Raw genomic sequence first — 144179 nt, 5'->3', positions numbered from 1 at the left:
CGAAGTGAGTGTCATTTTAATTGTGGGCCAGCAGTATTGACAAGCTACACAATTGCCCTGCCAAGGGAATGGTTGGGTAGGTTGGTGTCACGGATGTCGGAAGGGACAAACCGTGGAATGGCAGGAGGGCGGAAAAAGACCTATATGCGTATCAGCGGAACAGGGGATTAGCCTGAGCTCAGCAGTTCAGGAGTTGTATAGAAACCAATGCCCTCAGGCATCGGACATGGGGTGACCTGGATGCTAGGCTGGTCTCAGGACATCCGAACGTCAATGCCGAGTGCAGGGGAATGAAAGACACGGAAATATATAGCCCCAGAGAGAGAGAGAGACACCTGAAGGACAGCAAAGCACAGGAAACTAGGTACAGGACAGAGTAGGAGCGCCCTCTGGCTGCAGAGGGTGTGACAGTTGGGTAGATTGGCCACCAGCCGTGGTGTTGAGGGAGCTGAAAACAGCACTCACTTGAACATGATCATTACAAACACACCAAAGAGTATCTTTACATTTAGTCCTTCTGAAAAGTAAATGCCCAATTTTTACCAAATAGAGCGGATTTCTTAGTACACAAAACATGACAGCTTTACTATAAATATGCAGAATGCCCTAGGGTTGCTTATATAAGGATGTAGCAAAATAATAGCCTTGTATAGGGGGCAGTCAAGGACAGTATTAATGCTGTACCCTCTAACCCTGAGGCTTTGAAATGAGTTATCTGCGATTGTTTTGGACAATTCCACATGAAGAACAGACCAAGATCAAGGCCAAGATCAAAGGATTCTTTGATAACATTTAAATGACAAAATCTAAAGCTTGTAGGACAGCCCAAGAAATCAGCCACTGTCCACACATAACTACAGCCTTGCATGTTCAACCAGTCAGCAGTATTTGTGACACAACCATTGAGGTTATGCAGACCTAAAGCAGTACAGATGTTGATCCAGTATAAAGTAGGTGTACCAGTCTCTACAACTTATGTCAGCAGGAGTACAGTATCTGTTGAAGCATACATTTGTATTTAACTAACCTACACCAGAAATGTGTTTTTATATAATAATTCACAAGCTTGGGTTTTGGCAGTAAGAGATACAGTCCTGAATGTTTTAAAGCAGAGTTTTAATGGCAGTATGGCAACTACAGAACTTCTGTCGAGCATGAGTTCAAAAAATAGAGGTTGTTGTCCTGGAGAAGCAGCTTCATGTGTGATTGTACACATGTTATTAACATCCGTGCAATGGTAAGTGTCATCCACACTGAATACATCAACATCATTAACAGACATTCCACACATATGGCATCATTAGCTGGGCATCTGTAGTAGTGTGAAGTACAGGTAGAGAATGACATTTGTAGCATGATTTTCCATGGGAAGCATGAAAGTTGTTTGTACTGGAATTTTTCTTCTGATATCTATTCCACTGAACTTTAACATGTACATGCATCATTGGTACAGAGCATGCTGTCCCTTGGCTTTATTTTATTTTTACCATATTGCATATTTTTAGAATCCAATCACATTCAAGTAGGAAACTATCTCTGATGCAAGATAATAAAGTCTCTCCAAACAGTTGATCTTGGATCATTTCATTTGCCATGTCACCAAGTTTGCACATAATAACCATCTCTTTCAAAAGTGCAGTGTACTGTCCCAAAGATTAACCCAACCTCTGACTCCATCTCTGACTTAAGCTGTTCAGCAACTACAATGAATCTATGTATGAAGAATTCTTTAACACCAATCAGAGCAGTTGCATATTGTAACAAACGGGGGTTGCGTAAATGGAGAAAAACAGGACCAAGCAGATTAGTCAATAAGTAAAAAAAATAAATGTAACCCCAACTTGTAAAGATTTTGCTAAGAATATACCCAAGCGTTTGATACAGTTAGAGGCATGTGAATTTTGTTCTCTGGCACAGCTTTGGAGAAGAGAGTAATAATTCAGGAACTCTTGGTTAAACAATAACAATACACTTTAAACTACAGACAACATTATCATACAACACAAAATCCCAGATGCTTACCAAGTATTCAACTCTAAATAGTTCAAGTAGGTACTGTAGGTGTGTCTTCATGTGTACGCAGCAAAGGAAAAAGTGAAGGTTTATTCCATGCTGTAAAGAGAAGAAAAGAAAGACAACGTTTTGGCTGTGGGGCCTTCTTCGGGTGTGGGAGACTTTTAATAAATCTTCACTTGCTCCTTCAACTCTTAATACCTACAAAGGTACAAAGAAGTGATAAATTAAATAAGAAACAACCTATGGTTGTAGACACAGATTCCACAAAATAAAGGGAAACCTCTCTGTTCTAAAATACATCCACTAATCAGGAGAGTGTGTTTTAACCAAGAGATTCTTTAACACAGAATCAGAGTTCAATAAAAACACAGAACAGCAAACTATCTGATCATTTCCTGGTTGATGTCGAACAACGACCTCTTGCCTGACACAAGCTTTATGTTTTGTCTCCTCCTGCCTTCCCACTCTCTTGTGGTCTGTTCTTCCTTTTCTGACTCCTTTGTTCTGTCCTCTATGCCAACTCTTAATTATTTAGAAAGTGCACAGAAAATCCATTGGCCCTAAGCAGTGAATAACCAATGGCTTGATCAAGTAAGCAGTTGTCAAACAGTCAGTGTCAAGCATTAAAAAAAGGACAGAGTCACTTAGAGACAGTAGGAAAGAAACAGGCTGTGTCAGAGCAAGGGTAAAAACCTTGGTGGCCAATACTGTATGTAGTTTTGTTGGAAAAAAGGAGATGGGAGGTCTGGGGACAAGTACAGCATGTTTTATATAGCAGAATAATCAAATAGAGAGTACTTCACATTAGGCCACTTCCTCTACTTAACATTCTTTGCATGTACAACATAACCTGGAAGATGTTAATTTTATTATAACAAGTTTCCTTTTCAGATTAAAGTAGCTTAGAGCCTGATTAATGATTTTATAGCACCCCAAAGCTTTTGCTGGCCTGACAGTATCTAATTCTAAATATAATGTTCAAGATTTTCTCTTGAGGATGTTGGAACATGGTTGGATTCAGGAGCATATGTCTCATGGGCTGCACACTTCAAAATATTTAATTAATCCAGTTAGACTCTAGAGTATTTTATTTTTAATTATGTATCAGAGTATTAAGACATTTGCTCTGCCTAAACTATCAATGATGTTAATTTAGCATACTGTAGGTAGTAAAATAGTAAAGTTTACCAATCATACTCTTTCAAACCTACAGGGCAGGAATTAACCGAGCATTATGAGGCACTTGGAATCTTTAATTCTCAGGAGCAGTTCTGATTAGACAAGACAAATATTTAAAATGACAAATAACTCACAACTATACAACATATAACAATACACAACATACACCAGTTACACTATAAACAATTTTGTCTTACAACTAAACTTCAAATATAGGTGAGAGAATATTGACCTAGGTCAGTGATTTTTGGGAAGCTTCTAGAAGAAGGGATTTTTTTTCTGTAACTCCGCTTTTCTTAAATGGGTAACGGGTTTATTCCTCGCTGAAAAGGAAAGAGAGGAGGGAGAAAGGAGGGAGAGGGGAGAGGCAGAGAGGCCACTCAGGAAGTGCAAAGTGGAGAGGGGTGGAGAAAGGTGTGAAGTCAAAACAAAACCTGCATTAGAATGGAGAAGATTACACGAAAATAGTCTGTCATTGAGAGAAGGGGGAAGGTGTGAACCTAGTTTAAGGATGAGTTGTGTTTCTGTTGTCTTACTTCTGTGGGAGCTGAGAAAAAAAAAACTCTAAAAATATTTTGTAACATTGGTGGTGAAAAAAAAGGCATATTCAAAGTAGAATGAAAAAGCTAAGGGACTTACGGGACTAAGGTACGTACAAAAATAATTAAAAAAAAAACTTTTCTTATTAGGTTTTATAGGAGATCATGTATATCTAGCACAATTGTTAGTCAGTAGCTAATTTATCTGAGAATCTTGTCCAGCTGGTCCTTCAAAAAAGTCAATGTACATGCTTCAGCAGGGTAGTGGGTAGTTTGTGTTTTACTCCAACATCCCTTTGCACAAAGTAATGCTTTCTATTTCCAGTTTTAAATGTACTTTCAGTTTTTCTCTAATTGTGTCTTCTGGTTTGTGTTTAATTATCGATTCTGAAGATGTCCACTGGATTGACTTTGTCCATAACTTTTGAGGATTTTTAATACTTGGATCCATCATAGTCTGTTCAAGTTTAAAACATGTTGAGTTATTTTATCCAGAAAAGTTAGGAAATTCCTTTAAGGCTGGGGATTACTAAATGTCAGAAAGGCATGACATAGGTCACTGGGATACCATAAATCATTAAAAGCATTTTCATACTACTTAAGTGTTTATCACCTTACACATATACAAAATTTTGTTTAATTAAAATATATGTTTGAGTAGGAACATAAAACCAGGCAGTTCATAAATCTCTAATTGTTTAAACAGGAATTGATGTACTTTATTGAAATATTAATTGATTTCTTGGAATTGCTAGTTTCATGTTTGAACTCGATACAGTCTGGGTAACATATTTGTTTCAGGCTATTATGCTTGTTGCCCATAAATCTGGAGTTTAACCCCTGGTACCCACCTGTCCAGTGAAGTGTGTTGCAGAGCTCACTGAAAAGACATTAGTTGGTTTAACTCTACTTGGTTTTTATTTATGTAATCATGTATTATTAATACATAGTGGGTATTTTTAATACATTGTGTTGTATGATAATACATCACTCAAATGAGTTTGGGTGATAAATGTAAATCTCTGCATCTCCTTAAGATGAGAGTCATAAAGATGAGATTGGATGATAAATGTAAATATCTGAAACTCTGAAGATAAGAGTTATAAGGAAATTTTACTCTTCATAAAAGTATGCATTGTTTTGTTCATGAGTTAAGCTTCTTTTACATTGTGGTTTGCATTGAAGCTTGTAAATACCACTTATTGCATTCTTTGTTGCTCATGTCTCTCAGCATTTTTTGTCAACATTTTCAATTGTAAGTGCACTAAAGGCACTGGGATATTTTTCGTGATTACATGTATATGTACAGTAGATACAGAGGCTTATTTTTTTATCATTCTCCAACATGAAAAATTAAGTAGAAATGTGGAAATGTACGGTATGTTTTAAAGAAAGGCTTGTTCTGAAACACTGATAAGTTATCAAGAGAAAGAGAAAAAATCCCTCTAGGCTATCTTTTGCAAGCAAATCTGTTTTAGCTTTGTCTGAATTGTTCACTTTGCTATTTCTCCCATTGGAAGGATGGAAGCATGTTCATAGAAAATCTTCTATTCATAGAAATCTTCTGACAAGCCAAATATTGTTTCTTTTTTTCAGGAATAACGTTGAACTGAAAAGTCTCACTGTAGGGAATTAGAAAAATACTTATTGAAAGCATTAAACATTCTGAACACCCTTTGTCGTCCATTGTTATTATTCTTTCAATACTGTACCTCTGTAATTAAATTTGAATTAAATGTATGTATATATTCACTTTTCTCTGAAGTTCATAGAGATGGAAATGATTGATTCTAGTATTGTGTCAAGCATTATGACTACCATTTCTTCTCTTTTTCTCAGGGGACAAAAAAGCACATCATGCAATAAGTAACATTCATTGTTCAAAGATAATTAAATAGAACTGGGGAGATTCAAAGTAATCAAGAAGATATATCTATATAAGTGATGCAATTTCTTATAACATATACATACTGTATGAGCATGTGAAAATACTGTAGTGTGTAGTAAACAGCTGTGAAAGTGTGATTAAGCATAGACAGGCTTGAAATATGATACAAATCATGGGAATGTATGGAAAAGGAAAGTAAGTGCATGATAGTTCAATCATAGTTCATAAACAAATTTTAATGAGGAGCCATACTTAAGAATATTTTCACTTATACTGTAACTGCAACACATTCACCCTTATTATCAGGAATAATAAAGATGCCTATGACCTCTCTTTAAGCCACATTAGGATGCCTTTTATTGAACTAGTCTCTCATCTCATTTCATAGGAATTTTCATGTAAGAATTAAGTGAAGGAAATATATCACAAGGAAATTCTAAATAGACTCAGGTGCTTTTTTTTCTGTTTGTGGTATTTAGGAGGCTCCCTGAGAGTTATCGGCCTGCACTTACATTCAGAAGTGGGAAAGGTAAGAATAGGGATCTGTCAGGCTAGGATAGTCAGAGATCCAGGGTAGAGGGACAATTCCTGGCAGAATTCCTGGTACAGGTCCTGGCAGAAAGTGTGGTGAGCTCAGAGTCCTGGGACCACCAATAAGTGAAGATGAAGGGAGAAAAGAATGAGTAAATATAGGACAAGAACTTGAACAGAACAGACAGCAGCGGGGTGCAATGTTTCCCTTATGTGACAGTAACATAAAGGGAAGTATAAAGCATTCCAGCAAAGCTGGAAAGTGGAGGATCCTTTGCACAGCCAGAACATTTCTGTTAGACAAATAAGAGAGGTTGTTCTCTCCACTGTATAAGTTAATAGAGGAGCAGCAACATAGCAAAAAGTGGTCACTCTGTAGAGACAAGGAGGGGTTCAAAACAGAGCATCAACCAGAGCTTAGTCTAGGAAGAGCTGTTCTGTCATACACAACAATTAGCATATCAATCTACTTGTAGGTGTCTGACCTGCTGATTTCAATCAGGTTGGTGTACACAATGACTTAATTCATCCCTCCACTGTTGGTGAATCCACCTAAGGTATTGCTCCAACATAATTATGACACAGAAGTTTCATTCTTGATAAATCCAGAATATGGTCTCATTTCTGTAATTTCTTTTGTGATTTTCACCATGATTGATATTCAACAGGATAAATCACCCCATTCCCTGTGCCTAATCAACTCTTTCTTTGATGAGATGATTTAGTACCTATGCAACAAAGTCACCTAAGTCAGTCATGAATGATAACCAAAATGACACAAAAAACTCATCATTAATTTCCAAAATATACATACGTTTCTTAAAATAAGCAGGTGATAAGTTTATTTTGCTTCATATGTAAATGTGATAGCATTTCAAAATCTTCAAATACATTTGTCATTGTAACTATAGATTTACACAGATTTTTTAATTAAACTACAATACTTCTAAGGTCGTATTTATATATCTGATGTACGTAATGTAACACATTTGTGTTCTGTTTAAATAAGTTAATACAAAACTCTCAGATGCTATCTGCCACACCAAGTGATTAAAAGGTTCCTGGCCTTCAGGCAAACATTTCATCCTGAAGTAACCCCTTAGGGCTGAGTACTGTCAGTTCAATTTAAAGTAGAGCTACAATGTAAAAAACCTGATCTCAAGCATACATGATTGTAATAATAATGACAAATCTGGAAAATTCTGCAAAAGATTTTCATGCACAATGACAACCACATATCATAGTTGTACACAAAACTTAATTTCAGTTGAACAGTTGAATAGTTAGGCCACAAGCAGAAGACTTGCAGAAGTATTCAGACCCATTGTGTCCCATTTTACAGAAATGATGCATACAGAATGATGCATACAAATATTTAAACTTAATATTTTATTTTAAATCTGAATACCCAAACTGAAGACTCTCAGACTAGTCTTAATAAGGGTAAGATATGTTACAGTAAATGTCAGCAAAATTAAACCAAAAAAAATAAATACAGTATGTTGATTGCATAAATATTCAGATCTGTGGTCTGTGGGAGTGGAAACATCTCTGGCAGCGGTATGTCTCAACTGAATTGTACACTGATCATAGGCTTTCCTGTCCGTGCTAAAGAGAATGCTGCCACCACCATCCTTATCAAAGTCTAAAGTCAACGTCAACTTTATTTCCAAACCAGCCCTTGGGGTTGTTAGGAATTGTTTGTGGTGTGCACACCATAACACAGATACAAAAAGAGAGAGCTACAAATAAGAGAAAGAAAAAGCATTAAAAACTTGCACATATAGTGTCATCTAATACAGTGCTACGTTACAGTAAAGAAAGAAATTTATAGATGCACTGTACCAAACATACAGTAGTTCAAGTACGTAGCTGCGTCAGCATGTGTAGGCTGCAAAGGAACAAGTAAAGGTTTATTCTATGCTGAAAAGAGAAGAAAGGAAACACAATGTTTCAGCTGTAGAGTCTTCTTCGGGTGTGGAGCCTTCTTCTTTGGCACCTGACACCGTAACATCCCTCACCAATTTCCCACTAGCTCGGCCACTCATTTTGGATAAATGGCCTGATTAAGGCTGTGTCTGCATGGTAGGATGCATCTTCCATTTCTTGATGATTGAGTAGTTTGTGCTCACAGGGATATTAAGAGACTTCAATATGTTTCTACCCTTCTCCTGATCTGTGCTTTTCAATGACTTTGTCCCACCATTGCTTTGATCCATGGTCTTAATGGTTGAGTCTTTACTACTTTACCAAAGAACCTTACAGACAGATGTTTTTTTTATTCTGAAATTATGATCACCACTATCATTGCACACAGACTGAGGCCACTCAAATAACTGGGTAATTCTGTGCAAATGAATTGAGTTATGACACAGCAAAAGGGTATGAATACTTATTCACTCGTGACTTTTCCATTTTTACTTCATATTAGATTTTTTTTTGTTTCTTCTGAACCTTTTTGTTTTCAATGTCCTTATTTGTGTTTATTTTTTCTTTTTTTAAAAATTATGATTCTAGCCACTATATCAGTGCTTCCAAATAGGAACTTTTCCAAATACACCAACAAGCATAACATGTGGGCCAGTACAAGCAATTCCTGCTTCTGAAGCATTTTTTTTCCCATTAGGCCAAATTGATTTTCAGTATTATATAGTCCATTTGACAAAAATCCATAATATTTTGAAATTTAAGACTACAAAATAATTCCTCAGAAGAGCAAGTCAGAGCATGCAGATAAACACTCCATTAAGTATTTCACTTCATTTTAAAAGCATCACTTGTGGAAAGAAAAGAACAAAAGAAAGATGAGGCAGGACATGAGGCAGCAAAGAAATATGTACATGCCTAATATTAACTTTCAGGGATCAAGGGATTTTTTTCTTGTGGTGCCTCATTATTGATGTATAAACAACAGAACTTATAGGTACTAATGAACATTTTAAGAGTAAAAAATTGATTTATTTAATTAGGTCTTTAATTTCTCCAAGAGATGTGGGATAATCTGCTTTATTATTCAATAAAGCAATAAATTCAATAAAGAATTCAATTATATTGACATATATCAACATTTACATGAAAAAGACTGAAGGGTCAACACCAGCAGACTTTCTTCTTTATTCTGAAGTTGCAGAGTACACCATAACATCAATGAGGACATCATATTTTCAGATGGAAGCATGGTGTTGGTATGATTTGACTTTAATCACCAAATATCAAGTGGCTTATTGGCTTACCACTAAATTGAACCAAGAAATTAGATATATTTATGTGAGCCTAGCTTTGAATGCTGTTCTTGTGTGGCATGAGATTTATAGGTGCTGACTCCAATACTCAGGATTTCAAAACTCTTCACAGCTATAAGTCAGCAGAACTCAGAATCTGTAAAAAGCAAACTCTGCCTTCATGTACTGAGGGCTCCTTTGTGTTATGCTATTATTGACTTTTAAGTAATTGGGGACCAAGAACAATTGCATAGAACATTAAGCCTTGCCTACCACAAACAAAACCATTAATTAAAAAAACTCTATTAATAAATACAACCTCTATATAATAAAGGCAATGCTAATTAGTGCCTAGTCTAACAGTTAATGGATGATACATAACCTAGAGTATGATTGCAGTCTGTAGAGAAGAGAGAGGGTACTGTTTAGTCCTGTCAATCCTAAAGTAACCTGATAAAAGCTTAGAAATTACAATGTGGCTAGAGAACCATACATATATACTATTTGTGAGGAAATAAGTCATTTTGCCATAGGTGTAAATTTATATTTGCTTTATACTGAATTTAGAAGAACTTTTAGAGAAAAATTAGATTTTGCATAATCTTTCAATTAAACTCCCCATTACATTTCACAATTTCCCCACCAATAGATGGTTTTCCATGACTCATCCTATACAATTAAAACATTAAAACGAAATAATTTGTGAATTATAATGTAGAACAGAAGGCACCTGAAATCGCTAATATTCTTGTCCATTGGTCAGAATTGAAGAAAAAAAATGATAAATACTGTATACTGTATTGCAAAGCAGGAGCTTTCAATGAATGCAAAATATTTATGTATTTCATGATGGAAAAGGTAACTAATCTTTATATAAAGCAATTTACTATTAATTTAATGTTTACTGCTGTGCAGAAAAGCAATTTGTCAATGAATTTACCTAAATTTAATGTTGCTAAGGAAATGTATGCAATACATTGCCAAGAAAACGTTTTTTTGAACCCCGGATATAATTATGGAACTTACATTTTCTTGCCATGAAATCCTTGTTTAATCAAAACCATCCATCCTTCCATTTACTCACTGACTTATCCCATACACAGCTGCGGGGAAGCAAACCCAGCAAACAACTGACACAAGGCGGGACAGTCTCTAGACAGCAAAGGAACAAGTAATGGGTTTATTCCATGCTGAAAAGAGAAGAAAGAAAACACAACCTTTCGGCTGTGAAGCCTTCTTCAATGAGGTGCTCACACCTGAAAAAGGCTTCACAGCTGAAACGTTGTGTTTATGAAGATCTAATTGTTTTTTTTGTATTAAATATACAATAATATGGACCAACATAGGAGCTCTGCAAATTTTTTATCAGCACTGTATGTTGTTAAATGTCAGTGAAATATGAAAGACATTGAACTTTACATTCCAAGATGCTTGTGATCATTATTCTTCATAAGGAGACTGAATGAATTGAGGTTCTTAATATCATTGTAAACATCATATAAAAATTAACATTTAAGAAAATGAATCAGAAATATGTTATGTTTAATACTACAATGGAGTAATATACTACCAAGTCACAATTAATTTCTTATTTAGGGAATTTTTCTACAATAAAATAAGAAAATCAGCTAATAAATATAAAGAATTATACATTTATATCTGAAATGTGAAATTGGAAACGTATAAAGATGATAAGCATAGCAGAAATCAGCCTATTGTATCATTTTTAATTAAGAAGGTTAAATATATATTTCTCATTCAGAAATGCTTTGTGATAAAACTACTTTTCTCAGTCTGAACTTGCAGACTGCTTGTCTTTTAATCTTCAAAGTTCTGCTTGCTCAGCTTTCACATATTTGATTTGCTCTATCTCATTTTTCTTATTGCAGAAACAAAAGAAAAAAAGCTTACTCCAAAGGTTTATAAATATGTATGTGACCGGATAGAATGTAAGTGAACCAAGGTTATTAAAAGCCTACTGGAAGTATGATAATAAGCAAGAGAAAATGTATACAACACACAAGAAGGACAGATATGATTTTTACAAATTTCTTTCAAAGTCTATACAAAAATTTAAAATATACACACATATTCAATCTAGGTTTTAAGTATATTAAAACTACAGTAAATACATTGCTCACATTTTAGAAAAGATAACATCACTGTATTGGCCATATACAATTTTTTGTATTAGGAATTTGTCTTTTAGCATACCCCAGCTTGCTCTCCATGAGACACACAGACAGGGAGAGAAGCTTTGGGTCAGAGCGCAGGGTCAGCCATTTATACAGCACCCCTGGAGCAGTTGGGTGTCACGATCGTAAGCCCCTCCTCTTAAGGACGCTCCAGCCCTTTCTTGTTTATCTTTGATTTCCTGCACGTGCCTCCGGTTCCAGCCCCTTTCCTACAAAAGCCAGACGTTCCTACCAATCAGCTCAGCTTTGGAAGATGGACGTCCAGAAGCCCGCCTACCAGCGAGTCCAGGAGAGGCTCCACGGCATAGGCTTTGCAACGGCGTCCTGACCATCTGGGTCCGGGGCTTGGAGTGCCTGGCCCCATTACCCCTTTTATTCCCCCTACCCTTTGCCAGATCCTGCTCCAGCTTTTAACTCTTGTCTTGTCTGTCATGATGCATCACCCAGCTTTGGACATTTGCATTCTCTGGATTTTCTTACGGACTCCCTTCAGACTTGTTTGCCTTGGCCACGCCCCCCCAAGCACCGGCGCACCTTGGACACGCCCCCCTGTTCTTCTTCCAGCCCTGATCCTAGTCTTTTTCCCTTGTGTTTGTCTCACTCCCCTCCGGATTCTGCCGTCTCCATGGGGTCCTGAAAAACGCTTCGTGACATTGGGGTTAAGATCCGCAGGATACCAACCGGCAACCTGCCAGATCCTTAGCCACAGAGCCAACGCACCAATTTGGTGTTATACCATATACAGTATGTATATCAAATAGGACAGAACCAGTGTCTTGGCCAGTAGCACCTTTTAGTCCAGATGTCACTTGTTCAAGCATCAGTCATGTCATTAGTGACATTAACGGTACTTAAAATGAATAGGATTTCCTTGGGGCCTGTGGCAAAATTGCAGCTCCTAGAACCTCTTGACTGTGTAATGTATGGGTTCAGGATCTCACATTCAGCAGGCAGAACATCAGAAGAGTAAAAAATTCAGAAGCACTTGCAATGTCAGAATATCAGCTGTAGTATTATTAATATTGTTAAAGTTGACTATGTGATGAAACCCTGATGAACTGTAAGTCTGATGTAGACAGTGATATCTCACTAAATTTCTGAAAAAAACTAAAGTCGATAAAAAAAAACAGATCATTCAGAAAGGAATAAGTCACAGAAAGAAAGAAATGTGCAGACACAGACCTGTTTCTACTCAGTTTTAAATATTTACATGACCAGATGTTGTACACCCTTTACTATTTGTACCTTACATTATAAAGTTTTTCTCTTGAACCTCTCACTTTGTTAATTAAGCTCAGTGATACTGGATTTTGCAGGTTGATTAAAACGCAGGTTTATTGCTATTATTTTTAAAAGAAAACCTCAACAGTCAGTGACAATCCTCCTTCAAGAAAAAGCATGGATTTCTGATTAAAATTTCACCTTGAAATGATTTCTGTCACAAAAAATAAAATGCATCAGTCCACAAAGCTACATTAGTTAATTATACCAAAACTCTGATGAGCGTCACAGAAAAAACATAATAAAACCAATCATTGCTAACACAAACTAGAATGCACAGATTCACAGATTCATCACACTGAATAAACCCATGACACTTAACATCATGTGCTCTGACTGCATACAGTACACTTTCAGATACACTTTTTTTCAGTTCACTTTTCTACAAAAAATAAATCAACAATAATTTGTGAACATGGCTTATTTGAACAAATGGATGGAAACATTACAAAACGATTATACACAGATTGAGAGAGAGATAACTCAAGTATCCTACCTTCAAGAAGGAACATGGAGTTCTGGCCACAATGAGGCAGAACAGATGTGTAGGTGTGTGATTAGCATCCCAATACACAGTGCCACCTAGTGGAACACCCAAATCCTTTCTCCACCCTACATCCACCCCTTGTTTTGAAGGATAGTGTTCTTGACATCAATTAACCAATTATTTATAACCATGGTGTAAGTGTGTGGTGGGTGTAGGATATTGTGCAAGCAAGCCGTAAACAGGGTCCTCTCTTCCAAGAGCTCTTAGTCTAGATTTGTACCAGATGTCTGACCCCCTTTCTCATGTATTGTGTCTAAAGCGTGGACAAATAGGATATATGCATTACATTGACAAAATTATAATCACCTAGGAGAGTGCTGTGGCTATAGAGTGTCAAATGGTTTATCAAGGTCTTCCTCTTCCTGTGGACCATCAGGAAAAAAAAAATTAGTTCCATTCCCAAACTCAAGAGCATTTTGGTCCCTAGCAATAGTAGTCTTCCTTTCAAGGATCGCATTTCAGATGTCTTTACTTTTGTCTCTGGCCCTCAAACCAAAACAGTGCCACCTATTGGTAAACCCAAGTCAGTCATCATCATCATGATGTATAATTGCCAAATAACTTATCCAGAGGAAGCATTATGTTATCTTCCATTATAGATGGAATTTTTGGGTGAAGAGAAAAATAAAAAGTAGTAGTATTTTCAAATTTGGACACTGCATGTAGGGTAGAGAGGCACTAAAATATATGCCCTTATTTTAAGTTTATGTCTTAGTTAAAATATATAGCATTAAAAACAAATTGAAGGACTTAATGTTAAGTTGAATTAAGGTTACCATTTGTTGTACAATACTTTTAGTTTCACTTCATGTAAGACATTTATAGATCAATTATTATTTCCCAAAAAATGTGTATTGCAGTCTGAAACCTAATAAATAAATTGTCATAAACAATTTGACAACAGCAGTTTATTTCGAACATCGTTACAAATATTTTACTTGTTTTATTTTTATTTTAATGAATGGAAAGTGAAGAATAAATTTGTCAGTAAACACTTAAAACATGCCGGATAGTAGAAAGCAAATTGCCAATATTTACAAGGTACGCGACACAGTTGAAATTTTAAGTATAATTTAAACTGTTATCTAGACGTATTCATTATTGCACTGCAAATTCATTTAATTTTAAATATATTGTGAACAGCATTCTAGAATGAATTTAGGTAAACATTTGCTGGATTGAGATCTTATATGGGGAATCAGACAAAACATTTCTTCTTACAACAATTTTCCACAAGCACACTTTCTTCTAATTTCCTCAGACTTAATAAGATTAATTATCTTTTCAATAACTGTAATGGTATGCAAAAAATGTAATATCTTTTGGAGGAACACTACAAAAATAAAACTATTTCCTTTTTAACAATAATTCGAAAGCAAGCACCTTGGTCCTTCATTGAAATTAAGTGCTACAAATGTTATAATGACAAGGTTTTACCATCATGAATCTCAACTTTGTAGCATGTTGCAGTGTACTTTCATTTGTACTTTTGCATGACTTTTGGAATATATTACCTCTCCATTTACAACATGGCATGATAGTATCTGCTAACATTTTTGTCGAAGACCATGTGTTGCTGAATGCAAAGCCAAATTAGTTCCCCTGCCTAAGGGTAGAGACAAATGGTCTATCTAAAGCTACAGCAATTTCACATATCTTATATTCAACTGCATTCATTTTTCTGCATCTTAGTTTTTCAAATATTTACCTAGGTGTGCCGTTTGTGTGTTCTTCCAACATTTTTTTTGTCTATAGGAGGAATACTTCAAATGGTTCTTGTTAGCTTAATAAAAATAGATCTACAGTCAATTATGATTTATCTGCAGTCCAGTACAAAATGGGCATTTACGGTACAGAAAATAAAGTCACATAGTTGTCATTTGCCTTTTTTGTATAAAGTTTTTGAAGACAATGTTGGAGAGTAGACCTAGAAAGCTCGGGTCTTGATTTTTGAGTTTACTGATATTCAGACTGAGCATCATATTCAGCATTTAAGTTTCCTTATCACTTGTCATCGTTCTATTTTCTGATGTTGTTAGACAAAAGCAGTTACTATGTTCTTCGAAGCCTCCTCTCAAGTTTCTGAGAAAAAAAAGCCAAAGTAATTTTCCATTAAACTAAATTAAATGTTTTGGTGTCACGTACTGCAACATTTGTGGTGATTTGTGTGATACTCTTAATCTCTTGCTGTGGGGATCACCTAATCTCTTGCCATATCTCCACACTCATAAACAAAGGGCTATACATGTCAAGTTTCCTATACCCAAACCATACAAATTACAAGAAAATATGGTTATTCATTTAATTGGTGAAAGTCTGTTAGATGGACAGTAAAACTACAGTAAGTACTGCAAGTACATTAGGTTACAACATCTCTTGGGATGTTTTTGTAATGTTTAGCAAATGTGGGATACAACATTTTCAAAGCCCCATCTTGAAAGGACTAAAATCATACTAAGAATTGAGAATAGATCACCAATCCCACCTCAAACATCTTTGGATCACCAAAGCAGACAGGAAGCAACATTTCTGCCTGGGCTTTGCAAAATTAACATATGCATTAGGATCTAAGTGAGGCCTCATGGACTTGAAAACCTAGTTATAGATGAAAGATTCCCATTCTTGACATCTTTCATATAAGAGACCCTTTCCTTGTTCTTGTGAAGCTGGTGATTTAAAGAGACCTACAAAATATGCTGGACATCACCTTGAGAACTGGAGTGGTAATAGAATGGAGGACTGAAGGAGTCTATTCATACTGCATCCTGACAATGCTGACATTATCCATGACCCAATATTCCTCATAATGATGATGAAGTGGACTTTCAGATATCTACCAGGCATTTGAGTACTTGATAATACTGACTTTAAATTTATTAGGGGCTCATCTTATAATTTTAATCATCCATTTTGCATTTTTGCTCCAATATTTGGTATAGAGGTAAAGGTTCCCATCTGTTTAAACTTTTTTTCTGAGAAATGCTTTATTCTGCGTATGATCTTTTACTAAATAAAAATGGTTACACTTTGTCTTAACTTAATTTGCATTTCACTTGGACTGTATTAGGGCTTGTTTATCTTTAAGAGGCAGTTTTGTGGGGTTCTGTAAAAGCCTGGTTGCAGATACTCATGCATATTGTAAATAGTCCAAGTGTTCCATGTTTAGTTCATAGTTTTGTAACTTTCTATTGTAAATGTATATAGCTACCAAAAACATTGTAGATATTGTTACAAATGGGGGTTATGAAAATGGTGAATAAAAGGAATTGACCAAGTGGTTTAGTCAATAACTAAAATAAATAATCATAACCCCTAACTTGTAAGGATTTCTCCAAGAATATACCTGAATATTCTTGCATTCTTTATTCTCTGGCACTGCTTTGGTGAAAAGAGTAATAATTCAGGCACACTTGGCTGAACAAATATTTCGTAATATTTCGATAATTCTACACTCAACATAAGCATACAGTATAACACACAAGTTTTCCTATGTACAATATGTACAGACAAGGCATCCCAGAAGGCTAATGTCCTCACCACCCAGAAAAATCCCAGACTCTTACCAAGTATTCAGCTCTTAATGCCTACAAAAGCCAGAATAAGAGATAAACTGCCTTCTGAACTAAATAGAATATAACCTCCAAGTAAATCTCTCTACAAATCTGGATGGCACAAAATAAATGGGAACCTATCTCCGTGTTCTAAAAATGGACCCACTCAGCAGGTATAGGCCATCTTAACTGAAGGATTCTTCATTCCGGAAATCCAACTTCCCTAAAAGCTATTGAATAGCAAGTTATCTTGGCAAGATTCAAATACGTAACTCCAATTGGGTCTTTTTGGATGATCTCAAACAAGGACCTCTAGCCTGACACACTTTCCTGTCCTCCTTTCTCACTCTCTCTTTTGCGGCCTGTTCTTTCCTTTCTGTGCTCTTCTTTCTTGATCTGGACTGTTGATTGACACTTAATCAAGTTGACTGGCACTTTACCCAAAACTCAATTAACTAAAGTAAACCAAGGTAAACTTTACAATTGCTTTGATCTACTGTATGAATTTGGACCCACTACATCTGAGCAAACGTCCCCTTTGCTTTGAATCTGGAAATGTTTACACTGCCAGGTGTTTCACATCTAAATTCTTAGGGAGACTTCCTTGTCACCTGTCGATGTAACAATATTAGTCAATTTCTTGCAATCATATTTGCAAGAATTTGCATAACCACCCTGGCCCAAAGAAAAAAGAAGCCATTTGATCACATGCAGAAATTTACTTCCTTGGCAAGTTGGTATCAGGACTCTGTTTATAAGTCTATTTTTTCCTGATTTATTTTTATTTATATATAAAATATATACAGTATATATTATATTTTATTTATACAGTTTATATACTCCATATATATTAAAATATTTTTCTGTTTTATGTTTTCTCCACTAAGACCTCGTCTGCGCTATATACTGTATAGAACTTTGTTTTTATCCACCATGGTTTTCTGTATAATTCTGATTAATAAGAAATACCTACTGATTGATAGATTTGATATCATAATATTTTGGTCAGGGTATGCACTGTTTAAATCTATCCAATTTGTCAGAAACTGTGGAAGGAACAATGGGAAATTCTGCTGACTCTGTGTGCAGCTCTTAGCTTGCTATTCCCTTACCTTATTTGCATATTCTTCTTACATCTTCCTTACAGAAAGAGTTCAGTGCACGTGGATGAGGATTGTCAGCACCAGTTTACTTGTACAAATCCCTATAACTGGATGTCTTAGGTTATCCCAAGTTCCAGATCTGCCTTAGAGTCAGACTTCTTGTAGGCAGTTGCATGGAACAACTTGACATAAGTCATTTGGGATGGTGTCTTGCCATGGCGGTTAGCATTGCTGTGATTCCATACTGACACAATTTTTATGTGTTCTCATATGGGTTTCTCCAGGTAATCAGTTTTCCTTCCACCACCCAAAGCCATGCAAGGTGAATTAATTGGTGTCTGTAAATTCTCTGTGCTAACTGAGGCAGCACATTACATGAAAGATAACACCACAGGGAATTGTAACTTGAGGTAACGGTATAACAAAGTAGTATTTATATATTTCTAGGCCTCTCTTTGAGATCAATATTTGCTAAGAATAAAATCAATGCCAGAGACTTAGACAAATGTCCTTTGAGTTGTCCCATTTTATTAATGGCCAATAATAGAGGCAATAATATATGTTTTCTAATGTAGCATTAAAAAATAACCTTTTGATTTTGATCCTGAAAAGCAGGCACTCCTTCACATTTGAAACATAAGCAGTTAATTGCATGGCAGAGAAACATACATTGCAAATGCACTGTGGCGTCTGTATTCTCTCAATGTCTGCTAATTACTGCTCTTTCTTAAAAGCTATTACCATAATGGGATGGCTTTTGTTTTTTGGCACAGAAAACCTTTTGAAATGCAACATTTAAAAAAAATCTAACCCTATCTTTTTTATAGCAGGACTTCCAGTAAAAGAACGTTTGAGATTGTACATTTGATGTATGCTAAGGTAAAGATAATTGTGTTGGGTTAAAATACTAATAAATGGTTACACATATTTAAAGAAATTTGATTTTATAAATGCAGTAGTACATAAAGGACTAATTGTGGAAACAGCTGAAAAGATCATTGGAGCCTCCATCCCTTCCATTTCTGTCACCTATCACAGACGCTACTTACACAGGGCCTCCTGTATAGTAGATGACCCCTCCCATAAACTCCTTGCCCTCCTACCATCTGTGAAAAGATAATGTAGTGTACGGGCTAGCTCCACCAGACTCTGTAACAGCTTCTTCCTGCAGGCTGTCAGGCTCCTCAACACCCTGGAATCTACTTGCACCCAGTCCAATTCCAGAAACAGGGTTTAAATCCCCCCAGTGTGTTGTGTATACTGTATTATGTATTTGCCTTGTAATTTGCAATATCTGCACTTTGCACTATGTGTATCCTGTCTACAAAGTCTATGTCAGTGTCCTGCCTGTCCTGTCTGTATTTGCACTGTGGACCAGGAGGAAGATATTTCGTTCCACTGTATACTTGTATATGGCTGGAATGACAAATAAACGTGAGCTTGAACTTGAGTAGTAATTGATTAGATTGGGGTACTGTCATTATATGATAAAGAAATGTGACAGAAGCAGCACTCATCATTATGTTTGGATTAAATTTAATAATATTCACAAAGAAAAATTATTTGAAGTATCTTAATATATCATAAATAATAGTATGATAAAGTAACTTAATAACTCACTACTAACATTCAGAAAAGTTTTGTATTTAAGCTACTACTGCCCAATTTGTTTTCAATTATTTTTCTATTTTCAGGGAAACATAATTTACTTAAAGAAAAATGATAGATGGGATAACTGAAATAGATATTACACTGTTAGGCATAGGCATAATATTGTGGATAATTTGGTTCTCCAATGTTACAATGATTCGTTATTTCATAATAAAAGGAAGTTACAAGACATTTGAAGACTAAAAAAGATACTAACACATCTCTAACTCCTTGTTTTGCATAATCAGAAATCCTAGAGCTTAAAGAATGTACAGTATCAAGTGATGAAAAACATTTTTTGGGAAATGAAATGGTGGCCTGCAGGCTGTTGTGAAAGGTTGTTCCTTTACAAGGCAAGAGAAAGCAGTTCAAACATTAACAATATGAATGAATTTAACCTAGCTCAGATGTGCTTCTTTAATTCAAAGATTTAGAGATGCAGAAACCATGGACACAAATTAACAGCAAGACCTACTCTGTCCAAGGTAGAAACCAAACTGCAAATTGACACACAATTTAAATAGAGTGCTTTTATTTTGGAATGGTTAATTTTTCTCCCCAGCTTTTGCCTTTGTGCTGTTGAGTAGTTCACAGAAGCACTAATTAAGGAGGCACAGAGGGGATATTTAAAATAATTTGCAATAATGGTTAAGTCACCTTCCTAAGAGAATCTGGCCATAAGTATGAGACTGTCAGAACACCCCACACACATGAGGGATGAACCAAGGAGATGCTAGAAGGGTGGTGATGGAGTGAAGAAAGGGATGAGAAAAAATGTCCTGCCAAATAAGCCAAAACCATGATATTTACACGTGGTTTGTAGAGTGGACAAGATTAGTTCTAAGGATCTGCGCCTGTGGCTGGAAGGTTTCCAGTTCGTATCCCGCGGCCGGCAGAGGAATCCTACTCTGTTGGGCCCCTGAGCAAGGCCCTTAACCCCAGCTACTCCAAGGGCACCATAAAAATGGCTGACCCTGCGCTCTGACCCCAAGCTTCTCTCCCTGTCCATGTGTCTCATTGAGAGCAAGTTGGGGTATGCGAAAAGACAAATTCCTAATGCAAGGAATTGTATATAGCCAATAAAGTGATCTTATCTGATCTTATCTATCTTTTCTTATATATATATACAATATCATTTTAAGGCTTGTTTTTACCCCTGTCATTTACAGTATCCATGTTTGCAAACTCTTTCATGTCCATTATTATTATATGTAATAATATCTTCTGTCATGTCATTTGCTAAACTGCTTAATACCATACAGTGTCGCGGGGAGCAAGCAACGAGCACAAGGCAGGGTACACCCTGGACAGGGCACCAGTCCATCGCAGGGCAAGTGCAAGCCAATCATACATGGGGACAACTTAGAGCCCACTGTAAAGGCCTAGGGGGGAAATTTGGCCCAGACACCGGGATAACTCCCTACTCTTATCTTTAATGACTACTGAGAGTCAGGACCTTGGTTTAACGTCTCATCCTAAAGAGGCCCCAGCAACCATAACTTCTTCCATCCAGGTACTGACCAGGCTCAACCCTGCTTAGCTTCAATGGGTAGCCAGACGAGAGCTGCAGGGTGATATAGCTGCTGGCCTAATATCTTCTGTATTGCATTTAAATTAGAATTAGAATGTTTTTACAAGTTCAAATCTATTTTCTAACCATTTTATCCAGCACAGGCAGGGATGCAACCTACATTTTTACTGTATGTTACATATGTTAGGTTTTCAAGAGTCTTTAGAATGCTTCAACCAATGTGTAAAAAATGTAACATAAAGCATGCTGTGGTGAAAAAGCTATTGAGCACATTCTGAATGGCTACATCTGTATTTTATATATAGTGTGCTGTATTTGGATGGAATATTTTATCACACTTTATTCGCATTTCAATCCCCATGGGTAACTGTCTGTCAGCATTATTTTAGTGGCCTCATTGCATATAGCACATGTGAGTCCTCGCACTCATCACTGTTCTCTTAAGGCTACTCTTTAAAAGGAATGATTATAACTGACAAAGATACAGAAAAATAACACATTAAATGACATAGATCACTTGCTTCTTTAAATGTCATTAAATGTGTCTTTTGTGATGTAAAATGTGTGTATTGTATGACAAGTCACTTGGTTCACAATGTATTACATAAGGCCAAACTAAGCTAGCTGTTAGCTGGCAAGTTTATGTGAAAACACATTATAAATATTTATGTATTTTTATACAGATTTTGATTTTGGATGCCAAACAAGAAACACCATCTGCGTACTGTATTTGACTCAGTCCCTAACAAAAACTGAAGAACCGCCTAGCTGTCTGTTTTGCAAGCATAATAAGGTTGTGTTGAGGTTCTGGTGGTAATTGGAAATAGTTGACAGGTGGAAGAAAGTGTTGTTAGATGGCAGCAACATCTGGTTGTTTTTTTTTTCTGAAGTCCACGTGACTAGTAGAATATTTTAATGTTCTACCTGTCCAGTTTTATATATGGAGTATTTGATGTGGTCTCCATTCATCTTGCAACTAACATCTTAACTGAAGATGAATGGGTGTATTTTATATTATATCTACTGCTTACCAAGCACTGCTAACTGTATATATAAACTTATGTCTATAAGATGGCATTAAAGAAAAAAAAATCCAACCCCATCCATTTCATTTGAGGTCTACACTAGACTAAATGGCACTATGAGGGGTCTGCCCAAGCCAGTTTCCTTCCTTTATTTAGCAAAATTACATGTTTTCTATGAATCTGTTAGATGCTAACACATGGCCCAATCTGCTACTTGGAACTGGTAACCAGATTTATAATGCAGCTTATACTGTATATAGCTACAGTATATACATATATATTTATAGCTCTCCTCTACATTGTCTGTAATACTGTAATGACAGAATATATACCAGTGCTTTGCACTTTGAACACTAAAAGTATTCCACGAACAAGTCTGTTACAACCCTAGCACTGCAAGTTCTGCATTAGTATTCAATTTATTGTCATGGGAAGTTAGGGACAATAAATGAAGGAAGTAAGCGACACTTTTGGAGCATTAAAGAGAATAGAAATATATGCAGATGTCATAACCATCTGTACCAATTTTTTTTTTTCCAGTAAATCAGGCATGTAATTTACTAGCAGCATTTTGCATAGTTGATCAAAGAACCTGTGACATGATTCATTTCCTTTCATAATAATGCATTATGACATGCATTACTTCCACAACACTGCTCCGAATATGAAGCCTGTACCCTAAATATAATCCTTGTTTTTTTAATAACACTTCTGATAATTTAAGAAACTGGCAGTTAGTGTATACAAAACTGCACTCATTAATATACAGTATATCATTGGAGTTATTTCTGAACAGCCATAACAAAAAAATTAAATAGAGGATTGAGGTTTGTTATTTTCCCTTTATTTTATAAATTAATTTTAAATTAAGTCCATTTCTAGACAGAGGCTGGTGTCTCACTTGTAAAGCAAAGGATATTTAAACACATTTTACTCTTCAGAAGCACAATGTGTGTAATTTTACTAAATTTATATCATATACATGATTTGTAATTAGTTGTAATTTATGCAAGTTCGTCCTTAATGTTTTGTGGTAATCCTAAATATGTGTCTTATTTTTTAGTGTACCTTTCCATTTTTATTCCCTACAGACACGTTGAAAGGCAGTTCAAATCTTTGGAACTGCATACTGTACTATACATCACTAATGTTCAATTCAACAAAGTATTGTATTTAAAGTTTGTAAAAACTTGTCTTAAAGACAAGATTGAGCACTTCCATTCCCACTCATCTGTGTTTTTATTGCCCACGCTATCATAATAATTACTTTTATTTATTAAATACCTTTTCAAATCTTAGGATTCTGGGAATAGGTGAGGGATGACACAGTAACAGTTAGATGCAAATTGGGGGTGGGGGGGGGGTGGGAAAAGGCAGGGGAACCCATCTCTATAGCATTAAGGGACAGCAAGGGCTGTGAATGAGGAGGCTAAAGCCCATTTCAGATTGACACTGTGCACCCAGAGCCATGGGGCAGAGTGATTGTCAGTGACTGGGGGCTCAGAAAAAAGGGGTGAGAAAAAAAGGAAGAGATGAAACAACAAATATAGCTGTAGGCATGAAGGGCTGGACACTTGACCATGAAAGGGAAGAGATGGAGGGAGTGAGAGCAGAGCAAGTGAGATTAAAAGAAAGAAGGAGATGAAAGGAGACAAAGCCAGCACAGATGTTCATTATGACTACATAATGAGAACTTATAAGAAAAGAGCAGACAGCATGGCAGGAGCAGAGTACGTTCTTTTCCATGAAGATTCTGAGGTTCAGTAGAAGTGCTGCTTGTTATCAGCAGCCAAGGAGTATATGTCACGAAGCATTCTTTCAGGAGCCTATGAAGATAACACAATCCGGGGTGGAGTAACGAAAACATGGGGAAAAAGGCATGCAAGGGGCAGGAAGGAAAACAGGGCGTGTCCACGGTGCGCTGGTGTTCAGGGGAGGTGTGGCCGAGGCAAACAGTCCAAGGGAGTCCGAGGGAAATCCGTGAGTGTAGCAAATGTTCAAGACTGGGTAATCCATTTCAAAGTTAAAGCCGGAGCGGGATCCGGCGAAGGGTCGGGGGTATAAAAGGTGGATAATGGGACCAGACGCTCCAGTTCCGGACCCTGACGGTCAGGACGCCATTGTGAAGCCTACGCCGTCGAGTCGCTCCTGGACTCACGGGTAGGCAGGCTTCCAGGCGTCTATCTTCCAAAGCTGAGCCCATATCGGTAGGAACGTCTGGCTTTTATAGCAAGGGGGGCTGAAACCGGAGGCAGGTGCAGGAGATGAAACAAGGTAGAGCTGGAGCATCCTTGAGGAGGGGTTTACGATTGTGACAGTATGAATACATAGAAGATCAAAAGTGCCACTAGAATTTAACCAATTTCCAAACATATGTTAAATAACACCATAATTTTTTTATAAAAAATGATTAGTTTGATATTTTTACTCGTTTCTTATATACACTCTTTTATTAGTTGAGTGGTTATACTTCCTGTGAAAAGCATTCATTGCAACTTCTTCCGACACAAGAGACAAGTTATATTTTAAAATTGTTAAATGAACATTAATTTTGCTTAAAAACAAAATCATTTTCTTTAAACAGTAATAAATACTAGATAGATACATTCTTTTTTATTTCTAAAAACTTTTAAAAATATATATATTTCCATGATGGAATACAGATGAAGTGAATATGTCCCCAAATACTGTATATGCTTTGCAATTTTTTAAGTAATAGAAAATAAACTGCATATCATGCTGATAATTGGGCAGTGGTTAGCATGCTGCCTTGCAGTGCTCAGGTGCTGAGTTTGATTCCTGGGGTGTTACCTGTATGGAGTTTGCTTTCTCCCTCTGTTCATGTGCGTTTCCCCTGGTTGCTCACGTTTTCTTCCACAGTTCAAGGACTGGCTGGAAGGTTAATTGGCTTAGTTGAAATTGGGCCTATTGTAAATGTGTGTGTTTCTGTCTGTGTGAGCCCCGCAATGGAGTGATATCCCATCTAGGGAGTCTCCCGCCTTGTAACTAATGCTTCCGGGGATATGCCCCTGGCCACCACGGCCCTGAATTGAATAACTGAAAGAGTGGTTAATCAATGATGATGTATAATGATGCTGAAAGTTAATTCTGATCCTGAAAATGTATGAATAAGACAGTAAATATATAGAGTTTTATTTTCACTTGGAAAAAGTTCCATTTTTGTAATATATTTTGGGGACTGTCATAAAATATGAATGACTGATTAATTTTTAATGTCATGGTTACAGATCTCCATATTCAAGACATCTGGTAAATAGATTATTTTTGTGTATGTTATTAATTTACAGGAATCCTAACAAATACTTTTTTTTTCATTTTTAACTAAAGATCCCCTATAGATACCTTAAAATATTCCTTTTAATTCTTCTTTTTGTATTTATAAATTGTTGATCAAATGCCAAGTAAAAACAAAATTGATAAATACTCCATCAAAACAAAACTTGAAATAGCAAAGTAAAGTGTTGTTGAGGCATAAAATGCATTTCACAATAATTAGTTCAACGATAGATGATGCATTTTTAGATTAAAGATGAAATTTTTATGCCTCCTTACCTAATGTGAGTGCCTGGAAATATCGATGTATGGGTGCACCATACTGCTTCCAAGCATCCTGCTTGAAGAAGCAGTTAGAAAATGTTTGCCATCACCATAAAGAAGAATGCTTCTTCTGTGTTCATTTACAGTACATGCCAGATACCCCACATTTTTACTTTGTGAATTTCAGGTAAGCTAAATGTTTAAATCCAATTTGACATTGCAGGAAATAAAAAAAATCCTAAAGAGAACCCATGTGAACACAGGGAAAATATACAAATTCCACACAAATAACACCCCAGGAACTAAACCCGGGGCCCCACTGACATGAGGCAGGCATGCTAACCAGTGCACCATGGTGCCATCCAAATGCCTTCCACTGTAAGTTGAAAGAGCTTAGGGTATGCTGAATCTGCTAATTTACCACTTACACCCTGCCTCCCTTGTATTTAAATAGAACATTTTACTTGTTACATTTGGACGTAATGCCTTTTGAAACTGCAACTTCAGCATGTGTCAGTGGTGTTCTACCGAGACAGTGGAAAAAGAAAATTTGCATGTAATGTGCAGATACAGTACAGACAAAAGTTCTTAGCCATTTACAAAATATAAAAATATATAAGTTGTTGTATTGACAAAGTAATAGATAATGTTTTAAAACTTACTTCTTGGAAATGATTATTATTAGATTAAGGCTCATTGATTATTTTTAAATATCATCATAATTACTGTGTACCATACAGTATATGTAACTGTGTGTTGCGTTTTAAATAACGCTTATAAAATACATTACTATTGAAAAACACGTGTATAAAAAGATCTTTCAACTATGAGAAAATTGTACCCCAACATGGTAATTCTGCAAACATTTCTCTGTTTTTTTTTCTTATATTTTAATCTCATATTAATCTCATATTTTTCTTTTGCCACTCTGACTAAATTAAGATCAATAAGTTAATGTGGTGTTAATGTGAGGAGCCTCAAAAACCAATAATTTTTATTTGCTTTTCAGTTTTTGGTTTGCTCATACCGGAACCATAGGAGATGGGTTACTTTTGCAATCAGCTTCAGGATCACTGCTGTGTTTGCAGTTTTCATAGGTCAAGGAGTTTCTCAGATTGAAAGGGTAGACTGGAATTTTCTGAGCAGTTAAAACTGGCCCCTCTAGATTACAATAATATTGAAACATGGCAGAAAGATAGAGCAAATACATCACAATAATGTGATTTGCTGATATGTATCAAAAACACAGACAGGCACACACAGAGAGAGAGCCTTCCAGCTAAAATGAAAAATTAGATGAGACTTTCAGTTTGGTCTGGGTCCAAAAAATAAAAATGACAAATGAAGAACCAGTGCATTACTGAGTTAACATTAATCCTCTCTGCCAGTGAGTCACACATTAAATCAGTATATTAATACACTTCACTGTTGGCTCCCCTGTTGCTAACACCATGACAACAGTCAAACCAGGTTAACATTTGAAACATTTTTTTTTCTGTTAGTGGTTGATGTAACTGATTAGAGCTTTGATTACATGGTCCTGAAGTGAATTTTAAAATCACAAAATGAAGGTTTGTTACCAAAGTACAGTCATTTTAAAAGTCTAGCAGCACCTTTGAAAATATTTATATTCATAGACATATTTCAGGAAGAAAACATTTCCATTCCTTGTATGACCCTACAAGAAATAATAAAAACCCATCAGTAACCTCGAAAAGGTATTATATTTAGGATTATAATTAAATTGGCATTAAGTATCTTTCTGGGTTTATGGAAGAACATTTTGCCATCCTTTAAATTATAAATCCACAAGTTGAAATTATAAGTTTATATACTGTAAACATCCATAAAGAATAAAAGCAAAGAAAAAAAACTTTATAGTTTCATTAAAAAAGTACAAAATACAAAAGTATTTTTAATCATGGCCTTGCATGTAATAAACATGATGTTTCAGTAAATAATGACTGGGCTTCACTCTAGAAGAAGTCTACACTCTCAAAGCAGTAGACAGTGCCTCCAGATATTCTGTAGGTAAAGAAACCTAAACTGCTTATCGATAACAAAATAAAACTGACCTTTTTTAAGTCCAGACTTCAACAGATGGTTTGCTGTCATTCTCTGACTCTGGCTCCATTTTTACCTGTTATACTGTATTTCTAGGGATCTGCTTTATGTGTTTTTATAGCAAAGAGGATTCTCTTGGAAACAAAATGCATGACTAGTTAATGGTCTCCAACAGCCATGATTATACTGTCTCTCCATCTGTGTCCTCTCAGAGGGGTTTCAGAACTCCTATTGCAGCAAGACATCCAAAACCAAAATTATCCTGAAACTAGGATCACACCTTCCCACTTCTCTTAAAGACAGACTCGTCTCCTTCTATTTCTCGCTATTCATTTGCAGGGTTTGACTTCACATCTCTCTTCCAGTTCTCCCTGAGTGTCGATACTCCTTCTACCGATTCCCGCCTCCTGTCTTTTGTTCTCCCATGATTTATCAGCTGCTGATTTTGTTCTCTCCCTCACACCTGAAGAAAACTTCACAGGTGTCTCTTTTCTTTTCAGCATGGAATAAACCTTTACCTGTTCCTTCACAGCCTACGCATGCTGACATACAGTAGCTACCTAATTGAACAATATATTATTCAGTATAAAACAGTATTATCAGAGCAGAGACATAAGCACAACACAACTCTCTGGCACCTGGTGATATTCTATAATTGAACTAAACATTGGTAATAACCATTGACTGAAAATAGTTCCAATCCTTAAAAAGGGTGACAAAATTAATCCAAGCAATCACTACGTCTGACATCTATTAAGTGTAAGGTTACGGAAATGAAAATTACAAATAAACTGGATCGTCTGCTTGGAAATAGGATCTTAATGGATAGTCAGCTTGGTTCTGGAAAAAGTAGTTCTTGCTAAACTAACTTGTTAGGGGCCTATAAACAAATTACAACAGCAAATGACACATTCAATAGGGCATAGGAAATTTTATGTTTAGATTTTCGGCAGGTTTGTGATAAAAATCTTAGATCTCAAATGAGTTATTTGGATTGAGAAAAGATTAATAATTATAAAACTGGAGAGAACAGATAAATGAATGTTCTAATTGAGGTGATGTTATTAGTGGAATACCACAGGAATTGACTGAGCAGGTTAATTGTTTGTGTTGGCACATCTTTTACTTCACAAGAAATAACATTCAAGAATTAAAAGAATTAAATATCTTGAAAATATTTGAGTGCTTAATCATAGTAAGGTTTGACTCAACCCACTTGACTATGAGCCAACCTCCTTGACATACTGTAGGACTTGGACATCAGGTGACATCCATAGATCAATTAAATAAATATCATATGGACTGGATGGACTAAATGGCCTCCTCTCATTTGTAACCTCTCTTATACTCTTACTGTTCCACCCAGAGGGAAGTCCATCCATGCTCCTAAATCCTAGAAATGTCTTTTCTTATCTGCTATCTCAGTTTACTTAGCATAGTGGCCTGGTTGTGTAAAGAGATTTCCTCTTTTCCTTTCTGCTGGGGCCCATCAGCATGGTACTCTCTCACAGCTGTGGCCTCTATTATCTGAGTCCCTGCTTACTACAGCCCTGCCACACTGTACCGTTCTCCCCAACTGGTCCCATGTGACCAGAGACACAGAGCCCTAACAGAGACCCTGCTTCTAATGGATCCCTGAAACTTCCCACTGCTCATCCAAAGTGGATCATAACCTAAAATTGAATGAGAGAGACACGTCAGATTAAGATTTATGAAAAGCACAGGCCTCTTGTCTTGCAGTCAAAACGCAACAAACTACCCAGAGGGAGCAGTTCTGGAACCATGCAGAGAGGATTGCAACAGAAGGGATTCTTGGCAGGTCCTCAGTTTTCAGACAGCCGACCCAAGCAGTTTTTCAGCACCACCGGGTAGGTCTAACAGTTCTGTAGTCCTCAGCAGACCCTGGTCTACTCTTTATAGAACAATTATAGAGAAATTCTAGAAAAAAATACATTTTAATGTCTATTAATCCATTATCATAAAGGCAAATTTCATTGTGAGCGTCACAGTAATCCAACGCCTATTTCAGATGCACTGTTTTTTAATTCTTGTACCTTTCTCTCTCTCTACCACCAAGTGATCTATTTAATTTTCAAAAGCCCAGGAAGAATGCAGCCTTTTTAAAATGGAAGGGACAATTTATTTTATGGAATATAATAAGGAAATGGCTTCAAATAAGCATGGCACTGAAAAGGTGCTTTTAAAACAAAACAATAAAAACATTATTGATAGAGGAAGAGATAAAAGTGTGATACAGAAACTCATGAGGGAGAGTAGAATGAAGATTTAATGGGTTAGCTAGAAACGTGTTTAAAATTAGTAAAGCTATACAGTATGTAGCTTCAATCCACTTGCAGAAGTGGAAGAAAAAAATGTTTTACTTTAACCAACTCAGAGAAGGGTGAAAGAAGAAAAACCTTTCACTGAGTGAATGTCAAAAGCAAAATGTCACGTCTGTTTTCTTTTTCATTTGAAATTGAAATACACAATATACAGGAATATGAAGATATTGTATCTACTCTTTTCATCTCTGATGACTTTTATTTATAAATATTGAGACTGGATCCTACCCACATCTCTAAATATTTTTTATGTTTTTAAATTTTCAATCATATTAATGTACATTGCATTAGCTGAATAGTTTTATTATACATTTAGATTGTTTTATGTGACCAATGTTTAATTAAAAAGAAAGAAGAGCCTGGTAGTTTTGATTAAGATTTCAAATCCTGTAACAAGTGATTCTCATTAAAATAAATTGTCACAGCTTTTAGAATCTAATTTCATTTATTTATCCAAAGTTGAAAATAGATAAGAAAATACCTGTGAAGAGTTTATGATAGTCAAATTTGAAAGTAGGAATGTTGTTTTCTTCTGTGGTTTCTTGAATCTTTCTTCTAAACACAATGTTGATATTAAGTACATAATAGAATAGAAACCCATTATGCAGGGTTTAAGAAGTGAATTGAATGATCAGACTTTCTTCAAGTGAATGTCAAGATACATGAGTGTCAAGATTAAATCAAACTGTGTTAACAAAATGTATTCTGTGATATCTATCTTGTAACACAAGATTGTAAATATACTGTATATAGAATTGGGTCCAAAATGCAATTTGCAGCATCTAAGGAGAACAGAACGGCAAATTAAATATTGACAGAGTTGTGTCTCTACAGATTTTTTACTCCTTTCTATATGATTTAAAAAATTCTAGTTTGCAGTAATAATATCCCAATATCCTAAAGTGAGAGAAAGAGGAATCAATAAATAAACAAAGTTTCTTTGATTAAAATGAAATACATTTTTAATATTAATATTGAAAGTTTTATTAAAAAGTAACTCAGGTCCAGAAAATATTTTTCTTTCTGCAGCTTTTGTTCAATGTCCTTCCTACGAACAGTCACCATCACAAAAACTACACTCAAAATCTCAATTAATTTTTCCTGAACATGGTAGTCTTATTTGTTTAATTGAGACTATAACAATTTTAATAACATAAAAAATCGACAAAATACACAGTTATATTTGTGTTGCAAACATAAATTATGATTCTCAAAATCAAGATTTATATTGAGTTCCATCCTTCTAGACAGGGACAGGGAAATAGATGCATAGAAAATGATCAATTATAGGGTGATAATTCTGAGAAAGACCTTGAGTTTTTATTTATAAAATGTATGCAACACTGTGCCAACATTTCCAGCAACTGCTTAAGAAGTTGGGTAGAGGATGTAATATCTGACTTCCATATGCAGATAGAAAAATATTTTTGTGTCTGTCTTTACATTTATGTTACATTATTAGCTGAATGCTCTAAAAACCTCTAGGTGTCTAGATACTTGAAATCCAACTTGTCAAAATCTACTATAAGTGCGTGAAGGTCATAGCTAAGGACAATGTTTTAAAAAAAGGCAAGTTAGACTGTGGTGAAGAGATCCTGTTTTATTTTAACTGAAGAAAAACAGGAGAAAAAAAATCTTGTCAAAATTTAAAACTTTCTTATCTATTCAGACCTTGTACATTTAAGGTCATTTGCAGTTTTCATCCCCTATGAATTTGTGTCTGGTCCTTTATGGATGGTGTTAAATGAGACTGGTTCTTGGTTTCCTCTGTGTTCCCTGTCCAGAGGGAAACTGTTGGTGTTGCTGGGTTCTGGTCTTATCTTTTTTGTCCATTTTTCTGGATAGGATGTTCCCTGTTTGCTCTTTGTGCTTCTACTTGGATTGTGGCAGTGGTTTGGGCTTCTCGTGGCAGTGTGGCCAGTATTGGCAGGTCTGGCTGCAGGGTAGGGGGCTTCTAGCTCCTCTCTTGGCATCACTGAATCCTGACCTATAGTATTCTTTATGGAGCTTTTGGCTGCTGGGATCCAGGTTGCTGGTGAGGGAAGGTAGGTGCTGGGACTGCTGCTACTAACATGGCTGTGGTCTTCTTGCGTGGATGTTCCATTTGAGCAAGTTTTAGGGACTTAGAGGGGATAGGTACTGTAAGGTGGTTTTGTGTGGGAATTTGCTGATCCCTTTGTATTTTGTTTGATAAAAATAGCTCAGAAAAATGTTAATCTTTTCATTACTTTTTGTGACTACAATACAATAGGTTTGAAATGTTGATTTATCATCATGTGGTATATACTGTGTGTTATACTGTATATTTAGTATAAAAAGGTACAAAATTCTGAAATAACAATTCGTTCTATCATTTTAATGGCTTTTCTGGGAGACCGTATATTTAATATTACATGACAAATAATTATGCCCACAGGTAATGTAAAGTTATTCTGTAGCAGCATGAATGATACAGTATATAACATACTGTGCGTGGAAAGAAAACAAACAAAAGTCTGCTTACAATATTTTCTGGAAGACAGAGAAAGCAAATATCAGAATCCAATTAGACAAATAATGGATTCCATTATACATGGAATAGATTTAATCCTAAAATTCACAACGGCTGTAATTGTGAAGCTGATTTGATATTGAAAGGTGAGTTGTTTACATGTCTGTTTAATTTGATTCTAAAAACTCCTTTTTTTAACATTCATAATATCATTATTCATAAACTGGTAGTGTTTATCTGCAGATGAAACAGATGTAAATTTGCCATTTGATTTCACCAAAAAAATGTTCACAGGTATAATTAAAACTCCATACTGCCTTTACAAACATTCAGACTGTATAGTTTTGGGGGGATTTCAAAAAGCAGTTGAACCAAAACTCTGTTCTTTTGGTTTATTTTCAAAAAATCTATCCAAACATTTTAAGTAACCACTTAATCCTAAACACTAAGAGGGTAACGGGCCATCACAGAGCATATCCACAGTGGGTGTTCATAGACACCAGCTAACCTGGGTTGCTGTCTTTGGGCAAGAGAGGGAAACCAGAGCACTTCAAGAAACCCCTTGTCAGCATGAGGAGAATATACAGTATGAACTCCAGGTTAGAACTGAACCCAGGACTAAAAAGCTTTGAATCAGCAGCACCAACTCCCTTGATGTTTCATATTAAGTCAAAATCTTCTCTTCTAATGTACAGTATCTCATATTGTTCTTTTAATGCGTTTAGCTGTGGAAAGGTTATTGAAGCACTCCTATCTATGGAAGACTGTGTTGTCGCATCATGAATAAATTAATAAATATAAAGGCAAAATGTTATGTGTGTAGGACAAAATGTTAATTAAACTTAAAGAACTATAACCAATTAGGGTTTAAAGGAAGGGGACTGGGGGGGTCTAGAGTTTGCCATACTCCAGCGTAACCTGATAATGCAAGCTGTCGCATAATTAAACCTATATCATAAAGGAAACCTGTTGAGATGATAGAACAAGGTTTAGCCTAAGGGTGCTGTCTTCACAATTTCTTTTTCTTTCTGATAAGATTTCCAATTTAATTTTCTTTTGGAATATTTGCCTTAATAGTTAATCAAGTCCATTGTAAGGCTGATATACTGTCGAAATGACATCTCAGAACTTATGAAGGAAATATTTACACAACAGCATCATCTGGTGTCTAAAAAGAGATATGCTGGCCAAGATATACTGCATGCATATTTTGAGCATATTTTCTACCAAATTAATGTATAGCATGTGAAAGTGTAGTTCTTGAATGTCTAGCATAAAGTGAACATTACTTTTAAAAAATCATACATATGATAACGATTTTGATATTACACCACAAGACTGCTGTCCTTCTGATGGTGACTGTTCAATGTGAGCAATTAACATGGAGAGAAAAAAAGATGTTACATGTTAGATGTTAATAAACTTGTTACACAGAGATACTTTAAAGATTATTAAGATTAAAACTAAAAATGTTTTTAGGTTTAGGTAATTTTGGTTAAAATCTTTCATAGAGTCCCGGTGATATTTAACAGTACTTCACAATAAACAGCAATACCATGGTTTAATACACATGGTATTAAAGTCAGTAAATTGAATTATACTGGTACATTTTTTTGTCATCAAATAAGCCAATAGGCCTGTTCAAAGAAGTACAAATTTGCCATTATAGACCTTACTGTACAACAGGTACTAGATTTTGTTTCACATGTTACTTAATAATTAAAAGTCAAATGGAGCTTCTAGGTTATTTACAGTAGCTGTGGCAATTCCCTAGAAACAAACACTCTGCACTATATACTGTAGGAAGTGACTGCTGGTTTCTCAAACTTTTTGTGGAGAAAGTTGGCATCAGGACTATGATCCATCTTCATACCTGCATTGCAGGTTTCTAATGGGTGTCATGACATGAGAAACACTGATCTACAGAAGATCTGTGACTGAAGGGGACCTTCATTCATTCAACCACATGACAAATAGATTAATACAAGGTTCATGGTGGACATGGCTTTATTGTGTTGTGTTAAACTCACCTTCACTAAGCTCAGGCTGAACTTACCCTGGTCTACTAGAATCATGAGACAAAAAGTGATATTAAATACATGGGGTCAGATGGCTGCCTAATTTCCCCATAAATACGACCCCATGTACAGCTCATATTGCACTATATGCACATATTGCATATTGCATAAATATTTACAATGTTACAATGTTACTCCTGCTAGCTGGATTATTTTCCTCAATTCAAATTGCAGGGACACTTTGCTATGGTACCATTATGTTTGTTTCTAATAACAAATAATAGCATATAGCTTTCAAGAGAACAAATTGCCAAAACAAAGGCAGCATTTTTTCTCTGCTGACTTAAGTATAATTTAAGACACAATATAAAGATATTTTGCCTTATAGCTGCCAACATTCCCCAAAATAACCTTTTAAAATTAGGTAATAAAAGTAACAACACATACTGTAGTACAAGATGTGTACAACAGTATGGAACACCAGTTAAAATGTAATCTAATCTAATCTAATCTAATTAATAATCTGATTTAAAAAATAATTGCATTCATATAACATTTTTATTTTCAAAGTATTGCAAAGCACTTCAGCACTTTACATGCAGGTGGTGACCCTTTTCCTTCAGCAGTGCTACACCAGCTGGGTGGGAGCAGCAGCCATAGTATACCAGCAGATCCCCTACACAGCAGAATGGGTGGAGAAGTGAGAAATTCCTTTAACAAATGGTATTTTACAGAGGTTTGGGAGAAGGTTAAATTCTAACTTCGCACTTGTGCTCTCATATGTATAAATCCTCACTGGCTGTCCGCAACTCTCCTTGTATTGCTTTTAACGTTCGCAGCTGTAGCCCAAATGCACCCTGGTCTGTTTCTCGGGTTCCTGACATCTCTGACCTTCAGCTGGGGTCATCATTTCCTCAGCCCGTCAAGTTAATTCCAAAGTACTAAATCCGCTATTCCTTAATATTTTTAGGTGTTTTTAGTCCTAATTAGAATGACAGAATTATTTAATTGAATTAATGGAGATCATTAAGTAGGTCAGATTGTGAAAGCTAAGAGTAGAATATAGCATCCCTACTCTTAGGAAGACTACCATAAAGTCTTTAATTGCCAAGTACTCATGTCCTCAGTCTAATGGAGCAGCTTGCTTTAGGGAAAGGAAAGGCTCTTTGGCTAAGGAACTGCGCCTGTGGCTGAAAGGTTGCCGGTTCGTATCCCACGGCTGGCAGAAGAATCCTACTCCATTGGGCCCCTAAGCAAGTCCCTTAACCCCAACTGCTCCAGGGACGCCGTATAAATTTCTGACCCTGCGCTCTGACCTCAAGCTTCTCTCTGTGTCTGTGTGTCTCATGGCGAGCAAGATGGGGTATGCGAAAAGACAAATTCCTAACACAAGAAATTGCATATGGCCAATAAAGTGACCTACCTACACGTCTATCTGTCTTTCTAATGTCCTATCCAATGGACCTCCTACAGCAAGGTATCTTCTGTCCTCATTATGGGGCATTGAAAATTCTCAGCCAGAGGGAAGAATTCCAACTACTAGTCCAACAATCCCACTTTAACACCAACCATATTTCTGCCTGGAGGTTTCACATCCTAGTTCTTACCTTGCACAGCCTTGTAACTCCAGTGGTCGCTGGTCTGGTCTGGTGGTGAGCAGCTGTGTGAGAGAGAGTATGGGGTAGGGCTTTGTTTATTGCTGGACTAATAAAGGCAATTAACTCACCTTGTGGTCATCCTAAGTGGTATTTGCCAGTTGCTCAGTATGAAGATCAGCAGCAAGTGTGGTATTGCACATTCATGTCTTGAAAGATAAGCTTCAGCTTCTTAGATACAGGCTTTAAGTAGTGTTAAGTTAAAAAAGCACACAACTTCTTAAAGGAAACTTTTATCATTACCATATATACATTATACATTATATACTGTAAATGCTTATACTGTACATAGCACAACCCAAACACAACTTAATATTATATAAATGTTTCCAATGTGGTGCAGTGCAGTTTCAGTATTGCTTTTGCACTTAGTTCTGCGCTCTAAAACATGAAAATGTAAAGATGTTTATCTGCATACAGTTCCAAAAAACTTCACTCTACCCTGTTATTTCAAGTTGCATTCTACAAATGTAATTTATAAAGATTCCAGTAGAAAATACATTTGGAAAAACCCTGCAGTAAAAAAAATATTAAATGAAAATGACAAAAATAAACCAATACAGAAGAAAAGAAGAATGAGTTCAAAAACCAACAAAGAGACTGTACATTAATCTTAATTTTATATAATTGTATATATTCACTTATATAAATTAAATGAATTAGGCTTAATATTGATTTCTCTCAAGGTGTAAAACATAGCACCATTCCCACAGCTTTTCCCTGTCTTTGTGGATTTATGAGGTATGGTAACTAATAACAGAAAGCTACTTTACTATAGTTATGTTCCTTACCATTTTGTCTACCAAAAAGGACCAGAAATCATTATAAATACCATCCCCCAAGATCTCTGTTTTCAGGTTAAAGAATTTTAAATTTTTGAATCAAATCAGTGACATACAGTAATATCAGAATGTTGATATATTCATACTGTTTAACCACTGTTGAATTCAAGGCACTGTCAAAAACAGTGTGCTTAAAATGAGTGTGCAATATATCAAATGTCACACTGTGAGACAGAAAGAGATTTATATAATATTGCTTATTTCTATGTTCACATTTTGACAACATGAAGTCGGACCAAAAAGTATTGCTCATACTGTATGTAGCTAGGCACTTCGTTTAAAATATTCTACTTAGAGATATTACTTATAATTTGTATATTTAAATATAATGATTTTTTAAAGTAAAATTAGAATTAGGTATTAAAGAAATCCCAACAATTCATCTTTTCTGAAAATCCATTTAGATTTCTGCTTTGTATAATGAGCATATTTTAAATATTCATTTAACATTTTATCAAGGAAAATGGCAAGTTTGGGCATTCATATACCTGTACCTGATATGTATATACTGTATATATGTCTTACAAGGACTGTAAATAATCAACTTTCTATAATAAATACAATTACATGTAAGATGAATGTTTTTATACAGAGCTAACTAAAATATTGTGATACTTTTTCTCACATAATAAAGGTCTTACATCTAAGTAGTATTGTGCTGAGAAATAATGGATGAAAATGATTTTAACTTTTTAAACATAGCTTTGTATTTCTGCTATAATGCTAACCATCTATTTTTTCTCTCTGACATTCAAGAAAACAAACAATTTAAACAGCACAGCTGCAAAGGGTAATAGCACAGATGACCAATTTCACCAGATGTCATTACAGTATGAATGACTGCCATGTTTTAAAGGCAGACATCATGGTTTCCAAAACATCTTGACTTATTAAACACTTCAGAACATACAAGCATCTCTGAATTAAATAATACTGTTCTTTTGTGTTTGTGTTATAATTATTAACTTTCAGCTTTGTTAATCACATCCATCAATAGTCATTGATAATGTCTATTACATTAGCTACTGTATATACTGTAGGACGATTACAATGATGCTTTTCCTCAGATCTTATCCTCAGAATGCTATCTTCACTCTTATTATAAACCGAGACCATTGGACCAAACCAACAACTGAGTTGCCCAGTTCTTTTGAAAGACAGTAAATAGTATAATGAAAGCAGAATACTGCACCATCAATCCAAGGAAGATAACATAATACAGTTATTTAGTACTAACTATTGCACTACAAAAGAGTAATGAGTTAATAGTTTGCAAAATTAAGTGTAAACTTTAACACCTTTAAAATATTTTAAGTTAACTGAAATACATTGTGGGACAGACAACCTAGAGAAAATATACAGTTATATATATATAGTATATATAGTTTCTCTAAAAATTGAACATATTTAATGTTTGCAGTAAAGATGCCAGAAATATACATATTATATATTTAGTATATAATAATATACTGTACCAAATAAATTATATATTTGGTGTTTAAATTTGATAGCCAGTGTCAGTATCTGTACAGCACAGTATGTATTCATTGTTTTGATCTGCACTGAGTCAGTGACTTGTCAAGCTCTTGCTTCAAAGTGTATTATCCATATTGGCTAGCAATATTCTTGTTTTTTAGAACTGAAGATGATGTACAAGGCATATAGTTAACTTGTCAAATTAAAAGAGTGGCAAATTCAGAACGCAAAGGTTAATTCTTTGTTTTAACAGATTTTATGCAATTTATTAGTAATGGCAAAAATAAACTATATAGTGCTGGAAAGATTTCTCTCTCTCTAGTTTATTACCATGTGAGGTTGACCTAGCGCATACTAGCACTTAACATGTTTTTGTGTCTGTAGATTATGCGAAATGCTCTGAAACCTCTTGCTTTTGACTTGGCTTTATGAACTGCTTGTAGAGGATTCTTTGCTATTTTTAACCACTGAACAAACAGGGCAGCATCTTCCTTTCACTTTGATGAGTTTCTTGCAGTCTGCTGCAGGACAGGATTCTACAAAGCAAGTAATTTGTTCTTTCTGAAAGGGAAAATAGAAAAGGAAAAATCAATTGCTCAGTCAATCAACTGAAATCAGTCAATTGCTCTCAAAAAAGGAGAAAGAGATTTATGAAAGAATTTTCAGGGCACGTTACCTGGCACTGACAGCTTGTGCACGGATCTTTGTCCCAACGTTCTCCTTCTATCCTGTGGTTACCATTTTCATCCATGCAACTTTTCTTCCTCAGGAGAGTCTCCAGATTATTTATCTGTTCATGAGAATACAGGTTGCTGGATTAGACAGAGAACAATTAATGTGGTATTTTATAATGTTATTTAAAAGGAGATTGGCATTTCAGGTTCTCTAGTTTTAAACAAACTTGTCCATACATTTTTACAGAATATCAACGAGTCTATAAAATACATGATAAATAAAAAACACAAATAGGCTTCCAAGTCATTTTGCAACATGTAGCCTTTGAAGAGATGAGGTCTTGTTCACAAGCCTAGATCCTTTTCTTGCTTCTGGTGTTTTACTTGCACTTGAACTAACTTATTTTCTTCATATCTTCACAAAAAGCTTCCCCATTCTAGGGAAAGTTTACTCACAGGAAAATAAGTGAATTTTGTGAAAATGAATGTGCATTGAAGATAGTATTACAGTGTATTCTGCTTTTATGAGCTCCAAACACTGTACTAAATCCTTTAAATAGATTTCAGAAAGTTCAAAATGAAATATTGTAATGAAATACAGTAATATTGTAATAAAATGTAAGCAACAAAAATGTTCTAAGTTACATTTAGGGATATACTGTAAGACATAAAAGATTAAAGGTTACAAGTGAGAGATGAGCATTTGGCTCACCTTTCCTGTTTAGTTGCTACAAGCTAATTGATCAAGGAATCTCATCCAGACTTTTCTTTAAAATAAAAAACAACTAAATATGTGAAGTGTCCTGTTTACATTTTTGATTTCCTTTCCTTTAACAGCTAGCTTAATTCAAAGATGCCAATAGAGTTTCCATTTATGTATTTTACTAAAGATTATTTACAATTCAAGTTATTGAAATTAATTAAATTTAAACTGGGATGTTTTCCTCTTATGTAAATATATCTGAATATGTTGTTTTAACTCAAGTGAAGATTGAGGTCTATATGTTGCTTTATAATAAACTAAAAGTTGAAGAAAGACATGGAAATTAATCAATGAATGGAAAAAAAGAATGTTGTCTGTTAAAATATAAGGCACATTATTGTAAATCACACCTACTGTATAGGATCCCCCTCTGAATGATTTTCAGATTGCATTTCATGTGTAGTCCTAACACTTTTTTGCAAATCTCTATTATGTAGCAGAGCAATACTAAATAAAAATTGTTTAAATTAGTATTGTATCGATCTTACACACAATTCTATTTTCTTGGTTTTGAGGCCTTCTGTGGTCTCTTAGCTTTTAAAGCTAAATTTCTTAGCTTTAAAAAGTCAAACCAATTCACACAGTTAAATGAACAATGCTTCTCAGTTTCCTTGCCATAAATAATCGTTGGTCAGCAAAAAATGTTCTTCAGTTATTTATGATTTTCTGACCCTTGAACACTACATTAAACCCTGTCATGAATGGTAAATGCCATCAGATACATGCATAAAATGTTAAACTTAATAATGCTGCCTCCACAAATCTAAAATCATATCCATGAAGTTAAAAGTCTATATTGGGGACAACAAAAAGTGCAACAAAATGCATTTCTTTCCAATGTATTGCTTGAAAAATGTGTTAAAAATACTTATTATAACAGAATTACAATAACAGTTTAAATGTTAAAATAAATACACTGTTATCATTACATGTTTTTTTCTTTTTATTGAACTGTATTCATTAATATAGTTATTGCTATTTACATCATGTTAAGCATGCTTTTAAGTATATTATAAATTTGTATAAATAATACACCCAGCTGTAATTCAGTCGGTAATACTTCTCGAGTTTTATCTTTTATGTTCAAGTATGAAAGTTGCAAAATACATTATATTCTGAAACTTGTAAAAATAATCATACACTTAACACATTTTCTCTGATTGTACTGTTTTTCAAACTGAAAGCTGGTGGAATGTTGGAAAAAGGAATGATAGCTTTTTGGTGCTGAGTTAAGGGCAACCTACTGAAGGCACATGGCCAGTATTTTTGAACCACATCTCAATCTCAAGGTATCTCTGGACAAAAGTCCTAAAGTGCACTCTAAGTAAAATCCTTTACTGGTTAAGATAACACGAAATCCAGCTACTCAAATTAAATAGAGGCTTATGTGAAAGCATTCTAAAATCTAAAAGACATTAGATCATAATCATAAACATTTAAATCATAAGCATGTCTTGAAGTGCAGCTTAATTACCCTGAGCAATCAAACTAGATGTAAAAATTAAATAAAGTTCAGGTGGGCAGCTGCGTCAGCATGCGTAGGCTGCAAAGGAACAAGTAATAGGTTTATTCCATGCTGAAAAAAGAAGAAAGAACACTTGTCACACCTGAAGAAGGCTCCACGGCCGAAACGTTGTGTTCTCTTTCTTCTTTTTTCAGCATGGAATAAATCTATTACTTGTTCCTTTGCAAAATTAAATAAAGGTCCTTACATTTGTTATTCTTTACCGGTCTTTACATTACCTGATCCCTTAATGATGAAATTGTTCGTTGCACTTCTGTCAAAAAGCTGTTGAAATCTTTGTCTGGAAATCCTTTTTTGTCCTCACTGTATTCGATGGAATTATTTATTTCTTCTTCTATGTTATCTTTTAATCTGAAAACAACATTTTTTAATGCCTTATGTAAACTGGAATTAAAATGAATAAAAAATACTTACACATCAAAGTATACACTTTTTTTAATGAAATAATTCAAACTCATACCTTTTTTTATTTTTTATTTCCCAAACATAATTGGATTGTCTTTCTTCAGGATAGCTTACATCTGCAGAGCGTTTACTGTGAAAGTGTTTAGATAAAGCACTGAATTGCCTTCGTGTTCTACAATCTGAAAAAAAGAAACAATTATACATAATATATGCAGTATGTGTATAATAGAGTAGATAGTGACATACTTATATATGGGCCTGTTGTGCTCATACTCAACCAGTAGCCAAAAGCTATTGGCCTGAACTACTGAATTCCTTTGCCTTTTGATGATAATTATGCCACTGTAAAGGTTTCACCAAGATAATGGTGAAATAAAAGGCAGAAAAATATAGTAAATAATATTATTTCCCCATAAAATTGCCCTTTTTTTAACCTTGTTATGTTGTGCAAATAAGCATCATCTCTGACTGACTTAAGAAGGGGCTGCAACAGCTGACCTGCTACTCGAAGCTATTCTATGGCCTCTAGTTACATTTAAATAATCACACTAGGGGTAATTTACTTAATCATGGTATAACTGGTAAAGGATTTAAAAATTCACATTCTCACATGGGTACAAGTTGGCTTTTTGGTATTTATAGGGTGAGCACAGTGCTAATGGTGTGGTGGTATTTTTGGGTGATTTCTTTTACTGTTGTGGAGGATCCTGAAAAGGCCTACTGTACTGTATGTGTGTTTTTGTATTCAATGTAAATTCATTAATTAAAAAATGCCTACCCGTGACTGATAGGCTGTTCAAAAGGAGCTATTTCATAGGTTAGGTGATACTTTACAGCTTTCTAATACAGAATGTAAAATGAGAATTTGAAATCAAATTCTCAACAATAGTAAACATGACCAAAGGCAGGTGTTGCTTAGCTACTTTTAATTGGCTGTGAAATAGAAGTACTGCATTGTTTGATTATCTGCTTGTGAAACTTTCTGTTTTAGACATATATATAGTTCTATAGGGGGACTCCCCTCCACCACCAATGTGCAGCCCCACCTGGATGATGCAACAGCAGCCATAGTGCACCACAACGTGAACCACACACCAGCTCTCAGTGGGAAGGAGAACAGTGATAAAGCCAGTTCAGAGATGGGGATTATTGGGAGGCCATGATTGGTAAAGGCCAGGGGGAAATTTGGCCAGAACACCGGGGTTATACCCCTACTCTTTTTGAGAAACGCCCAGGGATTTTTAATGACCAGAGTGTCAGGACCTCGGTTTTACGTCACATCCGAAGGACGGCGCCTGTTTACAGTATAGTGTCCCCGTCACTATACTAGGAAATTAGGACCCACACAGACTGCAGGGTGAGCGCCCCCTGCTGGCCCCACTAACACCTCTTCCAGCAGAAACCTTAGTTTTTCCCAGGAGGTCTCCCATCCAGGTACTGACCAGGCTCACACCTGCTGAGTGTCAGTGGGCTGCCAGTTGTGAGTTGTAGGGTGACTTGGCTGCTGGGTTTTTTTTAAATAAGTTAAAAAAATAAATATTGAAATAATTTTGGTTTTTGCTTTCTTTTCTTGTTTATTTAATTTATTTATGGGACCATATTTAATACAGTGGCCAAATGGTTCAGTGTTCACTGGCTCAATATGGAACAATGTTTTATTATGTAAATATAGTCAATTGTAATTACTGTAGCATTAAATAACATACTACGTCTGTGCTAGATTGAGCAAACTTACATAATTACTCACTTAATTTTTTAATAATAGCAAAAAGTAACATAACATAGCTTTGGTAAATAATTGTGATTAAACTGTTGTGGTTTGTTTTTTGCACTAATGGATATAAGTATAGTTACTATCATTTTTTATAATAGTGTATAAAACCTTATTCATAATATGCCCAAGCATATTTGGTTTTCTCAAAATTAAATACTAGTATACCATTTAAATACAGTTTTGTGTCTGGGTTGAGCCACTCTGGGGCCCAAAAGCAGATGTAGAAAACACATTTTTAATAAACAGAAACTTTTATTTAGTCTCCCATTTACAGTCTTGAAGCAATCCTATCTATTTAACAGCTATTCATTGTAACAAATAATTTGTATTTACTTTTCTGTAAAGAAGTTGTTTCCAAAGGCGCTGTATACAATTATTAGTTTATTATTATTCAATACAAAAACAACTAAAAGCCTGTTCCTTCTGTCAGTTTCTATACAGTTTCTGTACAGTATTGTATCTACAGCTAGCTTCAGAAATAGAAAAAAAGTACTGTAACAAAAGCAGAAAGAAGCTCAATAGACATTTATTCTATCCAAAATGTGACTCTACAGTACATTGAATGAAATTGGCTTTGCTACATACTGCTATCACTTACTGTACCTTCACAACAATCTTGCCACATTCTCAGATCGATTTTAGGTATCTCTTCGCAGCTTTTATATTCTTGGGGGTAATCTGCTTTCAAAAAGACATCAGACTGAACCTCTTTAATATTATCTCCATTGTCACATAGGACACGAGCCAAAGACACCTGCTGCAGCTGTGTGACTTGAGATGGGCTAAACACTCCTGGGTTTTCATACCAGAACCTAGAAAAGTGTCAGAACAGTATTATGGTGAAACACGAGACTATATATTTCAAACAAATGCAATATGAATGCTTTACCATGTACATGGATAAACAATTCTGTTGTTTAGCTCACGCAACTACAATACTTTACTTTTTAAAAGAAATGTTATAATTCAGCAAATAATTAGCATTGATCCTTAAAATAAAAACGAATAAAAAGCTGTGCAATATAGTAAAATCATGTTTCAATGGGCATAACAATATATATATAACAGTATAACAACACATACTGTTAATGTGATTGTGCCAGATTCTTCCCAAGCAGTAGCTTGGCGTCAGAGAACCAACGCACATTAATCCCCTGAATGTTAGCAGTTTGAGCTGTTTTGAAATACTTTGTTGTAAATACCAGCAGATTCTAAAATAAAGCCTCCTGTATAGTCCAGTGCCATCATGTTTTTTTTTATATCCTCAGAATTTTGGATAGTATAATAGTGTAATACTTCTGCCCAATGACTATGTACAGTGGTTTAACTACAAAAAAACTGTTGGGAAGTACTGAATAGATTGAGATATCATTGCACTGAAATCTCTTGATTTCCTCTTGAATCCTGTGACCCTGTTGTTTTTCTGACTCTGCGTTTCCAAAAACGTTGATGTTCCAAATGACAAATTTATATATGTATTTTCTGTGTTGTAACCAATGTGTCTAGATTGTGTTATAGGGTCACATTCTACCAGCAATGGCCACTGTATATCTCCATATCAAAAGAAAGCTGCTGGGTGCGTGGGATTTAGTCAAATTAGAAATAATCGAGTGATTATGCAAACATTTGTCTTCATTTAACTTCATTAAACTCTACTATATCTTTCCAAATTAAAATTTTTATGTTTTCATATTTAAAAAGAAGGTAAACATTGTTATTTCAGAATATTTTGCATTGTTTATATGCTTAATAATATTTTTATTAGGACACTGTATTACCTGTCTCCATCTCTGAGTCTCTGAAACTGTGTAACAAACAGGCACAGAAGAGTTGGACCCACTCTAGTTCCAGGAATCAAATCTTCCACAATTAATGCAGGCCAAAGGTCAATGTTTAGAGGTGTTCCATACAAACTACAAAAGACAAGTTATATATACTGTATATGTCAATGTTTGACCCTCTTGATTTTTTTAAAAAAAAAATATTTATACTATACCACAGTTTACTTTATTACAGATGACAGCTGGAACAAGCAATAAAATCAAGTTACACGTATGACAGGAATTAAGAGAATGTTTTAAACTATGCTTTTCTGTTAAAACAACTGGACACAAAAGTTTACAAATGTTAATTAAATGGAACGAGAAAACAAAGATTAGAATAAATATCGAATATCTAATAATAATAAAAGCCTGTAGGTATTACTCAAGGAAAGGATATTTCAGTGGTGTCAGAATGTATAGTCCTATTTCAGTGCTCTGTACCACCCCCAACTGTGACTCAAATTATATTGACCATTTTTGAATGGGTTTCCTCCATGCTGGCATTTGCTTATAAGTGATTGTAAATACAGTAAAAAGGGGGTTTCATCTTTGAATTCCCCCTTTTTACTCTTAAATCTCCATATTTCAAAATTGTTTTTACTTATGTTTTATTTTGTTACGTCATTGTTTCCCCTCCTTTTCCATTATATTTTGGGTAAAATACCCCAGCCCGTTAATCGTGGTTTTGCAATTATGTGCTACCTCTCTGTAACCATCAAAATGAATAACCTTTTTCACAGATGGGATCATGGGCATGTAAATGGCATTGGAAAAAGAAATTACACTTAAGGGATACAAAGGAACGTTAGATATGTGCCTCTTCCATCATTGAGATTTAAATCAAAGCATGTGCAAAAATGGAAAAGTCTGAGGTGAATGCATGTCTGTTATAGGTAATATACTGTAGAACTCAAACAGAAAGTGCCAATACATGCATTAATACAGTGAACTAATGTATAAACTTTCCAATGGAACTTACATTTCACCAGAGGAAAAGCCATAAGAAATGGTCATTTTGTGGGTATTTAGAGAGCTAGGCAACTGAAAGATAAAGTGTAAATTTTAGTAATTTGTATAGACTTTTATAGAAAAGAATATGAACCCTATCTGGGGTATTTGCTTGGGAGTATGGAAGTACCCTATCTAAAATATGACAAATGTAGGTTATGTTGGTATAAATGTGATCTAAGACTATATGAACACTGTAAACAGTAGCTGCTCAATAGCCATTCTAGACATTACAGCATGAAGTTATTGCTGAATTTTATCAGTGTTTCATTTCAGCACTCTGACAAAGTGCAACAGGCACTTATCTCTGGTTATCCTTGAATTATGGCTAAAAATACACAAATGATTCAGTCTGTGGGGGTTCACAGGAGCTCAAAAAATGCTTTTTTATAATCCATGTTAGATCAATGATGTCAAAGTAACCTTAAATTTTATTTTTGCCTGGTAGTGTTACAGACATAAGGTTTTGAACCTAAAATCACCATGTATTTGTTAATACAGCAGGCAGTTAAAATCAGAGGTGTAGAGCATACAAAAATACAAAAAGAATAATTCTATGTCTAAGAAGGGAAGATAATTTAATGAAAATGATAATTTAATGCAACATGATTGAAGAAATGAACAAGTTTTGCACTGGAGGAAAAAACCTTTAAAATTGTACTTTATATTTATTTCATAGTATATAACGTGAGTTGTAGTCTTGTATCACTGATTGTATTGAGAAAAAAAAACATCTATGACAGTACAAATGACAAACAGCAAAACCTAAGCATTTCTTAATATTTAGAATAATATTTTTTTTACTTACCTTTTCAATTTTTCTCTGATTTCAGGGTTACGGATTTCATTCTTTAGATCATCAAAACCTTTCACTGAAGTCAGGTTACAGAACACCCTGTAGTCCTTGTAGGGTGGAATGCCATGATCACGACCCCTTTGAATGTTCATAGCAGCCAAGTCCAAGGCCACTGAGTGAGCCATGGAGAAAAGTCTCTCAGTCAACTCCATGTTTAAAAGCTGAGAAGGAACCCGCATTTTGCCAGCCACCCCAAAGAGGCCACGGAGAATGGGATCTATGCCTCCTTCCTGAACAATCCGATGGGGAGAAAAGAAGGCCTTGTGGAGAGGAATGTGACCTTCTTGGATCTCCCCAAAGGATTCATTCAAGCGATACAGGATTGGGTTAACCAAGGTGTGGCCAAATCTGAAAGCAGCAGTAGCAAACGCATTAAGAATGCCTCCATTGACGTTTGGATTGTAAGCCTTGTAATCCCCCAACAGCTTCATACCCACCTCCCCCAGGATTTTGGGTAGCCACTCCCGATATGTGATGTGTTGCATTTCAGCACCTACAATCTTTCTGGCTTCATGATACACTGTATCTCCATCCCAATGAGGATTGAGCTTCAACAGTTCCTCCGCAATACGGTTGTGTTCTCTGAACCACAAGGTATGCATGACAGTCAAGCCCAACTGCTCATTAGCACGGTGGTCCCCAGCCAGGAAGCACGGAATAGGACTTTCATTCACATCCCGCATGCATTCAGTGGATGGTCCTCTGGCAAAGGGCAGAAGGTGCTTTCCAGAATTTCCCCACTCCATACCTTTCTGCAGGAGTCCGTGCTGGCTGGAGAGGTCCTGGAGCTCAGCAGATTCATGGTCACTACTCCCATACACATTGGATGCATCAATATAGGAGGTCAAGTGATTAATCTGCTCCCTGGCATAGACAGAGTTCATAAGGACTGAAGTCATTCCACTACCACAGACTGGACTTGAACGCACAAAAAACATGCACCTTGCATTCTTCACACGGGGATCATTTTCAGGTATCATGATGGGAAAACAGGGGGGGTCATTAGTGCACACAGAGCTGCAGGGTTTACCATCTGAAAACCGTGACATACTGAGGGCTGCTACAGTCTGGTCCAGATCATGATCCAAGAACTGTCCCCACTGCATGAGCATATGTGTGAAGCGGTCATCAGCAGTTACTGTCTCAGTGCCAACCATGGCAGTGGAGATTTGTCTGGGCATTGGTAATGGGTAGTCATTATATTTTGCATCATGTCCAACCCCTCTGGGTAGACTAAAACCATTCTCATATACTGGCTTAAGTATTCTCTCAAAAGCAGTTAAGGATGCACCCCACATGGGATGCTGCAGGTTGTTACAGGTACCATCATGTGTTCTGTACTTTTGGTGGAAGCAGATGTCAGAACAGTTTGGGAAGCGTCTATGAGCAGTGCAGCCAGACAGGTTGGCAATGAGGTCCAGGTAATGTGGTGAAACCAGGTCATTGTAGCGGAACTCTACAATACCAACAAAGAAGATGGTTTCATACAGATACAAATGTAAAAGAAAATAAGCATGCAGTGGTGAATAAGCCTTGACTCTTTGTTATATTAAAACAGATTCTGAAGCACAACAGTACAAACAGAAATATAATTATTAAAATAAAATCACAATTAGACAAATAAAAATGTAAAGTTGTTAAATTATATTAAATTTGGAATTCCTGTAATTTAAATTAAGAAAACTAGAGCTGCCACAGACACAACAAGTCGATAGTTTGGTTTATGTACAATGAGTCAGTATGTCTTTAAGATAAATGAAATTAAATTAATTAAAATAATGCACATAAATCTACCAATGCCATTGAGGTCAACAGTTAGCCCCTGATGTACATGTTCTTGAATAAGTTGCAGTGTTTGTTCAAATATTTCTCCGGCCCTAGCAGTCTCAATGGTGAAAGGGTCTCTTGGGTAGCGGAACAGAGCCAGTAAGTCATTTGGTGTGCGAGGTCGCCTGAATTTGAGACAGAGGGACAAAAAGAAAATCATAGGCATTAAATCAAGGTTAATGAAAAAAATATTGATATCGCTACATGGTTATTAATACTCAATACCTTGAAATAAGGTAGGTCCCTTTTCAGGCCATAAAGGCCCATGGGGGAATGGGGGACAAGGGCCACCATTTTTCTTGACCATCCGACACTGGAGGTGGAGGTGATGTGGTCAGCATTACGCTCCAGCTGGTCTATTACCCCTGGAAGGATTAACCCCCGGTACTCATTTGGAAAGCAGGCTAAGTGGACCTGGGAGTTGTCTGGAAAGAATTAGAACAAGCTATGTTGCTTGCCCCTACCTGGGATTGAACCTGGGACATTCTGGTCAGGAGCTACAGTAGATGCCCTTGCTGTCTTAGCTACCACGGCTCCACGTTGTAATAAACTAAACCTAAATTAGTTATTATAGTTATTGTCATCAGTCATTAAAGAATCAATCATTATTTCTTACTTGTCAAATAAATCTCTACGTGTTGAATTGATTGCACTGTCAACCCTTTGAGTTGCATCATGAATTGACGGTTCAACAAAACTGTCTCCTGCACGTCTTCCCTCTGGAACTGCAAGGATACACAAGGTGACAATGAAGTTCTGTGAAAAGCTAAAAATAAGGCTGGCTTCAGACAGATCAAAGCAAAAAATTAACAGCAGAAGGCAATGCAACACTGTATAAGTAGCAAAGATTGTTTTTAATTACAGCATTTCTGCAGTTCTGCATGATATTACCATTCAATGAACAATTTTACATTAGATATGGTTTGAATAATATGACCCATCTTATTACAATGTCGTATTACAGAAATAATGTAGCGGAACATGTTAACATGTTAACAGAAATTAACTCAGCAGTCAATACTATCTAACTGCTGAAAGTGTTAAGTCTTAGCAGTGACAACACATTCAAATAAAATAGAACACTTTAAGCAACCACAGGGAAGAAAAAATAACAGGATTTCTAAAACAGAATAAAGCAATATGTTATTTAACAAGAAATCATTTTAAATACAAACGTTTAACTATGGTATCCATTATACTGAAACCATCACGGCAATAATAGACAATTTCATCCACAATCTATCCAGTGATCCACAAGGACTGCCTAAAACACTGATAAAAAGCAAGGGCAACACATGGAATAATCAAGAATTTGCACTCTTGTATAAAAATTCTGATAAAAGGCAAACCATTAGGAGAACAATACCAAACAAGGGTAACATATCTATCGTTACTGACAGAGACAACTAACAAAAGCAAATATATAAAAAAAGACAAAACACATAAAGAAAATTTCAGAATAAAAAGATACATAGTTAAAAGCTTAGAAATCAAATCAAGGGTTGGAACATGTACAATGCACTACTATGGAACCTCATTGAGAAGAAACCAATCTTGTTGTTTAGCCATTCATACTGATCAGAATCTTAAAATTGAATTTTCACAGCAGCCTATGTACTCATGAGAAGCCAGTATGTAGAGTTACGGAGATTTATACAACACATTTACAAAACAAATGTAAATGATTAATTGCAAGGTGTTTCTAGTCATTCACATACAGATTATTATTCCTTTCTATACAGTACAGTATATCCATAATATATCCATAATGCTAATACGCTACTATTTATACTACAAAATACAGATGGGATCAGGATTAGCTGTTAGCTTAAGCAAGATACATTTTCAGTAAAAAATAGTAATAAAATTGTGTTTCTGTATAAAAAAAAGAAAACTATCGAATGAAAAGAACAGAATAACTGTACTTCTCAAAGTAAAAACATTTTAAAAAATGCCTTACCTACAACACTCAGCACCATACTAGAGGTAGACTCGCCACTGGCGTTTCGTGCCACACATTCATATCTGCCTTTGTCTGCCTGACCAACATCTCGGATGGTGAGTAGGCCTTCAGAGCTAACATGGAACTTTCCACTTTCAGTGATTTGAACACCATCCTTATAAAAATGGAGATATCAAGATGAAAAATGACCAGTCAGATGCTTTGAGTTAATTGTATTTTCTACAACATTCATATCTGTAAATACTATACAATTACAAATGCATTCAGTTTCATGTGGCTTTTTTTTAAATAATGGTCTTGAAGTCAGTTACATTTTTCTCTATACAGCTACTATACAGCAATTGATTTCCTAAACAATCAGTTTTGTTATGGATGTTTCCCTTTTTTTCTTATTAAATCAAATTTTGTTTTTAATTTACTTTCTGTCATCTACCTTTGGTTGAAACCTTTGTTTAGTGGTCTATATTAAACAATGTAAGACATTATAAAGTAAACAAAACATATGCATAAATAACCTCATATTTCAGTTCTGATATATAAAATTCTGACTGAAAACTGTTAAAATCAAGAAAAGAAACATTTCTTTCTTTCTTGCATCTCGTACCAATGAACATTAAGCCAAACTGCCTTTGGCATGACTTTTATGATCTAAATACAGTATTTATTGATTTTGTTAATAGTGTTATTAATCCATACCAACCTATTTTAGAAATAATGAATGCCTGTGCATTTAGTAAACTAGTACTATGTTTTATTTTTTAAATTTCTAATTTCATCAGGGTTCCTGAGGTCCCTTGGTGCTTTACTTATAAATAAGAAATAATTTAGCTGATTCTTCTACAGAATAAAATAGAGACCCCAGGATGAACTTTGACACTGCTGATGATAATCCCCTATACCAGCACATTATTTCAAGGACACAGTGCAAGACAATCAAGTAACATGAACAGAACAACAATCAGTGAGCCAGTGAAAGAGCGAGAATTTGAACTAGGAACATTCTGGTACTGAGACCTTTTGTTTAATCACTGCACCAGCTAACTTCTCTTCTGCAGAGGAGCAGTTAACCTTGTTCTCTTTTACACCTCATGTAAATAGGGATGATAGAAGGGATCCCAGTCTCCTGGCAAGATACATCGCACTCATCTCATAATACCAAATGTCAGTCCTGCTTCGCTGACAACCTGAATTTAACACACATCAAACATTGTTCTCACAAAGTTTTAAATGAGGTATAATGTGCACAGATTTGCTAGTATACATGATACATTGCGGGACTGAGAATTAAGTTTTAGTAGTGGGAAAAACATAGTGGAACATAAACCCCCTAAAACTTCACAACATACCTTTGTCCAGGTGATTGTAGAGGTTGGTTCTCCCAGAGCACTGCACAGAATATGCACATCTTGCCCCACTTCACTTGAGACATCTTGAGGTACATGTATAAAAACAGGCAAAACTAAAGAAAAACCAGAAAAAAAAATCATTTTAAATGACATTCTCCACACTAGTATCCCCAAGCCTACCACTTAACCTACTATTTAAGGTGACCACTTTTAAATGTTTTTAAAAGCAATTAATTCTGCATTTATTCTAAAGTCCCATTTCCAGGACTGTTCTTAACTGAGCAGCTGAGCAGACATCAGTGCAGTTGTTTAGTTGACAAGATTTTCAATAAAAAAATACATTTGCATTCTGTAGTTTGGAATAAATGTAGACTAAAAAAATCACACACATTGAGAAGAAAACTAAAGCATAATTACAGAAACAAGGATCCAGAAGTAAATTGTATAATAATTTTCAAACTCTCAAAGTACTGCAATGGATTAGATTGGAGGGACCACGTATTGTGTAGCCCTGGAATATTCCCCCCCTGGGATTTGTGTTTGTAAACTACAAGAAACATGAAAAATGAAGTTAAGGCAGTAATGTTTTGTTAATGGATAATCAAAGAGCCAAAAAGCTTTCATTCAACTGTGATTTATAAACAATCAGTGCCATCTATTGGCACTTTTTAACTTAAAAAATTAAAATAAATTAAAAAAAATCAGTAACAGAGCCACACCGGTATTATATGTGTATAGAACTGTTTAGTTCACAAAAAAAGAGAAAACTGTCATGTTGTGGAAGTTTGTGTGTTTTCTTTTATTTGTATGAGAGAGAGGTTAAAGAGAAAAAAGTTTTGGTTTACCAACTTATTGTTTTTTCACATTTCAACAGGAATATAATTAGGTGAGAGATTATGTATTTTTTACCACATACATTATAAAGAGTATTTGAACTAAATCCCAAATTAACTTAAAATGTTAACCTTTCACTGCTTTTAAGAAAATGAGATTCCATATACAGTATTATTTTGTAAAGTCATTCTTTTTTGGAACAATTATTTCTTTCCAGTGTAAGGAATGCTTTTCTATGATATATACTCATTCACATCGAAAGAAGTTAAATTTATTGAAGAGACAAAGCAAGAGAACATTATTTAAAATAGCAGATAAATTATTATTATGCAGCTTATTCATTTTGTTCATGTCACAAATACTGTATATTAGTGTTTTACTTTCTAAAATACATTCGTACTATACACTTTCCATTGGGGAATTTAAAAACTAAAAGGTATATCCACAATGCAAATGACCACATGAGCAAGTGAGGTGAATTTAGAGGAATGATTATCTCATATTCCGAACAGATGCATGAAGGCCCAGAGCCAGGAGAGTTGGTATACCTTTGGCCAGCACAGTCAGCTGCACTGGCAATCTTCTCAGTCCAGCTATGCTGACAGCCTGGCACTCGTACTGGCCCTGGTCATGTGGGGCCACACGACTGATCCGCAGAGTCCCTGATGACAACACTGATAGCCTTCTGTCACTGAGCAGCTGGCCCCCTGCACAGTCAGGAAATGGGGAAAGTCAGCCCTCTCTTGGCAAATTGTCCATCACAAGCTTTCACTGTGGCTTTATGGCTCATGACAACTATCAAGACATCACTAAAGGATAAAATTATTTGTTAAGCACTTCAATAGTAAATTAGGCTCTGTATTTGAACTGCTTAAGTTGTCTTTATCCAAAGCACAACCGGGAAGTTTTAAACAAACTTTTTATTTAGCAGCAAATGATATCTAATGTGTGTTTATGCAATAATCTTTTGTGTGCTAAAGTAGATTTTTATAAACCTTAAAGCCATTTGACTCAATTGATTTAGCTATTATATTTCAATCCTTAAGCCCTGCCATAATATTAAACACACTCTTTTGTTGACCACTTGAATTGTTGAACTGTACAGTACATGACTAATAATTTTATTAATTTTAATACGTTTATTAAAGAAATTGATTGAATTTGTTGTAATGGCCTTGCACAAGGAAACTTGGGCATATCAACTCACTCCACTGTTAATGGGAGGGGCACAGGTGGTGTCCATGGCAATACAGTACCAGTACAGAATGCCAGAGATTATAAGAAACTGGAGGAAGACTTCTTGGATTGAGTGGGGCTGAATACCAAGGGCCTCCCCAAAAATTTAGGAACCTGAAGTTCACCGATAGCCCTACGGTACATGTTTTTGCCCAGCTCCTGCCAGATGTGGGATACCATTGGCTGTCCCCCAAAGAAACTACGTATAAAGAAATGCACTACTGGGTCGTCCTATAACAGTTTATAGAGGACTTCCCTGCACCACCCGGTGGTGGGTTAAAACACCATCTGTGGCTGTCGGACCACTTAGCCTATCAGGTGGAAAGCTACAGAAGAGAAGAAGAGCCTAGCAATATATTCCCAGCCACAAGGGAATCACACGTTTGAAAGTTAGATACCTCGAAACCTGAGAAGAACTGAAAATGGTCACCTGATCATTTACACTACTTGAAGTCCATGCATTGGTCTCTGGAAATACAGAGGTGAAGCCTGCTGTGGACTCCCTGGACAATAGAGTTTTAAATGCTTAGATTCTCTGTTGCAAACCCCATTCAAGATTTGAAATGTTTTTTTAGTAATGCTTTCCTTCTGGTCATGGTGCCATACAGACCTGATTTGACCAAAGAGCACTTTCTCCCATCTCAGACATTGAACTATGTAGCTTTTTCAAACTGGCTTGTTGGCCTCACTGTAGCATCCTTAACCAGTTTCCCTCTTAGCCAACAATGCAGTTTGGAGGGACAACCTGATCTAGACCACTTCTGGGTTGGACAATACACTTCACAAATTTAATGATCAGCTTCATAATGTTCAAAGAGTTTTATGTGGTTTTGTACCCTTCTCTTGGTCTGCCCTTTTTCTTCAACATTATCACTGAGTTTTGAAGGTACCTTGGTTTTCATGGTTGAATCTTTGCTTGAAATTCACTACCTGACTGAAGGACCTTACAGACTAAGATGTATTTATTCTGAAATTATGTAAACCACTATTGTTGTACACAGACAGAGATCACACAACTAATTGCGTGGTTCATTAAGGTAATTCTGTACACCTAAATTAACTTAGGTTTGCCACAGCCATGAATTTACATACTCATGCATTTCCATTTTGCTTTTATTAAGAAAATGTGAAAACTGTGATTGGGTCTGAATATTTTTGGAAGCATTCAAATTTGGCCATGTATCTTAAATGTCCCTGTGGGTTCATTGTGTGAATTTGTGATGCTGCAATTTGGATCACCCTCCAAAGCAATAAACTCGACTAAACTGAACATGAAACCTTTGTGTTAAAAGCACTCCCCTGATACTAACATTATTTGTGTGTCATTATGGAAAATCTGTTGTTATTTTGTGCTAATACGAAATGGGGATAATTAAATTTGTGCAGCTTAATAATTAAATAGTTAAAAGTTTCTTAGTATTAACAAAACTGTACTGAGTTAGTTAATAATACAGATCAGTATGAAAATGTTCTTAGGTCAACTCTCTTCACCAGAATATACTCTCCCAGGCTTGCATATACTGTATTATTCTACATTCCCATTTTCTATGCTAGGACTGCTCTTAATTTTTTTATTCAAAATACAGAGCTACAGAAGCATTATTTACTTTTCTAAAATATTGTATTGTTGATATTTATGAAGATTTTTCTTAATAGCTTGCAGGAGACATGTGCATTCAATAATCCAAACATTAATAATGGCCTCTTTTCTCTGCCTGCTGTGTCATTTGGCAAGTAAAACAGCATATAATAAACCCTCAAACAAAAGGAAACCAGTCAGGCACTCTTTTATACAAATTTAATTTGGGTAAAATAAACAGCTAAAAGTATCATTCCAGGTAGTACGCACTGTAGGTGCAATTTTATACCTCACTTTGTGTTTTTCATTTCATTTTATAATATTTCTCAACATGACACAATCATGGAATCTTACACTAGCAAGTTAATGAAAACAGGGTGTATAAAACTACACAGATGTTCCAACTATATTAATTAAAAAACAATAAAATGATGGTCACTGATGCCATTTCATATAAACATTAAGATGATGCATGTTTACTCTAAATAGTGTAACCTTTCTATCTGGTTTTATGAGGTTCAGGAAGAGTGATGTAATTCTTCTAAAACTATAAAATCCGTAATATATGCCAAAAAAGTACTGCATGTCTCATTACTAAGAATGTATTTAATCTTTTATTGCCATACATCTTCTTAAAGTGTTAAGGCAAATTTCAAGAAGCTATTAGAGTAATAAAAAGACAATGCATATACAGATGATCTCTCATTCATAAAACACTGTACACTGTACGTTAAAATACAAACTACATGTAAAATATACAAAATATTAAACAGATTGTAAAGTTTCCATAAAGCAATTCATCACTTCAATAAATGAATCATAAAAGAAAAAAATAATTTGAATAAATAAAGTCACACTCACCATCCTGTTCTAGCTAAGTATAACATTTCGACAGAGCAATATGAGTCAAAGAATATGGGAAAGGCTAAGAAAAGAAGCTGATCCTATTTCCCATGAAACAGTCATTTAAAAAGCACATGTATTACCTGCTTTAGTCCATGCAATGACAGGAGAAGGATTTCCAACAGCTGCACATGGAAAGTCCACTGAGTGACCTTCAATCACAGCCTGATCTCTGGGAACCATAGTAAACCTTGGAGGAGCTGAAAGCAAATCAAGGGTAGGAAAGAAAAACTGACCAAATGAACTGTATACCTTATATAGTATGTGCATATTTGCCTGATGCTTTTCAAATGAGCATATACAGAACATATAAAATGTGTTTCTGTTGACTGGTTAAACCATACAATATTTGCACATACCTGTAATATATTGTATATACTTTTAACTTTTATTTGCAAGGAATTTCACAAGCATTTCCTACACTTTCCTGTACTCTACAAAATCAGAAACTACAGTAGGAGTAAATTCCTTTAAATACTGTATACTAATGAAAACTTTAAATGCAACATTCAGATTTAATGGATTTCATCAACTATTTTATACATAAATAACAAACTAAAAAAACATAGAATGTAAAAAAATAACAGAATCAAATAATATGATAGTCGACATGGGCAAAATGTTGGTCTTGCTTAACTATTTCTTTAAACAATAGCATCTGTGATTGTAAGTAAAAAACATACAATACAAGTATAAGGTATTCCATCACGGAATAAACCTTCACTTGTTCCTTTGCAGCCTATGCATGCTCACGTACTGTAGCTACCTACTTGAAGTACATTTACATTTTTAGACAATGTGGGGAAACACATTGGCAAACAAAGGGCAAACAAAATGTTGGTATTAACGGTTTAAAATAAAAATTTAAAATCGCAAAAGTTGAAAAATTTAAATAAAGGCATGTTTTATTACACTTGTGCAATGCACATGTAGGAACTTATTCAGAATGTTGTGCATTATTTTTTTCATCACATTACAAAAATAGATATTGCTGCTTTGGAATTAGTCCAGGGATGAACTTTCAGGTACATTTCTGGACTTATTAAATGTCCTACTCTGAAAGAATAAAAAATATTATTTTTATTTCTGAACACAATAAACTGTGAGGGGACCTGATTCAGTATTCATTATCCTGTAATCAATATCCTCAAATGCATTATGAAAAAGTCATATTAAAGCTGATACCTTGGCTTCTTTCAATAAATGGTTGGACATGATCCATGGATCATTTAGCTACTAGCAGCCAAATGAGCTACCTTAATTGTCTGAAGTTCAGACAATATTAATCTCAGAATAAAATATTGCTCTTGAGGTTTCAATAAATGAAATGCAGGACTCCTCCATCACTATCTATCTTAAAAATTAACAAAATACTGCAGGATGATAACATTCTTGTTTTTATTTCTAGCACAATACTCACTTTCCTATCATCATTCACTAGCTTGTTGAAAGTTTAGAGCTGCCTCAATGGTTTATTTTGAAATTATCTTTGTAAGAGTTGGTGAAAAACCTTCAGATGTAGCAATTTCCCTATTCATAATCAAAAATTCATTTTTTCAGTGTCCACTCAATGGACACTGATTTCATGATTCTCTGTTCCTAACAAGAGCTTATTGTACCTCATTCCTTTCTTGTCAAAACCTGCATTTTTTACTTATTTTTCTACAGCATTTCATTATGTAATTACTATATGTATTATTGCATAGTTTCTAAATCAAGTTGGATAAAGGAGTCTACTAATTAGATAAATTTTTGCCAAGGAATTAAACAGGATATTTTTGTCCCTCAATTTTTACATTCTCCATATAACCTGATTCTTGTAATGTAGTAACTACATTTTTATTTTTTTTATAACATACTCATTTGAGATGACACTGGGATATTTTATGTGAAGTTCAAGAAACAAAAGCAATCTTTCATTATTTTTCAGTATTATTTTTTAACAAATGCTGCAGTATTTTCTGAGTAACCACCCTCCACAAATGGAGAGGATATGACTCACATGGCAAAGAAAGCACATTATTTACGTAACAGTAATCATTTTTAATACAACTCCGAATCAATGTTTCAGCTCTTTCAACAGTGAGGGGAAAAAAATTAAAAGCCACTTGGAGCCAACCTTGAACAATGATGCTTGCTGATGCCTGAATGGAGTCCTGACTATTACTGGCATGACAGATAAACTCGCCGTGATCTGCCAAAGTGACATTCTGAATAAAGAGACCCCCTGATGATGTGATGGTGTACTGAGTGGAATTGCTGAGCAGACTTCCATTCCCTCTTGTCCAGGTGACATGTGGCTGGGGATCTCCTGTAGCACTGCATTCCAGTGTAAGGCTGGAGCCAACAAGCACCTCTGTGTTTTGAGGCTGTATCACAAAGCTGGGTTTATCTAAAATAAAATATAAAGGAGACAGAAAATAGACTGTATAAAAATTTTGACATTATTATCATTAAGATATACATAAAGATCTATCACAAAAATTCAGGGGCAAAAACACCTATGACAATGCATGTTACTAATTTCGTATACTATCTTATGTGCAGCAGGGGGTATTGAAAAATACAGCTCATAGCACCTCTTTAGGGTAAGTTAAATGGCTTGCTTTAGAAATTTTTGTCAGGACAAGAAGAACTCCACAGCTGTTTCTTGTCTTTTTTGTTAACAATGGCCAGAGCCCAAATCATACTACTATTTAACAGTGGCTGGACTATTTTTAGTGAGGGTATTAAGCCATCCTTCTTGGGGATTGTACAGTGAATAACTGGGCCTCAATGCAGGATGGATAAGACATACCAACATGAATAAAAATAAATAAATTAAATCAGTCATTGACAGCAGAAAGAAAAGAAACAGCACTATGAGAGGGTTCTTTCTTTTGGCAGACTAGACAATGGAACAAGTCCATTTAATTTGAGTACTGAAGAAACCACCAGGATTAAGCAATAGGAATGTTTGCTTATAGTTGTGGAATCATGGTATCCATCAGGCTAAAGTAACCTCTCACTTGTTTGGTAATGTTCTATTTGGAATAGGGAAAGTCCCATTTTTTTAGTTTTCATTAAGAGAGCATTTTAGTCCTGTGTAGGGAATTTTACTTTATAAGAAACAGGTTTCCCTTTTTCCTCTGTAGTACAGTATCTGGGGCTCAGTTGCAGGGTTGAGTACTGTTATCCTGTTTCAAAAAGTAGGGCCCTGGTACTCACAATTTCTTTACTCTAAATAATAGGAGTAAACATTATGACTTTGTATTTGTTAATAATTGTAAATATTGGTATGCCTTTTAAGTCGATTCCTAATTTCTTACTCTGTCTTACCTCACTGTACAGGGGAACAAAGAAAAGACATATGTGTTTATTGCTCAGTATTCATTTACAAACAGGAGATATGTGTTTTAATAACTTTTAAAATTTGCTTGCAAAATAACCTGGTGTAAGGACCTGATTTTTGTATAATTTTAACCTTCATTATTTCATGTAATTACACTCCCAAGTCTAAGAATCTCCCAACAAAAGTCTAGGAATTTGTTTTCTTTATAGTATGTTACGACCCCAAGTGTCTAGGGGTATAGGGGTGTAACATTTAAGATAATTCTTTTGGAAGCAGGTGGGTTTTGGTGAGGGACTAGGAAGCGCGATAACAAGGGTAAGGAACTAGAGTGGTGCCAAAGAAAAGAAAATAAACAAAATGGAGCTGGCTAGGACAGTGAGGGAAAGCTAATCTGACTACAAAAGAAAACCCGAAACACACGGTCTTCGGCGTCTTCAGCACCCTAACTAACCTTCCCTGACTATCTGAAACCATACAAGACAAATGGCACTCACCCGTACTAACCTAGTGTTACTAATACAAAGTCAACTAAGTGTGTAAAGTGTACCCAACAACATAAACTAACCTTATACACAAAAGTTCACACAAAAACACAAGTGAACCAGGGATACAAATAAGGGAAAACAAGAGTAATCAACAGGTACAGGGTACAAAGAACACAAAAGTTGAACATATAACACATTAGAGGAAGGTAATGGCAAAACAAGGATAAACACACAAACAAACGAAAGTACAAAGAAACTAACAGAAAACCAACAAAACAACAAAGCCGAATCTATACGAAAATACACACACACAAAGCAAAACAAACCAACGAAGCCAAAGCAATAACCAGAAGCGAAGCGATAACCAAAACCAAACGGGACCGAAGTCAAACGAAAGGCCTCTCGTTGCTGAAAACCTCCATGTTATATGCTGAATAAGATGTGTTCTGATTGGCTGAGAGCTAATTGATGATGACGTCATACTGAAAGTGTGGTGTAATGGTGGGCCAATGGGGAAGGGAGAACAATCAAGAGTCAGCAGTGTGGACATAACAGAAAAAACACACACAGAACACACACTGGGACATAACATAGTATAATAACAAATAAGCATGCCATTCATATTTTTATCACATGTGACAGATAAGAGAATGAAGTCTTTGGGTGTAATTTGCTTTTAAAGGCATTATATACCCTACTGTAAAATAAGCTTTATTATTATACTGTTAAATATTAGCAAAAATGCTATTAAATAGAATTAAATAAGATCATAACCAGTATAAATGTGTAAGAAGGGTGAATGAACTACTATTCTAATATATTTTTTCTATTCTTTCCATCCAACACACCTCATAAAATAAGTGTGAAGTTACAAAATGTTGTGCAGTTGACCTACTGTATATTATGCAAATATAATTGTATACTATGTATTTATATAACATCTGCAGCTGTAAGCTCTGTCCAGTATTGCACAAATTGCAAGAAATTGGGATGTAATTGTGATAAGTTGGAAAGCACAAAAGGTGACTAAACATTGAACATATTTAAAAGTTCACTTACTTGGGGTACCAAAATACCTTAAAACCACTCCCTGAGTCTTTGTCTCTCCAGCAAAATTTTTGGCCATACATTGGTAAGTCCCCTGGTCAGAATCTCTGGTGTTCTGTATCATCAATGTGCCATCTTCCAGCAGATTTAATCGTATGTCAACCCTCATATCGATTTCAGTGCTATCAACAAAGATATTCAACAATTCTTTAGAAAAAACATCTTACACTTTCACTTCAGAAAATTCTGCAGAATAACAGAAAAATGATCTGTGGAATTATGAACTCTTAGAGTGGACATTTAATAATAATTAGGAAATAATAAAAAGGAAATACTATGTTCCTGCACTTACTTACTAAAAAAAATACAGTTTCATACATTATGATTTCATATTGTAAAGGAATAAAATGTAAAAAGTCCAAGGGGGGTGAATGCTTTTGATAGGCACTGTAAGTGCTTGAATAGTCTATCACCAGGCTTAAGAAACTTATTGTATGAATGAACTTTTAAATTGAGATATACTGTTTGAAAATTCTTGATATGAGAAAGACCAAGATCTACACAATGGGTGTTAAAGCACCACATACAGTATCAGTATATGGAACTCACTGCCTAACTAGTGGGAACTTTATGACTCTAAACATTTTTTTTAAATCAATGATGAAGTACTTTCTTGCACTCTGTGCTCCTGGGAAAGACTCTGGGTTGGCATGTCCCTTGCCAGGAAATTAGTTATTTTCTATTAATGAATGGATCATTAGTCATATTTCAATAAAAAAATGTTTTAAACCTAGAATAAATAAATTTACAAGTGCAAGACCTGCACGGTGCAGGAGCTTAGGAAGGAACCAGGGGAAGACAAAGATTCTGGAAGAGATAGCATCCCCTCTATGAAATGAATGCCATCAAATTTTCTCACTGGGCAGCTGTGGTAATGAATATCACACTATACCTTCCTTCAGCTGTCACAAAGGTGTCTGGAAATGATAGAAGTAGAACTGCAGCAGTCATTAATGCCAAAAATGAGCTTACCATCTCACACTGTATGGAACAATAAAGTGACTATTGCTGTGGTATAAGATCTACTATGGAATAAAATTGTGTTCCATTCTGTGCTAGACAAACAATTCCTAAAACAGTGTACACACACATTGCTTGTCAATATGGTCTCCATAACATCAGAAAGGGGTATAAAGTGACAAAGGCTTTATAGTATATTACCACCTTTAAAAATAAAGATTTGAAGTCATTTGCAACAGAGAGGTAGTGGGGGCTCACAAACACAAATAACTCCATTCAAAAAACAAAATTTCTTTTTGCTTGATTCATTAAAAGGGTCATATCACACTGGCATTTGAAAAGTGTCAGAATATTAACAGCAAATTGAGCTGTGGTGTCAGCTTGTGGAATTTAAATTAAATTAATATGATAGAAAGGCAAAGTAACATGAAATTTCCCTTTCAATGGCTTATAATTCTCAGAGACGTTTAAGAAGTAGCTTGTGAGTAAAGCAGGTGTTGCTATCATGGCACCGTAATTATCCTTTGTCATGTAGTGGCTTTACACTCTTCACATCCACTTCTCTGTTTCTGAATACTTCATCTTTCATCTGGACCCTTCAGCAGCCTCCTTCTTCCACTTCTCTGAGCTCACTGGCCTTCTTAAATGTTCTTCAGCAGTCATTGTCATCATGTTGACCTCCCTAACCCAATCTCAGCCACAACAGTCATATCCAACTTCCAACTATTCCAGCTGCTAAATCCATCTTAATTGTTGCATCTCTTCTCCAATCTTGTCTCTTTCCCGACCCAGTCACACCAGTCCACATGTTATGAAAACTACCCTTCCCCAAACTTATCATGCTGTCTTTTCCTGTCTCTTGGCCCATCCTGATGACGTCACCCATTCATGGAACTATAGCACAATCGTGCCATCTGGGCTGACACCATTCAGTCCTCTGTATTCATCCTTTCTCTTCCACTATCACTTTCTCTTTCACCCCTTCCACAGCCCCAGCCTGGTCTGCTTTTTCTTTCTCCTTTTTTCTCTTTTTTACCATTTTCAGGTGTCTTACCCACCACACCTGCTTGGGCAGTGCCTTCTGTGATTCATCATTCCCTTCCCCCATCTGCCGTTATAGTCGGAGATGTGAAACTCCCTTCCTTGTTTGGGTGCTACATAGTCCAGTGTTGACCCCTGACTTTCTTGCCTACTCTTTTTCACCCACAGCTCTGGATTATCTGGCACGTGCAAGAGGTACCTGTTTGTAGAAGAAATAGCTCATAGTCCTTTGGCTTTATGAAATATCTTCATTTAATCTTTTTGATTACTAATTGGCATTATGGCCTCTTTTGGGATGGGAGGACTCCCAAAAAAACAGTGAAGCTGGAAGTGATGCAATGCCCATGCTAAATCCTCCTCAATCAGAGATTATATTCAAGTAAAATCTTTAACTACAGAAACAGAATGTAGAAAACACTGGCTACATACTACTGTACATCGCACAAGAAATTCCTTTGGACTGAAGATTTTTTGTGTACTTTTGACATGGACTGAGAGTGGATCAAGATTTCCTACTACTGCATGGTTGTCCAACACACTCTATCACTCGAGTCTGCCATGACATGTCTCCATGGACTCATCCTGACATGACAACATTCCAGCAGAATGATGCATGTCATCATGCTGCTCATGTAATAACAGCTTTCTTGCTAGATAAAAATGTAAAGGTTATACCCTACATACAAGACTTGAGCTTCTTTGAATTTTTTGTGGAATAAGCTAAGATGACAAATGGAATCTAAACCTCTGAGACCAGTGAACATGTATATACTCATCCAGGCTCTCATACTAATGAGAGAAAAATGTACACCTTGTTTTGGTTCCAACAGTGACCACACACTAGCATGGAACCCGATTTTTATAACAATTGGTCATCAGCATAATGAATTTTCCTGTTTCCTTTGAGTTCAAAAATGTTAAAACACCTGCTACAAAAGATTTAGCCATTTCTCTTGTAACTTTATTAATTTGCTGAATTAGAAGTAATTCCTTTAATCTGATGCCAGTAAATAATATTGCAACATGTACTCAACTAAGTCTTATAACAGCAAGCTACAATGGCTTTTCAAACTTCTAGAACTTATAATTAGCTCAACTTAAAATAATCACTTTGACAACTTTACAAACAGTAAAAAAACAAGGAATGAATTCTGAAGTGTTATAACTGATAATTTGAGGTAAAATAAGAAATTAACACTAGATTACAAAAATTAAAATATGATGCAGGAATATCTAATTGGTTAGAGGTTTAAATTGAAGATTTGATATTTGTAATGATTCATTTTAGTTTAACAAGAACACAAAAAAGAGAACAATAAAAAACAAAAGTACAACAACTTCCAAACAAACATTACCCTTCTCCCCAGCTGTATCCATTCTCCAATTAAAGTGTTCGGAAACAAATATACAAAAGTAAAATTCTAGCCTTGTTCACTGTTCTTCAGCAGCAGTGAGTGACTTCAATAATATTGAATTGATCAGCTATAGTATATTTTGTAACTTGTATGCATTTTCTCTGTGAACATGTGAGCACAGAGTCTTGTCACTTTAAACTGAGCAGCCACAGAGAAAACTTTAATGTAACATGACATGAAAAATTGTAAGAATAAATAATATAATAAAAAGCATAAACAAAACATACAACAGCTTGACCTGATGTAGCCACAGATAATTTGTAACATGAAAACTGCAATCAATCTATCACTGAAAGAAGAGTCATAACCTAAACTAAATCTTTACTAAGCAAATCTGTAAAAACGTAGTTACTGTGCCTTGCAAAGGCATTCATGTAACTTTCAATGATGTCCCATTTTTTTGAATGACAAATTATGTCTATTTGTTAATATTCATATTTTAAGTGGATATGTTTAAGCAAAACCTGAATGCTCAAACTTAACACATACTGTATGTTTATGGTGAAAGAAGTCAGAAAAAAACTGCAAAGAAAAATCAATAACTAAGTATTCATCCCCTAAGATACCACTTGGTGATAGCACCTTTGGCAACAATCACAATCACAAGTCTTTTTAGATAAAACTCTACCACCTTTGCTGTAATTTTTTATTAGTCTCTCACATCACCTGGGAGGAATTCAGGCTCACTCTTCCTTACAGAAGTGCTTCAGCTCTGTGAAGTTTGTGGCCCTTCTTGTATGGACAGCTCACAGCATCTCTATGGGGTTTAGGCTTAGACTTTAACTTAGCCATTTGAAAATCCATTTTTTTCTTTTTTAAGCTATTCTGCCAAAGGTTTGTTTGTATGTTTTGGATCATTGTCCTGTTGTATGATTCACTTTTAGTTCAGCTTTAGCTGGTGGACAGATGGTCTTTCATTTTCCTCTGGAATAATCGCTATAGTCTGGAATTCATGGTAGACCCAATGATAGCAAGTTGTGCTGGTCCTGATGCAGCAGAGTAGGCCTAAACCATCATACCACCACTCTGGTTGATGGGAGGTATGAGGTTCTTCTGGTCAAAGGTGGTGGTTGGTTTTCACAAGACATGATGTTTTGCATTATGGCCAAGCAACTCAACCTTTGACTCACCCAGATCACATTGTTTCAGAAGTTGTGTTTTTGATTCAAGTGCTGTTTTAAACTTAGAAACGTAAGCCATGTTGTAATGTTTTTCTTAGGGAGCAAGAATTCGTCCAAGCTATCCTTCCCCATGAAAACCATTTTATTCACTCTCTGATGGTGGACTCATGAACTCTGACATTTACTATAGTGAGAGAGGCCTGTAGAACACTGAATACAATCATAGGGTTCCTTGAGACCTCCAGGAGCTTCATACAGTCAGATCTTGGAGAGAATTTGATAAGATAAACACTCTTGGGTAGATTGGCAACTGTGTTGAATTTTTTTTCATTTAAAGATTATCTTATATCTATATACTGTATAGGTGGAAATCACTTTTTGATTATCAGCTTATCATTTGCACGTTTTGGTACACCTGATTCTACTGTACATACCCTATTAATTGAGATAGTAGAACTAAGGGTGCACTTATGATACTTTTTTATAGATATCGAGTGCTGGTTAACATTTTTAAGTGAAAAATGACAAAGTAGAACTATTGTGTTATTTATTCACTTTTAGTTATCTAAGAGGAGTTGGTGAAAACAAGGGTAAGCTGAAATATGTCTTAAAACATTAAACCATGACATATTTAGGGGCTGTACTTACTTTTTCATTACATTTTGTAATATATAATATGTGTTGTTGAAAAGTGAAGTGTGCATGCCTTAGGCCAGCCTCCGAAGAGCCCTTGTGTATGGATTGCCTAACATGCACACAAAAAAGAAGTTAGCCTGCCTATCAGCCGCTTGGAATCCTGTGCAATAATTTTTCCACAAATCACTTGTCTTCCACAGAAACAGTTAAACATAGAGTATCATGGGAAATAATAGTTCAAAGTCACTGATTCTACAGGAGACAAAATAAAGGAAATGTAAAAGAGATGAGGACCTCCGGGATGTGGAGAGGGACTGTATTACTAATTAACTTATAAGCTGAATTTCTGGGGGAAGCGTTGCTTGCTTCTCTTATTGGTATTACACTGTAGCTATTCTTATTCAAGATCGACAAATTTATTGTATAGGGCATATTTTTAAATAGCAATCTATAAATTTTACCATAAACGATAATATATCATATAGATATTCAGAAATGTTTATTTGTGACAAGATATTTATCACTATACCATACAATAAATCAACAGTCTCTGAATTTTTAATGGAGGAAAGGACGTGCTTTTCAATGAATTATCAAATTTCTCAGTGCTTACTTGTTATGGATCCAGATAATTTCAGGTTTGGGATTGCCTTCAGCTCTGCAGGAAAAGTAGACAGTATTTCCCATAGAGGCATCAATATCCTTAGGTTCTGAGATGATTCGAGGTCTCTCTGTGAAGAGGAAAACTTAAATCTTACGGCTACTCTGCTACAACATATAATCACTGGCACCTCAATTTCCCCATTTCTTATTTGCTGTTTTGTGTTTTAATATGTTCTAAAACACATTCCTGAATTATCTGCATCTATATCGTGTGGCCTAATTAATGCACAATACACAAATTAATAAAAAAAATTTAAATGCATATTGTTCTGGTGAAGTAATTCCTTGTCTTAATACTGCTTACCTTACAATGGCCATGTGTCATTTCTGTAATGCTTTATTTCTGTCTTATTTTCTCAGTTCCAGATGACTACAGTAAACCCTCTACTTTAATGGAGTTCACTTTACAGACTTTGGATTTAATGGACAAATTATAGTAAACAGGGTTTTGTCAGCAAAAAGGATGTCCATAGTGTTGAATTGTAATCTGCAGCTAATAGACTCCCCAAACACATGAAACTGAATTTCAAATGCAGAGACAGAGGCTTTTGGTAATTTTGTAAATATCACAATATAGTAAAATAAAAAAGCTTTGAGTGCACCTACTAAAATGACAGAACTGTTCCATAAGAATACAGTATGAATAAATTAATCTAAGTTGAAGGCTTCATATTATTCCAACTCTACAATGCTGACGAGACTGGTCTCTTCTGGCATTTGCTCCTGTAAAATAGCCAGGCATACAATCAAGAGACATCTACATCAGAATATAAAATCAGCAAGGTAAGGATCTCAGCGTTACTGTGTGCAAAAGATGACAGCTTACGTAGACTGACACCTGTATTAGTTGGCACACCTGGGAGACCGAGGGTCCTCAAGTATACAGGTATAATGAGTGAGCTTCCAGTAGTCTGTTACCATTGCACAAAAACCTGGTTTACTTTTGGTGATTTTTTTTCCTATAGTATATACAAATGTTCTTTCTGAGCTTGAAATATTATATCAAATAATATATCAAAGTATAGCCGGCAACACCAAACACCCCTTTCCTCCCATTAGTCTGATAAGGTGAAAGTATACTGTACTGCAATGCAATATAGTGTAATTATATAAACATACTAATGGCTTCTTTTCACCAAAGGAAAGCATTTTAGCTGTGGCACTGACACTGAAGCCTTAAGGATTTCAGACTAAAATGTATGTAGTGTTGTTGTTATTCATCTTATTATTACTTTAATTCCATATTTTGTGTTTGCATTTTGTGAGCAAGGTAAACGCTACTTTTAAGGGATTTCTGCATATTCCTTTGAGTATTCTACCTCTGAACGCATTTCTAACCACCCAACACCAATTATCACTAGTGACACCTGTAAAAAATGTTAATTGTACCAACAGATTATTCTTGTAAATTACTTAATTTTCAGTCTCCACTTATTTGTTTTTCAGGATAGTGGTAAAGGGATGACTCTCAGGACAACAGGAATATGGAATATGTTCAGATTTATGTACTGTAGCTGTTTCAATGACAGGCTTTTCTTCAACAGGCTTTCACCTCCAGGCTTCAGTTGGAGAGATTACTACCTGTTAGATTTTTTCTTTAAACCTAAAAATGCGGTGCATCGGAGCTACCGCAGGAGATACTGTAGCTACAGAATGCACGTTTTCAGCGGTATATGCTGTACTGCACAAGTAATGTTACTCAGTTTATGTGAATGTTTCTCAGGACAGAAAAGAAGAGGCACATATTCAGTAAATTTATAGCTTCTCTGACGACATCTTACAGCGCAGTCGACTCATAATTTAACCGGGGGATTGGAATTTTGAGTGGCGTGTAAAGCCAAATTCGCGTATAGTCAAATTTTACCCTATAACCCTTATTAAAAAAAAACTACTAACTTCTTACGGTAATTTAAGATATTAAATATAAGTATAAAACAGTAAATAAGACGACTGTATAGGCTCACTAAGCGTGCTTGACGATTTTTTCAGAGAATAAAGCATTTATTCAATTTTTTATTGTTTTCCGTTGCCGACCTCATAAAGCTGTGACCGCATAGCCCATAAACTGCGATTTGACTGTACTACTTTGCTCCTTCTCACACAGTTCATTAGTCTGTAATATATAGTGAACTTAACCTCCTGACTGATCTACCTTCCTGTAACCCTTCTTCCAGCAATTTCAGTGATAATGTGAAAAGTGACATTACTGATTTATTAAAACAACAATCAACAAAGTGTATTTATCAAATGCACAACAATACCGCGTTTTGTTAAGCCTAGTCACTAGGACTACATTTAATTTGCAATATAGAATAAAATGTCTGAATGAAATGCTTTAGGGTTTAGGAACCGTCGTATACAGTATTTAAACATCAGATATTTGTTTAAATACTGACAAAAGCAAATGAAAATATTTTTCCATCACGTTTGATTTGATTCTCAGTCATAAGCATGTGTAGAGGTTACATCACTCCCAAATTAATTTATGTTTCTGAAAATATGAAAAACATACCATAACTTAAATGTTAGTATAAGATTCGTATATTGTAATTATACTACATGAATTCAAAACATGTTTTTCTACAATTTCCATAACAGTGATTATACCACATAACACATAACACTGATTATACCATGCTTTACAAATGTCTTTCCATTTGACAAAATGGAAAATGCTTAACACAGCAGGATATACATTCTTTAATGGATAAGGCATCCAGTCATACTGAGGATGTCTTTTTTTACTGGCTGAAGAGTAGTTAATCAAAAGAATTACAGTTATCATGTGCATACGTTTCATTCTGGATTAAAGTCTTTGGCTTCAAAAACAAAAAGCTTACCATCCATCTGACAGATGTTACAGAAGTTACAGCCGTCTGTGTTATACTGCAGTAAACCATAATTGAAATGCATTGATTTTATCCAATAACAAATGACATTACATGTTTTTTTTTATTGAATGTGAAAATGTAGCCCTATGTTGTTGGTGTTTTTTTTATGGAACTTGCATTTTTCATTTTCTATCTGCACCACTTCAGAATAAAAAACAATACATTATACTGTAGGTAGTAATTTTTACCATTCTAACATCAATATCTAAACATTTTGTTCGTTTTTCATTAGAAACAAAGAAGAAAACTGTTTATCTCTGTATACAAGAGGCATAAAATGGCAGTGAAGATGCAGCAAATGAAGTTTTCCACCTTTGATAAACTCTTTCTCACATAGGGATCCTAACTTCCTTGTCCTATGGCCAGGTGGTTGGACCACAATAATGTGGATAAAGATAAAATGTCCAATGTCTTACTTGCCAATGAACATTCCTAAACACATGTTCTTGTTGGGTGTGGTTATTCCTCATGAACTAAAAACTGAGTGAAACAATCTGCTTGTATTAAATACATAGACACAATGTTGTAAAATATAGTATAATAACTTGTGTGTTAAAAAAAACAAGTAGTACTGTATAAGGCACTTCAATAAAAACACCAAGCTCAAAAGACTTTATGTGCTTTTATGTGTCATGTGTTTCTACCACCACAGCACTAATTGAATGGTACATTAGTTTATGACTGGCAAAGGTTATGTCCGAAACTTTGATTATAGAATAGATTATACAGAATACAGAGTCGGATTATGCTCATCCCCTCTGTAAGAGGTGCTTAACCTCAAGAAAGTTTGTATGCATCCATGAATAAAGCAGCAAATAACCAAGGGAGAGTGACAGACAGAATCCACAGCCATTTATACTCACCACAGTTGAACTCCTCTGTTGTTACTGTAGCAACAGACCTGCCTTGCAGCCTCTTAGGATGCTCACAGGTTGCTGCGGCCTGAGTATTTCCATTCTTTGCATACTCCTTCATCAATTCAACCAGCCAAATTAATTCACAATCACAGACTAGGCCATTGGAGTCTAAACGCCTGCACTCATTTGAAAACAAAATGACATTTAATCCATGGTTATTCATTTGCATAATGATTTTATCATTGTAGTTTTTAGGTAAGTTTAATAAAAAAGGATGATAACATAGGACCATTTATATATAAATAAACCTCTCCATAATAAACATAAATTTAGGAAACTCCCTTAAATAAGCATTTAAAAAGAGTTTTAAATAAAGGGGACTCCAGAGTTAAGGAAAAGGTGAAACATTATATTTTAGATTGTATACTGCTAAATTTAGTAGTCCTTACTTACTGACTGTACTGAAATCTAATTTAAATTAACAAAAGATTTTTTAAAATTAAAATTAATCAAACAGTATTACTACTTACAGTCTTTTCAATGAGTCCAGATGATGAAAGGTTCCATCTGGGATTCGAGTTAGTTTGTTATTGTGAAGAAATCTACAAAACCAAATGTAGTAAAAGTGACATCAAACACAAAATTTCGATTATGTTTTCCTTTAGTAAATTAGAAGGCAACTGCGTATTCTAGAGGCTTATATCTGCCATACAGTATTCCATTACCTTAATGCTTTTATAAACACATAATTTTAAGACTATAAAGGGCCCTTCATTATGCATCTGTAGTAGCAAGGTATTACACTTGGAATTAAGTGGTAATAAAGATTTCTAATGATATTTCTTCTGCCTTGACAAAGCACCTTGGCTTCTGTGTAAAGCACAGGAATTAAGCTAAAAGGAGCCCAACTGATAAGAAACATCTTCCAAGTCTGAAACAGACAAGGACATCATAAAACTATTTATTCTGAAACAATCTAAAGGTATATTGTTCAGCCTGGCTCCTCTTAGTCTGCTATTCATTTTCTGCCCAAGACAATGGATCAGAGGTCACTGTCCATCACCCATACAATGATCAACCAATGAGGTACTGTACCTGCAGAGTGGATACTGGAGTTATCTTAAAAACATCCTAACCAATCATTAACTGTGATTTCCTGCTTTCTAAAGGTAGCACCTAACTCATTCTGTTGGTTAACTTACTGGCATCTCTCCTCTATCCAACTAACCTGGCCCTTTGATTTTCCCAACCATGTAACTGCAAGCAGTCCAAGCCAGGAATTATTTTTTTTCCCTCAGACGCCTATCTGAGACAGAGAGTCAGTAAAGAACAGAACTCTGTCCATGATACCCTTTTTGCAACAGAAGAAATCTTGTGTTTCGCAAACCAGTTATTTTCACCTGATCAACGAAATTAAGATGAAAGGAAATTAAAACAAGAAAGGAAAACAGAGATGCAAGGAGATGTCCTGGGGGAAGCCACATCATCTTTATACCAATGATGAGGGTATGGAAGGGGCTATGGAAAAAGAAAGAGATGGGACATTCCTGGGGCCTTGGGGGGGTGGGTAGGACACCTGATGATGAAAGTGAAGGTAAAAAGAAAAGACAGAATATGGAGAACAAGGTAATGCAGACACCACAGGGGCAGAGAAAAAGGCTAGGTATAGAGAACAGGATGGAGGACAGCCCTGAGCACGCTGTGATGATCACCATCATCATCATCAGGACAAGCTGAGGAAGAAGGAAGACAGCATGGTGACTCCAGTGAACAAATTGATTCCAAGACATGTGGAAGTTGGATTTGGTTGCCTGGCTTGAAAAAAAAGGTGCTAACTGAACAGACACAGGACTGAAGATGGATTCAGCTGTTAAAAAGTTGTAAGAAACCTGGTGTTGTTGAATAGGTGCAGTAGATCGATTTTCAATGTGAAGAAACTGACTGCTTTCAACTGAGACTTCAACTTTTTTCTTTTTTTAGATGCATTCAGATAAAGCTTGTTTGTTTAAACAGCATTTTTATATTCGTCTCACCAAAAACAAAAAAAATGTCATTATTTCATGTGTAGATCCATAGATTTACTTGATTGTTAATAAAAGAAGTTACTTTAGTGACCACTGACATTACTGTGGTGACCACCACTAATGGGAACAAAATAGTGTCTCGTATTGTCTTCTATGACAGAAATTGTTAATTGTTTGTAAAGTTCTTATATTTACTTATATCAAGTATATTTGCAAATATAAAAAGTAATATATTTGAGTTAAAGAAAAAATCACAGTGCACACAATGTCAGTACAGGTTTAACTTACAATCTCTCCAGTTTGGGAAGGCCACTGAATGTATCTGGCTCTAGTGTTCCTATGTGGTTGAAGTGAATGTATCTGTGAAATGTACATCAAAAGTTAACATTAGTAATCAGATCTCATTCAAGCTGTTACTACAAAGTAAAACAGGAATTCAATTTAAAACTGTTGAAAGTCTGTTTAATTTGTGATAACAAAACAAATCTGTAAAAAATGTTATACATTTGGACATTTTCAGTTTAGCCTATATGATATGAACGTATGTAAATTAGAAATATATGCAATGTACACTTTCTGTTCAAGAACCAAACAATTTTAATATTTTTATTTCAAAAAGAAAAGCATTAGGTTAAAATCAGAGGTTACAGATAATGTTATTCATGTGTTTGTTCTTCAAGATTTCCAAATGGATTATAATGTAGATAAGGCATTGAATGGAAGTTAAAAATAGTAGAATGTTTCATTAGTAATAGTTTGCAGGTCTGCAGTACAACAATTTACGCTGGTAAAGTAGAACTTGTTAAAACCTAGCAAAAAGAGAAAATAATTCATTAAAATAAAAAATACACTGAAAAATGTTAGTTTCATACATTATTGAAATGGAATTAATGTAATTGTAATGACACAACAATATTGAAAAGAAATGCAACACTTCAGTGCAGGCTACAGAAGATGTACCTTAAAATGAAGGAAAGATATAATGGTTTCAACAGTACATGTACTTTAAATATGACAGAAAATAGACTGAAAAAAAGTATACATACATTTTTTTTCAATGAGAAAAAAGTATTTCATATACCTTTTGTTATACATTTAATCTTCTCTATTCTCATGCTGGTTTTGACTTCACACCTCTCTTCACCCCTCTCCACTTTGCACTTCCTGAGTGGCCTCTTTGCCTCTCCCTCTGCCCTGTCTTTCTCACACCTGAAGAAGGCTTCCCAGCCAAAACATTGTGTTTTCTCTCTTCTCTTTTCAGCATGGATTAAACCTATTACTTGTTCCTTTGTAGACCACGCATGCTGACGCAGCTACCCACCTGAACTACTTTTATTTGTTGTTATTCATTTTAATTTTAATTAATTTTATTTGTTGTTAATTTGTGGAACATTTTCCATTTCAAAGAATCCCAAAGCATCCTTTACAGACAGGAGGGGACCCATTACATCCTCTACTGAAGTGCTCTCCCCATTCCGATCCCCTGAGGTAGCCATTATGTGCCAGCAACCTCTGGCACATAATGTCACATACATGTCAGATTAAGTGGAGAAGTGGTATTTTTTTCACCAGTTCAATTAAGGGAAAACTTTAGATTGGCCAAATTATACACACCTAAAATAGAATTTACCTAGCTCACCGGTAATTAAACCCCTGCACATTTCAACAATGACATGGGATTTTTAATAACCATGTAGTCATTACCTCCCTTTAATGATTCATCCAATCTAAGGCAACACCTACAGCTCAGTGTTGCCTGTCACCATACTAGGTATGAGTGCAACCTACAATAAAGGTTCTACCAATTGTTCTGGCCCTGGCTTGCTTGTTTTACAGTACTTTACCTATGATGAGATTAAACTACAAAGCAGTAATGATACAGACACATTTTTATATAATGATTTTAGCTATATGCAAGATTGTTTTTATGTTTTTCTGAGTGCAGTGGAAAAAAATAAGAGCATATTCATTGTGAAAAAGATGTGGTAATCTATTGTGTATAACAGGAAAAGAGAATGTGAAACAAAAAATAAATAAATTTCATACTTACAGCTGCTCTAAAGAATGTAAACCTTTAAATGCTTGCTTGTCCAGTGATTGAATTTCATTTTTATACAGGTAGCTGCAAGATAAAACAGTCTTATCTTAATGTGAAATTAACTACTAATGAGGAATGCTTTAGGATTCAGATAATACAATTAATCCAATAGAATAAAAATATTGCCTACAATTTTGATACATTTTACAAAAAAACACAAACTTTGGAGCAGATTACTGAATTACAGAAGTCATCAGAAAACCTATTTCTAAAATCCCTTTAATGTTTAGCAATCATATTCCTATGTTATAAAGTTTATTTTATTCTTAAATTTGCAATTAAATGCTGTCAGAGCATTCTTAGTTTTGCAATTTTATGTTTAGCTTCCTGAAAAAAGGATAAAATATTATTAATTTGCTAATCGTTTATTTTTATGGAATCTGTTAAAGAATTGCCTTCAGTTACACTTTTCATTTTCACTAAAATTAATTTTGGTGAAAAGAACCTAAGCCTTGTTATATAAAAGAAAGTAAAAGTTCTTAACATACAGGTATTTTAGGTTTTCCAGATCATCAAAGGCTTTTTCAGGAATCCACTTAATTTGATTGTTGTTGAGTAACCTGAAAGAAAGGTCATTATATTAGAATTAAAAACCAATGACTGTGTTTATACTTACAAGAAGTACTGGGGTCTTTATAGGATCCTGTTTGCTTATCAGCTACCAATAATCATTAAAAACAAAGTAATATAAGGTAAACAGTAACCATAAAACCAATTTTAAAAATAAAGCATTTCCTTGGTATAATCAAAACTGACATTGTTTTTCTGCTTTTATGTACAGTATACATAACACATAGGTTTTTAAAGATACTGTAATTAATCTGCAATAAATATAACTATTGTGACATAAATAACAAGAGGCCATAAATATAGAACCATACAAATCAGCCATTACATTACAGTCCATTATTTTTACTGTAATGCCTTGTAATGAATGACTTAATGTTTATAGGTAAGTCTTTAAAAATACTAACATACTCAGAGGATTATCGTTTTGTGTAAAGGATTAATGGTAAATCAAAGTTAAATTAATATACCTGCTTATGCAATACTATCACCAATATTGTTATCTCGTTGATCATTAATTTATAAAATACAAAAACTATTCTCATGTAAAATTCATTCAAAGCCAAATCAAAGAAAAACTTTACAATCAGATGTGCTTTGTCCTTTGTATCCACCATTACTCTGCCTGCACAATATAATAGATTCATTTAGAGATTTTGGCATGTCAAAAGGACATTTAAGCCATGCAATTTCATAGTGGATGAGTTGTTCAGTGTGCAAGTTAATCATTCCACTACTATTTTTTCACAGGGTGTAGTGAAGCATGTGGTGGAAAATTTTCAAAGATTCATTATAAATATGCAGTATAGTCATTTAACATTTTATAATCCCGCAAAAATAAATATTTTTAAAAAAATCACATGGCATATAATGTTTATAGATGAGCTGCAACCATAAGAAGCTGTATTTGGTAGTGGTTCCAATACAGAGAAGGGCAGTGAAGATGATAAAACTGCATATTTAATTTTCACCTTGAGAAATGTAACTTCATTTAGTTGTCTTGATATTTTTCACCTGTGTGCCAAATGTTTAGACTTGGCTTAAACATTTTACTGACTATCCTTGTAATTGAATGGCTTGTACACATTTTCTCTCTTTGTTATGTTAGTGCTTTGTATTCATTTCATGCAGAAAATGTTGTTTAATCATAGCCACATGATGAAATAAGGAACATTGTGTTTCACTTTGAAGACAATGTCAAAGTTCTACAGTGTTGCAATAAGTACTATGTTGCAATTTTTTATAATATTTCTATACTGTAACCTCCAAAAGCCTGTAATCCTGTAAATTTGTGACAATTATTATGGATCTGGACTGAGCTCAAAAGCTTTAATTGAAAATAAAACAAAAGCTTTAACGTTAACCTAAAAATTTAATACAAAGATAGGACCTTTGAAAATTCAAAATTAAATCTGAAAATAGTTAAAACACACAATTACACTGTTAATGCTTAACTCTACAACCATGATTACGTGTTGAGTACTGTTTGCTTTTAATTGGCATTCTTTACCGTATAAGTAAAGTTCAAGAAACTGCATGATGTAATACAATCACTAAGGTCAACAGAGACTCACTTCTCTGGATGATGTCAGTTTATTCAGTTGTAGAGACAGCTGTGTTTAATTTCTAGCATGTAATAAAGTCCATTTAAGTGAGACAAAAATATATAGAATTGTTGTTTTGATACATACTGTATAGTAAATTTAATGGGAAATTAGATTTGGACAAATAAGGTGACATTATGTATTATAGAAAATATGTAATATAGTTAATATTATTATTACAATTATTTTATATAAAAAGACATAGAAAACTTTATAAATGTATAAAAAAACAATAGCATTCAGCTAATGAAAAGGAATATAAAAAGTAATAAGCACATGTAAAAAAGATATTGCAAAGAATATCTTGCAAAGAAAATAATTAATTTTAGCCTCAAATAGATAAGACCAGACCTAATACAAATATCCAAATACTTCAAAGACATTGACAGACCTAACCCACTGGATTTATTGAGAGTCAACAGCAAGACATAAATTGAAACAAAGGGGATTTAAAACTGAGGATGGGAGGTGCTGTTTTGCAGAAAGGATTATGGAATTTTTAAGCATTTTTAAACAAAGCTAATATCCTGGGAACGTTTAAGAAATTGCTGGTCGAGATCCTCAGATAAATTATACTGGGGTAAATCATAATTGTCTTTTGTTAAAACCTTGAAGTTTGACAAAAATAAATTATTTTCCAGAGAAAATATTTCTAATGCTCACCAGTTCTCAGTGAATGTCATATCTTACAAATGTTTAACTGTGCAAACACATTAAATAATATATTGTGCATATTGTGCATACACACAGTATAAACCTAATATATAATCCAATAGAGTTTCAGGACAGTATTTCATTCCAAGTCAGTAACCATGATGTAATATTTACTGAATTTATTGTCTGATTTTTGCAAAGTGGGTGATATGAGCTTTGACAGGTTTTAGTTAAATGTTAATAAACTGCGAAAATGCATCTAAAATGTAAGATCAGACCACCACAGTGACCCAAGATTTTAAGTGTTTAAATTTTAAAAACAGATCAACAAAATAGCTATTTATTGTAAAATAGCACATAACATTTGAAATCATATTATGTCTGTTATTTGGATTTTCAGAAGCTCTCTTTTAATTCCAGTGTTTTTACAACACTAAGCATAGGATTTTATTAATGAATGCAAAATTAAATTTTTTGAAAGCTTTAAAAAACTTATCTCCTCACTGCAGTTCCTTCTCAATAAGACAACAAATCTAGTTTATCCTTTTAGCAGCTTTTGCTGGCTATGTTCTGACAGTAGAGAAGTAAAACAGTGTATTGCATCAATTTAACAGGAATTTAACATAAAGGAACAGAACAGGTCTCATTCGTCTCTTCAAATCAGAGGACATTCAAAATATTTTTATTGCAGCAATTCAATGTAAAACGAAAGCTACAGTAAATGTCAAACATCAAGAAACACAATCTCAGAAAAAAAGGTGAAAGAATTTAAAATGCCTTATTGGTCTAAACCAATAGAATTATATGATATTTTGAAATTGCATATACTTATTAGTAATTGGTTATATTTGCATGATGGTGTTATCAAACAATATTTGGATACTTTCAGAACTTGGGAGCTATTTTATGAGACAAGACAACAACTAAAACTGTCTGCGAACATGACAGAAAAACATAACAAAACCTTGTATGAGTATGCAGTATTGTATTTGTCAATGGCCATGTTCCCTTGTTATTTAGATTATTACAAAACAGCACAGGGATTACATAATGGGATAAACCTTTTGTCAATGTTCATGTAGAAATCTTATATTTCTGTTGCTTTTAGCACTATTGCAGTCTGTCCATTTATAATCAATTTACTGAATAGCTACATTTTGTCCTTTAATAAATTATTGATAAGCTTCATAATATGCCCTACAGTATGTTTGAAGTTGATACCACATTAGACCACCATTCATGCTGTCTCAAATTAAGTCTCCAAAAAGAAGTCTCAGATGTTTGTAATTTATCCTCTTTTTTATCCCTCTTTTGAGTTTCAAATTTTGTTGCAGAGGTGGTACCAATGTCTTTGTGTGAACCGTCTGCTTCGATTAACCTCCACATTTGGTTCTAATTGATGAATAAATTAACAAAAAGGGCATACAGTAGTTCCATTTTATCTGTTGAACTGACTTTTATGGTGAACGAAAGTAATGTTTTAGCTGAAAAAATATCCTTAGTTTAACAATTGTTTATCATGGTCTCAAACCAATACAATATTAAAATTCTATTAAAACAGCAATAAAATGAAAAGGCCTTGCTACTGTTTGCTGTCTGTTGTCCATTGTTTTTATGTATAAAATGTCTCCTTTACAGCTCTAAACAGCTGGAAAAACCTGAATTTTGCAACATGTTATGCTTTTGTTTCAGTATTAGCATAAAAAAGGAAAGTGTTTTTTAAATCTACAATACAGTCAATACCCTTTTAGAAAAATGCTGATGAAAATTCAATTGCCTTTAGATGTTACCAGATATCATAATTAAAAGGTATAGCTATTTCTACACCTGAGAATATCAAGCGGCATAAATAAAATGAGGGTGAAATGAGAAATTTAAATGCAAAACTTCAAGGGGGAAAAACCTTTTATGAGTTAACATTAACCACAAGTGCATCCACTTTTCCATACAAATATAAAGACAGGGAGAAAAACATAACATTTCACAGATTGAAATGCAGGCTTCATAGTTTCCCTGGATGTTGTCATAGACACACAATTATGTTATGCAGATGCATTCCTTGTCACAGGAGTGCAGTGTTGACTCTCTGCTGTTTTTGAATAAGATACAGCACAAACAGCGTGCTAATCACAGAACAGGGAAGGTAGAGAGGGGAAGTGCAGGCATCCACTGGATGCGGAGGAGGGATTCATGTTGCTTATTCTATCTTATTACTGTACATTTGTGATTACTGTTGTTTGCTTTAGTATATCAAAGTATATCAAAGTTATTTTAATTAACTTAAAGCCAAAGCATTAGTGCCACATTTGTCATATAAGGAAGGGTTACTGTTTTTTTAGCTATACATACTATATACCATAGTCATTTATGCAATGATATAGGGGTGGACTTCGTTATATGTGAATCTGGCTATTCACAACATTTTTCTGCACCAAAGCCTCGCAAAAGTCAAGACCCTACTGTATACATAACTTTAAGAAAATGCCAATGCTTCCATGACATTCTACAAACCACAGATTAAGGAAATGGAGATACTCTATTCTTATATTATATAAGTACTCAGAACTGAAGCAAACTGAAACCTCATATTTCAGGCTTCCTGTAAACTTACCTTTTCTATTTCTCAAATACACCAGGCAACAGGATATTCTACAGAAACAGACATTATGTGAAGGAGATAAGATTATTCTTCTTTCTACTATTACTTACAAAGTGTTTAAATTCTTCATCTTCTTAAATGCTCCAGGTGTAATTTCTCTTATTCTGTTAAATCGAAGATCTCTGAAAAATCCAAACAAAATGGTGAAACATTTTTAAAAGTCTAAAGTATTGCTTTATTATTATTATTATCAGGCAAGGAAAAGAGCTAAACCAAAATTTAATATAATTTTTAGCACTAACGGAAGAAATAAAGAAATAAAGTGTAAAAAGGGTAGAGGTAGAAAAAAGAATATAAAGTCTGTATAATTAACATTTCTTATTTCAGAATCTCTGCACTGTTAAAAACTATCTTGTCATAAAAGAGGCATTAATATTATAAGAATTAAAAATCAAATGATTCAATGTATTTTTCCAATAGTTCATAACAAAATTTGACAGCGGGAATTATCATATGATTGAATATGGCAAATGGTGCCTCATCCATTATAAAGCATGTACAGTAAGTAAAACAGATAACTGTATACTGTAAAGCAATCAATCTTTGGGCTCATGTAAAATTAAACGAAAAGTTTGTAATGACATTTCAAGGAAGAGCAACCAAAATTACTCTTGGTCTGAAAGGTACAGTATGTCTTTTGGAGACAGGTTAAAGGCACTCATATTTATAATCTTGAAAAGAGAGAATTACAAGAGGATCTGAATGACACATTTAAAGTACTTAGAGATATTGCTTAAAAACAAAAAGGAATAAAGACTACATAGTAAAACAAGAACCTGAGCAAACGTGAAAAGCAAGTAAAGATTCATTTAATGCTGAAAATACAACATTGCTGTATATAACACTATACAGAGTTATGAATACATGGTACATGCAATCAGTGAAGTTTACAAGTTAGAATAACTTGTGCCCTTTGTTGGAAATCTTAGAAGGTGTTACAGAATATATAAAACAAATATACCTCATTTCTTAACAATGCAACGTCTAGAAGCAATGAGCCATCTTCGATATTAACTTTTATACTGTATAAACAAAAATGTGAATGCTGCTTTTGAAATTAACAATTGAATTACAAACACGATTTTAAATGTATGTGTCACTCAGTTATTTCTTTTGTATATTCAATAAAGCTCCAAAAATGTGTGGTAAGTATAACATTTACTTTATGATGGCAGAAATTATGTGATTATTTGAATGGTATCATATAAGGCACTGAAATAATTTTAAAAGAACTTGTATCTACGTGCATCACTCAAGATTGTAATCTTTATAATTATAGATTATAAAGAATTCACTGTGGAGTGCTTGTTTGCCAACAACTAATCTTCATCACAGTGACATGCAACTACTACTGCTACTCCAAAAGTAACATCTGTTTAAATGTTTTGGCATTTTCAAATGAATGCACTGAAATATTATACAGATGCAGCCATTCAAAGTGCGCGTTACAGACACGTACCGCAGGTGACGTCGCTCAGTATGACGCAAGATGACGCGGGGCACCGCAGTACGTGATTGGTTGACCGACAGGGGCACTCGTGGTCCGTTGGTCTGTCGTAGAAAGACTTACAGTAAAAACGTCTTTGCTGTGCCCGTTGTAGGTATTGAATTTTACCACTGAAGGGAAATCTTAGTAGCTGAGCATAAAAAGAATAGGAGCATACTGTAACGCGTGTGAAGGCCATAAACGATATTAATTTTGGAACATAAACATACAGTGTATAGCTGGTCTTGGTACTTTAAAGAAAAAAATACACACCAGTATTCCATTTCTCCCTAAACATTTTAAGCTTCGAAGTCTTTAACTAACGTGATACCGGAGTCAACAAGCATACTTTTAGAATTTGATTAAAAGGGAATATAATATGGAATCGCGTATCTAAAGAATTTAATAACGGTATTCGTGTGCTGCGACAGGGCTGTGTAGGGCTGTTTCGCCTGCCTGTTCATGTGAGCTGTCTTGTAGACGTGACTACCAGCTGACAGGTTGTGTTTTCGAATCCAGCTGGTGCTGGACTTTTCTTTTAACAAACATTTCTTCGAAAAAATAGAATAGCGATATTATGGACAATCAATTGACTTTTATATTTCAAAATATCGCAACATGATCGATATTTGCGATATTTTGAACATATCTTCCCTTCTGACAGCGGTGCCTGCTTCTATTGTGTGTGTGTGTGCAACAGAGTACATTTTTAATAGCGTTTTAAGCGAATAGGTAATTAGATTGCTCGTAAACCTAATCGCTTTTTCTACATAAACACAGCATGATTACTCTCTGAAAATGCTTTTCCTTTATTTTTAAAGTAGGCTCAGATTTCAACTATAGATCGTATTATTATAAACTTTCTTGGAAAAATGTATTTTATGTAAACCATGTTTGCTATTAATTCATTTAGGGCTAAAATACGTTCATTGTCTTCCAATCGAGTCGAGTTGACATTGGAAGCCTGCCACACCCGGACTGTTAAACCAACGCATTAGCACGTCAAAGCCCATTGAGGGTATTGTGCCAGTATTGGCTTTAGTATTCCCCCCCTCTCCCCTCAATTCAATTCAATTCAAGGTGTTTTATTTGCATGACAGATGGGTACAAGCAGTGTTGGGTATGTATATTGTAACGCTTACGGCAGACAGGCACTGTGTAACAGCCGGCGCACCAGAGCAGCGCACCGAGGGAGCGTCTGCATTTATAACTTGGTTTTTAAAATTAGTCAAGCAATATGAAGCATCTTCTTTTACTTTTGAGTCCCTTAAATACATTGAACACAGCTTTCTCACCACTTAAGATTGCTCTTGATACCATCCTTACACAAAGCAGAAGGGAGATTTTAGTGCCTGAGCATAAAAAGAATAGGAGCATACTGCAATGCGTGTGAAGTCCATAAACGATATTAATTTTGGAACTTAAACATTCAGTATATGGCTGGTCTCGGTACTTCAAAGAAAACACACACCAGTATTCCATTTCTCCCTAAACATTTTAAGCATCGAAGTCTTTAACTAACGCGATACCGGAGTCAACAAGCATACTTTTAGAATTTGATTAAAAGGGAATATAATATGGAATCGCGTATCTCAAGAAATTAATATGCAATAACTGAGTCAAGGGACTCAGAGGATCCAAGGCTAGACTGAGTATAATAGGCTTCGGGCTTCTATTGTGACATCTACTGTAAATTACAGAAATGTTAAAAGTAAACAAAATAAAGTAACTAAAATGTGGTCTGAAGTCACCCCTTTAGACACCCCTTTTACTTCACTGGTGTCAGATATGAAAGGCAATAGTCTCCCGTTCTGTCTGCTGTGTGTTGCAGCAGAGGGACTCCCTGCAGCTGAAAGAGGCAGAGTAACTTGCATGCCCTCTAGTACAGTTTACACATGCACGACTTTAAAAGCTAGCAAGACAGGTTTCGAGTCACATTAGCTGGCGAGCCTTGTTAAAAAAACGAATGATAATGTAACATGCCACTGTTCATGAACAAAGTTATACTGAGATTTCCTAAGATACGCGATTAAAAAATAAATAAATAAAAATTTGAATCTCCTGCGGAACACATTCCATAAGAATCAGTGGTTTTACAGTATATATCGCCTTTAAAGGTGGCTTCTCAAAACGCTTTACGGGATAAAAACAACCAGAACAGCAGCAACAACAATATTGTATTTCGTTGCACTTTGAAAACCAAGTAATAACTTAACTATACAGTACGTGCAAACGTTTCGTATGTTGCTGTCGTGAATGCCTGCGTACCCATAAGTATCTTTTTTCGATCTACTGTATTGCTACTGTATTGCTTTGAGATGCCACTTTTAAAGGCGATATGTAAAATAAAGTTTTTTTTTTATTATTGTTATAGAGAAACATGATCAGATTTTCCCTGGTTCAGAAAAAAGATCTAAAGTGCTACACATAACTTTCTTAATTCGATGTATTTAAAGCAGTGAACTACTGTAGGTGTCACATAACATTCAGAAATACAATCACGTATTTGACAAATAAAAACGATTATAATCTAATCCTTCCACGTTTGATCCCAAAATCCCAAGAAATATAAATCTTGACAGGTAGAAAGCTATGCTGAAAGTTTATTAAGATGCTTAGAAGACAAAGATACTGTATCAATTTATGTTGCATTAGCCTGATTATGATTAAAAAACACATATAATTAAACACGCGTTTGCGATTTAAATCAGAACACGATTTAAATCAATATCGATTCCATATTATATTAGCAGAAAAGCTTAAAACTACCACTTTTTCACACGCTATTTCACATGCTAGTTAAATACTTCGATGCTTAAAATCGTTAGGGAGAAATGGAATACCGGTGTGTATTTTTCCTTTAAAGTGCCGATTCCTGGAATCTGACTGGCTGACACCCCTCTGAAGTGGTTCCATAAAATCTGGTATACGGAAAAGAAAGCGTTGATAAATACAAGTGTCTTTTAATACACTCTTTGCTGTGCTCTTGAGGATCCTTGTGATATTTTAAGCTCTAGTTGAATGATAAGTGTCGCATTTTAAATCATTTTCGTAGTTAGAAATTATGAAACGCCCTGTTAAAAGCAAGGAAGTTTTTATGCCCGTTGAAGTAAAACAAAATGCCTGACAAAGTATGGCTTGGACAGATTCCAAGTGCTTGTACAAATGTGCTAAAGAAATTATACTTTGAGTATACAGCTTGTCTAAAGTCATCCATTATTAATACTATTAGTAATATCTTCAGTAAAGGCTTTGATGCATAAATATTTCTGATAAAGGTAGGTTGTGTACTTTTGTCCAACTGAGCAATCTTGCTTTCATAAAATATACCAACATTTTAATGACTGATGATTAACATGCTGTAATACACAGTTCAAAATTAAAGGCTCAAATGCTGTACATGAGAGGTTAAGCTCCCCCTGGCGGTTTTACAAGGCGACGCCGGATAGTTAACCACGTGACACCACGTTAACTGCGTCATACCGCGTGATACTGTGACACGCCCACCGGGGTATGCCGCGAAATACCTCACGCATTTTGAATGGCTGCATCTGTACAAATAATATTTTCAACTTTTTCAGATAAAGGTAACAAAAGCTAAGATTTATGATAATGTTTATCTCTAACAAAAATCTTTATTAGCAAGATCTTTTGTAGGTTGCTAGAGAAAATGAAACAAAGTTTCTACTGATCTTCAAAACTAAGTTTATATTATCGGGAGAGGTTCAACGCATTTCCACTCAACTGCATACAGTATAAAATGGGCCAAAGTGTTCTTTTCTAAGATTCCTCCCTCCACTCCAGCATCACCATTGCAGCATATTCTCCCTGACTCACACCTCATAAGTTAGGGGGGAAGTGACAGCCCAGCGAAATTGGATTCTAAATCCAATACATGCATTTCTTTACAATGGCTAGGTGCAACTCTGCTCTCTCTCTTCCAGGATTTGGTCACTATCCCAAGACCAGATGGATTGAATTTTCCATGAGCAGACATTTCCCTTCTGTCTTTTTGTCATATAAGGATATAAATATTTCTATTGTCATGTACACTTTTTACACAAAGTCACAAAAATGAAGGTAAAGATGAACAGTAGTTTAAGTGACCTAACTATAGAGCACTAATGTGTTGAGTGTTTGCGAATTGCAATTTCACATTTCCAGTATGGCTGACAATATGGGATGAACTGTTTTCTCCGGGGAGAATTGTCTTATGTTCTCAAACCAACCACACATTTTTCATTCATTTGAAGCATTCAATCGACTTAATATTTTAGCCAGTGAGTGTAAGATTATTTGATATAATGCCTGATTAAACTTTGATACCTTCAAAGATAAAATTATAAGCACAAACATTAGAACCCAGTTTTGCTACTTCATCATTTGACATTAGATTTATTACATTTAATTTTCTGTAAAATTATTTGTTTACAAAAATATGGTCGTGAATAAGCTTATATGAATACATAAATCGAAAATTGATGTAATAAGTTGTTAATGTTAATGTTAATTAACAGAATTTATTATCGGTGAATTTGTTGCAGAATTTTGAATTGTACCTGGTGCTTTTTCATTCATGTTTGTCTGTTTTTTTTTTCCTGCTGGTAGCTATTTCATCAACTTTTCTTTCAGATTTTGTTAGATGTGCTCCATTGGGGGTACATCACAAGATTAGCCTGTTCATTCATGTCTTCTAATGTTCTCTTCATGAAACACTTTTTAGCTGTAAAATGAATATCCACCCAGAGCTGCAGTGATCTTTATCACAAATCTATTCCAGTCTTTCCACCACTAATTACTGTAAATTATCTAGAAAATACAACTGTTCACAATCAAATATTAACTGTATAACCACACGATCATAATGTACCAATGTTAATGATTGTTTTAAAAATGAATAGATGCAAGCAGCAGAAATCACAAATAGTGAGTAGGTACACAGATCATCAAACATTTTGACAAGTGACCACACCCCTTTTTCTAGCGTCATTTTCCCAGGACTGTCTCCACTCCCCTAAGTCACTGCATCATGTTGTACTAAAATCCATTTTTGAAGGTCGACTGGGTGGGAAATTGGCCAAGACATGACCAAGTGTGAGTTAAAAAAGGTCTATTTTGCTCCAAAGGCATCAGGTAGCTATAGCAGAGTGGAAGGCCTGCTGAGGGCCCATTGTACAAAGCAGCTCAGGGAGACCTAGTGGTAGAGGAAAAATAAAGACAGGATTACACGCAGGTTTGTATCTTACCTCCAGCATCTCATGCACCAGAAAGGAGTTTCAAAAACTGCTTAAAAATGCATGAGGTGCTTTCACTGAAGCACACATGAGACTAACAAGTGTCCTCTGGGGGGCAGCTGTGAAGAATGCTCTCAGGACAACAGATGTAATAATTCTGTTTCATTTGTAACATCTGTTGCAGAGACAATAATGAAACATTACAAGTGATCTCTTACTTGCAGTGCAAACTTTGTTGTAATGGTTTAGAATTAAAATCATGTAGTTGCAGCTGGCAAATGTACATTGTCCTACAAAAGGGTGTACCTATTGGGCACTGAGAAAAGGAAGTGCAGAAAAGAAGAGCAGGATAAGCGATCTCAAAATAGAGGTGCACCAAATCATGTCACTGTAATAATACACTGTATTTCATTTGGTTTTGAGTCCATCAGATCCATGTAATTAGTGAATGGTAAACAAAACACATTTTCTAAATGTATTACAGAGCCACAGAAGTCTACAGCCAATTTGATCACAGTGCATGGTATAATTCCATGCTCAAATCAGATAACAGTACATTTCACAATCATTTCCACATTTTGCTTTTAGCACAGTGACTGACAGCTTTGAAAAAGTGGTCTGCTTTGATTGTGTTTTATAGAGCTTGCAGAATGGTCCAGCTCTTGAGTTAAACAGCCCAGTATCACTTTTATCCTTCCTTAGCGATGTGTAACCAAAGCTATAGTTCACGGGGATGCAACTGAACACAACCCGAGAAACTCTTCCACAGACAATTTTTTTTAACTTAAAAGCAAAATAAACACAGGCATGTAACTATGCACTGGGGCAAGGTTCTAAGAAAAAAATATTAACCTCACTAAAAAATGTTTTTAAAATGAAAAAGATACAGTACCATGTGCCAGCCTAGGTTTGAATGTCAATCCACAGGTAGAAAAAGGGAATTTGGTGAAAAATGTACTGGATGGTGTTGCCAGCCCCCATGTAGAAGTGGAGAATGTAAATAATCATGTACAGGGTGGTGATATGGAACAAGACACTGTTTGTGAAAAGAATGGTGTTGAAAATAATAATAAGCAACGTAAGATGAGGGTGAAGAGGTGAGATACCCCTTAGTTTTTCTGTAATGTGTATATGTTATAATATGTTTAGAGTTGTCAGGTATCATACAGATTTTCAGTTAATTCTGTTGCACAGGATAGGAAGTTACATCGAAGTTCTAAATGCATTCCATGGTGCAGTACAGAGAATATTAAATGACATTTCACCACAAGTAGGAACTAATGACTTTACAGCTGCATCTGTCTTTGGCCAGGTTTAATAATCCGCTGTATTTGCTTAGAAGACACACAGGGCAGCTGAAAGCAGAGGATACCTTAAATCACATCTCAAACCTCTTACAAAGTCATACAGAAGTTCACACTGATGAACATCTCAGAATCATTGTGACGGTGGTTAGGAATATGTACAGTACTTATTCTGCTGCTGCCTGCAGAGTACATGTACAGTACCTAGTGTCTGAGAGTCCTCTCTTAGGTCCAATTATGTAATCCATCCAGCAAACCTTCCTTTGTCATGCATTATCTGCTGACTGGGGCTTTTTGAAGCACTCCCAACAAGGGATCTTTACTCATCACTCAGGTGGTGGAAGCATCCCTGTGATGGTTCAGGCATGGGCAGAGATGACTGTCCAAGACTTATTCAGGAAAAGGCTGTATACAGATGGCCAGCTGTAATGATGCATTGTTCATTTATATCCTGTTTCTGGGCCCCCTACTGTCGATCACTAGCACAGCCAAACCTGTGGAGCATCCCCAGGTTCACCTCTGAACGGTATGGTGACTGCCCCATGTCTGTGGTAAGGCAGGAAATGCGGGTGATAAGGTATGAGACTGCATTTCACACTGGAGCAGGGGTTGGCAAATTACGGCCGTGGGCCAAATCCGGCCCGCTGAACGTTTCTGAGTGGCCCGCAGCTCACTACTGTTCGAATCACGTGGGTTACTTTTTGCATCAGATATTGAAAATCTTCTGCCAGTGGCCTCTACTTGTTAGCTCTGCTGCTCTCTCTCAGCACTAACAGTCAATTGCAGAACAAAACCTACTGAATGATGCATTTTACTTTTAGCCTATCAGACGTCAGCTTTAGCCTAGGTCACAAATGCCTTTGCTACAACTGATTCTTACCATGAATTCATTTGGATTTTTGTTGTCTACTGTGATGCTAGTGTATGCTATCTTGTTTGAAAGCAGGTAATGATTTCAAACGGTTCTAAAAGTTATAACTGACAAACAGCTAACAGTAAGTTATTCCTTCCATGTCGAAAAAAAAGGAAGATCGATGCAGAGGGTCGAAAATTCAATGACAAATAGTTAGAAGAGTATTTTTGTGTCCCTTGGAAAGAAAAGGTAATGTGTCTTATCTGTCGGGAAACAATCGCCGTGATTGAAGAATACAACATAAAAAGACGTTATGAGACAAAACATCGGGCTAAGTTTTCGGAATACACAGGAGATGGACGGAGGGAAAAATTAGAACATTTGAAAAAGTCATTTCAGGGGCAGGAAAAACTGTTAAAGAGAAAATTTGAAGGAAGTTCCGAGCTAGTTATCAAGTATCACAGCTTCTAGCAGCAGCTGGCAAACCCTTCACGGATGGCGAGTTTATTAAGCAGTGTATGCAAGTGGTCGCGGAGGAGATGTGGCCAGAGAAACGCGACCTATACCAATCATGAGTTTATCGGCTAGATAGAGGATTTCACTCAGATGGCCCAGCAAGGTAAGTTAAAACGTTTTTAGTGGCGCTTGTTCTGAAACGTTTGCCGACCCCTGCATTAGGGTGTCACTGGGCCATCAATGCCACATAACCTTAACAAAGCCCTTCACACCTGGTGCCTGAACCACACCCACTGTTTCACTCTATGTCACTACCTATTAGAAAGACCTGTCAATTAAAAGATTCATAGATTGACCAAATGGCCTCTAATTTCCAAGCTTTCATATGTTCTAAAAAACTGAAAAGGTAACTGGGGTAATTAAAGTAATATCATTAGAGGTCTTGTGAGTGTACTCAGCTGGTAAAGCACAGATTGATCTTTGTGATCATCGGTCCAGATGTCGGGAACGTGACTATCCGAATTTGACTGGGATTTCTCTAGTGGCAATGCACAATTGGCTGAGTGCCACAGAGCACAGGGTAGGATGATGTGTTAAAATATTATTGGCTTTACATTTAAAAAAGTAAGAAAGCAACACTGCTAGAACTATGAAAGCCCTAATAATACAGCCATAAATACTGTTTGTTTTAGTTGTAAAAATATTCAAAGATATTATTATATATTTTAATAGTTTAATTACTTTATATTGAAATATGATAAACATTTTGTATTAACATCTGATCTCAAAGTCAATTCAAGCCTGACATAGTCCCATACCATATCATCATATTACTTAAGAGTTCTAGCAGTATAAAATTATACCTAAGGATACATCAGGCATCATATGGTAGTAAAGAAATTATTATTAACTTAAACCAGGTGTGAGCATAATTCCATTCAGCTGCTGATATTGTGTTCTAGAAATCTAACCCCATAAAGTTTAATATCCTTTTTTGTTCAAAATCTTTCACTTACGGGTAAAAGAAGCATTAACAAGACAACTTTCAAAGCTTTTGTGCTCTCTGTTTTCTCAAAACTGTGTTTTCAACAACTGAATATGAATTAATTGTTCTGGAGCAAAAATCATTCTTTTGCAAGTAGAAAATTGACATATATGTGTTGACATATATTTGCATTAATAATGTATTCGAATGTGTTTAAATGAAGCATTGATAAACCAAAGTAAAAATTAGATACATTGCAATGTACAAAATTATATATATTACCATGTTTCATCACTATACATAAAATAGTAAAATAAGTTAGAATGATGCAAAATAGAACCACAACTAACAGTACAAAAAATAATAGGTTTGTCTCAGTTTTATGTACAGGAACAGTTAGTTACAATGTTTTTTTTTTAATTTGCATTTTTAGAACCAAATTCATCTTCCCAATACAATATTACAGGTATTTTAATGAAACTACAATACTTAATGCATGCTCTTTATGTTGCTCTTTACAATTACAACAGTGGATTTGCATAAAGACGTGATCTGTGATATTTATTCTATCATTTGGTGGGTTTCATGATTCACAGCATAATCACAACTGGATATTTATATTCAGAGCAATGCACAAACTAAAGCAGGAAAGGAACAAGTACAGGTTTATTCCATGCTGAAAAGAGAAAAGAAGAAACACAATGTTTCGACTGTGGAGCCTTCTTCAGGTGTGTGACACACCCGAAGAAGGCTCCACAGCTGAAATGTTGTGTTTCTTTTCTTCTCTTTTCAGCATGGAATAAACCTGTACTTGTTCCTTTGCAGCCTATGCATGCTGATGCATCTACCTACTTGAACTACTATCTAAAGCAGGAGTCCATTTGTTATTATTATTTTTGTTTTGAATCTTGTAATAAAAACTCTCATACAGTGACTAATGTACAGTAGGCTCAAAGCAAATGTGATGAGTAGAAAAATGGAAGAAGAATAGAAGCTTATGAACTCTTAAAATCACTTTTAAAAAATACTTGTGTGTTCAGATTTCCTAAGAAATAGGTTAAGTAAAGAAATTCAGAATGATTAATTAAATCCAAAGGTCTTTTCAGTCATCTGTGCAAACTAGGACAATATCTATTGATTACACTGAAAGGGAAAGATTAGATTTTCCACAAAATAAATTAGGAATTTATAATAATTGTGGGTTATGTTACAAAAAGAACAATTCTAATTCAGTTTTACAAAGCATATACAGTAGGTAAAATAATTAGCACATATTTCGAGTCTCATTTAATGAATTACAGTGTTTCAGTGGGAGAAGGCTTAAATGTTGTACAAATTTAAACAAATGTAGTACATTGTGGCAATATATTGGTACAGAATATGCAAAAAAACTAAACTATTCAATTGTAAATTTTAATAATTTCCTTCACTTATATTTATATTATAATATATATTTAATATTCATATTTTGCTTTGTCCAGTAAACCTGAAACCACTAAACAGCATTTCAATTATATATGCTACTCTTAACTTTTGGATTTTGTTCATTAAGAAATTTGCTACAGTTTACTTTCTATCTGTCATGTAAGGATTTAATTTCAGTAAATATTTGGAAAAGATGAGATTCTAACCATAAAAGACAATAGAAGGTTACCAAAGAACCCTTTTAGGCTTGTCTATATACATTTTATTATATATGTGAATTTATATATACAGTATATAGTTAACATACTTACGGTTGGCGTGTGTCTGTTTTATGCCCTGTGAGTTCAGTTATTGCTTTTCTATTTCCTTATAAATATTCATATTCTTATTTCTCATAGATCATCCTCAATGTCATTTATCATTATTTTAAAATTTTATCAAACTCTCAAATGAGAATTTTTGCCCATTGTGAAAGTAAAGTAAATAATACTTGGACCTGGAAATACGCATGTTCATAGTTTGTCATTATATAATGATTAATTGTATAATTAGTGATTTGTGTCCATGATTAAATTACCATTCTGACAATGATAAATTGTGTAATAAAGCCAATATTTTTTCCCACATCTTTGTTCACAGGGTTTTATACCTTTCAAAAGCCAGATATGTTATTTTTATAGCTCCACTGCTATGTTGCTGTATTTTCCTGTGAAAGTAATTATAATTAATCATAACAAGAAACCCATTACTAAAAAGAGTTTAGACCAAGCTTTTGTTTTACCACTTAATGCAAGTCATTTAAAGTCAAATATATGACTTTACACTTACAGTTTGTCCATTATATATTTTGTACCCATCTACACAAGATAAAATTACATTAAATTGTTTGCTCTAGAAGTAGCAGTTAACTTCAACACTAAAACTTTTACAACCTGTGTAATGACAAGGTTTGCTTGTTGGAGTGAAGCCTAAACATTTAGAAACAAGCAATCATTTAGTCTGGGGAGATTCAGAAGATATTCCTTATCCTATGTCTAATTTTAAGCCTTCCCTTGGCTTTCCCTAACCTGCTTATCTATGGATTGTTGTACAGTATCTCACCCATTATATTCTTCTGTACATAATTCATCCCTACATTCCCACAGAAAAATTACCCATAGAAAGGTTAAAAAGAAATGAGAGGAGGCCTTTTGGCCCAGCTAGCAATGAAGTGTCTGTCTACAATGGAGCCTTTTTCTTCAGTGACTAATCACTATCTTTTGTGAACTATAATTGTCTTCTTTTAAACTGCATATTACGATTAGCTTCACTACATTTATAGATTCACTACCAACTGTTAAGTGACAGAACAGATTTTCATTCAGTTATTGTGGAAATATTGTTAGGGGCCACACTGTTATTCATAAATCTTATATTGGGAATGGCCTAGTTCCCTTGTAAATGGACTTTGTAAACAGTGCCAATTTAAGGTTTTCTTTTTGCAGAAATATAAAGTAAATAAACCTGGTTATTAATGACTTTGAGTGGGAGATTTAAGATTTTGAAATGATGGAAATGGCTTCACAGCCCAAACCTAAATTAAATCAAGAAACACATCTGTGAATGTGCCATTGTGGTTGGGCACCACTTTTGGTTTTGTGCCTTAATTGATAACAGCGATGTTTTTTAAAGAGAAGAAATAGTGGTATTTCTCCTTATTTTCTGTTTGAATTGACATTCTAATTTGTCATGTTTTTCCAAGTTTTTCATTACTTCACTGATGTTGGGTTTCTTTAAATAGACCTATTTTTTCAATCCCCAATGCAAACAATGAGTGATATTTATATTACTAAATTGAATTTTAAAATGTAGGGATATTTAAGGTATTTGACTTATACACGAGGTGGATTCAGGAAGCAAAATGAAACCACAATGGCAGTTCTTCACCCATATCTTTCACTGTTATATTATCCATGGGGATGTTTTAGAGCTTTTATTCTGATTTTAAATTAATCAGTAATTCTTTTTTATTTTGTCATACGCTTCATCATTTCCTATAAACACAGCTTCTAAGCAGAGGGATATGCATTTAATTTAAATTTTAAATCCTTTGAGGCTTAAAATCACCAATTCAGTGTTCACATTAGACAGAGTACTACTCAACAAGCTGTTTCAAGCCACAGTGCTTGGAATTTAAAAATAAAGAAAATACATTAAAAGACAATGCCAGATTTATAACAGAAGATAATTAATTTAAGGTTATATTAAGAGACATTTCCACTGAAATATCCACACCCTTAATAACGAGTTATGGTAGCAGGCCGACAATCAACATTCCCTATGGGAAGAATTCAAACATTCCTTTCATCTCATTTATCAATTTGACTTTCATAGAGGGTGTTTAACCTCCTATTCATACTTAATTTTATTTTTATCGCAGTTTTATTTCAAATGTAATACAAAAACATCATTTTTACCTTTACAGCTCTGAATATTATTCTATATTTTTAATACTGTAGTTCATGGAAAGGGACGAGAAACCCTTGAGATAAGGATTTTCCCAGAAACTCATCATTCTTTTATGGAACCAAGTAAACTCCTCCACAGTCCGGTTGGACAGACATTTCAACTATCATATTGAATTCTGCAACATTTTCATGCGTGGTATGATCCTGGTTTCTGCATTTGAGATAGCCATTCTTTTTAAGTATAGCACATTATCTCCAAAAACTTATATTTTTTGGGAGTTGATGTACTGTTATATCGCTGAGGTAATCCATCAAATCAGAAATAAGATAAACCTCCCCTCAAAACTGTAATATTTTAGATATAGTGATTTACTTTTGCTTTAAATATTTACTAACATACAATACCTTACATCAAAATGTAAAATTGTACCTAATGTAACTGAGTTTTAGTGTTTTTTTTTCAGCTTGAACATTGTAGTTCTTTATTCTTTATCCTCACAACAGTTAAGTTATAACACATGCAACATGCAAATTGTACAATGAACTGCAAATATATACTAAGCTGATGAACAAAACTTGAAAACTAGATTTCCCACAGCTGGGCTAGCAGTTATGCCAGGAACATAATGTACTGAACACTAATGTATTCCAATTGCACAGAGACTGCCAGGAGATAATAACCCATTCTCTAGACATTTTCCTTTCATTCGGTCAGACATACCGTATTGTAGGCAAATAACACTAGTGAGTATAAAAAAATCCAAATTAATATACATTTTTTTCTATTATAGAATGAAATGAAACACCTCTCATCTTCATACAGGCTAGATGTGTCATTTTGTCATTTTAAGTATACTGTATACAGTAAAAGCCAAAGGTACAGTTACAGCAATACTGTACTTCTTCTTCTTGCATTTTGATTTATTTTAAAAAAGTCAAGTTAGCTAAAAAAAACATGACCAATTTCACCGTGTTACTGTCTAAAGAAAAACACAATCAAATTTTACTAGTAATACATTCTGAACAGACTGTATATGTTTCAATGTTATACTGTATAATGAGAAAACATAATAACGATGTTTCATGGTGTATTATGAACAATGAGCTTTATGAGTGTCATGAGAACAAGCAAAATGTTCTTGGAATCCTGTCCAAAAAAGAATCATCATATTACATGGAGCATTCCTGGCCATACTTAATTCATTTATAATCTCATTTAAAGTACAATATCCATAAATGCCTTATCCATTATCCTGCATTTATTGATTACTTAGCAACTCCCTTTCTTTTTACAATAAATTCTTTCTCTTCTATTTCCTGTTCAGGTTTATTTTAATCCGTGTTATGAAAAATAAATAAAATAATAAATAAATAAAGCTAAATGGGTATAAGGGTATTTCAATAAATAAGAAAAGTAAGTGTTTTCCTGGCAGAATTGAACAAGTAGAGTGATGGAACACCATCATTTATTTCATTATGAGCTCACAGTGGCATGAGACCTGTTCATGGTAATACCCCAGGTCAATTTAAAGATGGGTGGCCTTGGTCCTTGACTAAACATGGTCAAACACTGAATGCTAGTCACCCATGGGACTAACTGCAGGAGACCATTGATCAAAAACATTTCGGGGTTGCTACAGTATATTAAGGACATTGTCTTGCTGCATGATAATACCAAGACACACTGCCAGCTGGAGTGCAGTGTCTGAGCACTTTCAGTGTTACACATGAGAGCCTTGATCTGGTACCCACTGATTTCCGCCTCTTCAGACCTTTACAGAGTGTTTGTCCAGCAGATCATCTCCAACATTTGTTGAAGTATAACAGGCAGCTACAGTAAATGTTCACTCCAGCTTGACATGGATTCCTACTATGCAGGATTCATTATTTTGCTTTCACAGTGGGACACATTGCTTAACAAGTTCAGACATCGTGGAAATGTATTAGCTTTTTTGCATTATTATTGTTTATAAATGTAACTATGTATGAATACATGGATAACTATAAAGGTCGTGCTATCTTATTTTTTGAATTGTTAAATAATTTAATACAGTATATGTCAAATGTATAATTTAATATAGTATGTGTCAAACGCACTTACTGTATGACCAAAAATCTAAAATAAGACACAACTAAAAAGCTTTTAAAACACATCTATAACTGCAAATGTTATTACCAAAGCCGTACATTTTTGTGTTTGTAATTATATTGACAAATGAAATTTCATCTTCAGTACACTTCTGACATTCAGCACAGAATTGAGGAGAGTTTTCAGAGGTTTTTTTTCATTGCTGTTCTTCACATGCCCTCTAGTTTTCACACTGTTTCAACAATGTTGGGTGAATCTTGTGAATCACTCTAAACGGTGACTGCAGATATACTGCAATATGAATTTTGGCATGAAAGTTCTACGAATTATGGCTGTTCAAATTGGACAGGGACTGGGATTTTCATGAATGCTGCATAATTAATATCTACCTGTTAAAAGGTCAATAAGAATTCAGTAATATATGGGCTTGACTAATATTTTTATCATGACTAATGCAGGTATGTGACATTTACATATTGGTGTTTTATTAAGTCATTTATTTATTGTCCACACAAAGAAGCTCAAGGAGAGGCTCTGTCTACTGGAGCAGGACCAAAATTTAAAACTCCATTAAAAAAACAGACCACATACAGTATCTCAAAGGATTAAACTTTTCCTGCATGATGTAATGAAATTCTGTCAATTAGCTTGCTTTCTTTCTTTGGTATACATGCTGTGATTTTGTGTTGCTTAAATTCACATAAAACCACCAACACTCCACTCCTTGTTTAAAAAACCCTTCAATTAGAAACCCATTAAGTGAAAAAAAAACTTTCTCCTTTTATAAGAGTGAATGGAATCCATGCATATTGTACCCTTTCACTCATTAATTCCACACATAAACATAATAAGTTATTATTAACTAATATCAACAATTAACTGGCTGTGTACAATGAATCTACTTTGGAAACTTAACCGATTCCATAGGCTGCTCAAACAGGGAACATTCACAAGCCTACCAAGTGAACATTTAATGAGTAAGTGAGATGCATTTGAAAAAAATGTTTATCTTTCAAAATATTTCTTTACGACAAATTAACCTACTTAAAAGTATCCAGGTTGTGTACGAACAAACACAAACATGGTAACTTTGTAACTTTGTAATTTGTCATTGTAACTCTGCATAACCATGATACAAATGGTATCAAAAGATATAAGCAGGCTGTATAATACCTTGTAAGGCTAGGACTTTTAAAAGCAATATTAAAGGAGTGTGAAACACATAACATAATATATACTATTTTATTTTTGTTTTAAAGAATAAATTACAAGCCACTCTATAAAGTAATTCTAATTCCAGTTATACAAACAGTAAATTCCTCTTTGGTTAGTTCTATTAATAGTACATGGTCAACTGCTGTCCAATTCTGGAAATATCCATCAATAAAATGTGTCAGGCCAAAGAAGCACACTCTTGTAGTATGAAGGTGTGGCTCGTATCACCAATAGGACCACTGTATTATCAGGGGATACTTCCTCTTGTAGTAACAAGAGCTCCATGTGTAACTGGCCATGATCAATTTCTGCCAGGATAAGATATGTACAGTACATACTTCCAGGCAAACACAGATTAAACACTGAAATATGTTTCGTTTGTACTATTATTAATAATGTGATCTGAACTTTTTTATTTAAAGAGTAGCAGTTTTTTTATAGCTGTAAGAAACATTATACAATTGAAGAAAATGTGTAAAAGAAACATTAAACCTCTTCTAATGTTCAATTCACTATCTAGAAAATGTTGCTTAATATTAGGAGAGCTTCCTGTTGTTACTCCACGATCACTAACACAGCCAAGAGAACCATGTTATCCCAAGTGATTCCACAGAGATTTTATAGAGCATATTAATCCCATTCACTCATATACACACAACACATAAATAATCCCTCCTAAAAATATTTCAGCATTAAACTAATAGTATGTTTAACGTACAGCTAGGATAAGAGTTAGGCTACCCCATAAATTTATTCCTATCATGTTCCTCCTATGTTTGTGTTGTGATTACAAATTTTGGATGAGTGGTGCTTTGGTTTTACAGTACCTGTAAATGTTTTTTTGCAGCTTAGTGTTGGTGATTTGACAAGGTTTCATTTTTCAAGTGTTGTGAAACAGACAATTAGTATACAATACAGGATGAACAGCAAGTTTGTGTGTTTTTTTATTTTAATGTTCCCTATGTAGCATTTATATTTACAGGTTATTTCATATTTCAAATACTAATTCCCGAGGCCTTACTATAGTGTTTTGTACATAGCTTAATATTTAGTTCATGATTATATGAATCTCCAGTGATTTCAAAATGACAAAATCTGGGTCTTTTCTGCAGAGTTAATGACACAGACCAAACTAAATGATACAACAGTTCATAAATACCCAAAACAAGCTGCTCCTCTACGTAAAGGGGATAAAAATAAACTATTCTTAAAAGACAGCAGATTTGCACTAAAGAATAGTCACTAAAATCAATTTAAAAATCTGAGAGCGGTAGATTGCCTGAAAGCTGTTGTGTCTGTTTTCTTTTCTGTCTTCACTGCTAGACCTCATTCCAAGACAATACAAGACACACAACAACATTTTATAATGATTTTGAACATATGCTTTCCCTAATTATTCTAAGATATCCAAGACTCTATATGAACGTTTAAAACACAACTATTCATTTTAGGTTTTTGTTAACGAGCAAATCTTTTTAAACTATCTTAAAAAACACTCAAAGTCAAATGCATTAATAAATATTGTGAGTATACTATGTAATTGACTTCCTTCTAAACTTTTGAGCACTTGAAGCTGTATTGTCATTTATACAGAGCAACACGCAGCCTTGACTGAAGCTTGTTTCTACTGTCAGTGCAGCCTCCTGTATGTTACAGCCCAAAGGAAAACATTGACATGCTTCTGAAAGATGTTTGGAGTTCCTGAAGTTCCTGTAAGGCGTGCTCTGGATTATAGGTCATTTCTGACCTGTCAAGTCTCATTTCCACCTGACTCATACAAGTGGGTGTTTATCAGCTATCCTGTTTGGTCTGCACTCAAAAAGTCTCTAACAGAATCAGGTGGCTTTTTAACATATCTTTGGTGCAGTGGTAGAAAAATAAGTGTTCTCCTCCTCACTGCCTCACAAATATATGCAATCACACTAACACTATGTATAGTATATTCCATTGTGCATGGTAAAGAATCAGGATCAGAGGGTTCCAGAGAGGTTCAAGCAATAAAGGTAATCATTCTGAGTGTGTACTGAGCTCTTCAGATATTGCCATTTTGAGTCTGAGCATGAGTGCCAAGGGCTTGGGTGGGGATGACTCACGCTGGGTATCCTCATTTTGCCAGATGTCTATGAACCTGCGGTGGTGCCAGAAAGCACTAAAGCCCTCCTAAAATGCTAAGTCTAAATGCGCTGTGTGGGGCTCGCAGTGTGTTCAAGAAGCAGATTACTCTTCTCACATAGTGATGATTCTAATAGTGACTGCACAGCCCTCATCCCTCCCGTGCTGGTCCAAGGGTAATGGCGGTGAACCAAGTCAATTAACCACTGGCGATCTGACAAAATAGAGGGTATGAATAGAAAACTATCAGTTCTTTCAGACTAATTGAAAGGATTTGTCTCTCTTTTTACATTTATTATATTCCACTATAACTCAATAAAAGTTCTGATAACTGTCCTTTTAGGTAATTAACAAGTCTTGAAGTTGATGTAACTAGTGCATAACTTTCAACCAGCAACAAATATTCTCATACCCATTTCTTTATGTTCAAGCTACTTCTTGTCCATTAAAATATGCACAGAAAAATAGATGTGAAGTATTTAAAAGATCAGGTACACCTCTCAATTTAATCTTAAATAACTTTATTTACTGGGATTTCCAAATGATTTAGTACCATCTGATTGTTTTCTCCAAAAATCTGAAATCTAGAGGACAAATTGTAACATACTCTGTAGTTTAAAAGTAAAATGTTAACATATGTCTGTTATTTTGGATACAAAACAGTAGCTCTTCCAGGAAGAACCAAATGCATCAAAGAATATGACCTTGATGTGTTGTTACTTGTTGTCTTTATTAAGAATTTGTGTTTTTCTAAATAGCTGTAGAATTAAAGTGGTCTAATTTGTTCCTAGAGGTCAGGGGTTCATGGTATGTTACACATTTGGTGCTTTATGGAAGAACAACTTCCGATAGCCTCCAATATGACAGATGTTTGTTTTTAAAAAGTTCAAAATTACCCTGCTGTATACAGTACATATTTTAGAAAACATATACATAATTTTAAGAAGTTCAAGTACAATAAATAGCTGCATCACCACGCATAGACTGCAAAGGAACAGGTCAATGTTTATTCCATGCATGATGAGTACATACAGTACATCTAAAAGTTTCTATCAGCTCAAACAGACTGAAAATGGAAAACGAATCTGAATTTCAATTAGGAGCATAAAATATGTTCAATCACAGTGAATACAGACTATTTACAAAATGATTGTTACAAAATGGTTATTTTTCATTTATAAATGAAAAAAACATTAAATAAATTAAAGATTGTAATAAAGATAACATGATAGTTGTGTTCATACTGTATATGTTATTATCTTTAGCTACAAGATCAATGACTTCAAAAAGACACCTTTGTTTAGTTAAAAACCTGTACAGAAATGTCAGTCTTCCAGAAACACACATTATATAATGCTATTTTCTTTTATCATCGCATGTTATTTTTCATTTTTGTAGAATGTTCTGACGCTTGAATGCAGCTTTGGTTTTATAATGTAACAATAAGTGGGAAAATTGCTAGATAATTACTACATATAGTACAGCGTAGTACTTTTGCTAGACTAATGGATATGACACTACTTAAGTAACAGAAACCTGTAATACCAGTCAATTTGGTGAAACATGAATACCACCACTGAATCTGCAGTTACTCTTAGTTCCAGATTTAGCTTCTCCTAATTGAGCAACCACTGTCAATCATGCTGAAATGTTCATGCAAGACCGTAGCTGATATGTATATGTATACGTATACAGTATGTATATGTATATGTATAAGGCTACAGCAAGAAATCACCAAAAGCAAATCTGAGGTAAAAGTCTGTCTTGTTTAATCTTACTGAAAAACCATATTGCTCAGAAAAAAATTAAAATACAGTCAAAATGCTTTACTAATGAACATTATATTAGTCTGCAGTACTGGTATCTCACAGATACTATAAAAGCTATGCAAATTTAAACCCAAACAGAAGACGTCCTTATTAATTTCTAGATTTATTTGGCCTATCTTAATAATATTTAATTAAATTTTAAATGTTCAAAAATAAAATGACTGTACTATAAGAAAGCCGATTGTAGTTAATATGTTTAAGAGATGTTCTTCCCATCAGAGGTCAAATATTCAAATACTCAAAAGTTTAATGGAAGGATAATCAGATTCCTCAGTATTTTAAATTACCACCACTAACCTGTCATGCCCATTTGAGCACAGCTCTTGAGCTAATCAATACAAGTTTCTAGTTTCTATGTTAATCATTATGTGATAAAAATATAAAAGATTATAAAATAATATATTATATTCTATTAAGTATAGGTATTAAAGCACAATTTATAAAAGGTAAACAAGAACAGGAAGGCAAAACAAAGGCAGTAAGAAAATCAGAATAGAGAGCAAAGTGATACAATATCCCAAGCTGAAATAGTCTGACTTACAAATTTCATGAGGTACTTAGGAGAGGACAGACTTAAATGAATCACAACAAAATAAAGACAGGTGTGCATTCAAAGTAGCCCTTTAGTAACTTTTATTTTGTGCAGGACATACCAATATTCCTGCCCATGATTACACTGATCTTTCTGTGTTTGTTCAAAGAGATTCAAAGATGCACCAGAAGACAAAACTATCTTTGTACCTTCTGCCAGCTACAGTATGTACGATTGACTGACTAATTTCTTTCTAAATCTATCCAATCATTTGCAGATTTGTACATTCCACCCTTTCTCTGGAGTTCGTCACTGAGATTTCCATCTCTTTAACCACTTTTTCACCTCCCATTGCTCATTTTCACATTTTCTTTGTCTTCCTTATTCACCCCTTCACCTTGCAGAGCTGACAATTTGTTGTTTTTTTTTACTTTTCAGGGAGGAATTAACCTCTTCTTGTTGCTTTACTACATTAATATGTTTAAAGTGCAAGAACTAGAAAAGTACTTTTGAAGAAAAGTATCTGAAGAAGACTTTGCAGGTCGAACATGTCTTTTTTTACTGTGAAATAATGAAAGTTATTTTCAAAACTGTTTTGAATGTGTGGTTATGTTTGTATTGTTAAAATAACCCTAAAGCTTCCTCTACACTTTCACCCTGGAGGAACCATTGGAAAGATTGGATTAGGGAGACAGATTATTTAAGATTCATGGAGCTTACTTAAGTCACCTAGAGTTCCAATGACTAATTCATTACATGTAATACTTGATCCCAAAGCTGAAAGCATCACAAATACAAGACTTGACTGACATTAGATATTAAACAGGGTCTGAAAAGGATGTTTAGTGAAGATGCTTCACTCAAGATGTACCATCTTTTGGTACATCTGGGAAATCATGAACTATTAAACCATTAAACATTAAGAGTGGGAAACCAATTCTAATAAAATCAGCAGGTGCCAAGTTTAAACAGAATTTGTAATGGGGAAACTGTCTCTGTGCATCAAAACTCTTTGCTGATGTCTTTTGCATATACAGTACAGTACTAACATAAAGATGAGAAACAATATAGTAAATGCAAAACTGAGAAAAAAATCCAAAAGCAATGGAAAACAATGCACACTATGAGCAGTAGTGTATATCTTGTTCTTTTTCCTTTGCCTCCCACATTGTTAAGAGATGTTCTTGTGGACCCAGAGCTTGGGTTTCCTCTTCTCTTCATTATATATTATTCTGTTCAGTGTGTTCGGGAAATGGAAGTCTTCTTCACCGTAACCTTATTCTGTAGTAGGGTCAGTACTGTAGCACTGTGGATTGCAATGTGCAATTTAACCGATCATCCTATCATGTCTCTGAATAGTGCAAAGAAACCAGCAAACCCAGCAATAAAACCACAACACACAAAGAAACTTCAAACACCACAATCAGAGGCACCCCTGCCAAGAAACAACTCATGTCACTCAGTCAGGAAACAAATCTACTGTACACTTGTCCTTCTCTGTAGCTTTGAGAGGGGCATCAGTTGTGGATGTTCAGCAATCAAAAGAATATTTCTTATTTGGGTTGCTTAAAACAAACTAAATATTAAAAGTGCAATAAATAATAAACTCCAATAAGTTGCATTGCAGGAGATTTGTGAGAACACTACGTTAGACCGCTGTGCTTCCTTATTTAAAAGACATCAGTTCTTGTAAAGTTTTTGATTGGTGCATAGCTGTCTACAGACAGATGTTTTCTCTGGCCTGCAGCTCTTCTATACCGATATGCTAATTACTGTACATGACCGGTATCTGTTTACCCATTTACTAAGATAGGTCGGTGTACTTAGTCATATAGGCATTAAAGTCCTACATATATCTGTGGACTAAGGGAACGCAAAATCAAAGGCTTTGTAAAAACGTTTCAGAACAAGGAATGTAAGAATTTTTTGGCAATTCGTGTTGCAAATATAATACCATTTTTGTTTGCTAATACAAAATATCATCTACCTTTATTCACTGCACAACCTATAAAATCTGTTGCGTTATTTTATCTACAGCAAGTGTTATTATAATACCTCTGATCATTATAAATTTAGAATGCGGTTATTTAATTCGAACTATACAAAGACCCGCATTAGTTAACTTTAGAAATCTGACAATAAGATCTTCCAGCTCCATAAACATTTCGAGTGTTTCTATTGTTTTTTTAAACGTCTTAAAAATCAAGGTCTTTTCTGATCCATTATAAAAACGTTTTGAAATAAGACCAAGAGATACAAGTATCACGCCTCACTCAAAAAAAAAGCTTTTCTGTCAGCAACGTCCCTCACAATGATGTTATCACATACCTGTATGCGAAATAAATAACAGCTGGTCGTATTCATCACCTTAAAGGTAATATTTATATATACGGTAAATTAAAATCTGTTGTATCCACTACTTTACAATGTATGTAAAATTAGTATTGTATGTAAAAAAAGTTTAGCACTTACAGGATAGTAGTCTGTGGTGATACTTTGGGGATGTGGTCCAGCATCAAGTGCATGCAACGCACTGTGGTTCTGAAACAAAGACATCGACTTGGGCAGGTTGAGGACAGGGGGAAAGAGAACGCGAGAGACAGAAAAATACACGAAAACCGAAGTCGTTTTGGTTCCATCTTCTTCGTTGTGTTAAGCGCCCTGGCAGCGTCTTGGAGCTCCACTGAACCTAAGTGTAACTTTTCCGAAAGCTTGAGCCAAGAAAATAAGTACCACCCAATACAGACAGGAGGATCACATTACATAACAGTCTTCCGAAACCCCAGCGACGCGCAATGCCCCTGGAATGGGTCTCCGCTATTACTTTAAGGTGGTGCATAGAACTGTTAAAATTGTATAGGACAAAGTGGAGATCAGCAATGGGAGACTCACACTAGAACTAGGCTCAGACTGGCAGGTGATTTCTTTCTGAAATAAAACTAAAATACACACAGGCTAGTATTGAACTATACTATTGAAAAAAACTTTTTTTTTAGTTTTACAATTTTACACGGATTGGCATGATTGTAATATTGAAACAGAATTACACCTGTAGCTATGCGAAAGAAAGCAAAACCCACTTTAAGACAATAACATCACAGATACAGCAAAGGCTCCCTAGTAGCGGGACAACAAAAGCTCAGAAAGTCAGGTAAGATCCAGTAAGGAAGACAAACAGGGGAACAAGAATTTCTAAGGTGATGTCCACTTACAGCAGCATACTTAGGAAAAGCATAGTTTCCTGATTTCAAAAGACTACAGTGATACTTATAGTATTATGCAGAAATTATCTTTTGGATTTGTCTTCGTTAGTGTTAGAAATATCACCGAGGAAGGCAAATGGAAATGATCGTTTTAATAAATTTACTGTATACCCGCAGCAAGTGACAATTATAAACAAAAAAACAGAATATTGTAACGCAACGGGGGCTCAGGCGGGCGCCCTTGCCGCATCAGGTCGGCCCCACACTGTCCGGGGCTCGAACCCGGGACTTCCGCGTCTCTCTGCAGCGACCCAGCACCGTGAGCTAAAGAGAGATCTCTCCACAGCCCAGTAGCTGTAGTCCTGCTATCACAGGGAAGGGCGGTGACGTCACCTGCTCTGGTACGCCAGCTCTTACACAGTACCTGACGGCCGTAAGCGTTACACTCTCCCCCGCTTAAATCGCCGTCCCCGGCGAAGGGCTATCCCATCCCGCTTCTGACACCAATGTAACGCAACGGGGGCTCAGGCGGGCGCCCTTGCCGCATCAGGTCGGCCCCACACTGTCCGGGGCTCGAACCCGGGACTTCCGCGTCTCTCTGCAGCGACCCAGCACCGTGAGCTAAAGAGAGATCTCTCCACAGCCCAGTAGCTGTAGTCCTGCTATCACAGGGAAGGGCGGTGACGTCACCTGCTCTGGTACGCCGGCTCTTACACAGTACCTGACGGCCGTAAGCGTTACAATATAAAAATATAAAAAGAAAAGTATCTACAGTCTGGAATGACAAGGGTGAAATTTTAAAAGCCTCAGTGAAACATTGAGGAACATGGGGTAAGAAGTGTGTTTTTAGTACATTTAATGCTTTTCAACACATTAACAGGAGCAAAAGTATCACATTATAATTCTAAATCAAATATCAAAGATTTATAAAAACAAAAGGTTTTCTTCGACTCCTTAGATTAAACAATCATTAGGGACACTGAATAACAGTGGTATTATATACTGTATGACAAAGATATTGTAACTATCCACTCCCTTCCACGTTGGACTTTCCCCACGACCTCTCTCTCTCTCCTTTTACCCCACGTTTACCCTTTCCTGCCGTTTTCCCGATATAAAACCTGAATGCGACCTCCGCTCTTCCTCAATCCCCACCAGAGAGTCAGAGAATGCTAACTCTCTATCTTCCTAGTCTGTGACTAGCACGCCCCACTTGAATGAAAAGGGTATGTACTATAGAACTGTAAGTGACCCTGAAAGTCGTCTCGTCTCCAACCTATGGTCGCCGAAGTCGAAAGGGGAGCGTTTGTTTAATATTTACAATTTTAGGATAGTCATATTCAGTTTGCGCATAAAAATTTGTACTAAAATGAGCAGTATGGGAACCCAAAATATAGGCGTGTGGCTTAAGAATTGAGTTATGGTCAGAAAAAGGGAGCAGTGATTGATAAGAGGGGAAACCTCACACTGAGTGAAATAATTACTGTACTGGAGCATGAGAGAGATCGCTCTTCACTCTGACATTAATATCAATAATCTAGACACTATTTCTGCTGATACAATAGTTGCATTTCTAAGTGATATAAAAGCAGGATGATAGCATAATCTGTAACGACGTATTTGGCACAATTCAGGACTGGTAAATAAAATTTAATACAGTCAAGTGCTATGTGCAGGTTGCAGAAAATTCATTGTACAGTAAATATCAAATTCCTTATAAAGAATTTGAAAAAACTACCTGAAAATGATGCAAATATTTATATATTTTTGCTCATCATTGTCCTCTTCTAGAAAATGAGTGGAAGATAATGAAAAGGTGTACAACATATTTTGATATATAGTGAAAATATAGAATATGTTGTTTTTTATCAATATACAGTATTTAAAAGAAAATATTGGTATCCTGGAAAGAGCTGACTTGGTATTAAAGGTCTGTCACAAACACATATTCAATATTGAGCAGAAAAGCAGTATCACCCTGCAACTCACAAATGGCAACCCATTAAAGCTAAGTGGGTGTGAGTCTGGTCAGTACCTGGATGTGAAACCTCCTGGGAAAAAGTAAGGTTGCTGCTGGAAGCAGTGTTAGTGGGGCTGGTAGGGGGAGCTCACCCTGCGGTCTGTATGGATTCTAATGCCCCAGTATAGTGATGGGGACACTAGGTGGCATCCTTCAGATGAGATGTAAAACTGAGGTCCTGACTCTCTGTGGTCAATAAAAATCCCAGAGAGTTTCTTGAAAAGAGTAGGGAAATCGTGGCGTCCTAGCCAAATTTCCCATTGGCTGTTACTAATCATGGCCTTCTTATAATCCCACCTATGAACTGCCTTCATCACTCTGTTCTCCTCCCCACTGATAGTCGATGTGTGGAGAGCATTTTGGCGCACTGTGGCTGCTGTTGCATCATCCAGGTGGGGCTGCACACTGGTGGTGGTGGAGGGGAGTCCCCATTACCTGTAAAGCACTTTGAGTGGATGATCCTGTCTCATCCCTACTCTAGGACCTCAGACACTCTCGGTCAGGGTCACCCTTCCATGGTCAGTCTTCCACACACTGTGAGATACACTTTCCCTGATTCTTCCAAGGCACATCTTACCACCTAGCACCCAGTTTCCAAATATAAACACTACTAATCTACTACACTATAAAGAGTACAGAGAAATCAAACTAAATCCAGGAATACATTACACACTAGAATAAACTACTAAACTCTCTGTGGAACCATCTTTCTTTTCTAAAACCAATCCATAAAAGAAAAATCCTTGCAAGTCTTAATTTTCTCTCTCTAACTCTTCAAACCTAATACTGGTAAGGACTGCCATCTGGCTGCTGATGTTAAAGGACAGGAATGTTTATTCAAGTCCTGTACCATCTAAACGCTCTAAAATTCAGGAATCCAGTACCACACTCTCCCTCCCTGAACTGCAGGAGCTTAGACACAGCTCTCATCCTCTGCACCTGACTGCTGTTGTACTAACTGCTGCTACACCTGAAGCATGTCCCAATTAAGCACAGGGCCACTCAGATGAATTCCATTCAATCAGCCAATCAAGGCAGGTGTATACAATGTACTGCAGAGAAGGAAGAGGATTCAACAAAGTCCCAGCTTGCTCCATCACAAGATCCTTCTCGTATTCCACTAATTATTCAGGTGGGTAGCTGCGTCAGCATGCATAGGCTGCAAAGGAACAAGTAATAGGTTTATTCCATGCTGAAAAAAAGAAGAAAGAGAACACAACGTTTCGGCCGTGGAGCCTACTTCAGGTGTGAGAGAGACAGGGCAGTAGGCAAAGGTAAAGTAGCGGGAGAACAAAGGTTGGGAGGGAGGAGGAGTGAGAGGCGGGAGCAGGGGACAGAAAGAGAGGCCAATCAAGAGGTGTGAAGTCAGAATGGGTGCAGAGAGGTGTGAAATGAAACTTCCAATGAATGGAGAAAATTTAAAAGAACAGTAGTCTGTCGTTAAGAGAAGGGAGAATGTGTGATCCTAGCTGCAGAATAATTTTGGTTTCAGTGGTCTTTCTGATGTATGAGTTCGGAAAACCGTATTTGAGAACACAGACGGAGAGATTAGAGTGGTCGTGGCCGTCAGAGGTGAAATGAGAAACAATGGGCTTGGAGAGATCTTTAATCTTCACAGCCCTGACGTGTTCTCTGAAGCGGTCTCCGAGTCTCCTTCCTGTTTCTCCAATGTAGATGGCTGGGCATTTACTGCAAGAGATACAGTAAATAAGGTTGCTGGAGGTACAAGATGCTGTCTGGGTGATCCGGAATTGTCCTGAGGGGCCTTGAATGAGTGTGGTGGTGGATGTGTACTTGCAGGTGATACAGCGAGCTCTGTTGCAAGGGAAAGTGCCTGGTGTAGATGGTTGTTGAGGGCGGTCAAGTGAGCTGTGAACAAGGAGGTTACGCAGATTAGGTGGTCGGCGATATGAGATGATAGGGCGATCAGAAAAGAGGGCCCCAATGGAGGGATCATCCTGTAGGATGGAAAAGTTGTGGTTAATGGTCCTGGGGATAGGAAGTGTGTTAGGGTGGTAAGGAAGCACCAAAGGAATGCGATTGTTACGGCGGGAGTTCCTGATCGGGTTGATGGTCCGGGGGGTGTTTTTGGCTCGGGCAAGGGCCCTGTCAATCACACTGCTGGGGTATTCTCTGTTGATGAAAAAGGTGTACATTTCGAGGGCTTGGTTCTCGAAGTCGAAGTCGTCGCTGCATAATCGTCGTAGCCTAAGGAACTGTGAAAAAGGAAGAGAGTTTTTAGTGTGGTTGGGGTGAAATGAGCTGTACAGGAGGTAGCTGTGTGAATCCGTGGGTTTGTAATAAACTGAAGTGGACAGTCGGGGGAAGTTGATGGAGAAGTTGATGTCTAGAAACGGAAGAGTAGTGGAAGATATGTTAACCGTATATTTGAGGGACGGGTGGAAGTTGGTGAAATGGTGCAGGAAGAACTCAAGCTGATCGTTGGAGCATGTGGCGGCACCGACGCAGTCATCAATATATCGTTTGTAGAGGTCAGGGACATAGCCAGTGTAGGAAGCGAAGAAGCGTTCTTCTACCCAGCCGACAAAAATATTGGCATAGCTGGGTCCCATTCTGGTGCCCATGGCAACTCCACTGACCTGTTGGTAAAAAAGATTATTGAAAGAGAATGCGTTCAGTGTGAGGACCAATTCTGCAAGGCGTACCAGGGTGTGGGTGGGTGGATCAAGCACTGTGCGTTTGTCCAGCGTGTGCTTGAGGGCTGTAAGGCCGTCATTATGGGGAATGACGGTGTACAGAGATGTGATGTCCATGGTAAAAATGTAGCATTCGGTACCCTGAAATAGAAAATCCATCTACATTGGAGAAACAGGAAGGAGACTCGGAGACCGCTTCAGAGAACACGTCAGGGCTGTGAAGATTAAAGATCTCTCCAAGCCCATTGTTTCTCATTTCACCTCTGATGGCCACGACCACTCTAATCTCTCCGTCTGTGTTCTCAAAGACGGTTTTCCGAACTCATACATCAGAAAGACCACCGAAACCAAAATTATTCTGCAGCTAGGATCACACATTCTCCCTTCTCTTAACGACAGACTACTGTTCTTTTAAATTTTCTCCATTCATTGGAAGTTTCATTTCACACCTCTTGATTGGCCTCTCTTTCTGTCCCCTGCTCCCGCCTCTCACTCCTCCTCCCTCCCAACCTTTGTTCTCCCGCTACTTTACCTTTGCCTACTGCCCTGTCTCTCTCACACCTGAAGAAGGCTCCACGGCCGAAACGTTGTGTTCTCTTTCTTCTTTTTTTCAGCATGGAATAAACCTATTACTTGTTCCTTTCCACTAATTATTATCACCACTATCAAAACACCCACTTTACCTTTACTCTCTGATTTCTATCCTTTAACCAGTTCCTAATCCACATCTTGTACTGAAGGCCTAGTGCCTACATATTGAGAATTGAAGTTACTGAGGCTGTCAGACCTCAGATTATTTCAACATCAAGAATGAAATAAGGACCCAGAGACACATGAAACCTAGCTGCAGGTGCTATTAGAATTGAAAATAAGATGCTTTTCTTTTTACAGCGGGTAATGGAATTTTGGACAAACTTGTTTGACGCAGACTCTCTCAGATATTTCATGAATTGAGTAAATGATCTTGGATATCTGATAAGCTACTAGCCCCTGAATGAATGCAGTTTTGTAAGAGTAAAAATAATAGTAATAGGAAAAAGATAATAATGAGTTTGCTTCTATCCTATAAATAACTTACAACTGTATCTTTTAGCGAAGCAAATGATAGATATTTAATTAAAAAGTGGTCAAATCCATATCGGAGCCACACAGTCAGGACAGTTTATCATGGAGGTAGAGTTTAGGCAACTAGAGAGCATGTGACTCCTCCCTGAATGAGGGCAGTAAAAGAAAAATATTTCTGGAATAAAGTACCTTTCTCAAGGGTACAACAGCAGGTAGTATAATGGGGTTTTGAACACAGAACCTGTCACTTATGAGCCCAAAGACCTACCCATTATGCCATGCTGCCCTTAGTGTCTAATTAAGCAAACCACTAATTCCAATTAACTGTTTAATAAATCGAAGTGAAGTGAACATCAGCAGTCTTTGGAATCATGATCAGAGGAGTTTCCAAATCCTGTCTGGGAGACTTGCAGGTTTGCATTTCAGCACAATTCTTAAACCAACTAATCACTGATTTAATTTGAGTAGTTTAGTAGATTTTATATCCCTTCAGGAGCTTCTGTTCATACAGACCTTAAAAAAGCTGTAGGAATGTGGCCTATCAAGGACGACAGGGGTTTGGGAACCTCTTTCTTGTTATTTCTTTGCACTTAATGAACAGAAATTTGAATTTAACTCTACTGCCCCCTTGTGGTAATGTATGGTATGAAAAGGAGCAGATCTAATGACAGTTTCTCTAACACTATGCTCTAAAGGAGAAGCATAACTAAAAAAGAAACACATTAAGGTTTTAATTATATTCACACATCTATCAAATTACAGTTGTCTTACATTGTCTTGTCTCTGATTTGTAGTGGAGTAAGTTTGGAAAAGATTGTTTCAAATTGTTTGTTCATTAGTTTTGCAAGTTTTCACAATTGTAAATAATATTTCCTCCAAGCAAATATACATCTCCCTAAACCACAATATATTGTAAACATTTCACAGGCAATTGTTTGGCACCTCTTTCTAACCTTTATCCTCGTTGGTATACAAAGGAATAACAAAGGACAATTACTGTCTCGTTAGAATCTTTCAGTTGTTATCCTTAGAACTAGGATAACCAGTTTTGAAGAATTAATGAGTATGATGTGCACTCTGCTGTTGCCATTTTACCCAGGGATGTTGAAAAACTTGTAAGTTGACAAAATATCCAGCCTTACTAAGTGGTTTCCAAAAGTGGTTTTATAGAGAAGTAAGTTTTGTGGAAGAATCCTTATTCTAAATGACCAAGAAGAAACTCTCATTAAACACTTTTAATAATGTTATTATTAATATGCATTATAATATATAAAATTCCTGCTATGATATCTTCTTCTTGCAATAACTTTTAGTTTCAACCTTGAACAAATCATTTCATTTGCAAAGATCGCTGCTTGTATGAACAGTATGAGTATCTTTTAAAAAAGTACATTATTTTGAGGGATTTTATTATTGAAATTAAATGGCACTAACGGGCGATACCATGCAGTACTATCGGTTGTGAATTTAGTAAATGTAATCAAAAGGACATTTTAAAAGACCATAAACTAAAGATATAATATATCACATTTAAAGCCCATCTAAGAACTAAAGTAAATTATTATTGTTGCCTAAAGTGAATACACTAATAAAGTACCACCATAACTGAAACAGTAGATAATATGATAAAATGACACAGGGACACATGACTGTCTATAACTTTTATTTAAAAATGTTCCCCATTTATCATCTGCTGAAGGATTAAGCTGATCAATTTTCTTTAAACCAAGGAATCCACATAAGAATTAATTTATAATTTGTAACAATGTTAAGGAATCCATATTCTTTACACAAATGAACACCATACCGTAATATTTCAATGATCAAAAAAGTTACACATGTACCTATGAAAATACATCTATTGCTTCTTGTACCTATCATATCAATGGCCCAAAGACCGAGAGTGCTGAAACCATTGTTTAAAAGCTTTCTGTACAAAAAAAGACATTAATTTTAACTGTCAAAAGTATTAAACTCTTTAAATAGTGTGTACATGTTAAAGTTCTAATGTGAATCCAGTGCCAAAATATTTGACATTTAAGGGGATGTATATGTACGTTCAAAAGTTATATATTTGGCTTCTATGTTTGCTTATCAATCTGGAGTATTTACTACATCACTTCAGTGTATACCTGTTGATGGCCATCAGTCAATTGCTGGAAATCAGTTTCCTCCAAGTATACAGGATTTACATAGCAATGTTAATTACATTTAGTGTCCAAGAAACTACATCCCAATGCTTTTTATGTATGCTATTGCTACTAAAAATGAAAGGCCTCTTCAGCATACAGTGATAACGGGAGGTAATGACTCTCAACACAATACAATAAACAAATCTACAGCTTCCATAATCCACTGCAATGGAGAACATTTTTAAGATCATTGCTGGCATTACAGTAGCTGGAGCCAAATGGATATTATCAAGGTTGAAACTCCCACAGTCTAACAACATGCCTTTTATTTTACTCACCTCCCTTACAGATCTCTTTATTTTTCATGTTTTTTTTTTACATGAAGTAAAAAAAAAAGAGAGAACCTACAAGTATATATTCAGCTACATCAGGAAAAAACAACAGGTGAACTACACATGAAAACACATGAAAATGCTGGTTGTGATCAAGGAGCACTGCATTGCCATGTATCTAGAAGTAGACTAAAATCTTTTGTATACAAATAAAACATGGTCATTCACTACACCTAATCTGTCTTTTTAAGCACTTAAGGAATGTAAAAGCATCCCTGCACATCAAATGATCACCTAAGCAAATCCTTTTTCATTTACTCCACACATAATACTAAATATTAACATAATCTTTATCATAATACCCCTCCCCTGTCATTGTCTTTCCCAAAACTTCGCCAGTCAGCAAAGTCTAATAAACTCAGGAAAGTGCACCTGACATATAAACTCCATCAAGTAAAAAGACAGAGTAAAATGTTTTTACAAAATTTAGGAAAGTCCAACTTGTTTCTATGAAGGTCCCAGAGTTCCACAGTCACCAATTTTATAAATCGAAGGGAAAAGATCAATTTAACTGTGGTTGTTACTCCAAAACATTGTTCAGAAATTTACCTTAAAAGCAGATATAGTTCTGTTCTCATAACCAACAAAAAATGAAGTAAAGTGCATTTCCGCAATATGCCAAGACAAATCTACATATTTTATCAAACGCAAAAACTCAAATAATTGTAACACCTTATGTATTCAAGATTGATTACTTAAATGATAGCAAAATGTCTGCAAAAGTATATTTAATCATTTTTATGGTTTTCCATACAAGCTTTGGAAATCTTGAGAAAAACTTTATTTAAAGCATCTAAATGTTTGTGCTAAACCCTTGTGGGTACATACTATTATTTGAAGCTTGTTTATAACAACAATAATTTGTTTTAGCCGTCTGAAATCGGCAAAATGCATTTTTATCCTTATTTCTAATACATATGTGAAACATAGAAAATTCTATGTCCACAGGACCTGGAGGACTCTATTTTGAAGAAACAGTACTGAAACAGTTTTTTTTTCTCATGTTCACTAGTAAACACAGGATTTTCAATATTCTTCTAAATCAATCCAGTCTTAATACTCAGCATTATTGTCACATTATTGACAGTTACTTAGTTTGTGGCAACTTTTCATCTTAACAACTTCTCCTACATGGTAAATCAAAACAATGCTACATTTTCAAGGAAAAAAAAGTAAAGAGTCTCAGCAGGTGTTACAGCTTTTCAAAATGAATGTCAGTGCAGTGAGTTATTTTTCTCTATAATATGTCAAATATGCTTTTAGTGATTCAGGTAAAGGCAAAGTCATGATTTTTTCTCTGAGCATATTCTGGGGAGGTTCTTCTTGCTTCAAGCCCTCATTGCTATCTTTTTCTTCCTCTTCTTTATTATCTTCCTCCATTCTTTCATCTTCTTCACTCTCTACAGGTTGAGGGATGAGCTGGTTTCCCACAAAAACATATGTATTGATCCGATGCCTGCGGCACCGTCTTCTTTTGCGTTTCTGGGGCATTTTCTGGGGTGTGCCTTTGGCCTGCATCTCCTCATTAATCAAGTTTCTAAGCGTGCGGCGAATGTAAATGCGAGACAAATCCTGCAGGTTTCTTACAGAGACTGGGGCTGAAAGACACAAAGGGAACTTTTAGTGTTTAGTGTTGCACACAAATATTTTATTTCAGTCTGGCAATCAGGTTTCCCAGACAAACTCTATTAGTAATGTTTTTGAGTGGTCAGACATAAAAAAAGCTTCAAATTTGTGTCACAATACTGATTGTTTAACAAGTCTAGTAATGGCTGTATATCTCAAGAAATCATCTTTGCTTTGTCACTTAAGCGGGGAATGTAATTTGCCTCCCCCCAATCTTTACATTTTCAGAGCATTAAGTTTACAAACCTCTATGAAGATGGCCCTAAATACAAATACAATCACTAAAAACTACATGTTGTACAAAGTAAAATTTCCACAATAAACAATGGAGACAATGTACAAGGGTCTTTTCATAGCCACCAAAAATGCATGAAATGGACACAAGATGGCTCTCTTTGTGCGCCTGCAAAGAGTTTGTAAATCATTTGCATGTTGTTATCTTTTAATCAGATATTTGAAAACTTTGTATTTTCCTATGTCCAGCTCCTTATTCTTCTCAAGTTGGTTACTTGTGTACAGGTACATGAAAATATACTAGCTTTATTTGAAACAATTTTTCACTTATTAATTTAATTCATTTCAATTTTAAGGAGCTTACAGCCAAGGAATACAAAGCCATCTTAGGGGACCTTGTGCACTCTATAATGAAGATGTTGTTTCCCATATTCCAAGATAATAATGCCCCCATACACACTGCTAAACAGATTCAAGAGTGATTTCATGAACGCCAGGATGAAGTCAAACACCTATCATGGCCTCCCCTATCATGAGATATAAACTTTAGTGAACCTTTATAAGAAGGTCTGAAATACAGAGTGCAGGGTAGATTTCCACCACCTTAATCTCCCAATGAACTGGAGGTCTTCTTGTTGAAAAATGGTTTAATGCCCAACTAGAAACAGTTCATAAACTTGCATAACAATATTCCAATAAGTTCTGAAGGGAGAAGGTCACACAACCTCTGATTAGTTAATAAATATTTAGTAATGCTTGTTGTTTACATTATGTTGTCTACACCCTGTACTTCTGCAATACATAATTAACAGAAGTACTAAATAGTGAATAGTATTGCTTTAAATGAAGAGTGTTGATTATTAAGAAGATAATTTTTACTTCAAACATTATATACATGTTTTGTATAATTATCCATATATATAAAATTTCTGTATTTGGTCATGTACTGTATGAGAAAACAAAATCCAAGTGGCTAGATCTGATCAACAACATCTTAGAGTTATAACCTAATCAGTTTAAAACAGCTGGTAAAAATAGGCTAAAGAATACCCCCTTTCAAACCCTTTGCTCACAATGAAAGCAAGTTGAAAAATCAAAACAAAACAATAAATAAAATAACTATTACAAGAACCAATTAGTAATAACTAAAAGAGTGCCTAGGAGAGATGCAATGACAAACATGTAAAAATGGAAAAATCTAAACTAAAAATGGAAATCTTACTAAAAATGGAAATTGGTGTATGGGTTTGGTCTGAGGAACATAAAGCACATCACCTCAATCTGCAAATGGAATAAAAAGCAGTTTTACTCCAGGGATAAAATGCACTAAAAACTTACGCAGCTTTACAGTCTCTGGCTTGTTTCCATCTGTTCTGTTTGGCTGAACAAGAGGTGCAAATGATACAGCAAGGATATTTTTGCTTTCCCATGTGCTCTGACCTGTCCTTGTTATCTGAGTCAGCTGTTAAAAAGAGGAAAAAATGTCTGTGACATACATTTCCTTTTCCAATAGATTCTAAAACCAATAGAAGTATTTTTTTAAATAAATGTCCATGGAAATCTGTTGATTTGATTAATAACTCAAAATCGAGATGGGAGAAAAAAAAATGGCATTTTATTGTCATATGTCTGATTTATTTTTGATATTACAAATGCAAACTGTGAAGGATAATCACTCCTCCATGAAGCAGCCAATTTATATAAAGAATATCAGAAGTCCCTGAAGTTGGGTGGCAAGAAAAGTGTAGAAGAGTACAGATTCGAGATTAAAAATTTCCATGCCTAGGTAGCCAAAGTTATCCTTAATTTCCATTCAACAGAAACCCCTGTATTCTGGCCTTGATCCTACATGTTTGCTGTATTATTAAATATAGATACACCTGTCTACCCTCTATGTCTAAGAGGTTGATAGTTGGACAGGTGCACAACTCAAAGGATCCGTATACAATCATCTTTTTTAGTTGTTCATGTACAAGCATAGTTACATCAAAACTCAATGACTGAATTGTAGTAATGCCAAATAAGGAGAAAGGATAATAAAAAAGAATAGCTAATTCTTAACTTATTCCACATCTATTTTGAAAGAATTTTTCAATGACGAATGGCTTCATAAGCAGTTTGATGATATTTTCCATAAGAAATATTACAGGCTTGTGTTTTTCCAATATTAAGAGAAATGTTTTATACAATCGTATACAATCTTTGGGATACTGTGAAATTATCAAGATATATAGTGTTTGAAATAGCTGTGTCACTTTAAAAGCAAAATGCAGAATAATCCACAAATCTGAATTTGGTGTTAATCCACTAAACTAACTAAAAGAAAAGAAAGTGGACTAAAAACAAGTTTAAATATGGTGAAATAGTATCTGAATGTTTCTAATGAGACAGCCGAATAAATTCACCTGATCCTCTATTGGCATGACAAGAATGCCACCAACTTTAAGTAAGATTTTCATGTAGTTCTCATGATCCTTCTGTACTCCTGCTCCACAGTAGATACGGTCGTACTGATGACTGTCTGATGAAATTTCTAAACAATTCCCAACTACAAAGCTGGGTTCGCAGAACTCAAATCTGCAATAAACAAAAATATTTTAAAAAACTATTTATGAGATAATTGGTGCAACTTAAAAATATTTTGTTCCTAAAATAAAAAAATGATAAAAAGTAAAGACTTTGGAATCACGTGAGACCTGTTAGCAGCATTATAAGTAACATAGTGAATAGTTGACAACACCTGAAATAACTGCAACTCTAGATAAACAGCTTTGTATTAGTATTAAAAAACATTGCAGCCAGCAAAACATATGATTCACAGGACTAAATGGGCAAAAATAGATACAGATATGCTACTTTATTTGACAGAATGCCAAGAAAATACAAAATTGAGGTTGTATATACTGGAAAGGGGGATATTGGCTTTATTTACTTTTGGAAAAAAAAATAAAGCTCATCAAGCTAATGTGATTTCTTCAGTATGTTTATGTGTCTGCAGAATAATGACTAGGACTAATATACACACATCACTGTTATCACACAAATATTAGAAAGATTCTTTGTGCTCACTTTTTAACCCTGTTTGGTAAATACCTTTGTGTCATATAATCTAAACAAATATTTTTTCTTTTTATCTAATTCATGAAAGTAATTGGATTGATATTAGTACTTATCATAAAAAAATAAGAAATGTTACAAATGAGACTGAGCCCATTGAGCCTTTTAGGCAATTTACAGCTCATTGATCCACTGGCTTTAAAACAACACTTTACATAAAGACCCATAAAGAAGGGTCTTTGCAAGATGGTAGTGCCACCAGCCATCTCATGACTTTTTCCACAAATCAGAAATAAAAAATCTGTTGTAAAGTTTATGGGTGCAGGTCAGTTTTTTTCAAAACCTGTGCAGAATAAGTTTACAGACCAATAAGACCAATGGACAAACAGCACAGAACAGCATAGCTTTATACTTACTTATCAAAGCTATCGCTATTCTTAATAAAGTCATCCAGTTTTTCCTTGGCATATTCCACAACATCAGTATGCAGCTCAACACCATGATTAACACCAAATGGACCTGAAATAAGAAGGAAATAAAAGCTGGACTGTAAAACCTATCACACAAAAACAGTTTTCTATCCGATATCCCTTTACATTTAATAATGTAAACGGATATGCATGACCATCTTGTTAAATGCAAAGACATTTGCTCCCCAGAGCTTTGATAATCTACAGGTTAGTGGATCAGAAATAAAATGATCATTTTACAAATCTAAACTGCAAATCTAAAGTATCTTTACACTGAAAATACTTTTAAGCCTATACACAGGCTTAATACATTTTATACATTTGTTTCCAAATAAGTTTTCAACAGAATTACTGAAAAGCAATTTCTTTGATTTCGAAAAAGTAAACAGCTGTTACGTCTGGTATTCAGAAAAACCTGTGACAAACAAAACATGTATAACACTTATATTACATAAATCACATAAAGCAGCCAAGACTCCTGAATGCATATACATGCTGAATCACACTTACAGCATGTACTGTGAACATTACAAGAACAGCAAAATAAAATGTGTGTTCAAGCCAGGGACATCTAATTTACTCCATATAATTTAGCTTCACCCAGAAAATGCCTTTTCTTTTCAAACAAGCTGTGTCTCTTGTTTTTAAAATAAGCTTTGTGAAATAAAATTTGTGAAAAGCAGTTACGGTAGGTAAAAACATGTCAAACTGATTAGGTTCCATGCTGGATTGGGTTCCCATATAGATACTTCAGTAAGTATGGGACTTTAATTCTGCACTACAGACAATCTTTACTGGTGCCTTATAAATCTATCATCTGCAAAGTGTGAAAGCAGCTGTTAAATATACTCACACTTGTTCTTTGATATTTAAAGTCTACCAGTCCTTTACCACAGATACACAAAAGCCACATGAGACTGTTCCAAGCTAGTGTGGTAGTACATGAGTAGAATTGTGTGCTGGAGTTTCAATTAATACTGACCCATCTGGGAATCCAATTCAAATATAGTCTTTGCTTTTTACGCTCTTTAAGCCATAGAACAACATTGGCTTTTATTAATTTTTTAACAGTCTGAGGCACTTTCATAACTGCCACTGATAAAATGACCAAAATGAAAAAAACAAAATGAACTAATCACCACTGACCCCAGTTGAACTGATAAACAATATAAGCAAAATTTATATCTGTTATTTGGTTGAAGGACCAAGTTGCTTTTTCTGGATTTTTTTTAACTGCCTGAAGAACATGAATGTTATTGCATATTTTAGAACTTTGCTAATCTTGTACAAGTAATAACTAGTGAGTACACTTGCTTGTTAGTACAGGCAGATGTAGGGCATTTCCAGCAGTTTTAATATTCTATTGTTTAAATTTGATGAGTGACAATACTGTACAACAATGATTTACTGATCAACTCTAGACAAGGAAACAAGCAATACTAAAGAATATAACAGTTCTGTTCTCAGACAACATGTACAAAGGAACAGTTTTAAATTGTTCAAAAATCAAGTGTATAAAACAAAAATAAAGATTAGTAGGATACAAGGCAGATGGCACCCAAAGCACATGAGTATTTAGTCAATTTATTCCATTGACTATTATTTGGCATTTGGCCACATCTGCTAGTATAGATGAATATAGATATTCTTGGCTACCACAACACTTACATAGCCTTACTTCAGTGCTTAAATAGAGAGAATCCAATTCATGTTATTGAGTGATAAGTATACATTTTTGTATTTTCTCATCCATTTAATATTGATAATAAAGAAAGGTTATTGCAATTATTTAAGCATCATATTTCTGAAATTTTAATTAATGTTAGTTACAACACTGACAGATTTCATATCAACAATAATTAATATTTTCTCTCCACTGGACTACAGCAATCATGTATCCGTGCTCAATGTGCTATACAGTATACCTTGTGACTTATAGGTGTGTAATAACAAGTGAAATATTTTTCTTCATGTAATTCTCAACATGGACCAAAGGATTGTGCAAATGGCCCAAAAAACAACCTCAGTATTTCCATGGGAAATTCAGATTTTCACATGAGATTTAAGAAAATGCTTATAAAACCATGTAAATTTTATGGGACAATGGTAAGATTCACACACAGTTGTCTCTCCTTAAGCCCTAAGAGAACTCACTAGTTGAATCTGCAAGTCACCATAGACTAAAGATGGTTGAAGGTAAGTTGATATTAGCTATATACCGATCAGACTGATATAGCCGGTAACTTGTATAATATATATTATTAATTTATTATAAAATAATTACTTCCTGATCTTGTATTCATTCACAAAACAACCTGTATACTTTACATTACCGTGTGTACAAAGTTGATTTATTGCCACAGAGAGGCAGTGTGCATCAACAATTCACATACTGAAATTAAAGCTTGGCTCCTGAAGGACTTATTAAACAAGACAAATGTGGTGAATAAAAATTTTTAGCATGTTAACTTTCCTTTCCCTTTAAACAGAATAATATCATGTACACATATTAATGTCAAGCACAGAACAAAAGGACGAATAAACATTACAAATTAAAATATTTCCTTTTTTTTCAAAATAGATCACATTTTGATTAAAGATCTGAAAAAACAATCGCGCATTATTTGGTTAATAATTGCTCAAATACCACTTTTTGGTAAACCAACATTTCTTTTGATTTTATCCTTCACTTACTCATTTCTCTACCATTATGAGATCAACATTGCATTCTTTATGTGCTCTTTAGTTCTTCAGTGCATTTTTATTTGCAATTTAAGTATTTGTTTAGAAACAATAATTTCAATTTATTTTTAACACATTTCATTCTACAGTTACTGTCGGGTGGTGGTAACTGTCTGTAAACAGAAAGACATCTTTCGTACAAAACCTATTAACATCAGAGAATTGCAAAATATATTTTTAAATGATCAGAATATGAAATAAACCTTCATATTTTAATAGTACGCATTAATGGGGCATTGTATGGGTAGTTTTATTATAAAGCTAACTTTTATTTTAAGAACAATTAAGAAAATATAGAACTCGCAGCTCTCCTGTTCTTTAAACTGCTTTAATGCTTTCAACCGATGTTTTTAATATGCATTACAACATTACTCCTTGGTTATTGAGGGCTGCTAAAACATTGAGTACTTTTATGGATTAGGCCTTTATTGATTTAGGAGTGTTTACTTTTATGAGTTATAGTCCTTTTAAAAAGCCCATAAGGCCTATATTCAATTTATTTTAAACACAAGCATCTGTTTCATTACAATTGTCGTGGTTAATGACTCAAAGTCCATCAGACCATCTTCTGAACATTTGGCTAAATCACAATGTTTTGAAATTGTACCAAACCTTAGATTCATCATAATATCTAATCCTAAACTAACAATCAGATTTTACTGCTTAATTTTATAGTACAACTGTAACCTTAAAGTTACTTGTTCCTTTGCAGTCTATGCATGCTGACGCAGCCACCTTCTTGAACTACTTCTTGCCACACTGTAGTCTGATCTCACTAAATCTCAGAAACTAAGCTTCTGTGACTGTGCCTGGTCATTACCGGGATGGGAAACCTCTACAGAAAAGCAGGCTGTTTCTTTAAATTGTGCTGGTATACCAGTAAATGGTTCTCTTACCAAACCAACAGCCTAGTACTGTCACTAAATATGGCTACAGAGGATTCAGTGCTGTAAAAGATACCATCATTCAATTAAGACATTAAACATTAAACATTAAATGTTCTGATTACCTTGTCATTAAAGATCCCATAGCACTGTTTATACTGTAAGTGTAGGGGTATTAGTCCCACTGTGCAATGTGCCGAAATCCAATGAGGGAATACACAATCTGACCTACTCATAATTTCTCCCTTAAATCAACTGAACAAGTAATTTCTTCTCAACCTATATGCTTTATAGCGGGTCTGTTAGTGTATACTGGCTGCTATGTACCAACAGAAAACTTCAGTGGTGGGTGAAGAGGGTTCACTTCTATATGCGAGATGTTTGGGGATGTTGTGGGATGAAATGCACTACACAAATGCAATGAATTATTCTTTTATTAAGTATAAAAGTGTCAAGAAGAAACTAGGCTGAGTAGGCACATGGGTTGCAAAAGACAATCTGATCATATTTAGCAATAAAGAAGAGATTTGACATTACCTATAATTAAGCCCACCATAGTACTCAAGTATCCCGTTCCACTTCCTAGGTTAAGGAAAGACAATCCTTGTTGAAGTTTCAGTGCTTCCATCACTTCAGAGTAAATGCATGGTGCTGACAAGTGAATATTTCCATGCTTCCAGGCCAGGTCCTTGTAGGCGTTCTCTCTGTAACCCTCTAGGTAGTAATCACCTCTGTCGATGGCTCGAAAGGCTTGTTCCACCTTCTCAGTGCGTATATACTGAGCATCTTTAAGATTGTCAATCAAGTCATCATTATCCTCTCCAGCACTCACAGCTCCTCCCATGGCTGGTGAAGGAGAGAGCTCTCTGGCCTTCAAACTTTCAGCAACTTGTGATCTTCTCTTTCACTACAACAAGCAACGCTGCCACATGAAGAGGCCACTTAAGTGATGTGCTGGTGCTCTTTAAGCAGTGTATCAGATCATCACAGCAAGTGTAAATCTGAAATACAGGGAGAGAAAAAAAGCACGAAGTATTACATTTCATGTTAAGCTGCAAAATGCCAAGGCAGCAGATCATAACAAAGCCTGTGCAACACTAAATGTGTTGAGGGCATACACATTGCTGACACTGTTCATTTCTGGATAAGGCTTTCCACAAGAATATCCATTGACTCTCATGACAGTCATTTATTTATATTTATTTATGACCATAGTTGGGAGAATGATATCTTAAATTTTTAACTAGAAGTTATGGACATTATAAAATAAACAGTAAACCCCTCAAGGAGAATTTCAAGCATTCAGGATTATTGTGCTGTGACCTGCATGGGCCTATGCCAAGTTCAGGGTCACAAGGATAAGACCTAAAAGGCTCCTATTCACAGAAAAAATTTTAATATTCTAGTTTTTATCAAACCAAAAAAACAGATAAAGGCATATACTCTTAGCAAGTTTGAACTTATAGTTTGAACTATGGAACTATGGGTAAACAGACTTTATAACTGGTCATATAAAAATATATGTAACAGTTTTAACACTTTCTTTTCAGCATGATAGTTTATTAAACTTCCTTTAAGAACAGGAAACTGGTTGCTGAGCCTTAAGGAATTTCTTGTTAAACCTGGTCACCAGCACACAACAGTTCATTGTTTATAGTACAATGTATCCATTGTGATGCTTACTTACAGCAGAGGTTAAAATGTTTTTTTATTTTGTTTATTTTTCATGACTTTTTAAGAAACTAAAAGAGCTTTACAACACACACAATACATAACAGAAGTAAAGATGAAAAAAGGTCCAGGCAAATGACTTAGTTAAATTCAAGAGTCTAAATTTCAGGGGAATCACGTGTTGAAGTGAAGAACTTTTAGATAACATGATAAAGTTCTATGGGCATACTTCAATCTTATTTAGCACCTTGTGTGCCACAACATACCGGTGTGCCGTGGAAAGGTCCACGGTGTGCCACAGAATCAGAAAAGATAATATTTCAAAAGCGTGTACCATGAACTTCATGGACATCTTCCCAGTATTAAACAAAGTATTAGTCCTGGTAATTAAAAAAAGCTCATTTTTGGAATTCTGGCAAAAAAGTCAAATATTTTATGCAGCAAAAGTGTAGTCAATATGGTAGTACAAGAAATAATATTATTGGTTAATGTCATAGCTGATTATTTGAAATAATCTGTTGTGCTGCAAAACTCTAGGACATTAATATACCTGGCATGGAAGTACTGGTTTGGGAGATTCCACCCGAAGGCACAAAGGAAGGAGTTACAGTTGGGTAATCTTGAATAAATAAATTGCAATCAGAAATATTTCATCATAAGACAGCCAGAGTCTATACTGAGGCAGATGGAAGAAAGGTATGCCTGGGACATTCCTAAACCATGCTAAATGACAACATTGGTTACCAAGGTTTCTTATTTCTCTCAAAGTGTTTTTTGGCAATGCTAAAATCAAACCTAAATTCATCTACTTTACAAAGCTGATATTAAACGCGTCACAGCTTAATTTAAGAAGCATTCATAGCAATCTGTAGCATTCATAACCCAATGCCAAAAAGATACCTGTAAAGTGCAGATAATGCAGCACCATCTCATTTGGTCTGCAAATTACAATCTGGAAAAATGCAATAGTTCCTATAAAGAACAAATTAGCTCGTATCTTCAGTAATGCACAACTCAATTTTTCTATTCTCTTGTGATATTGCTCCATAATATTTACACATCTTTTTCTTACACTAATAAAATTATATTATTTACAATCCGATCATATATACAATGTGTGCAAAAGTGTGTAAACAATATTTCACAGGGCAGTAGAAGGTCTTTGAAAGTTCATGTGTAGATTTTACTTCAGTTTCATCACAACTAATTACAGTTTCCAAAACAACTGGCTGTGTCAAACAGTGCAGTGGAGAACGAGAAGATATAAAGGGCAGACATAGATGTTATCAGAACTAGAATAAGGTGCTACATTTAGCAGCAAACAGAGCAATCTGATAGCCAAATATGAAAATAATAACAATAATAATAATTGCTTACACTTACAGAGCACTTTTCTGGACACTCCATTCAAAGCACTTTACAGGTAATAGGGACTCCCCTTCACCACCACCAACGTGCAGCATCCACCTGTCTAAAATTTCTAAATAGTGCAACAAATATAATGCAAACTGGAGGTGAGTCCTGTAACTTATTTTAAGATAGTTTCTTTTTGTTATTTGAGAGACCTCAAACATTTAGAAAAATCACTCAGTACATTTATTTCCACACAAAGATATCACAGAAAATCTGCCTCTTTCCACCAGAAATCAAGTTTCAATCATTTCAGAAGCAGTATCACTGCTAATCTAATTCGAAAAGGAATAATTCAGAACTTCTTGGTCATATCAGTTGTTGTCTCTTTCCGTCATTTTTCTTATTGGATTTTTTTTTCCCATTTGGAAAGAACACTGATAGTAAGGTCAAAACATACAGCACGGGTACTTTTTTCCTACAGTAAAGCATACAGTATGCTGCAGTTTAAATCAAAACTATTGTAGCACTTCAGAACCAGCACAGCAATTCATACAGTTGTAATAGGTTTGGGCACTCTCGGAAACACCTTGTAAAGGTTCAGAGCTTTGACAAAATGTCAGCTCTATACCGATACAGGAAATTCACACAGGATACCACACCACTTCAGAGGCACCTCTAAACCATAGTCTGCCTGTGTGAAAAAGGTTCAAGTGTCTTTTAGTTGAGTTCATCATTTTCACAGCTGGGTGCTTAGCTTGGATGCAAGTCTAATTCTTAGAAAATAATCTGCATATGGGGACTGATAAAAAAATATCTATTTTTGATTTCTTTCAATGCTGTAGTATTTCTCCTTTTCTCTTTATCTCACATAACTCGACAGCATTGTTGGTTGTGGAACGACATTTACGTTCCAAATGTAACCCCGGCTTTGGGATCCCGTATGCAGAAAACCCATTTACTTGGATTAAAAGGAAATCAATTTTCCTACCAGTCATTATGCACGGCTATAAAAAGGATGATACTTTGGAGACTACTAGAACGGAGTAACAGCTTTCTAATGAAAAATAATTACTCCATTTATTTAACCGTAGCAAATTAAATATGCAGATAAGTAATTAAATAGTAGATCTGGAAGCATCAATAATTGTGAAATCTATTTCTATAATATCCCTGATATTTACTGAGCACAGATAAGGCCAAAGGAAACAGCACACAAAAACATCTGAAATCATTTGAATTCAACAACACTGGACAACAAACGTATTTTGGAATTCCCAGCTTACTGTGTGTATATTTATGTATATATATTTTCTACACATTTTTAAATACAAATTTATTTTAAAAAAATTGTTACAGCTTACATTGATTGCTTACATTTATAATCATATCAAAACCAACAAATATACCTAATTAATTTTACAGTGTTATATGTTCATAGCCGTTACGGCTACAAATCCACCTTAGACAAGGGACAGTGAAAATGTCCTTTATAAATAGCATGCAATTCAGGTAAATGTTTAATCATTTGTAAGTTGAGACCGTGAAGGAAATAGTGTAAAAGGTTATTCAGATATCTTAAATACACGTGGATGCAATTTACAACACATCTAACTAAAGGAATATTAATAAGCATAACCAAACCAAGTTGTGTCATACCTACTAAAGGTGCTTCACATTCTGGCAAAAAGCTATATACCGTAGCTCACCTGAAAATGTCTGGACAAAAACTGATGTAGAAATACCGATTTCCAGTCTCACCTAGATTATTCCTGTATGCCTGCTTTCAACCAGCATGCTAGTTCTGAATGTGAATGACTTTGTGAATTGTGCACATTAAGAGATAAACAGAAAGAACAAGAAATTCAGACAACGAAACTACACAGGCAATACAGCTTAAGACCTCTTGGTTTTAATAACATCATAGAGAATGTTTTAACAGTATGTCACAAATAGGATCTACTGTACCACATTTCAGATAAGTACACTAAGAAAAAAGAGCTACCAGCTTGTTGGCAGATTTTGCAGCTGTCAATATTCCCTTGCCAGATGCATGCTTTTCTGTTGTTCAATTTGCATTTTCAAACATTTTCATTAGAAAACTAATAGATTCTGCTACTAAAAGTGAGGTAAAAATCACGAAAATGAAAAAAAAGGTTTTTGTTTAGTATTTTGTTCCTGCAAATTGTCTGCATTATCTAAAGTACTAAAAATGTACATTCGATATTTTCAAACAATTTCAAAATTTGACATTTGCCTGATTAAAACAATCATTGGGAATCACCATAATGGGAAAAACAGTATAGAAAAAGTTTCCTTTGACCTTCACTGCACGTTTAGTAACCATGTGCAAAGAAAACAAAACTGATAATGAGAAATTACTCTGCATGACATTACGCAAAGGCATTAACATCCCAAGAGGGATGCAAACTGTTATATCCTGAAAATATATTTTGCTGTACCAATTGAACAAATTGTATTATTTTCTTTGCACACCTTCTTTGTATGTAAGAATAAGGATACTGATTAAGCTCCTATGTAAATACATGTCTTATTTCGATTCTATATCCATTCATTAACTCAGATCACCAATGTTAATAACTAAAACCAGTAATGAGCTAAATATTTGCTTCCAACATGGAAATACTATACAGCACAGAAGGCACTAAAATAATTCATTTTGTGAAAATGGATATACTGTTGCTTTAAATTGTAATTAAGAGTGGCAATCACTATACCTCTATATATACAATCCTCAACAACCAGAGTCCTATATCCCTCACAGCATTTGAATATACAATTGCTGAAAGACACAAGTAACTATAGCTTTCAAATGTTCAAATAAGGCTAAAAGTATGACACGAAGGTTTAAGGGAAATTGTTTAAAAGGTTTGTCACAAGGTGCAAATTTTTGTTATTTATATACCCATGGTATGCTGTGATACAGGGGAATAAAAACATTAATAGAAAGTAATCCTTCCCAGGAGAAAAGCTATTGCCACAGGTTGTCAGTAACATTAAGAAAATAATACTCCTTGAAACAAGCATTAAATGATGACTTGCTCAACCCATAAACATGTCTCGTCTGCACTTTTTACATGTGTAAAAATTAATTTGCAAGTATTATTTTTTTAAATTAGAATAAGTAATAGGTTATTCCATGCTGAAAAGAGAAGAAAGAAAACACGTTTTGGCTGAGGAGCCTTCTTCAAGTGCCACCTGAACTTATTTTTTAACTGTATAAAATACAATAACAGTTAATTACACATCATACCTGATAAAGTCCTTTGTTGTCAAATTTCTCTGTTCTCTAGTAAATCTGTAATGAGGAAGACTTAAGTATCACCTCACTGAACACTCAAGTTGACAGAAATCCAAGGAGTAGTATTTGCTGTGTGGACCACATCTCTTTACAGGAGACAGCTATTTCCAGATGTTCTGTCAAAGATGAAATCTATAATAAAAACAAATAGGATAATAACTTTCACAAATGTGTTTTCTATTAAAAAGGCAAATATTTTGTGGTGAAAAGCAACCGTATACAGTAATGGAAATACAGAAAATACAGAAAAGTTTCAATTTACACATATTTACTTACTAAATTATCACTTATTGTCAAGTAGCAGAAAAACAGACGTTGCAGCTTATAAAATCTATTCATATTGACAAAATGAAGTCCTTCTTCACATCTGTGCAGTATGTAACATGCTGAGGCAGGTTTGTGAAAATGCACACTGTTGGCAATGGAATGATTGAAGACTGAAGCCAAGCATGATGTAAAGATCTTCAGAGCAAATTTATATAGGTGATAGATAATTCAGTAGAGTTTTTTACAAATAACCTTGCTTCAAAGAAGAAATGGTGTCAATGAGCACCTAATTACTCAAAAACCTTGGCTAAGGAGAGGAAACAGAACAGAAAGTATGAAATTTCCCAAAAAAAATTTTAGATGCATTTCAGAATTTCTTTTGTGCAATGTGGATCAATTCCTATTTCCCCATTTCTGGATTTTTGCCAATTTCAGGCAAACTTCCAGGATTTTACATAAATCTCCTGAAAGTTGACCCATCCCAATTGGACATTTCTTTATATTTCAATCATCTTGTTTTTATTTGTTGATTTCTGTTGTCCCTAAAACATACACTGTAACGATTACTTCAATCTCCTTAAGATGAGCAAGCTCTAAAAATGTGCCATTTGCTTTCAGCTCACTGTTAACCCAACTACAATGCTCATTTCTCTCTGGTTTATTTAGTTTTGTAAGACCCTGGAGTAAGCTTCCTAACCCTGTTATTGAAGCCGATACCCTGGCTTCTTCCACAGATGGCTGGAAGAGGTGCCTAGATTAATTAGCTACTAAATGATCTACCAAATGTCCATCTCTTGTTTATAAACTTTTATGTTGTCTCAGTCTTATTTAGAAATTGACTCGTTTGGTGTAAAAAATATGATTATACCCACATTTTTCATGCAATTCCAATAAAATCCATTGGTCTTTAATGTTTTCCTATTCAAGGATGTTAAAGATATACAACCTGATTATGTCAGATCTTAGACACCAAGCAAGGCTGAGCCTAATCAGTATCAGGATGGAAGATCTTTCAGCCAACTTTTCACAAACCTGGCCCTGGATCACCATATGTCTTCTGGTTTTCATGTAAACTGAACTTTGTTAAAAATGGTACAAAGTTTAATGAAATTTTGCATTGCTTCGGCATTACTTGGTTTAACAAACCTTAATTTTTCCCATATATTACTTGTGCTTTGTGCTAACACTGAGATTTTACTTCATAAGCACTGCCACAATGTCTTGATAAGTGTTAATGTTTCAGGAGTATTGTACAAACACTTAAAGGATGTTTAATTAAATGAAATAATATAAGGCTGAAATATAATTTACAAATATTTACCCAAACTAGATTTTTTTACTGTAGTAAATTCACACTTTGGAGGAGGGGCCTGCAATACTAGGATTAACAACTCATCCAAATATCTTATCAGAAATTATAGCTACAGACCTTAGTTACAGAATTAAATGACATGAGCCAAAGGCAAGCAAAGCAAAAAAACCTTAATCTGGAGACCACTCACTACCTTCATCTTCACCTCCACATCTGTCTCAGGCAGTGGCACTTTTATACAGTAAAGATATCCCTCAATTTGGTGAATTGTTAATGGATAACAAAGAAGTTCAGCCTTTTAATTCTGTGCATTTCACAAAGGCCAAGAATCCATAATCCAATTCCCAGCATTACTAATTCTGCAGCACCCATTTTTATGTTTATCTATGCTAGTTTATCCTTAGTTTTGTGTAGTAAAACTAATGCTTAGAAAATAGGCAAACAAATATTTTAATTGAACATGAATATACTTTGGACACACTACTGATTACATGCAGAACATCAAAACAAAATTACACAAATGGTACTGGAAAAATCATACTAATTATAGATATTGATTCAATGTTTCGGTGTCATTTTGATTAATTCTTCTTATTTTATATGATTTTCAAAGCAGAAATGTATCATAATTGTAGTGTTAAAGTCCCTAATCAATCCAATGCCCTTCTGGAGAGCAAGTGTAACTATTGGATGCCACCATCAAACATGTGTTTCAGGCAAAATGCCATTACGGTTGCAACCAGAAGTTTTGAAGTACCACTTAAATAAATAGTCTGAAAAACTTTTATCATTGCTGACCGAAGTTGGGGATAAATGATAATGGTGTCCCAATTTGAGGCCCAGAGAGATGTGCGTTATTCAGCTGCTGAGATGACCAAAGTAGTGGCAGAAGTGTAAACAACAGCAGGTAAAACACCATAATCCAAGCATATAAGCTCACAGAATATCTTCATGTGTGTTTTAAGAAGCCTTTCTGAGGTGCTACTGATAAGATAGGGAGCCGTCCAACATCATTTCAACATTTGAGCTGCAAGGTCATTTTGCACTTTTTCTCCACAAAAGGTTGCAGCTCAGAGGCTGAGTACATTGTGATTTTCAAGATGAAATGCAGAAACAATAGACTGGGTTTAGGTGTAGTATTTGTGGTGGGCACTTTGCTTGCAAATATTTTGAACAATATTGGTGCCAGGGCACTACCCTGTGGGAGTCCACAGAATTATTAAGTGATGCTGACCTTCTGCCATAGCTAGATTACTATCTTTCTGTTGCACAACACTGTTCACAGAATCTACAGTATTTCAGGACAAGACAGCAGCAGGGAAAATTTTAGTATCAACTCAAGACAGGATTGAGGTGATGATGTCAGCCTTCCCATGGGGCACCTTTAAAGCAGACTCTTGAAATTCAAAATCTATAACTCACATCACAAAACACTCATAGCAGATGTTTGGTCAATGGAACAAAACAAAGCTTCATAGCAATTACAAAAATTCACCCTAAATCCACGTATCTTGAAGAATGGACCCAGAAATAAAGATGCATCAACTGAATGTTGAACTAATGCAATTACATTCTGCTGGTTTTGTTTCACTTTAAGAGCACTATTCATGCAGCACTGTTTTAAAAGTACTTTTTAAAAGTAGCAGCAACATTATGAGAGCTCCTTGAGTATTTACAAATTAACACTAAGTTGCATTGTACGTCCTGCACACCTGAAACCATATATTTTCCCAAGACTTCTTAATAGAGTTCAATGTAAACACCATGCTTGCTACACTGTCAATAACCACCATTTGTTGTTTTTTTCCCAGGGAGCTTACAGGCATTGACTACATCTCAACTTCTCACCCATATTAGATGCTATGTGCTTTTCAGGCAATTTCTTATGTTTCAAGCCTCTTGACCTCTGGCACATTTCTGTCATATATTCTTCCACTTGATTTTCATATATCCTTTGTTAAACTGGCCAGTTCTAACATTCTGATCTTCACCACTCTGCCTTTGTGTGAAATATCATTTAAGATGCTTTCTAATACAGAAATTAGGTATGAGAGTTCCAGAATATGGATTAACTTGTCTGAAGCCTTTGCCCTCGATTGCACTGTAAATTGCGACATCTTGGACAATGAAAGCCATATGAGGTCATCAGTAACACCTGTTTTTATGACAGAGCAGTTTTAAAAAACAGGAACAGGTCTCTGATCCATGCATAAGGTTAAGAGTCTCTGAATATTTAAACTGCAGTAGGTGACTGTATAAACAACAACCTATAAAACAATTTAAAAACTAAATAAATCGGATACGTCTTACTAAAAATGCATAAAAATAAATTCAAAAACTAGGCTGAAGCAATCATCTCGTATCATTCCAATAAAACTAGACTAGTTTAATTGTAATGTACTTAAACTAAACCTAATTAATATAGTAATTATACAATTTCACTTATTAATTAAGAATGCCAATTAATATACTGGAATTATTTCTTATTACTGTGACCATACACCTACTAATAATAATTTAAACTGGTCCCATGATCCCAGAGTTTGTGATATGCCATATCTCATATTCAAGATATAAAGTGTTGAAAACTTCTATAACTACTATAAAGGTTCAACATAACCTGCATGAATATGGCATTCATAGCCAGAGAGTAAAGAAGTAACAAAGAGAGGCAACTTACATTTGCCAAATTAATTGTAAACTGAAAGACAATTGAATTATATCTTACCCTCAGATCAAGTGATAAATGATAGGTTTTTGAAAATGCTCATCAACATTATGTTTAGCATATAAAAGGAGAAGCATATATCAAAACAAGATGCACCGCCACTGTGAAATATGGAAGAGGGTTTCATTTTTGGGGGTTGTTTTGCATCTATGGGTTTATTATTAAGATAGGGTGAATCACCAAGAACTCCATCACATACCAGGACATTTAGGCCAAAGTCCTGGTTCCTTCTGCCAAGAAATTTAAGCTTAGCTGAAAATGGGCATTCCAGCATGACAACAATCCAAAGCATACATACAAACCGTTTACTTCAAATAAAATACACGTTCTAAGTTGTTGGCCACTGCAAACTACAGAATTCAATCCAATTCAATACAGTCATTCAGACTCTAGGAGGCAGATCTCAAATCAGACCCTTTGGTTTAACTATTCATCTAATAAATGGTATTTTAAATGTACAGGCAAGACAGTATCCAATCTATAATTGTTTTCCATTATATGAGGTCCTTTCTCCTTATTTTATCAGGGGTTTGAATAAATTTACATTTGCAATTTGAATTAAAGGGCACAGTATATATATATATTTTAAGACGTTTCTTTTTCCCTGAATCACTGGGTTAACAATTTGAACTTAAAATGTCCCTGACCGATTACAGTATATATTTTTCCACTAAGAGGAAAAATTGCTTTCCACTTCATTGTCATGGCAATGAAATTTTGTATTTTTTGTCCTTTGTTGTATTGTATTTTGTATTGTTTGTTTTTCAGCAATTTTCCTCATTATCCAGGTAATCAGAAATACAGAACTACAGCAAAATGGCTAGAATAGACTTCTTCCACTTTGCCATGCTGTCACAGTGCTTCAGCAAACAAACTGATGAGTTGTCTCTGGTACCTATTTTAGGACACCAAAATGAAGTGTTCACGGTCAGTATAATGGAACTTTAATTACTGTTACTATTTTTACATTGGTCACAGCAGTATCATTAACATCCTCTATTACAGTCTGAATATTTCTGTCATTGTACACTGAGTGGTGCATGACAGCTAAAAAACATCTCAGTGTGTGGAGAATTTCATTGGTACTTTAGAGTCAAACAAGTTTGGGGTGACAAAAAGCTGTTCTGGGGCTCACAGACTTCTCACGATAAGATACACAGGTTGGTGCTATATTATAACATAAAATCAAATCTCTTGAAGGGAGACAGCTATTTGTAATGTCAGCTTTAAAGGTACAAACTCAGTTCAAAGAACTTATATTTTACTGCATGTCAAATGTTCTGCACAGCATCTGCCAATGAAAATCTACTGACAGAAATCATTATTTCAATCCTACAAAAGGAATCTAAATATTGATTTTTGCACAGTGGAAATATTGGTGCTAAATCATGTTTCTTGTTATTAAAATAACCAGTGTAAAACCTCTTAGGGTCTTACATTAGTAACAACACTATATAACAAGGAGGAGCTACACAATTCTGAAATAATAACACAAAGGGCACTGAAGCCAAAAATAGTAGAAGCTCATGAAATACTGCTGCTTTCTAATTTCCTTATTTTTTTACAAAGGTTCTAGTCCAACTGCAGCTTTGCCTGATTTATAAATCAGATAAACCTACAGATGGACTAGAACCTTTGTAAAAAAAAGGTATCCACTAAAACAAAAAAATGACTATTTAAGATTACCGATCTTTTTTTTCTTGACTGAAAGTGAGTTTTCAGCTCAACAGCAAGCATTATCTTCAAGAAAGTGGAGATGCAAAATATTACACAGCTTGTTTTTTTTAAATCCTTACACTTCACACTATGAGTGAAAAAGATGTAAAACAATTCCACCTGTGAATTTTAACATCAAACAAATTTATCAACTGTCAAAACTTCATCAAATAATAGTATGCATCTTAATAATTTAGGTTATTAAGATAAACAAAAAATAAGAACCAGGACACATTTCAAATGAATTTTAAAATAAGGACAGGTTATTAATATACAAGCAAAAGGACTTCTTTCTTTTGTAACCTTTCTGTTGTTCAGGAATACACATCTGTAAATACAGGCTACAGTACGTCATAAATCCACAGACTAGTAAGCAGTGTTGACCTAGTTTTAAAGAACTGCCTCCAGCAGTATTTGAAACGACCACAATACTGCTAACAAGTAGATTTTATTTTACTAAATATTACATATGTGATAAAGGAACATTACAGAACAGTTATAATGTTCATACATAACCATTCTCGATTAACATTTAAAAATGTTATTGACTTTAATAATTTTACAAAAATTTAAAACAGGCATGGTGGAGTTAATGTTCTGAACCACTGCTGTCAGCTTTAAGTGAACAGTTGAGTCAGGGCATTTAACAACTACCTTTCACTGCATTTCCTTTTTCCTATATTTAACAGTGAAGAAGGTTGTTATTTAAACTGCAGTGAACTATCTCCCAGCTACAAATTCTGACAACCACTCTCATTTCATTGAAATAATAATAGATATTCTATTTAAGACTAAATAAAGACCATAAGCATTACTACATAGTACTCATCTAATGAATAGTGGTCAGACACTTAGTATACACCTCTTCATACCACAAGAAATGTAAGCACTGAAGGCTGGAGTTTGGAAAAAAGTCTACAAAATAATTCCTTGCATTTGTACAGAGCTGTTCATCCATAATTATTTCAAAATGCTTTATATATTAGAGAATATTCATTGTTAAAATTTAGTGCACACATGGGCTATTCACAGCAGTCATTGTGCCAGGCAATCCCACTACTCATCACATCAGTTGGAGAAGTGAGAAAATGCAGCACCAGGTTAATTAAGAGAAAGCTTTAAGAAGGATAGATTGTACAAGCACAGAATGTAATTCAGTCAGGACACAAGAATTAAAACACCTACTCTACGTTTCTGCACGATGGGATCTTTCTGACTAAGCAGTTAGGACCTCAGATTAACATCTCACCCAAAGGATGGCACCAACTACAACTCAGTATCTTCAGTCACTATAAAGAGAGTTTTTTTTTTACATTTAGGTCTACAGAGGAAAGACCCAGCCTTGAGGTCTACAAAAACTACTTACAGCCACAATCAGGTTTTCCACCCCAGTGCCGTCCCATGTCCAGATTTAGTTTCATAAATCTAATCGAGCACATTACAATGCGATCATGCTGCTAATATTTGTTACTTTTTATGCTTAAAGAAAGCAAAACATCACTAAAAGATGTACATTTTGTGCATAAAAAACAAAGAAAGTGATTAGGATTAAAAGACCTCAGTGGTTAGATCTTAAGTTTTAAGATATTAAAATTTTGTGGTACTACCTACCCATAAAAATAATATTATTAATTACGAGATTATTATCTTGGCACAGCTCCTATCCACAAGAAAGTGAAAAGGAACGTGTGTCAGTGGAATAAAGGTGGAAATATGTGCACAGCACAGTTCTGTTTTTGATGTATAGTTTGATATTGAATGGATTTCCTACATGCATTCAATATACTTCTGAATATAACATACATGAACCACTGTAATACTGGGATTATTTGGGGAGTTCTTATATTTTTCATTCCCACTTTATTATTCCATAATTCACATTTTAAATATGCAGCCTTCTCTCTATGAGACCGCAACATGGAGAAGTCATACACTTGCAGAGTTTTCATCTGTTGCTAATTTAATAGCCAGCACTGTTGAAGAGTACCTCCCAACAGGTTAGATCAATAATGATGGTGCCCAAAATGCTCAGTTGTATAAGACATATAGTTAGGTAACAGTGGTGTGATTTTTTTGTGCATAAACCACTACATTACTATAAATCTACAAAACACTACTGAAATGATCAGAGCATTTACAGGTAGTATAAGCAGGTTTTTATTGCATTTCATTCAAGTTTATGATTTAACAATTTACCGTTTGTTTGTTTTTTTTCAGCACTTGTTTTTAGTGGTTAGCATTGCGGTCTCACAGCACTGGGGTCCTGGGTTCAATTCCAGACCTGGGTTTCTATCTGCATTGAGTTTGTATGTTCTTCCCGTGTTCATGTGGGTTTCCTCCAACTTCCTCCCACAGTCCAAAATAATGCTGGTAGGTTAAGCTGGCCCTCGTGTTAACGTGTGTGCCTGCATCTGTATGTGCCTTATGATGGAGTGGCATTTCATTCAGGGTGTATCCTGCCTTGCATCTGTTGCTTGCAGGGACAGCCCACATTCCGGCTCTCTGATTACTTTCTATAGGCACAGTGTATTCAAAATTAACTCTATTCAACACATTTTGTAAATGTATTCCAACATTCTTGTTTTAACAAATATAGAAATGCAAAGTTTACACTGTACAGAATGTAGTCATACAATTTTCAAGCTTTTATCACCACAATGACAATTAGTTTATAGACAGAACATATTCACAAAAGCTTATGAAAACAAATGAATAAATACAAGATTAAAATTAAAATCAACAAAAGCAGTAATACACACCTTACTGATTTTACACGCATGTTAGAAAAGTGGGCTGTAAAAAAGTTGCTGTTCAGTAATTGAAAGCAAAAGCTTCTTAAAGAAGCCGAGTTTAAGATACAGTATATAGCAGGTTTGTTAGCTCAGTAAGGTTTATATTAAGTCTGTGATTCAAATTACAATTTACAATTTCAAAGTTGAGACATTTCTTTCCACATCACACAAATTCTAGGTTTCTGCTAGACACTAGTCATTTCCAGCAGGTGAGGAAAACAATCCTTCACTGAAAACCAGAATGCCAGTCTCAGACACACTTTCAAAAAAGCAAGGCGATATCCCATAGTGAATTTAGAAGAACATCGGATAATCCAAACATTAAAAATATCAAGGATGACAGGAGACAATTGGACAAATTTGGAACAATTCTCTATAGTTCTATAGTCTCTATTTCCATTAAAGCCCCCCTGAACTGGACAATTTAGACTAGTCAATCTAACCTTCAGACATCAAACTGAAAGACAAAAAAAAATCTCTCAGCCACAAGTCTGTCAACACTCCAAGCATAGGAGTTTTAGCCATTGTTTCTCGTTTCATGAAAAGGCAATACCATACCTGCCCAGTTCCAACTATATGTTTCATGACAAGCTATTAAATAATAAAGGGACAAAAACTACACACTGGACATACAATAAGGTAATTATTTAAAATATCCTTTAACCCCAACTGCTCCAGAGGCGCCATAGAAATGGCTGACCCTGCACTCTGACCCCAAGCTTCTCTCCCTGTCTGTGTGTCTCATGGAGAGCAAGCTGGGGTATGAGAAAAAAGACCAATTCCTAGTACATTGTATATTGTATTGTATATGGCCAATAAAAGTGATCTTATCTTATCTCTCTCTGATAGTAGTTTTCTGCACCTGGCTTAAAGAAACATAATCTGGAAAAAATTACAGTGAAAGTACTCTGGCTAAATATTTAACAAAAACACAAAATTTAGTTTTTCTTATTTGGGTTTGTATTTACACATCGCTGTTGTTGTTTTCAAGTTTACCAACAGGTTGCTGCAAATTTGCTGCTCAAAGGTTTTAGGCTTATATTGTTGCACTCTTTCCAGTCTAGTTCCTTCTTTATCCAGAAACATTACAAAAACTATCATCTTCTACTGAACTTTTACTCAACATTTAGCCAGTTTAATATAATCATTCCTTATAGATCTATATATTTCAGTACAAAAAATAGCCTTTTATAGATGTTTTGAAAGTTTAAGTTATGAGAAGAACATCGCCACTACAACTTTTACAAAGTTCACATTTGGTTGTTAAAATCAGGTTTTTAATTATCAATAGGAAGATTTTTAAATGACAATTTTGGTTTCTTTTTTATCTTAATGGTAAGCAATGTTGGTTTAATAGTATGAACACTACTTGGGGCTTTGTGTAAAGAGTTAAAATATATGCTGTGAGCTTCAACAATTAAGTTTTACTTTGTCTCCATGTCTGTGATAATAATGGCAACTTTATAGCCATCACAGATCTTTTAATTAGGTCTATAAATTTCTTAGCATCACAGAAGTTGATGTGGATACAATTAGCACTAACACTTACAATTCATGTCTTAATGTAACAGCAAAGAATTCATCTCCAACAGACATCACTGAAAAGTTAGTACAGCAGTTCCAGCAAGGATAAAGGAAAATTTTTATTAAAAAAAATATTGAGAGAATCTACTGAGCAACTCCCCAATACCAACCCTTACAGTGTTTGAAAGCAAAACCATACTCCTAAAATATCAAATGTGCTGTCGTTAGAGTACAAAATATTAGCGTTGTTTATAAAGGGCATCAGCATGGTAAATGCCACTAGCATTTAAGATACACAATTACAATAACATGCATTATGCTGATATACAGTACATATAAAGATTTGAAAACAAGATATTACAAAGAAATGGTCCATGCTAAATGGCCTTTTTAGATAATCAATATAGAATGTTTATTTAAACTTTGATAAAAGTGTGATAATAAACAGCTCATTTCGACGTGTAGTTCACGATGTCAAATATTAAGAATCTATTACTGAAACGAGAGTGAAAAACGTTATTATTGTTAGCAGAAACAGTGAACCATGACCACATTTTCAACTGCAGAGCTCATTAAGTCACTCACATTTTTAGAACCTGCCCGGAGAAATTAAATTACTGCATTACTGAATGTAATAAGGTTGCCTTTCTCCCATGACACAACCCTCTTATTTGATTTTATCAAGTGAATTATTTTGATGGTAAATGTTTGCTTTCGTTAAAACCACGGTTTCTACCAGAGTTTTATTTTTTCAACACACACTGGGATATTTGCCAGATTTGGCCTAGTTTTTGTTCCGTTCTAACCTCGAAGTGCGGCGATAATACCAACGTCTCTCCCACCAAGGGACCGGCTATAAAGTTCAACCTTTAGAAAAGAATCTAGAACCACACGCCTTTTTTTCTTAAACGCCCAGTTTAAATATTCTACATTCCTATTTTTAAATTAATTGACGGAGACAATTTTATTTTTAAAACCGTACCATTCTCTCGATTTCGACGCTTTCGTTCTTCGGTTCAAATTGACAAATGATCCCTAACAGCAACACTGTGCGAAAACTTTCCACTGACGCCATCACGGTAGCAACAAAGGATCTCCGTCAGGCATCTGATTTTTACTGTTATTTTCACAGCGGCGCCCACAACACCGAGTTACTGAAATAATACATGGAATGCACAAATAAAATAAAAGACACTCGCGTAAAAGACAATGTGCGGTGCAACTGCCAACTGCGGTGCACTTCACCGTCTTACGTGAAAACAAAATTAAAAAAACTTTAAAATGGCAACTTGCTACAGCTGCATTAAGTTTCCGTATTTTTATATCGATCTTTAGTAATCTACTTAGGTGCTCTCGTGCATTTGCCTTTTGTAAGCTACACTTCAGTGCGTTGTTAGATTACTGCGACAAAGTGATACAAACACACAGAAACAACTAATTTGCAGGACTGGTCATTACAAAAACTGTGCATTAGACATACGTATACCTTGTATTACACACTCAAACGTTAGTGTGTCTGGAATGGCCACGCAAACACTTTAAAGGCCCGGATGCCTGTTAAAAAATATGATAAAATATACAGGGTTAATTATGATAGCTATAATTATCTTTACAGAGTAAGGCCTGTACGTGTATTGTTTTAAACATTTACTATACTGTATTTTTAAAGTATCTTTACAAATACCATCGTGGCATTAAAGCAACAAATTCATGACATGTCTATATGTTAAACTTTTACATTTGTTCTTGCTCTGAGAGATGCATGTGAAACGATTTCCAAATAAAGGAACTTAATGGCGATGCAAACGACAGGGGCAGTATGTATTTAACTACTGCTTGTTACTCAAACTGCAGATATTACTAACGCCACAGTGATAAAAGCAGCAGAGGTCCCTACAATTCATGCAACACTAAGTCAAATCTCAATGTAATCGAAGAAGCAATCTATTTATTAAACTCGAACGACATGTCTCGTATTGTGGATATCCTGCATGCCGGATAACGAGGTAGAGTACTTTGTTTCAAAAACAACAAAATGTCGACATCAGTAATTTCAAACAAATCACTCACCTATTCTCTTTCGTTGCAGTTAGTCGACAAGCAAGAGTGTTAAAAGCTGATGACAAAATCTAAAAAAGATTTTGTCAACGTACTAAAATTAATAATTGTGTGAATTGCACGTATATATTAAAAAAGAGTTCGGTTTAGTTCTGCCTTCCAGACGCCGAAGAAACAGCTGTGAGGATGTAAACATAAAGTCACGTGGTCACCAGCAAATGGAGCTGCAGAGCAAACTGGGGCTTTAAACATGCAGGGTCCTTTAAACAAAACGAGTGTGTGAAACTTCATACAAACTTGTGATATCCTGAAGGGATAAAAGGTTTTCTGTTCGCCTTCCCGTCTTTCAGACCACGGAAAAAGGGTGTAGGCAGATATTATTAGGTGCCATAAAAGATGACTTGTCTCCTGAAGTACGCACTTCACAGAATTTCCAAGCTAATTAGCGCAGTTCATTTATTCAAGATTCTCAAAAAAAACGAAATATCAAATAAAAAACAAATGTGTGGCTCGTATGGAGTGGAACTTAGCTAATAAGATATATTTTCTATAACCAAAATACAATTTTGAAACATAGTTTCTGATAACTTCGTTTTTATTGCCTTACATTCATGTTTTTTTTTACAGAACATACAGGCCTTCATAATCTGAAATAAACTTAACATTACAGCATGCTATCAGAGCATTGAGTGCATTGTCATCCTGCCACGCAACACCTTGTGGCAGACCTCCACTTCGTTTTTTTTTCAAATGCTTGGTTTGTGTTAGACATCTATCATGTTGTATCAGGCAGCATTGGTAATTGAGACTGTATTATCCAAGACATGGTCAAGAAATAGTCCCAGGCAGTCCATTGACAGTTTAATTAAACTTTAGCTTCTACTACAGTACATTCTTTCTACACTCCAGATCATGGGACCTCTTCCTATTTTTTGGAACACTGAAGGATGGTCTCAGTAATGTCTGAGAAGTTGCACTTTACGAAATTAGAGATTCAGCTTGGAAAGTCAAGGCAGGGAGGAGGTATCCAGTGTTCCAGTCTTACTAGTTTAGTTCTGACTTTGACATATTTGCTGAGTTATAATAAAAAAATCATTTTGATTTACCAAACGCACAGAGCATCTCTAATATATTAAGAGAAGTACATGCAGGTATAAACTGCTCCCAGAACAGTTCTTTTTTATAACTGTAACTTTCTTAAATCCGGGGTGGATTTTGAAAACTTATTGAAAATTCAACAGTCTACATTTTGCAATTGGTAACACTTAGTAATTAATATTTTAAATAGTAAGCAGATACATGTGCTCATTTCTCAAGTAGTATCATTCCTTGACATGACTAAATATTGAGATCACATCATGCGATTTCATAAATACTGTACACTGGGTGATTAATGTTTTGTGTCTGCGTTGAGTGAAATTGTCAAAATAACATGATTATAAATCTTTATATATAACAGTTCTTTATAAATAATAGTTAAAAAGATGAGAAATTAATGAATACAAGAACAGCATAATACACTGTATGATCGTGTATCACAATGAGTATTAAAGTTGACTGAAAGCAGCTTGTCTGAGAGAGATTTTGCTCGCTGTATGAGATGGTTTGTTTCAATACTCAGCAGACAAATCAGGAAAAGGAAACTGGCTCTGATTGGC

The 144179-nt window shown here is 35.1% G+C and overlaps 2 protein-coding genes across 3 annotated transcripts; both read right to left on the bottom strand.

Annotated features, from left to right (window-relative positions):
- Nucleotides 1–39129: 39129 nt before the first annotated feature.
- On the bottom strand, nucleotides 39130–105954 carry LOC148831842 (peroxidasin homolog). Its single transcript, XM_088919135.1, has 23 exons — nucleotides 105772–105954; nucleotides 81383–81454; nucleotides 76337–76408; nucleotides 75801–75872; nucleotides 74039–74110; nucleotides 72257–72328; nucleotides 71733–71902; nucleotides 67929–68046; nucleotides 62095–62264; nucleotides 59339–59611; nucleotides 57303–57419; nucleotides 54050–54208; nucleotides 52668–52780; nucleotides 51319–51475; nucleotides 49975–50083; nucleotides 49326–49483; nucleotides 47484–48987; nucleotides 45623–45757; nucleotides 44448–44656; nucleotides 42126–42249; nucleotides 41884–42016; nucleotides 39380–39493; nucleotides 39130–39264 (listed from the first exon to the last, which is right to left on the bottom strand). Exons 1-23 carry the CDS (start codon nucleotides 105936–105938, stop codon nucleotides 39130–39132), a joined length of 4425 nt encoding a protein of 1474 aa, XP_088775261.1. The 5' UTR covers nucleotides 105939–105954.
- Nucleotides 105955–113890: 7936 nt separating this feature from the next.
- On the bottom strand, nucleotides 113891–142735 carry pcmtd1 (protein-L-isoaspartate (D-aspartate) O-methyltransferase domain containing 1). Of its 2 annotated transcripts, XM_088918440.1 has the most exons (8): nucleotides 142534–142735; nucleotides 141950–142017; nucleotides 130077–130256; nucleotides 124319–124782; nucleotides 120102–120204; nucleotides 119034–119205; nucleotides 117967–118090; nucleotides 113891–116366 (listed from the first exon to the last, which is right to left on the bottom strand). In XM_088918440.1, the coding sequence occupies exons 4-8, from the start codon at nucleotides 124623–124625 to the stop codon at nucleotides 115996–115998; spliced, it is 1077 nt and encodes a 358-aa protein (XP_088774566.1). In that variant the 5' UTR covers nucleotides 124626–124782; nucleotides 130077–130256; nucleotides 141950–142017; nucleotides 142534–142735; the 3' UTR covers nucleotides 113891–115995. The 2 variants fall into 2 exon arrangements, with proteins under 2 accessions (XP_088774566.1, XP_088774567.1); XM_088918441.1 differs by lacking the exon at nucleotides 141950–142017 and having other exon boundaries at nucleotides 142534–142727.
- Between the last annotated feature and the right edge of the window lie 1444 nt (nucleotides 142736–144179).

Source organism: Atractosteus spatula, chromosome 6 (genome assembly GCF_055471065.1).
Source record: "Atractosteus spatula isolate fAtrSpa1 chromosome 6, fAtrSpa1.hap1, whole genome shotgun sequence".
Taxonomy (NCBI): domain Eukaryota; kingdom Metazoa; phylum Chordata; class Actinopteri; order Semionotiformes; family Lepisosteidae; genus Atractosteus; species Atractosteus spatula.
Note: the sequence above shows the minus strand (reverse complement) of the source record. Positions and strands in the feature narration are given on the sequence as shown.

Coding starts and splice junctions, on each gene's coding strand:
- pcmtd1 (XM_088918440.1), bottom strand. CDS start 124,625: ATGGGAGGAGCTGTGAGTGCTGGAGAGGATAATGATGACTTGATTGAC. Junction 120,205..124,318: donor TATGGTGGGCTTAATTATAG/GTAATGTCAAAT, acceptor TTCTTATTTCAG/GTCCATTTGGTGTTAATCAT. Junction 119,206..120,101: donor AATAGCGATAGCTTTGATAA/GTAAGTATAAAG, acceptor TGTTTATTGCAG/ATTTGAGTTCTGCGAACCCA.
- LOC148831842 (XM_088919135.1), bottom strand. CDS start 105,938: ATGGAACCAAAACGACTTCGGTTTTCGTGTATTTTTCTGTCTCTCGCG. Junction 72,329..74,038: donor CTTCCCAAACTGGAGAGATT/GTAAGTTAAACC, acceptor TTGGTTTTGTAG/ATTTCTTCACAATAACAAAC. Junction 49,484..49,974: donor CGTAGAGATTTATTTGACAA/GTAAGAAATAAT, acceptor TCTCAAATTCAG/GCGACCTCGCACACCAAATG.